The sequence below is a fragment of the Ceratotherium simum genome, chromosome 1, assembly GCF_057802395.1.
Source record: "Ceratotherium simum simum isolate JZ-2026a chromosome 1, ASM5780239v1, whole genome shotgun sequence".
NCBI classification, from domain to species: Eukaryota; Metazoa; Chordata; class Mammalia; order Perissodactyla; family Rhinocerotidae; genus Ceratotherium; species Ceratotherium simum.
In genome coordinates, this window is record NC_141900.1 from 59,517,516 (window position 1) to 59,661,694 (window position 144,179).

The following is a 144,179-nucleotide window of genomic DNA, read 5'->3' on the forward strand; positions in this document are numbered from 1 at the left end:
TGTGGCCCCCTGCCTTTTCTGATGCCTCTGCTAGGCTGAGCAAGAGCTGAGGTGCCACTGGAGGGCACCTGGTACTCAAGCACAGAGGAGGGGTGCTGTTGGGTGCCTGACTCTCCCCCAATTCAGGCCTTCACCAGGGATCTGCACTGGATCTCTCACCTTCTTCTGAATACTCCATTCCAAGGCCCTACCACACTCTTTCTCTCTCTCTCACCAACACTTCCTCCTCTTCTTGGGACTCAGCTCCTGCTTTTCTGGGCCTGGCAATCCTGGATGGCAGCAGGCCTGGGAGGGGTCAGGCCCACTTGACAGACTGAAACTCACTGCCAAAGATCTACAGTCGTTTATATGTGGATCACTTAGGGCACCAATTTTTTTGCCTCTTCTTTCTGGTCTGAACCCCTACCTTCCTCTGTCCCTAAATGTCACACCTGTTTCTAGAAAGCTACACAGAAGACTATCTCAACCGCGGGTGACTACACTGCACACAGGTGCAAGAGCCAACTGGGGGGCTCAGGGTGGAAAGGGCCACCAAGCCCCTCCTGGGGTTGGAGGCCAGGCTTCCATTTGGGAACTATTTCCTTCCAAGTGGGAGGTGTCTTGGAGGTGCATCTGTCCTCCATGGTAAGCCTGGGAAATGGGTTTTCTGGGAAGGCCCAGGAGATCTCCCAGTATTTGTTCTCAGGAAACTATCAGCAGATCATGGCCAATCTATCACATTTCCAGGTGCTGGCCGGAAGCGGTGCTGAGGCTTCGATGAAATATCAGGAGACACCCCCCCCCCCTTATCACTAGCAAGTGGAGGCAGGGGTTAATTTATCCCCCAGGCGAGGCACCTGCCCTGCCCACAAGCTCCTCTACCCTTCCCTAAAACACTAGAACAGGTAATGCCTTGAACTTGACCTTATGGTTGGTTATTATCTGACTCACAGGTTCAATCCTCCAAGGCCCCTAAACATCTGAAGGAGTCCACATCCTTCCCCTGGGTACTGAGGGACAGGGCATAGGGTTCAGCTGAGGGTCTTAGATACCCAAACAATCTGGTTATTTAGTTTAGTAGATTCCAAACTGATGGGAGAAGGAGGGTTACTTCCTTTGAGAACTACTTTGTTATCGTTGTGGACTCATTAGATAAGAATTTTTTTCCCTACTGAGGGGGAACAAATGGGGTGAGGGGAACTTTGAAGGGCAAAGCCCTGGTTCTCAGCGTCTGCCTTCCATTCTCCCTGCAACTTCGGCCCAAACGGGTTTCCCCAGCCGAGTGTGTCTGCAATAAAGAGGACCAAAGAGGGCGGCCCAACCAGACGGCCAGCTCTGGCCCTCAGGGTCTTGGTCCCCACAGCTGTGGCTCAGAGGACGCCCCCATGCCCCAAGCTCCAGCTGCCTCCTAGCACAATTCCCCAGGCTCCTCTGTTTCTACGTATCGGTGATCCATGGCTCCCATTCCAGACTTGAGAAGAGCGAGCCCCTGCCCAGTCCCCAACCCTGCCCTAGGAGTCTCCCCCACATGCCCTGCCAGGCAGTTCTGTGATGGTACCCATCCAAGGACAATCCCTCTGGCTAGTGTCCCCTCAAAGCCTGCTCCACCCGTGCAGCCCTAGGGATAAAGCCTAGCTTTTCTGTCTTCCGTGAAAAAAAGAGGAAATCATTTGCAGGGCCTCTATGATTCACCTGGAGCAATAACCTCAGCGGCAGACCCGGCTTAAACTATTTGTTGACCGCTGGGCCTGATGTGGTGACCTGCTGCAGGCAGCCTATGGGCAGACAGAAGGGGCTCCTATCCCTCCAGAGTGCACTGAGGGGGCTCTTGGAGCCCTGGAGTCAGGGATTTTTACCTTTGGCAGAGTGCACCTCACTTCTTGGGCCAGATTTTAAGCAGGAGAAGAAGAGCATCACAGGTCTCACCAAAGGCCTGCCATGCACTGAGGGAGCAGATCTGTACTCAGGGACCTCGAGAAGCCCCCAGCAGGGTCCTTGCTCCCCTATCCTATTCCTGGCCCAGCTGGCCGGCCTGGCCCTGCCTGGTCCCTTGTTTCTACCGCAGCCCAGAACTCCAATCCAGCCACGACCTTTTCCTGAGCTTGCAGGCGCTGCCTCTCTCCCAGGCTAGGCCTCCACGGCTAGGAAGTCTCCTGGACCTTGCTCTTCCAGGACTCCATGGAGACATCATCTTGGCCACCCCTGGCTGTGGGAACTCCTTTTCAATAGGGCTGGGGGCGATGAAGTTGGAAACCAAGAAAGAACCCCTGCCTCGAGTCCGCAAGCCCAGGCTATCAGAACCCGCTCGCCGCCGGCCGGTTGGGCGTCCTGCACCTTCCTGCAGCCGCCACCGCGATCGGCCCTGACCATGGAGGCGGCCATGGCGCAGAGGACTTGACCTTTGCGGAGCGAGGGGAGAGCGCTCTCTGAGCTGCCTGGAGGGGGATTCTGCTTTCCGCAGCCTCTCCCACCCAATAGCAGCCCCGACAACCCACGCATGCTGCGCCGCTCACCCCTGTTCCCCCCTCCATTTCGTGCAGTGTCCGCAGACCCAAAGCCTTGAAAAAGCCCCCAGCAGTGCTCTCACCACTTCCTTTGCGAGCTCGTCCCCAGCTCCCCTAGGCCAAAAGGCTCAGAGCTACAGCTAAGCGGTCTAAGGCCCTTCCCAGCGCCTTCTTCTCTCGCTTGACCCCAGCCACACTCAGCCAGCGCCGGGTTACCACTCTGGGTGCCAGCCGGGCCCCTGCCGGTGCCAACTTCCCGTGCGCCGGGTCCTGGCCTCTGGCTGCGGGCGGCGCCAGGCCTACAGCCGAGCCGAGCGTCGCAGAGGCGCGGGGCGCAGCGAGGCCCTAGGCTGCCCGCTGGCCCAGGCGGAGACCCGGGGCTGCCCCGGGCGCCCGGCTTTGGCGGCTCGGGTCTCCAACGTGGCCCTGCGTGCCCACCTCACTCTCCACTCCCTCGGATCTCACCCCACCCCTCAGCCCCGGACTCAGAAAGCGGAAGTATTTGGTAGAGAAAAACACGGTTTCTTTTCAGCCCGTCTCAGAACCCCTTTTAGAGAAAAATGCTCCTGTCAAGTTTTATTTCCCGTTGCAAGCCACCTTCCACGCTGCCAAGAATTAAGACCTGGAGAGATTAAATACCCGATTATTCTCTTGGGGAGGGAGAGGCGGGGCGGAGAAGGGGGCACCCGCACAAAACATTCGTTTGAATCGGCTTGTCCTCATCAAATAACGCCTAGGGAGGCCCGCGAAGGCCCGCTTGGGCGACCATGACGTCAGCCTGCAGCTGCGGGGCGACCGGCCGGCGCGGATGCTCGGCCCTGCAGAGTCAGCCCGGCGCGGGCCTGGGGGTCCGGTGCCTTGACCTCGGCCTAAGGTCCTGCCGCATGCCCCTTCTGGCCCACCAGCCGAGCGAGCGAGGCCGGCTCTGTAAGAGCTTGAGCCTCCATTTTGAGTAGAGGGTTCTTTTAGCAGCGTGGAGGATGTTGAGCTTCGCCTCTGGCCTTGCGGGGCGCGACATCAGGCGGCTCTGCGTCAGGGCAGCGCTCCTCCGGGGCGTCCACACCCGGCTCCCGGGGGAAGCCCCGCGCCGCCGCGCACCCGCCCGCAGAGGCTTGAACGTCTCAGAGACGCCGTGGTAATGATCTCTGCCGGGTGGATCCAGCTCTTGAGCGGCGCGACGGACCCGGGCAGAAATGAAATCAACTGTGGCAAGGCCTTGGCTGCTTTCACGGAGGCATTTTTCTGTGCCAGCGTTTTTTTTCTTCCGTTTAAAATCAAATTAAAAATAGCCAACACCCTTCAGGCATTCGTCGGCGCTAAGCAGATGCGCAGGGATTGAAGCAGCCGATCAGAAACCGGGTATTTTCATAAAAAAGGAAGCCGGCTGTTATTTACCCGGCGGCCTAGCAGATAAAAACTTAATTATTGTGTGCCTGTCCTAAAACTTAGGCATAAATCTCCCCGGGCCTCTTGGATAACACTACATCTTTGCTTATGAAAAATGGGATGTGAGCAACTCGCTGCACATTTCTCTGATTCTCCAGGTCTTGGGCTGCTGACACGCATTCGATCAACTTTAAAGGAATGCGCATAAATCAGCAAGCCCCTAGCATCTCCTCGGTAGAGGTCCTCAAATCCGGAAGGGCGCCTCTGAACCCACCGGGTCTGGGGCTTAGCAGTCCCGGGCAGCCTCTGTCTGGGCTCCGCAACTCGGGAATTCGCAGAGAGGAATCTGAGGCGCGCATCTTCACCAAACTCTCCAAACACACTCAGCAGGGGGTCATAAGCATATATATTATACGGTGAAATCCGTGTCGTTAACTAACAGCACACAGATGTATCACCCTCAGACGAATTTTGCTGCCTCGTGAATTTTTAAGAAAACATCTCAATTAGGTTGAATTTTAAAAAATAATTTTCTTATCTCTCTTTAAAAATTTTTTTCCCCTGTTTTCAAAAAAACCCACACAATTTTAAATGGATGGCTTCAGCTCTGCATCAGGCATAAATAGTAGTCAAATGCAAAGTGACATTTTACAATCATCCACTTAAAATATCTTAGTAAATTTGACAGTATTAAGAGCAGATGGAAAAAGTAGGGGTTTTTTTTTAAGTCCCATATTTACAATTTTTTAAATGGCAACATGACAGGCCATTACAGGATTCAAAATCTTTGATAATTTAATAGATGAAAAAGGTGTCTAGTTGTTTCCACATTTACAATTTCTTATTCAGAAAGTTTTCCTTTTTGGAAAAAAAAATGTACTTGAATCAGCTATTCAACAACACTATCCCAGTGTCTGGTGTTATTTTTTCTATATGGTGGCTGGCATCCTCCTGGGTGTCTTTTTTCTAAAGGTTTAGACTAATAGCTATTTGGGCATGAGGGAGCCATCATAATCCATGCTTACTTCACGTTATCTGGTAGATCCATGGGAATTTTAAACAAGACTGGAGTTAGGTAAGATCGACATTATCAACAACCATTTTAGAACAGGCGGGAAAAAAAGCCCTCTAAAATACCTTGTCATTAATTTCAAAAACTGAAGAGAGAAAAAAAGAAAACTACTACTTTACCCAGAGTTCCTGCAGTGGCGATGGCTTGTGAAAGGGGCGGTATTTCGGCTGCAGAGCTGCTGTTGGCCTCCTTCCTAGGCCCGAGGCTCCGAATATTTCTTACATCTAAGGAAAAATATCCCCCGTCAACAGAAGAGTCCCCTTTGGAGCTGTTCGTAAACACACAGTTTGATCCAGCTTTGAGGGGATTTTCCACCACTTTAAACATTTTGGGAGAAAGTTGTTACTTTGGCTTGATGGCAACTCATTTAAAAATGGAGCGTTGTGGAACAAGATGTGGGGAGGCTGATCTGAAGCATCATTTCCATTTGTTTCCACAAGTGGAGTGAAAATCCTCAGGGCAGCAAAATTTGATTGCACTTCACAAGACCATTCCATATGTATGCTTCCAGACCATGCTGTTTTTGAGACAGCTTGAGAGATTCTTTCTAAAATTCTCCATCTATAATGAAGCTCTAAGTCCTCAGGTTGGAGAGGTTCCATCAGCCAGGTTTGTAACCAACCAATGTTATTTTCCGTAAAATGCTGAATATGGTTCTCCGGTTCAAAATTACTTTTCTCTAACATAAAGATAAAATTACCCTCATCTCAAAATTCTGCATCCTAAGACTCCTGGTTCTACCAACATTTCAGTACATACGTGTATACCATAGATTTGACAAAAACACATTACCCTACCCTATGCGTATATTAAATATGTGAACATACATATGTATGTATTATTTATGACTCGAAACACAGCACCTGATGTATTGTTAGGGGTCAATAAGTAGTAGATATAATAGTTATTATCACAGTTTTGATAATAAGTATCAAAACTATGGTTGTTAATATTAAATGTATATATTTCTTCCAGAAATCAATGGCAGCTTCCCAAGCATCAGTGTAAGATTGCACACCACCCAGGAGCTGCACTCAGCTCTGAGCTATCCAGGATAATTCTCCTTCTGCATCTATATTATGGTTATTTTGTGGATATGAGATCTTTTATGTTCTCCATACTGACCTCTTAAGAAGTGGGTTTCTTTGAATTTCTGAAATGTAACTCTAGAACTCTAGAGTTAGCAAGGCATCTGAAACTTTTAATTTGCCGTATAGACTCCCCTATAGCTCTAATTAGGATGGAAGACCACCTGGGAGGGTGAGGGCCAGGAAAGAATGGTTATTTAAGAACACCTCTTGGACTGTAACAAAAATGTATAGCTTTAGAGCAGAGCTGCAGAAATCTGATGCAGAGCAAGCCACTATGAAGACAAATCAAATTTGTCCATTAAAGAAAAGGAGCAAAACTTCATCATGTAAAGTACATTTTGTACCTTAACTCCAGAAATCACCTCCAATTACAACATCTCGGGTCATCAGTAATTAATGATACTATATCTGTACAGATTCTGCAAATATATATACAAGCACACACAAGCACTGATATGCAAATGTATACATGTATACACATATATGATATATATTCACATATATACAAGCACATATATAACTTACATATATTCAAATTTACTCCATCTGGAGCCAAAGAAATGAGTACTAAATCTCCAAAGCAAGGAGTCAAGGAGGTAAGACCTTTTGATTCCCTTGAAGCTGAAGAATTACAAGGAAGCTTGTCAACGCGAGGTGGCGCCCTTGATCTACTAATCCAGCCGAGGCCAATTCATGAGCTGTCAAAAGTCAAGGTCACAAATTGTCTTTTTTCGTCAAGGTCAAGGTTTAAGGCCTTTCCTAGTCTTGTCATTTCAACAAATATCAAAACCTGCCCTCTCAGACACACGCAGACCCAACAACAGATTTTAAAATACGACAGCCTGGGCATCGCTGATACTAAACAACTGGTTTTCATTTTCCAAAGGGAGCCTGGGAATTTATACTATCGCTTCCTCCTTTCTTTTTTGTCCCTTTTAGGATATCTGACACTTTAACCTTCTTGAACACTTACCTAAATTTTTAGGATTTTAGTTATGAGGAATTTCTCCCTTTGCTTCAAAAAACTGTAGGAAAAAAAGCTGAATAATAATAGAAAAGAATGGTCCTTGGTTCGTATAGGACAAACCTGCTCCTTTTCTTTCTGTGCAGTGCACATTTAGCATAGGAAAATAATGAGTATTTCCTTCAGATTTTAATGGCAGTGACTATTTTATTAACATAATTAATACCACCGTATCACTATCTACAGGTCTAAAGTTTTTTTAATTATTATTTTTAGTAGAAATATTTTAAAAGCAGGTGCACAAATACATTTTCACAGTGTGCTGAATGTCTTTATTTACAAGATAGCATTTTATAATGAATATGAACAAAATGAATGTGCTGGTTGAAATAACTGCTCGATTAAAAATGTGCTGTGAAGATGAATCCCTAAACTTTCTAATGTGGTCTCATAACACAATAAACAAGGAAAAATACTAATCTCTTAATAGATCAAAATATAGAATGTAAACATCTAAATGTTTGGGGGGAATGGATTTCTGTTCTGAGTTTTCTAAAAAATTAAAAAGGAAAATTATTTCTCCAGCAAAATATTTAGTAAATATTGGGAAATACCAATTTAAATGAAAAATTAATTGTGTTCAAACCAAAGTCCACCATGTTGGGGTGGGACCTCTCGGGAGATCTGACATAAAGTGAATTCTGTGAATCATCTGATGTGTTAAATATTTTTCAAGAAGATATCAAATCCTTTGGAAAGTAATTGATATCGAAGCAGAAAATATTGTCCAAATGCCACAAAATATGCTTGTTAGAAGCAATTAGAAATTATTATCAGAAGGACATTCCCAACCTGGCGTTCCCTTGTAGCTCAAAAGCTCAGCTGGCTGTATTAACTACCAGGACAAATGATCCTCAGAAGAGCTTTCTCTTCTTCTCTCCCTTCATAGTAAATAGTCCAAGATCATTATTTCAGTACCTTTTTCTCTTTTCCCCTCTAAATCTATACTTGACATGTTTTGCAGAATATACAACAATGGTAGGAACTTCACTAGGATTTACCTGAGCAGTCACTTAACATGCAGAGGAGATGGCCATGGGGACCCAAGGACAAGCAGATGTTTACAACAGCCTCTTGCTTTTGTAACCAACTTTCGGATTATTACCATATAACATAGTGTCCTAGAATATAATGGTCACATAAATACTTACAAGATTTCAGTAAATGCGTAACTTATCTGAAATTGCGTATTTGGGGGCTGACGTTTGACTCTAGAGTTTGTCATTTAATGGTCTGGTGGGGTTGGCGGGAGAACTGGCAGTCTTTACCATTTCTTAAAGTTTTAAAAGAATTGTAGATTCCACCAAGAAGAGTGCGATTCCCCCCTTAGGAAAGTAAAATGCCAGTGTCTCTCTCTTTCTCTTTCCCATTCTTCAATTATTATTAAGTATTATAACCATTATCTGGCCAAGCAACGAGTTCTGAAGCATTTCTTCAAGTGACCCTCTTGCTCCACTTTTAATCCATTAACTAGTGGTCTTCAGTTTGTTGATGACTTTTTTCTCTTTGACCCTCCTGTTCTGGAACCAGATTGTAACCTGCCGCTCGGAAAGATTCGTCGTTGCTGATATCCGCCTCCGTTTGTCTTTGGTAATGAATTTGTTTGTAGCGTATTCCCGTTCGAGTTCTTTTAATTGCACCTTGGTGTAAGGGACGCGCTTCTTTCTTCCTCTCCTGTAGGAGCTGGCGTCTGAGGGATGAGAGACCACGTCTGGAAGATAGGGGAGAACGCAAGTTACACAGAGATCAGACCCAGGCCAGGACATAGGCGACATCTCGATCTGAGCCACCCGCCTTGGAGTGCCCGGCTGCCCTTTGCAATGCGCTGTACAATCCAGCCTTGTGCCCAAACCTGGAGGGTCAGTGGGGTAAGTGGTTAGTTCTGCACTGAAATGAAATCGCCTAGAGCTCCAATGACCACCCCAGCCGGGCCATCCTGCCGGCACAGCGCGCGGGGTTCATTTGATCGCCTGGCCCAGTGGCCCACCTTAGCGCCTGGCTCAAGGGACAACACTTCAATGTCTGGCTCTTTTCTGTACCCCAAGCCGCAACACTTGATGCTTCTACACTGAAGCCATTTTTGAGAGAAAGAATACGGGCAATTTGCTAAACCGTTTCCAGGTCAATTTCCCATCCTTAAGTCGATGTCAAGGGCTAGGGAGGGCGGGGCGCAGAAGGAGAAGGAAGCCAGCCAGGGGCCCCACAAGCTTCTTCCCAGTCATCCCTCACCCAAGGACAGCCAGAGGCCAGCCAGACTCAAGAACAGTGCAGGCAGTCCAGCCAGCCGGGGGTCGGGCTCCCAGGGGTGCAATGCCGCTAGGGCAGGCCAGGAAGAGAGCAGAGGGGCACCAGGGTGATCCAGGAGCGAGGGGAGGAGAAGCTGGAGCAGAGCCGGAGGATTGGGGCTGAGAAAGGGGCGACATTTACCGGGCAGAGTGGACTTCCAGAGGTGGGGAGGCTGCGCCTGCTCTTTGGGGCAGTACATTTGGCCGTTCCAGCCGTTGGGCAGCGCCCAGGGCTGATAGCTTTCCATGGGAAGACCCAGGGGCTCGTGGCGCGACTCGCCGGGGCCCCCGAGGCCGGGCACCACTGGCATATCCAGGTAGCCAGGCACGGGCTGATGGTGGTGGTAAGGCCCGGGCGCGTAGCCCTGGTGGTAGAAAGCGAACTCCTTAGCGCGGGAGCTGAACTCCTCGGCCGCGGGGCCGGCGGTATCCATGTACTTGTCCGCGAAGGCTGCGGCGGCGGCGGCCGAGGCAGGCTGCGCGCACGACTTGATAGCGTTGGGGTGCGGGCCCATGCGGGCGCACGGGTAGTAGCCGCTGCCGAAATAGCCGTAGGGCAGCGCCGCGGGCCCCGACGAACTCTGCGCCCCCGCCGAGCAGGGACTGCACTGCTTGGCGGCCTCGGCGCCCGCCGGGCCCGCCGGGCCGGGCCCTCCCGAGGACGACGCAGCCGCCGCCGCGGCCGCGGCAGCGGCGGCGGCAGCGGCAGCGGCGGCGGCCGACGGGGGCGCCTCCCCGGGCGCGCTGCTGTAGGCAGCCGCGGCGCCGGGCGCCAGAGGCGCCGGGTGCGCCATCAGGTTTCGGCACTGGTTGGCCGCGGCTGCCGCGGCCGCCGCGGCCGCCGCCGCCACGGAGAAGTTGCCCCCGCGGCTGCGGCCGCAGGGTGGGGGAAGCCCCCGCCCCCGGCCCCGGCCGCAGCCGCCGCCGCCGCCGCCGCCGCCGCCGCCGCCGCCCCTTCCATGTTCTTGTTGAGCTCGTCGGCCACCAGGCCGCCGCCGTTGTCGTAGAGAAACATGACGGTGGGCTCGATCCAGCGGGGGTGGAGGAGCACGGAGGCTGTCATAGCCCGAGCCGCATGGAGAGGACCCCAGTGGCGCTGTTTTAAAAAGCCCCCAAGAAGTGAAGAGCGCGCGGAGCGGGGCCGGGGCCCGAGCGAGGGGGGCGGATCGCGCCCCGCGGGGTCGCGCCAGGCGGCCGCCCATTGGCCCGGCCCCCCCCCCGCTCCGCCCACGGCGTATGCAAAGCGGGCGGCTCCAACCCCGGCTCGGGGCTGTGCACCCGCCGTCCCCGCCGCCGCCCGCGCCGTCCCCAGCGCCAGCGCCCGCCGCGCCGCCGCGCACCATTCACCCAGGGGAGAGGCGGGGGACGCGGGCGGGTGGGGGCGGACGGACGGGCGGGTGGGGTAGGGAGGGAAGGGAGGCCTCCTCGCAGCTCCCCTTCCCTTCCCCTATGCCAGTGAGGCCCAGAGCCTCGTAAGGCGGGGAGGGGACTGGGTCGCGCTGGCGGGTTGCGACCTGAGGCGGTGGGCACAGGTCAGTTAAATCTGCGGGCGGCTGGGGATGGGATAGTAGCTAGGCGTAGTCCAGGCTGGGTATTTCTTGGGGCCTCCGGCAATGTTTTCTTTCCAGGTATTCGCGTGTCTTTCTGCAGCGAGACCCCAGCACGGACGCTAGCGCTTTCGTGTTCGACAGCGTCGCGATTTGGCTCTCTTTCTAGGGAAACAGTGGCGGCGCATTTGCTGATGCCCGTGGCTCGTGGGTCCCAGGACATTCCACTGGAAAGCTTGGACTGCAATTAGGAACTCCCTCCCCTTCCCTGTCCACAGTGTATCATACGTTCGAACTTAGGCCCACAGGTTCAGAACGACCCGTCACACCCACACTGACACACGCACACACACACTCAAGTGTACCCTGATCACACAGTCACGCTTATTTATACAGACTGTTCCTCACTCTGCCCCAGTAACAACCCTTCCTCCTCTAGACTTTGAGATGGAGAGAGGGATCTGTGTGCATGAATCTCCACGCTCCCACATCTCTAGCTGGGCTGGTCTGTCCTGGAAGGGGTTTAAGAGGAACAGGCCACAGCTGGGTGCTGGCTGGGACTCTGAGCCCCCCTTCTGGGGCCTAATGAGACTTCATAGAGCCTGGGCAGGAGCTGACTCTCCAGGCACCTGGGTACTCCCTATTTCATTCCATTTTGGGACAGGAGAAAGGGGCTCTTTGGGGCCACGTCACACCTTCTCCTCAAGTAGGACTGGGGAGAGCACTCCCCAGCCTGCAGAGGGTGCCTGGTCCTTGTCTGTCCAAGAGCCAGCCTGAGAAGCCTTTCCTCTGCGCCTGGGAAATGCGACCCTCTCCTGAGAGCACAGTGGGGAGTTGGTGCTGGAAGAGTCAAGCAGCCACCATGTTTTAGTGAGGGATTCTGGGGGTCCTGTCACTGTGGGGCCACATGCTTCCATTTCCAATTGTGGAGACTGTGAGCTGATCAGATGCCTAGAAAGGGAATAGGCATTCAAAGTGAAAGTGGGTGCATTCCACTGGAACATCAGGGTTGGGGAGAGCACTGGACCCCCTTCCACCCCAGGTGGACTAGTGAGCAGCCAGGCTTGGACCTGCCCTCCGGTCCCAGCTTGCAGACTCAGCCCTAAGCTCAGCGCACTGCAAATATCCCCAGCCCCTACCCTCTGCCCGGGTCTGCTTTCTAAGGCTCCTGGTCTTCCTGCAGGGTCAGGACCAACGAGGTTGGGCTCCGGCTTTTATCCTCCCTGATCCCTGGGTTTGCCCGGACCAGTGTTAAGTGTTGCCCAATAAAACCTTCTATGACCCCCACTACCACCATACGCATACCCAGTGTGCCCTCTCCCTCCTGCCTTTTTAGTAGCTCCGGGTAAATATTGATTTGCCCCCAGTTTACCTCCTCCCTGACTGGCCACTTGCAGACTAAGGAACTGGCCTCTGTAGAGACCTGATTTTTTGTGTTACTTTCCGGCCCGTTCACCCCCCTTCCTTCTTCCAAGTGGCATTGTAAAACTCACGGTGACAAAGAGACAGGATAGGGTTCGAGGCCCCAGTTCCTGAGGACTCCAAGGCTGTTTTACATACAGGTCAGACGCTGCTGGAGGCCAAGGTCAAGTTGAAAGTTGCAGTCTAGCCAGCTGAGAACTGCCAAGCAAGCCTGGAGACCCAGGCAGCCAGGCCCACCGCCCACCTCCCCTGGTTCTTGACTCCTTTTTCCTTTGGAATTCCTGTTTCTGGCTCCGTTTGGTTACCCAGCGTTTTTTGCTGCCTTTGTGGAGTTTTTGGGGCGGTGTTTACAGACTCTTCTTCTCTGCCTCCGCCCTGCTTTTGGCCCGGGCTTCGAGCCTCTTCTGTTTTCCAGCCAGACCCGGAAAAACGAAAACACAGCTCGGGGAGCCCCCACCAGCCGGCGCCTGTGCCAGCTCACCTCTGGCCATGGCGCAGCTGCTGGTGCACACAGCGGCCAAGGCCAGCTCCACATTCTTCCCTCCCGCTCCCCACTTCACCGGAGACCGAGCCCTGCACGCAGAGGAAGGGCCCCAGCTCCACAGACTGCTAAAGTCGACTGGGTGCCTCCTCACCAAAAATGGTGAGACAAGATTTCATCCTGTCCGCTGAGGAGCCACAAGCAGGTTTGTCTGGGAGGGATGGCGCTGGGGGAAGCCTTTGGGTTGCATCTCAAATTAGGCTTTGCTCCCTAAACTTGGCGGCCCGGCCAAGGAAGGGCTTCAGGCCTGAATTATTTATTGAGCTCTGTGGTATATCTTTAGTGAACAAGTTATCCACATGTTTTCTTAGTTCCCCATATCTCCCTATCAACTGTTAAAAACTCTCGAGACATGGTTACCTAGAGGGAGGCAGCTTGCTGGTTTCCTTCTTGTCTTGGATCTTGATAAATATTAAATGATTTTTCTACCAGGCAAGTCTATGGCATCCTGGCATGCCTTTACTGTTTTGAAAAGTCTGCAGGTCCTGTTAGACAGTGAGTTGTAGCCACCCACCAGTGGGGATGGTTTACAGAATTTGAATGAGCTCTGTGAATAATTTTGGGTCTCAGTTTCTAAAATTTCTACTCACTTTGAAGCAAGAAAATCTTTCTCTTCTCCCTTCTTGTCCTTTGCGGAGGGACATAAGAGATTCATTAATGGTTCCCAGTATCCTTTCTTAGCCTCTTAGCCCTCCAGGCAGCCATCAAACCCGCTTGCTGTGGAAAAATAAAGGTCGGAGAGCAGTGAAGAACTGGAGTGTGCTCTGGAAGCAAGCACTGACTCTCCCAGCGCTCTTCCTCTTTTCCCAGCAGCAAGGTCAAGACTCACTTGTCTGCCCAGCTAGTTGGGTCTGACCGTCTGAGCCGTCCTTCTGCTTTTTTGTCTCCCAGGCTCAGGAATTCCTATGGGATTGCCAGGAGGCGCTATCAACTTGAATCCTGGCAATGATAGTTTTATTCTCAGACCCTGTGTGGACTTGGCTGGGGAAGTCAGGGCACCCATTGGAATCTGTGAGCGGCAGTGGCCCCTTGAGCAGGAGGGCGGCAAGGGTGGCGATGGGCTGTGACTGGTGCTCCCTGATTTCCCCCGAGGAGCCTTGAGCAGGCAGCATGGACAAGATTGGAGGGCGGCAGCCCAGAGGCTTGGCCTTTGTTCCAGGAGCTGCCAGACCCTTGGCAAGCATGGCTTCTTACCTTCTAGGGTACGCTGGGGTACCCTGCGTGGTTTTGGCTGCCCTGGAGCCTCCTGCTAAAGAAAGAGACCTTGGTTGGGTTTTTTGGGGGACAGAGGACTCATTGCCACCCTGAGCCAATGGAGCCCTGGGCTCCCAGGGTTGGAAGAGAAAAGGACAAAGGGAAACCAGGTTTTAATCGAGTTTGATTTTCACTAGCAAATGAAATTTACCTGCTCTCACTTTAACTCCCAGGAGACTGTCAGCACTGCTCCCTGGCACTATTTCTCCACATCCAACCAGCATTAGGATAAACATTCCTTGGTTGGTTTTAAAAACACTTTATATTTCAGGATATTCATGTGTTTCTAATGTATCCAAGCAGCTTTACGAGCCGCATTTGCAGAACATCTTAACCCTCTCTTTCCCACCGCAGGAGGGGTGGGGGCGCAGAGATAATGGCAAAGGAAGAAAGATTCAGAGGGGAAAAAATGGCTGAGAAGCTGAGGCTAGCTAAGAGGGAAAGAGAGAGAAACAGAAACACCCAAACGGGATAGCACCTTTGAATCTGCAGTCAACCAGATGGTTTGGGAAAGAGACAAGTGGGGATCTGCTCTGTTCTTGGTGGGCTTTGCTAGTTTCCCCACCTCTGTCCCCACTAGGGCAGATGCTGTACTTGTTTTCTGAAGGAGAAAGGGTAGGTTCTGAAGAAACGTCGGTCGAAGCTGGCTGGTAGGCAGGGAAATGGTGCATCCTGAGTCACTTGCTGAAGCTTTTGTTCTAGATTTTTGTGTGTTTGAAGCATTAATGAGGCAGCAAAAAGCCCAAGGCTGTAGGGACAGTTTGGGACTGTGGAAAGTCACTTGGCACTGTAGTGACTAAATGCTAACATGGTGAAAGTGGGTGGAAATGCAAGGTCCAGGAAGACACATGAAAATCCCACCTGCCTTGAAAATTCCCTCAGCTGGTGGATTTTAAGAATAAACTTTTGAAGGAGCAGCTCTCCCGCTGCCTGGTGGGTTCCTTCCCGTATCAGGCCTTCAAGGCCACCAGTGCACAGCGTCTCAGAAAGGACAGGGGAAGTCCAGGGAGGACTCTAGTTCCAGCACTGCCCTGCAGTGCTTCCCCCAGAAAGTCCCTAAGCAAGGAGCACCCCCCCTCTCGTTTTGAACAACCGGCCCCGGATCCCGGATCCCGGGATCCCTCGAGGAGCAAACCCCCCCACCACCCCCCGCACAGTGCCAGCCAGCGGCGCCCAGACTTCCTAGGGTTGGCGCAAACTTGGAGTGAGGGGCGCGCTCCCGCCTGAGATCCGCTGCCTCGGGCTCGGGGAGGCCTGGATGATGCCGCCAGGGGTGGTGGCGATGGTGAAGGGAGCGCCGCCTGCCCCGACGGCGCCGCCGCTGCTCTGCGCTTGACTGGCTTGACTGGACCTGGAAAGTCAGCCTTCGCTTAAATGACGAGAGCATGCGTTAGAAGCAGAGGGAACTCGGAGCAGCGCTCAGCCGGAAGGAGGAAACGCCTCCTCGCAGTCTTCAGCGGCCCCGCGGGGGTACTGACCGTCTGGACTGCGGGGCCCATGCCGCCCAGGGAGTGAGCTCCCCGTCACTGGGCCAGGGCGCTGGGAGAGCGCAGGACGGCCCGAGAAATTCCGGGGGCTGCAGACGTGAAAAAGGCGAGAGGGCTCTGTCCCGGTTGCTGTCTGTCTCTGCCGCTGCCCAAAAGGAGTCCCTCCCGCCCCCGCCGGCCTCCACCCCCCATCCTAGCTTGATGCTCACGCTCACAACAAAACAGGAAACCAGTGCTGAACTGTGGATTCATTATGTCAACAAATACACCGAGGACATTTCGAGCGTTTGAAGGAAATAGGGGGTTTGGACGTCAGCCTGGTCCCATGGAGCCCCTGCATTCTCCGGAGAAAGCGATGCAGGCAACCAGGCGGCCAGCGGCCTGGGCCCGCGTCGGTCCCTCTCTCCTCAGAACCCTGAAGACTCCTCCGTTCCTGACCCGGGTTGAGAATTCTTAATGCGCAGAGCAACTGAGGGAAGGAAACTCACCAGCGCAGCCACGAGGAAGGGGGACCCAGAACAGAGAACGCCAAGGTGTGATCAGACTTTGACAGGCATGTTATGTGCTGTAATCATAACGATGTGTGTGTCTGGATGTGCACACACAGATTCACACATCAAATGCACCCACACAGTGAACACAGGCATCTAACGTCATGTGGGTGAAATACAGGCATCATACCAAGTCCTGAGGTAAAATATTTCACCCTGTCGGACCAGCCCGGTGACATACTTCGGGGTGGCTGGCGTCTCCCTACCCATTCTGATTTTTCCGACCACTTACCATTCCCTCCCTCGCGGCTTTGTAACTACAGCTGTCCCCAGGGGAAGGCAAGCCCCGGACTAGAATTTACCTGGTTGGGGTGTTCTCCCCAGAAACTCTGGCTGGCTCTGGGGACCCGCGATGAGCCGATAAGCAGGACCTATGCTGCTCATGGCGCAGCCGCCTCTTCTTTGTCCCGCTGCTCCAGCCCCGCTTGGCCCAATGCTCAAGGAAACGAAGCAGCTCAATAAAAACTTTTGATATTAGTTTTTACGGGTATTTACACTCTGGTCAGGGGAGCTGAGTACGGAAGCTCCATTAATCAGCCCCTAACCTTGGGTTTGGATGCTCAGTTTATGGGTTGGGAAAGGGAGCTTGCCGGATAGAAAGCATGGGGATGGCCGGCTGATTCCGGAGAAATGAAAAGGGAGCAAGGTTGTTTTCCGTTCTTGGAAAACGAAGATTAAATAGTAAACTCCAGGTGCTACCCAATGGAATACGTTTTTATTTGAGCCCCCTGGCGGGGATAATTTTTCCACCTTTGCCTAACACATAATTTAAAAAAATCTTTTTATTATGGAATTTTCCAAACACACACAAAAGTATAACGAGCCCCTATATAGTCAGCTCCTAGTTTCAACCGCTATTATCATTTTGTCTTTCATGTTTCATCACCCACTTCCACTCTTTTTTTTTCTGGAATATTTTAAAGTAAATCCCAAACCGCATCATTCCATTCCCAACATAGGATTTTGAGGACAAATTTCAAGGTTGAGCAAAATGGCTCAATAAAAAAGAGTCCTTCCTGTGTCTGAGGGTAAAGGATCAGTGTGTTTGAACTTGAATTGTTCTGATTACAATCCAGAAAGAACTCGAGGGTCCACCAAAGAGAAATCTGGACAAAATAGGGGTTTGGATGTGGGTGCATCTTGCTTGAAATTTTATATGTCTGTTCTTTATCAAAAACACATATATATGAGGGAACTTATGTTACCCTTTTCCACGAGCGTGTCATCCTTTAGTGGAAGATTTCTACCACTGCATCAAGATTTGAGGGGGAGATGAAAACCATGGTTCGGTCCTTTCTATGTCTCAAATTGATGTATATTCCCTTATTGTTGGACAAATGACTATTTCCCATTTCAACACACCTCCTGCCCTGGTAGAAACCAAAGAGAGATTTCTAATGATTAAGCTAGGAAGGAAACGTTTGTACTGGTTTGATATCTCCTCGCACCAACCACAGTTTTCAAGAAGAAATGCAATTCTGTATATTCTTAAAAATCTTCTCAGCAGTGAAAGATTTTTAGAAAAGAATAAAGGAGTTGTGGTTTGTTTTATTTTAATTCACTGGTCTCATTGACAATGAGCATAATTCTTTCCAGCAAACTCTGAAGGGTGATTTACATAAAAGCCTTGGCAACTTTAGAAAGCAAAAAGGCAAAAATAAAAAATAGGAAACCGTTGAATTTGACCAGCCAGCTACTTAAATTCTAATCCTACTTGTCTGAGTGGATATTGGTCGTCCTGTCTGTGTTGGGTTATTTTGCATTTGGATTGTTTATGGTTCCTTAATTACCTTTTTTTTGAGGAGTTGTTAAATATCTGGGATGCTTTTATTCTGAGATGCTTTTACACTAATAATATTTGCTAATATAACTGCTCAATGAGTTAGGAAAGAGTTATTTGACGAAACTCATAAGGGATGTGTAAATTAAACAAGAGGAGAAATTATGTGCACAGATTTTATGTAACTCTCTAACAACTCCAGCTGTATCCAGCGGAAGCCCCTGGAGACGCTGGTCATGAGTTCCTCTCCTGCAGCCTGTGGGCCATCAGCAAGATCGATCCCTACCTAGGGAGGCTGTGGGCACAGCAGCACTTTCGAGGGTCCCTGGTCTCCTAACTCTAGAACGGACTTCACCACGAGGTTAGGGTTCTGGTCAGGGTCAGGGTGGGGACTGCAAAAGTGAGAAGATTTGGAGTAAGAGGGAGAGGGGAAGAGACAAGTACAGAAAAGCTGGGAGACAAAGAGGAAGGGAGAGACGGGAAGGCAAAAAATAAGAAGCAAGGAAAACATAATTTCCAACAAAAAGTCTAGCCACAGCAGTGCAAGGCAGGCCTGTGTTTTTAAAGCTCTGCAGAAACCCGTTCTCTGCGGAAGCCTATTCTCTGAAGAAGCCTGGCTGGGGGCCCCCGCTGGCGAGGAGGGGACACTTGGGCTGCAGGCGTTCCTAGGAGTTCTTTAACTGCACAAAAATAATCTGGGCTTTGAGAAACTGATTGGAGTCCAGAATTAAATGTGGGTGTGAACTTCTGCCCATAGAGAGCCCAAGCAAGGAATTCCGGCTGGTGTCAGCTGCCCTGGCATAGGTCATGAGCCAGACTTGGGACAACCCCTAGAGCCTGCTAGCAATTATGTGCTCTCAGCCACTTTTATAAAGGCCATATTTCTTTACATTTCCAGGACCTAATGTGGGGTTATGTCAGGTCATGGGACCCTTGGCTGGTGCAAAGTAATTTGATGTCACTGAGAGCAAGCAGACTCGTTTGTCACCCCGAGGAATAGATGTCCCCACAGGCCTGAGCTGGGAGCAGAGCAGAGAGGGGCTGGCTGGAGCTTCAGGATCCAGACACCGGTGCAGTACTGGCTTAACCAGGTGGGTTGGGAGGGCGCTTTCTGGGTCGTGTGTCAGTGCAGGGGAGCGAGAGGTCAGCTCTGCTCCAAGCACGCACATCAGTCCTTTGAGCTTGTGTGGGATCCAGACTACTCCAGGCCCTTGGATCCCACGTTCCTTTGCTACAGTATCCAAGACTCAGTTTTTCCTTCCATGAAGTTAAAGCTGGTTAACCCAGCTGCAGTCCTTCCTCCTACTCCCCACCCACTGCTGCTCCAATGGTCTGTATTGGATTCAATAAAACCTAAAGGAGTCTCCCTACCTGAGGGACAAGATTCATCCAGCTCAGAGGTGATGAAGAGGGGAAAGCAGAAGGAGCCATAACTCTTATACTCCTTTGGGGATGCACTTCAGTGTGTGACATGGTTGGCTAACATCTTGGTGAAGGGTTTCAAGGCATTTGCCTAGAATGGTCTCATCTACTGTTTCCAGTTACTTTCAGGTTTTTTTTTGAATGGGTTGGGGGGAGGCTAACACAAAACCAAAGAACAGGGTTCCTTGAGCCCTCCTTTGAGAATCAGGGAGGGTCCAAGCCCTGGAGAATGAGTGGATGTGGAGAAAACAACTTGATGGACAAAAGGAGGAGGGAGAAGGCCACTTCTGACAGCCCTGGACTGAGCATAAGGCGAGGTCCTCCTGTAGAGGGCAACTCTCAGCAGTCATCACTGTTCTCTGCAGTCCCCACCCCAGAGGGCCTGGGAAGGCTATCATTGGAACCATATGCCCACCACTGGGGGACCCAGTTGTGCCTCCACGAAGTTCTGGGGTTCACACATTGAAATGTGGTAAAGATATATTTCTTGGTCTTCTGTATCATCAGAAGGCATGCTGGTGCTTCTCTTCCTCCCTGACAAATCTAAGATGATATGATGCCACAATAAATGGAACAAGAGGGGAGAACTTAGACCCAAAGTGGTCAGCCAGGGGGCCCGAGGAAGGGAGACTCTGCTTTAAACAAGTGAAGGCGGCCAGTAGAGAAGCTGCAATTGGTATCTCTGAGGCAGACGGGGAGGCTGGCACAGAATCCGCCTTCCTGCCTGCCTTGGGTTAGGAAGAGGTGCTCGTGCGGCGGGGAGAGCTAAGGTAAGAGACAGCATTCCACACGTGGCATTCCATCCCCGTAGGGTCGTGAGAGACGCCCAGTCCTCCACAGAAGGACTATAGTCAGAGCAGGAAGCAGCAGACAGGGCAAGGTTCGACGGCCCCACGACGGAGATGCGGGGAAAGCACTGCTTGCTCCTCCTGGGAAGCTAGGCTCTTACACCTCTGGAAAGCGCCTGGCCGACGACAGCTGCGTAGTATGGCCTTGGGGCCTCCTGTCTCGCCTGGATACTGAGACGAACTGTGGGTCCCCACAGTGGGTCCCCAGAGTCACTCAAGACCCTCGATGAGAACCCACATATGGTCGCTCCAGGATTTCGCCCGCTCTGGGTTCAGGAGCCCGAGTAAGAGTTGGACGGGAACCCGGGGACCCTGGGGCCCGCGTGCCCTCAGTTGGCTGACTAGCACCCCAACCAAGAGGGAGGATAGCCAATGAGAGCCGGACCTTTCCTCTCCGAGGTGGAAACAGCGCCTCGGCCCTGCGTAGGATCCCGGCCCCGGCCCTGGGATCTTCCAGACAGTCGCGTGCTTCGATGGGGCGGCCAGGGACAGAAGGTCCTCTTTTTTATGCCCTCCCACCCCAGTCCAATCCAGCGGCAGTCACGGTCGCGGTAGGCAGAGGCACAGGATGCTCGCACGGCGCCGCTGCAGTTGCGACCTTTTCCCACTAGATGTCTTCCCAGTTAATCGGAATTGAAGGGCGCTGTCTGCTCCTGGTGCCGAGACTCGGTTTACCCCGCGCTTTTTGAAGTCCAGCGTTCTGCTGGGACAACAGACCTTTTTCTTTCTTTCTTATGGCCCCCTCCCCGCCCCGTGCTCCAAATCCTGGCTCTGGAAATCCACCAGAATCAAACGCTGGCTCCCTGCTGCCCGCGTCGGGACCCGCTCAAGGCATTGGAATCTTTTTATGACCTTTGATGTGTTTAAATAACATGGCAAGGCTGAGTACACACCTCGGATTAAACTTTAATCGGTGGCAGTCAAGGTCGCCCAGGTGGTAAACGCGTTTCCTCCGACATCTCCTGGCAGACACTGCGGGGTCCAAGGTCTGGGACTGAGGCCCCCACTGTGCCCTCCCATCTCTGCCCAGGCCTGGGTGGGGGCCAGGATGAGGGCCATCACATAGAGCTCTAAAGAGGACTGAGGAAATAGGATCGGAGGCAGACACCCAGGGTGGGCTAATGACCCGACCACAGTTTTTATAGCTACTAGACAGAATAGTTAAAAATTCCAAGAGGCACTTCCAATTTCCCTTGACTTCAGAGAATGGTTGTAGGTCCAAAGGCATCATCAGTGCCCTTGATTACTTCCCCCAGCATGGTTCTGCTCACCCAAGGTGGGGTGTGGGATTCCTAGTAATGAGGGTGCAGCCAAGTTAGCTGATTGTTTTGAAGGTTGCCAAGCCTGTTAGAGGTAGGTCCGGGTCTAGAACCCGGGTTATGGCAGCCCTTCTCCCGTGCCAGGCCACACAAAGTTAGCTTGAATTTCAGCTGGGCTGAGTCACCAGGGCTGAACATAACTTTCTGAACCAATACACTCATCATGGAGAATTGTCTTGGACAGTTATTTAGGAAAAAAGTCCAAGCCCAGGGCAGCGTGTATAGTGAAGGCTACCAGTGTGCTTTAAAAAAGGGGATGTGTACATAAGGGCTGGAAGGCTAGACAAGTCATCAGTAACAGTGGCTTCCTCTGGGGAGAACTGGGGGTCAGGGGTTGGTGGAGAATTTACTTTTTGCTGTAAATACTTTTGTATTGTTTGTAACGTGCATCAGTTTCATGTATTAGCCACTGAGGTATCACTCTTCAGAAAATAGGGTGCCCCGTTTATCTCATGGCCAAACATCCCTCTGGGGAATTCCTTCCACACACCAAACCAGACATGGATTCAGGGGACACATTGAAATAAGGCACCCCAAAGCTTAGACCTCAGCCTTACAGGCATTCACTCAGATTCCCATCCTCTGGGAGAGGTTCTCAGACCTTTGTCCCCTGCGCTTGCCCTAACCTGGAAATGAACATGCCAGCCCAGGATATAAAGACCCAGCCATTCACAGTAACATAACTCCATTGTTTCAAACGAATTAAAGTCTGATCTTCAATTTCCCCCCAACCCCTGAGTGCTTGAGGGTTTGTAGACAAGGCCCCTACATGCTCCTTCAGATTAGAGATTCCCACAGCCCCTAGCCATGGTGTGAAGAGTAAATATCCTTTATGTGTATATTTGGTTTGTCAATTCTTGTCTCCAAGCATTAAGAAGTTCCACATACTTGACTGGGGTGTTGACTTCTTGAGTTAGAGACAATAATATCACTGTCTAAAGTTAGTTTTAAAAGTGCTTCTTCATGGAGCCTTTTGGGGGCTGGTAATGCTTGATATCTTGATCTGGGTTAGTAGTTACACAAGTGGATACACATAAAAATTCAGTGAGCTGGGCGCTTAAGATTTTTATGCTTTGCTATATGTAAGTTATATGGCAATAAAAATTTTTTTTTAAGTACTTCCTCATAACGACCTGTGAAGTAGGTCCTGAGGTTATTATAATCATCTCCATTTTACAGACAAGGCAACTAAGACTCACGGAAGCTAGAGCGTCCCAGGCCTCCGTGAGAGAAAACAACCACTTCCAGCTTCCTCCTCCGGGTCTTGCTGCTTCAATAGGGAGCTCGCTCTTTTCCAGCAGACTTCTCAGGTAGCAGAAACCAGCTCAGTCTAGAGATGTTCTTCTCGGAGTGGTTGTGAGGCGGGAACATGACGATCTGCTCGGTGCCTTCTTCAAATTCTTTAGCCTTTGAGCAGGGAAAGGATGGGGAAAGCGCTGTGAGGTCTACAGGGCCCCCACTTGTGTCCCTCTAACGAGGAGGGCGGTCTCCGGGGCTCAGAACGTATTTTCTTCTCCTTATTCCTGTCACCCCTCCCCAGGCGCACCCTGCAGCAAAACCCGAGGCCCGGGAGACCCTTCCAGGCGGCCGCAACCCCCTCTTCTCAAAAGCTCAGGTGGGGTGGAGTGGGGGTGTTAGATGGCCGAGGACATAGAAAGCCGTTGTTATTTATTCCAGGCACAGTCGTCGCAAAAGGCTTCCAAAAATATCGAGCCGAGATATTTTATTGTCCAGCCTGTCTGCAGTCTGTAATTATGCTTTCAAGATGTTTAATGTGTTCGAATGCATTAGCCGCTTTCGCTGGTGAAAACTCTAGCTGGGAGCTGGGGAGAGGCAAGTCTGGAGATAATTATGTCGTACAGTCGAAAACATTATTCTGCTCTTACTGTAAACGGCCCGGCCACCTTTAGGAGAAGCCAGAAAAACTTGGAGAGTGCTTCGTAGCGTTTACGCGGACAAACTGGTTTCTTTTTTTTCCTCTCCCGTATTGTTCGAAGTGTCTATCGGGCGGCTTCCGTGCCAGGATCAGGGGCGCGCCGGAGAGAAAGCGCCGGCGGAGGAGCGCAGCGGGGCGGCGGGCGCGGGTCGGCGGAGCCCGCAGCCCTCGGAGGCCGGCCCGCGCCTGGCACCGGGAGGGAGCTGGGGCTAATGGACTGGAGCCATGGCGGCCTCGGGCAGCCCCCGCCTTGGGCAGAGTCGAGTACTCCCGCTCTTCCGGGCTGTTTAGGTCTTTTCGGCACCTTTCGCGCTCCCCCATCACCCTCTCACCCCATCAGGCAGCGGTCGGCGCACCCGCGCACCCCACTGCGCACCCCACTCCGAGGCTGCTCGGGGTGGAAATGCGACCGCTAGGCCGAGGCCCAGGGCCCGTGAGCAGTTTTCGAAAGGCGCCGGCCGAGCCCTTGCTGGGGTGGGGTGCGGGGTCGGCTCTCACAGGGCTGACCCAGGGTGAACCTGCTATTTTGGGTCCCGGGTGCTGAGGGGCCAAGAGAACAGCTGTGATGGGGGACCCCCGCCTCCACCCCCGGGCCAGCACGTCGCGCGCAGGGTCAGGTCCAGCGCCCCCACCTCTAGTCGGCCAAGGCGTGCGCCTGGGGATCTCTGGGAACCTTGTATGGTCGTATGCCGGTACCTCCCACCCCGCGACACAGACACCTCGAACCCCATATTCGGGCAGCAGCTCCGCCTGCCGTGAGAGTGGCCAGCGCAAGGACAGCAGTCCGGGACGGTGGCCGGCCCCCTGAGGGACAAAGGTGTACGTTCGCAAGTCAACAGCAGCCCTCATCTCCCCAAATTTCCATTTCAGCTCAGGCTTTTCGGACAAAAACAAGGCCGAGGAGTGGCGCGGGGGCGGCGCTCAGCTCTAGTGCCAGGCTGGGTGCGCCTCTGGCCGGCGATCCCCAGGCGCTAAACACCTCGAGGGCGGCCCTTGCGAGGCGGGTCGGGGGCTGCTGCGGGTGCCCGCCGAGCCGGGGCTTCTGTGCTGGAGGCCAGCAGACTCCCCACGGGAATCACTGGGTCCTGGCTCCCGTTGGCGCAACATTCCGCCACGGGCCTGTGTCCTCTGATTTCTCTTTAGGAAACAACCAGATTCTGAAACTCAGGCCACTGATTTAAAACAAAACAAAAATATTTGGGGCTCATTTCGTGTTGTGGAGCATGTAAGAAAATCTGTGTGGGATCCAGGGCGCATTTTCTGAGTCTTGGCAGCACTGTTGCCGGCCCCAGGGCATGGAGAATAGGCGGGTGTAGAAGGATCTGGGAGGATGACATAATCCCAGGGAGGGAAATACACAGAGAAGAAAAACAAAACCCACCAGACTGATTTGTTCCTGCTCCAAATGCATCATCCAAGGAGAATCCCTGTGGGCTACAGTTATGCGGGCTCAGGGGTTGGAGGTCCTCGGATCCACCAATGGTGGAGGAGGTTCCCTGAGATGTGAGCTCCGAACCTTTCCCTTGAGGGTGCAGGCTCTGGCTACAGGAGATGGCAGGAAGAGGGAGAGCTTAGTGCCGGTCCTGGGTGCTGCAGCCCCAAAGTAAACTCCATGCCTGAGATGCCTCTGCATAATGAACTTGCCAAGGCTTCCAGACCTGGAGGAGGGAGTTGGTTAATTATGCAGCAGCTGGAAATCTGGGGGCAGCAATACCCTGGCAGGAGGTGCAGACTAAAGCTTTCAGACTCCCTCTCGTTGCTCGTCTTCCCTCCCCTTGTGTCTCCTTTTCTCTCTGCCATCTTTTCCCCACTCAAGGGAGTCAGGCCTCCAGGTACAAGTGGCTTTGCTCCCAGACATGACTTGGATGAGATGGAGAGACTGGGAAGTTTGAGGAAGGGTCTCACTAGTGGTTCAGATTTCAGAGAACCCAGAAGTGACCACAGTCCAAAGCCTGAAAGAAGAGACTTGAACCACATTCAGTGTCCCAGTGAATTTTTAGGCCTGGAGGACCTAAGAAATGCCATCTTCTAACCCACAGGTTCCTGCTTGCCTGAGAGGCTATGCAGAATTTTGCAAGCAGAAGGGGATAGGAAAAAAAAAAAAAAAAGCCACTGTTTTCTATAGATTTCCTGGCTTAGTTCAAAATCAGTGCTCAGAGAAGGAGGGCATGTGTCCTGTTACTGCTCTCTTGAATGTACTTTTTCTGTCTTTCTCTGGTTTCTAAATGCCCTCACAGCAATCCAGTATTTGATCCTCCCAATGGGAAGTGAATCTGATCAGGGCCTTCCTTGCTCTACTCCTCCTCTGTTCTCCAGGCCCCACAGAAGAACCCACAGAAACACAGAAGGGCCCAGGGGGAGTCTCTGGCCACTGGAAATGACTCTGCCTGGGACCCAGAATCCAGAAATGGTGAGTAGTTTCTCTTCAAAGGCTGCCTGGGTCCTGGGGCTGGGGGAAGGCTAGGCTGGGATGCCACGGGGCCTCCTTTGCAGCTGCACCCAGCCGGGGAAGGGGGTGGGCTCTCAGGAAAATGGGTGAACAGGGCCACCTGGAAAACCTAGATTTCTCCGCTCTCTAGATTCCCTGGAGGAGGAATTCTCTGGCTGGGAGTGATTGTTGCCAATTCCAGTTTCCAGATTTAGTTTTCCGGCCCAGGAAAATTGGGGTCTTGTTTCAATCTTTTCCTAGAAGTTATATGCTCATTCTTCTGCTTTCTGTTTTCTATTAGCCAAACAGAGACTGCACGTAAGATAATCTGGGTTTGTCCCCCCGACCTCTGAAACACGTAATTTGGGGGAGATACTGTATTTAAAATGCCAATCCCCATAATGAGCCCAGCTTAGCAGTGTGAGCTTCCACCCTCCCCTTAATGAACAGAGCTGTAGAGAAATAATTTCACTTTGATCTAGTTTGTGACCTGAGTTTTTGGCTTAAAGAAGACTGGGCGGCTAATTGGATTCTTCAGTTGCCTTTAATCTCCACCTCAACACTTGGAACCTGACCAAGCTGAATTAAAACAAGTCTGATAAACAAGATGTAGCTGGCTCCCAGGTTAACAACAATGAGAAAATCTCCCCCACCACGGTGGGGTTTAATGATCACAGCGTGGTTGGCACCTCACAAAAAACATGAGGCTGTAGGCCCCCAGAACCTGCAGCACGGAAGTCTTCAGAATCCTTTTCCCTTCCCTCCCAACACCCTGGATGTGGTTTAATTAGAAAGAGAAGGCCGGGGGTAGAGGGAGGCAGGGAAGAAAAACTTACAGTTGGTGAAAAAGGCAGGGTTGGGGGGCTCATCTCAAAGGGAGGCAGGACGTTGAAGAGACTTTGTCCCTGGGAGAGGAAGCAGGCCGAGCCTTTGAGGGCTGGACAGTAAAGATTGCAATTCGAATTTCCAACTGTGCTCCAAGAGTGAGGGGGTGCAGGAGGGAAATAGGATATGAGGGGCAGGGTTATGCAGCCTGAGGGGCTGGGAATCATGGGTTTTATTTAATCTTTTCAGATGCCAGGGTTTTGTGTTCTGGAGGCAAAGCAGAAGGAGGAAGGAGTCTGCTGGGACCTCCCCATTCTTAGTGTGGGGCCTGAGAAAGGGTTCTCTTGGGCTCCCCTCCTGATGCTCCAATTTGTTCTCTGCTTAAGAAGCTGGAGGAGTTCTGAGAGACTACTTCCTCCAAGGCAGTGGGAGTTTGAGTTAGGTCAAGATCTCTCAACCTAGACACTATTGACATTTTGGTCAGATAATTCTTTGCTATGGAGGGTGTCCTGTGCACTGTAGGATCTTTAGCAGCATCTCTGGTCTCTATTCACTAGATGCCAGTAGCCTCTACCCCAGTTGTGACAACCAAAAATGTCTCCAGACATTGCCAATGGTCCCTGGAGGGCCATAACCATCCCCCAGTTGAGAACCACCAGTTTAGGCCTCTGTGAGGCATTTCTGGGAAAAAAGTGGACTGCTTTGCTTGAAATGGTCTTTGTAGGGGTTCAGAGAACCAGGGGAGCAGGATGGGGGACTCCTTCTTTTGGCCTCTCTGGCCAGCTGGATCATGAATACCCTCTCAGGGCTGTCTTGAACCTCCATTGCAACACTTTCATGAAGGCTTTGAACAAGCATGTAGCTTCTAGGGCATATAATCTAAACCTTTAGACACATTGAATCTAGGAGAAGTGTGTGTGTGTGTTTAGGATAGATGCCTGGGGATGGGTAACCAGGCCTCACCTTTTCCTACAGCCTTGAGTGTACCTTGGCACACCTGGCCTTTAAGTGGGAAATGGCTGAGCTTTTGCAACCTGTGCTGTCGAGGGTATCAGAGAGTGGAGAGCCTGTTGCGAAGGCTGAGGTGCGAGTTGGTCTCTATGATGTTGTGAGGCAGATTCTGATCCCATAAGGGCTCTGCAGCCAGCTCTTCCCTCCAGCTCTGAGACCCAGCCAACCTGACTCGGAGCAACCTCTTCTCACCTAGGTTTTCTTGAAACTGTAAAGTCCAGGAAAGTATGAGTTTGGCATAATTTATTGAATATTTGGCATTATTACTATAATGCTAATGGAAAATAATTTAAAAATAAGAATTTTACCACAGTCCAGCCATCTCAACCAGATCTGCCCTCCCTCCCTCCTTTCTCTCTCTCAAAACTTTCTTCTGAGTTTTCTTTCCAGACTGTGTCCACATAGAACGTAAATAAAGGAAAGTAAAGATTGAGAGAAATTGGTTAATTCACAAGGATGGTTTTATCAGGCTTGAATATCAATAGTAAGAATAGAGTTAAGTTGGGTAATCCTTATATGTGTTTTTACCACAGGCACCCTTAGTCTATCCTCTCAAACAGGTTATAACCATTCAGGGCTAGCTAGACACCTTTAGGAGTCAGTGTCTCCAGACTTATTAAGCTTTAGGTATTTGATCAGAAAAAAAAAATCACTTATTGAGTGCTTAGGGTACTAATCACTCTACAAATATTAACTCATTTAATCTGCAAAACAACTCTAGGAGCTATTATTATCATCACCCCCATCTCACAGATGGGGAAACAGAGACAAAGCCAGGTTCAGTTACTTGCCCAAGGTCATCCAGCTACTAAGGGGCAATGCCAGGAGTGAACCCAGGTGTTGAGTCCAAGGCCATGTTTTGGGCTGCTAATCACTGCTACCTCTTGTTAATGTGCTCGGTAGAGACAGTGGCCCAGAGGACGGAAGTTGGGGAGGTGGGTATCTCTGTGCTAAGCAGGTAGCCACTGCTCTAGAAGCCTCACTCTGAGTTTCAGACCAAGATTCCCTGTCAACAGTGGGTCTATTAATAGAAGCTTTTCTGATCATTGAAAGTAAGTTATGGGAAATGTAATGTACATCCCTGGTATTTACTACCTCAGGAACACAGGAGACGTGATGAAGCAGGGAAGGTTGTAATTGTAGAAAAACATCAGTTCTAGTAACAGAAATCAGTGGCAGCCAGAGACGTTCTCCCGAGGTTTCCGGCCCTGCTGGTGGCCCTTCCACCAGGCTCCATGCAGGCAGGAACCCCCCAGAGGAGGAAAGGGGTCTGTTATAGGAGTCATCAACCTGTCACCACGGCTAGGGTGAATATGGCTTCTGAGTTGGGGGGAGGGGGTGGAGGCTTAGTCTTTAGCACCACCAGCTGCAGGGAAGGGGGGAGGGTGCTATGGGGTGGGGGTTGAGGGGTGAGGCTGGAGGTGGAGCAGGCCTTCTCTACCCACAGCCCTGGAACAGACATTTATTGAGTCAGCTAGCCTCCGTGCTAGGCACTGCTTGGCATTTAGCATGAGCAAGGTGGTACTGACCCTCAAGCAGCCTGAACATAAGTGTGTGCATGTTTGGGTTTGTGTGTGAGAGAAAAATAGGGTAACACAACTATATAAATGATGGCACTGAAGGCTAAGACAAGAACCCAGGGATGCAGCAGTATGAACAGTGAGCTAAGAGGTGTGGGGGTGTGGGGCTCTGGTTGGGGCAGGCAGCAAGGAGGCTAGAGTGCTTGTCCTGGGCGGAGAGGGTGTCTCTGACCTGGGCAGGCAGAGAGAGGGGGTTGTCTCAGGTGGAGATGCAAGGGGGTTGCTGGGAACAAGCACAAGCACATTTTGGCTAAAGGGAGGGGAGGGTAAAGGAAGTACTGCCCAGCATGCACTATGTTCTAGATGCTGTGCTTTGTAGGGATGATCTCATTAACCTTTACAACACCCCTGAGTTGGGCACTGTTGTCATTCCAATTTTACAGATGAGGAAACTGAGGCAGAGGGTAAGTAGCTTGTGCAAGGTCCCACAGCTTGGTGGCAGAGGCCAAGATCTGTGTGATTCAGGATCCCCTCTCTCAGCCACTCGGAACCAGGTCCATAGGTGGTCTTGGGCAGTTACGTCCAGGTAAAGGGGAGCCTAAGGGGGAGGCCTTGGTTTGTGATTCGCCTAAGAAAAAGCTGTCTTGTTCTTAGATTTCTGTATTTCCCTCCTGCCACCATCACATCCTGCGGAAGATATCCAATAGAGATGAGAAATTGAGTCTTTTTTCCGGGGCGGGGCAGACGGCACCGTCGCTCAGGGTAGGGACCAGAGCGTGGAGGCCGATTGGAGGCCGTGAAAGCGCCCGTGGACTAATGGACAGACGTGGCAAGCGACCGCCAGAAGCTAAAGCCCTGGAGATCCCGGGCCCGGAGCCGGAGGGGACCTCGCAGGCCGGGCTGGGGCGCGGCGAGGCCTCCTCCCCATCGGGCCGCGTCCTCGAGCTTGAGCTCGCTGGGGGCTGCGGGCTCCCAGAGCCGCCTCGGCCCGCCGGGCCTCCTCCGTCCGCCTCACCCAGGGCTGCGGAGGGCCGGCCCGCGCGGCGGCGACATCGAAATGGGGCAGGGATCCCCCCTTTTCCCGCTCTCGGAGAGGGACCCAGGCTGCCGGCTCTGCGACTTCATCAAGTGCGTGACCCGGGCCAAGTCCTGCAACTTCTAATGTGAGGAAACGTTAATAATGACAATAGTGACAATTCTACACGCGCTTGCTTACCCCTCCTGATAGGATCGAATGAGATCGTTTATTCAACGAACACATATGTGATGCCCACCTATTATATGACAGGCACTGCCCTAGGCTCTTTCACTCTAAAATATTCGCTTTTTATTTGTGTCTTTTTGGATAAATTTTATTGAAATATTATGTACAAAAAAGTACATAAATCATAAGATCAACAAAATATCACCAGGTGAACACACTTGTGTAATTAGCAACAGATCAAGAAACAGAAGGTAACCAGCACCTCACTACCCCCCAAGGGGAGCCACTAACCTAATATCTAACACCAACAAATATTTTTATTCAACAAATAAATGATGCTGTGCAAGGGCATTACACACAGCCTACAGTGCTCTCAATAAGAGGCCCCATTATCTAAGTTAGTTGCAGTTGAGCTGGGATGGGATTTATATGAGTGCTTGCTTTCCTGGAGACTTGGTTTCCCACCCCCATCCTCTCACAGAACAGCCAGGCACCTCCTGTCATCTTGGGCTTCCTGGGTGGAATGAGGGAGTTAGCTTTCACTAAGAGGACCATTCCTTCTGTGACTAATGAAGGTGGCTTTGGTGTATCTCCGAAATTATAGGACAGATTTGGAGCATGGCTTGTGGCAGTATTTATTATCACTAAAACAAATACTATTAATACATTCATAATAACAACACGTTTGAAGGTGAATGTCTCCAGCCTGAGGCTTATCATAAATGTGGGGGCTTGGGCTCATCATAAAACCTCAAAGGGGTTCTACTACTTTGGAGCTAGATATGCTCAGAACAGGGGCAGCCATTAGGTATAGAGAAAATGATGGAGTAACAATTCATTACATAGGAGGGGGATTTACAATTGGCAAAGCACTGCCCGTTTCTCTGTCTGTTTGGTGGGGTTAATATGAATACTTCCCTGGGTTTTGTTTTTGTGATGACGGAAGAGTATGGAACATAAAGACCGTTGGTTAATTCTGAAGTGCAAGGTGACTCTGGCTTTAGCTCTGGAGTCACACAGACTTAGATTTGAGTCCCCACTCTGCCACCTACTTGCTTTGTGACCTTGGAGAACTCTGTTTACATTTCTAAAGTTGTTTCCTCGACTTAAAAGTGGATATAATAATATCACCTATAGCCTATAGGTTGTAATATCACTTATAGCCTGTAATATCACTTAGAGCCTATAAGGTTGTAAAGTTTAAGTTCTATGATGCAAATAAAGCACTCAGCCCAGTGCCTAGAATAATGTACGTATAATAATAGTTAGCTTTAATTATATATTATCAATATTGTTATATAATGTAATTCTTACAGACATGGCAGAAATCATTCTGATTTTATAGGTGATAAAATAGAAAGTATTGAACTACTAACATATGCTACCTCCTGGATGAACCTAAAAAGTATGCTGAGAGAAGTCAGACACAAGAGACCACCTATTCCATCTATCCAAAATGTCCAGAAAAGGTAAATTTATAGAGACAGAAAGTAGACTAGCTGTTGCCTCAAGCTGGAGGTGGGAAGGGAGATTAACTGTAGCAGGGCATGAGGGATCTTAGTGGGAGAATGAAAATGTTCTAAAACTGATTTATTGTGATGGTTGCACCATTTGGTGAAGTTACTAAAAATCATTTAATTGTACATCTGAATTAGGTGAGTGTTATGATATATAAAATATATGTCAATAAAGTTGTTTAAAAAACTCAGAAAGTATCACAGAAGAAGAGGGAGAACAGAATCCAAGTTTCCAATTAGGTGTTCTGTTGACAGTGGTACAGTCATTTGCCTCCCATTGGGTAGGAGAGAGAAGGTAAACAGCAGGGGAGGAGCTACTGTTAGAATCTTCGTTAAATAAGGGATGGAACTAAGATAATTTGGAGAATGTGGAGATGGCAGTGTCTTAAGGAGGGGAGAATGGAGGAACAATAAGCTTTTTTGGGGGGTGTAAAAGAGTGAGTAATAATTGTGGCTAACTTGTATTAAACTCTTTGTATTCTAAAAAGCTTTATACTCTAAAGCTATATTCGTATTCTAAAAAAGCTTAGTGTTCTAAAATCTTCATATACATCATCTTGTTTAAACTGCACAACATATTGTAAAATGAGTAGTGTTATTATCTCCATCTTTGAGCTGATGAACTTGAAGCATAGAGAAATTAAATAACTTGACCAAAGTCATAAGCTCATATTTGGCAGAGTCAGGATTGGAACCCAGATAGTTTCTTCCAGAGTACTTGTATTTTACACTGATGCTGTTAATGCATATGAAAAGGAGGAGGGGGATGTCAGGGGTCTGAGCAAAAATCCTGAGTTATGTGTGTGACCCTGGAATATTCTGAGATTTTTCCCTAAGGAAATATGATGTTGTTTTATGTGTAGATAAGAACCACATCAGACCTCTTGGTGGGAGTGGATCCTCTCAGCTTATTGCTGCTGAGTGCCATTTTTCTATATGAATATTTTGACATGCCAGACAACCGCTTCATTTATGCATGTTTGAAATGTGGCCATGCTCATTTCCCCTACTATGAACTGAGCTCATGTTTCTGGGACAACATTCAGACTGATTTAAACGATCCCAGAGTCCAGCCCATGTTCCAAGTCACATTACCCTCTCCCAGCCACTTTCACAGTGTCCTCCCTTCAACCAAGGCAGTGCCCTTCCTGCTGCAATCCTGTCCCTGGAAATCCTGTTCAACTTTCCAACGCGATTTCCTCCATAAAGTATGAAGCCCTTCTGGATTAAATAGAAACAAAAAACATGTTTTAAAGATCTACTCTCATCGTTTGCTGCATTGAGAGAGAATTTGTGCTACTAGAGGACAAAACAGGCCACATCTACACAGAACTTGAGAAGTAATGGATTAAAAACTGCAGTGCTTTCAAGGGCCAAAAAATACTGCACTTAACCTTTTTATTTGAATTGTTTGAATAGATTAAGTGGAAGTAATAGTCTCACTTCTTTCATTCTTTTGGTTTAAGGGATTTTAAAAACTATTTGCACATATGAAACAGGCAATTTGCATGTTGAAGTGAGAGGAATGCAAGTTTCTCGGATACTGTACAGGGAAGAGAAGAGGTTGAAGGGAAAATTAACATAGTCATAAGAAGATCAGAGAGAAGTGGACAAGTGATAACAATCTGGTGGTCTTGGGATGGGGAAGGGGTATGATTTTTAAAAATCTGTATCTTTTTGTGTGTGTGTGAAATACAAAACGAATGCATGCTTACTTAAAAAGAAATCGAACTTTGAAGGAATATATAAGCGTGCCAAGTTAATTCTCCACATACCCCCCTCTCACTATCACCCCAAAGATAAACAATGTAATAGTTGGGTGTATATTCCTCCAGATGTATGTGCATATAAAAAATACATGTATTTCCTATATAATTATCCGTGAAATAAAAAGTCATTAATCATATCCAAGTGAGTTGCAGACATTTACTTACAATTTCTTTCTGCACTTTAAGAAATGTGGAATCATACCATATATACTGTTTTTCACAACTTACTCTTTCATTTAATGTAAGCTTAGACCTGTTTGCCTGTGAACACACAGATCTCCTTGTATATAGAATATTTCTTGATATGTATACTCATTATTTAACCATTTTATTTATATAGTAATGGATGGTTGGGTTATTTCTACTTTGTCATTACCACTAAAATGATGTAGCAGATATTTTTTTGAGTGCATTGTGTACGAAAAATTTCAAGTGAGATTGTGGGGACAAATGGAATAATAACTGTAAATGCATTTAAATGTCAAAATTGCCTCCAAAGAAGTTTTATGTCTTTTTTTTTTTTTTACGTTTCACCAGTAGTGTGAGGGTGACAGTGTCCTTGTATGCTGTCGTCCGTTTTCAAAGTTCTTCTGCACAGACTGAATTCTATAGAAAATAGTCTTATTTGAACTTGACAGAGCTTCTCCTCCATAGAGGGCAGGCTGGAATAGGTGAGGGGGCCTTGAAAGGAAGACCACTTCGGGGAGCCCTGGCGTGTGTCCGAGGGGAGGGGCAGGTCGGAGCGACGGCCCCCGGGGGTCGGGGTGTCTGCAGGACTCGCCACAACTCAAGAGGGGCCGGACACCGCCGCCTGGAGCCCAAGGCTTTCTCAGCGGATGGAGAATCCCTTTGTAAGCCCAGGCAGGAATGGGCTCCACCAGCCCAATGTTCCCGGAGGGTCAAATTTCTTCCCGCAAATCCGTATCGTTCGTTTCAGGGCATTCCCAGCTGCAGCGCAGGCTCCGGGCCCTGCAGCCGTCCGCCCGCCGCCCGGACGCCGCGCGCCCCGGGGTTTCTCGCCCGCGCGGCTATGCGCGCCGCTGGGGCCGCCAGAGCTCGCACCTGCGGCGGCCGTGTTTGCAACGTGCAGCCCCGCGCGTCTCGGGTTAGGAGGCCGAGGACCCATGGCCAACGTGTGAGTGCCCTGAGGGTTTGGGTCTTGCCGGTTACACATGTGCTGCTTTTCCTGCCTGCGACTGGCGGGCCCACGTGTGGGTAGAGGAAAATAGGCCCAGGCGGACCTAGACAACCTCAGGTGCGCTGGGGAAACTGAAGCTGAGGTACGAGCAGCAGGGCCGTGGAGCTCAGACTTGCCAGCCCAGCCGTGGCCAGTATAGCGGTGTCCTAAACGTGCAGGAGCTGCACCCCTTTCCCCCTGCCCCCCACCACCCGCAGGTCCCCAGCTATGCCTCTTCTTGGGTCAGTGGACTGCAGAAGGCTCCAACTGGCCTAGTAGGCCACTTCTGGCCTGGAGTCATTGGCCAATACAGAATTTTGTAACAAATTCAAGTTAGTTGCCAACATGTAAAAACACTTGAAAAGGAAATATCTGGCAACGCTATCAGCTGGAGCTGAGAATCTGCCGTCCCTGTCTTCTCAATTTCCTAACGTGACCAAGGCCATATCTCTCATTGCTGCTACCAGGCTGCTCCTGGAGGCACTGGTGTGTGTCCCCTGCTGGAGTCACAGAGTATCATGGTGGGAGCACCCTGAGAAACAAATCCCTTTAGCTTCCTCTGATGCTTGATGCTGTGAATTGGCCAAGGTTACCCAGTGTGTGGCAGAGTTGAGATTGGTAGTAATGAGGGCCCAGAGCTGTAAGGTGACTTAATTGAAGGTCATCCAGCCAGGCGATGGCAGGGTCAGGACTAGAGCCCACTGTCCTGACCATCGGCCCATTCTCTTGGCTGCCCAGGGGACTCAATAAAACACAGCTGTTGGCCAAAGATGTTGTACATGATCCTGACCTGGACTCGTGGGCTTTTGACCTAGTCATTGGTCAGACCACCCAAACTTCTCCTGCCTCCATCTACACCTATAGAATGGAGAGAATCCTTAACGGCTGGCATGTGTCTTTCTTTCAGCTTTCAGGTGCTGGGTTCTTGTTTAAGAAACTTCATAGAACTGTGGGCAGCTGTTCCTCATCCTCACACACAGTCTGAAAATGGACCTGGCCAGTACTATAGCAATTATACTTGAACATGCTAATCTGATCCCATTGGAAATCGGTGCATCTAACCATCAGGGGAGTTTTCCCAAACCTTCCAACTTGCCACCTACAGGGTGGATGGAAATAAGAAAAGTAATAGCCATGTCACATGGCCAGCCCTGTCATAAATCTGAGTTCTGTCCCACATTTTTCACTGGGAAGCCAGAAAGAATTGGCTAGACTAGCAGAGGGCCCACAGTGGTGGAGACTCCCTATTGTAAAACCAGCACAGGGAAGCACAGTGGATGGAAAATGAGTTGTTAGAGATAATAACTGGTGTGGGAAAGGACAAATATTTATGAAATGGCTTATTTTACTTAGGAGCATTTCCCACCCAAGACTAAAGCATGTAAAACAGGCCAGAGACCCTGATGTTTCTCCACCAAGGAAGTAAAAGTTTGAGGCATTGATGTTAAGTTAGCATATGTAATATCTATCTGTAACTGTATTAGCTCTTCAGAGATATCCTGTTACCTCTCCAGCAGTAGGTGAACAGCTTACAAAAGCCTCATTTTTTTGTGAGAGAGGCTCAATTTGGATCTGAAATCAAGAAAGCTTAACCATACCCACTCTATATGAAATTACCACCCCATTTTAATAAGGTCGAAGTTGTTTAATAGCTCATTTAAAGTCTCACAGCAAGTTGAGCACAGAAATAGAAATAGAATAGTTGGCTGTTTTTCTCAATTGGTCTCCTGAGAAAGGCTTGTTCGTTTTCATTCTGTCTCCAGAGAACTTCTCATTTGCCCTCGTCACAATCTGACTACAATATCTCACTTAGGTGATATCACTGTGCAGGTAAAATGATTTTTTTAAAAAGTGGCAGATTGTACAATTAAAAATAATTAGGTTGCTGGTTGTGCTCTAGCAACTTTTTCTTTGGTTCAGCTGCCTGCCTGGAAAAAGTGTAGCCTGAAGTTCTATGAAGATGTTGTATAATTGTCAGTGGAAAATATCACACACATACACACACACACTTATCACCACCCAGAAAAACTTGGAAAATTTACATTTTCTTATAGATTTCTCTTTCTGTCTCTCGCTTTTTAATTTGGAAAATGTGACTCCTTTATTCCCATTCTCTTGTAGGCCTTTGGTCTGTCTGGTGTGGTGCTCTATGATGTCAGAGACCCAGGCTTGTTGCTCTGCCATATATGGGTCCAAGATGTCTGTACACAAGCTCCAGGCAGCAGGACAGAGGAACAAAAAAGAAGACCATGCAACTGGCTTATACATTTCTGTCTTTTAAGGAAGGTGCCTGGAAGCTGCCATATGACTTTTCTGCTGACATTCCCTTGGGCCAGAACTTAGTCCCAAGACTACCCATAGTTGCAAGGGAGGCAGAGGAATGTGGTCTTTAGACTTGAAAGCCATGTGCACAGCTGAAGATTGGAAGTACTTTCATCACAAAAGAAGAGACAGCTGTCTCTGTCACAGTAACTCTGTAACAAAGTAACTAGCACAGTAGAGGGTACACAGTAGGATATCAGTAATATTATTTAGATTGAGTTAAACTAAAGTGTCTTTTGAGGATTTCTGAGACCTTCACCAGGAAGATTAATAACACTGGAATCTTCTACTGGGCCTAGGGACAAGAAACTGGGAGGAGAAGCTGGTGAGAGGGAATCAAGTAGTTTTGCTTTCCAAATTTGCTGTACCTTTAAGTCAGCTCTCTGGAGAAGGGAGATGTTTTTGTAATGTATTCCCTCCATCTCACAACATTCCATTGAAAACAGTGCCCAACGTGGTGTCTTCCTTTCATTTCTTATACTATCCACTTCCCACAGATACCAAAGAAATTCTCACACCACCAAAACTTTATCTCTTCCTTCAAAAGAGAAAAGAGATTGGCAGGAATAGTCCAGATTTGGGAATTTACAATATTTGTGGCATTACATCAGTGACATTACTGTAAGGCACTAGGCAGGATGCTCCTCAGTTAACAACGTGAAGGAAGTAAGAGGACTTGGAACCCTTCTCATCTGCTCTCTTCATTTCCTCAATCCTGTCTCCATACCTGCACCCCAGTCCTCCTCTCACCCATTCCCATAACACTGGTAAAGTGTTGATGGGTCACTAAGGACTGAGCAGGTAATGGCTTAAAATGAGGCTCCTCCCAGAGGGCATACTCCTTAATAAGCAGAAGAAAACTTTTATGAGTCCAAAGATTAGAGGTGACAATGACAGGCAGTAGGGCTCTATTTGGGCCAATAACTAGGTGAAGAAGGCAAGGCAGCTGTTATTCACCCCTGTTCAACAGGGGAGTAAAGAGAAGCTCCTGAAGGTTAAGCAACCTGTCCAAGCCCACTAGTGGTAGAGCCAGTATTGAAACCCAGGGCTCTTTGGCTCTGAATATAAGTTGCTGCCCACTGGTATATTTGCTCCAGGCATGGGGTTCTTGCTTCACTCATCTTCCTTTCATTCCACAAACTTATAGAACTCCCTTAGGCTCACATCAGGGAAGTAACACACCACGATAGTGATAGCTAACATTTATTGGGGCTTACTATATGCTAGATAGTCTTCTAAGTGCTTTATATATACTAACTCATTTATCTTCATATGGCCGCATTTTACAGATGAGGAAACTGAGGCTTAAAGAAGCTAAGTAACTTGCCCAGCATCACAAAGCTAGTATAGTGAGTGGCAGAGCTGGAATTAGAACTGAAGCAGTCTAACTTGAGTCTGTGCACTTAACTATTACACTAGATTGCGACTACAGTTAAGAGGGCAACAGTGGTATCCTATTATTATTTATAGACCATCTGCCTATGCCTTTAATCTACCATAAAGGGAAAATTCCATTATCATACTAGGCATGTCTTGATTTTCTTCTCACTCTCCCAGATCCCAGTGAATGGAGTTACAGAAAGGACTCAGGATCCTGGATGCCGTCTATGATGGCATTGCAAAGATGCCAGCCAGATAATTCTTTATTTCGGTTATGCATTTACCATCTCCATATTTGTTGAACTCTGACAAATGCATGAATGCACCGTAGTTTTATTATGTAGTTATTTATTTCTGAGAAATGTTAGCCACTATGTAGGGAGAGGGGCACAAACATATTATTGGCTCTTTGGGCACCTTGCCCTTTCACTTCACATTCACTGCTGGTTCTCACTCACCAGGAGTATAAAGTTGAGAAAGGAGAAGCATAGACGCAGGAGGGTGAAGTTGGGGCAGAGCTAAGGTGGGAGGAGAGGGAATTTGCATTTATTGAGTACCCACTCCAGGCCAGACACTGTGCTAGGCCCTTTCCATCTGGCATCTCATTAAATCTCCAGAACAGCTCTGAGAGGCAGACCTCATATTATCCCCCTGACAGCTGCATCTTAGATCTGACATCCTGCAGCTTTGGTCTGTCACTGACTAGTAAGAAGCAGAGCTGGGGTTCAAGCTCAGGTCTGTCTGGCTTCCAAGTGCGTGTTCTTACCTTGTCACTGTCTGCCTTTGAAGTGCCAGAAATCTTGGCTGGGCAAGTTTGAGAGCATTTCTCCACCATCGATTCTTTTCTCATAGCAGCTACAGATCCTCTTCTATCTCTCCAAAGGTCCCTGGGATCTGTCTCTCTCCCACCCGGACTCAAAATTCAGGCCTCACTGCACTTCAGACCAGCTCTTTGCTGCTCCTCTCCTTCTGGTTCAGAAGCTCTCAGAATCTACATCCACAGGGAAAGTGGATTCACGGCTATTGGAAGTAAGTGGTATTTACAAGCCTGGGTTTCCCCCTGGCTCTCCCATTTACTATCTGTGTGACCTCAGGCCACTTGCTTAACCTCTCTATGCGGGTTTCCTCATCTGTAAAATGGGGAGACCCATACTTCTCTCTCTGTTTGCTATGAGGCTTAGCTGAGCTTAGAGCCTGAGCACATGGGCTTTTTCTTTTTCCATTGCCAGTATTGGGAAAAGATGAGAGTTGTGACGGAAGGAAGGTTCTAATAAAAGGAAAATTGGTCAATTTTTGGAGGTAATCTGGCTCTTCAGTTGCTGATGGGCCATATTTAGGATTAAAATCATGGCCTGACTGTTGCTCTTGTGAAAGCACAAACTCCCTCCTCAGGGCCTAAGACCAGGGCAGAGCTACATCTGGATCCGGGTTCCTTTGGCCCTTTCCATGCCTATTTTTAAAATAGTGACCTTTCTTTTTTCTTCTAATTCTTTCCAAGAACAGTAAGGCTGACTCTAGAATAATTAGGAAAACATTCCAACGTTGACATATTGCCAATAATGGAAGTTATGAAACAACTTTAAGTCCATTATAATAAAAACTTGCATTAACAGCACATTATGTTATGTATACTTGTAAATTGTCGGTCATATTTCACAACTGTCTGCCTTTCCTTTGTGCGCCTGTCAGTATTGCCAGGATTTAAGGATGGGGCGGGGACTAAGAATAATTCATTCATTTTGTAGAATTCTCTACAAAATTCATACTCTCGCCTGTGAAGAGTCTGAGACTTTGCTCCTTATTGTGGCTCTGTGACCTTGGTTAAGTCCTCTGAACTCTCTGAATCTTGGCTTCCTCAACTGGAACCTGGAAAGAACAACTCTGGCCTCTTCTGTCTCAATAGGCACCTGGGGAGGAGCAAACAAAATGCTGGACAGAGAAGGCCTTTGGACCACCCTAAACTAATAGAGAAATATCAAGATTAATCTGGTGATCCATGAAGGTATGTCTGGAGTGAGAATGAAAGAAAAAAACAAGAAACAAAGACAAAGAAGTCAAAAGGAGTAACAGTGTTCCTTGCTTTGACATTCATTAGCTGAGTGATTTTGGGGGAGGCACTTCACCTCTCTGGGCCTCAGTTTCCTCATCCGTAAAATAGGGATTATATTAATAACTGCTCTTCCTAGTACACATAATTATTGTATCAAATGGGACAGTGGGTGTGAAAGTGTCACCCGAATGAGAAAAGACCAGCCAACTGCTAATTAGTATTAATACTGGTAGCAGTAATGCCTGGTGAAGCTGCAGTATTCTTCCAGGGCTTCAACAAGTTTAGCTACCTTTGGAAATGAAATCAGTCTTTTGAGATCACAGGGCATGACCTGTTAGCTTCCACAGGCAGGGGCTGAATCCACTGAGTAGGAGCCTGGCCTCTGGCATCACACTGCTAGGATTCAAGTCTCACCTCTGCCACTAACAGGCTGTGTGATCTTGAGTAAGCATTTAACCCCTCTTTGATTGGTTTCTCCACCTTATCCCATGGAGTTGTGAGGATTAAGTGATATAAGACATGCAAAGCATTTAGAATGGTACCCTGTACACAAAAAAATATTTATAGCCATCTTTATTCTTGGTTATTCTTTGTGGAAGCTTGGCCTCATGCTGCATCATTTATAACATTAGCTGTAAATTTACCTTATTAAATAGCATCCCAGAGTATGTCTGATACTGGAAAAATCTGACGAATGAAAAAACATCTATATCTATAGCTACGTGGATCAGGCCTTTTTGGCTCTTACTAAAGCTGCTTGCTTTTAACCAGCCACAGCAGACGCCTAAATCACCATCTTGAGATTTCAGAAAAGAAAAAATACTGGTATATCTCAAGACTAAGAGGCTGCAGGAGGGAGGTGCTGGCAGAACTGCCTTGGGTCCCTGCCCATAGTCTTTGGGGGGCCCATTGAAAATCTATTTCTAAGCCTCACCTTTCCTTGTTCCCAGTTACTCCCAAGGCCCTTCTTTCCATTCTGTTTGTTCTCTAGCAGGATGGGGTACCCAGATGATATGGAAGATCTGCTCTTCTCTACTCTGGAGCCAGCAAGCCAAATCGCATCTCCAGGCCTCTGATTCCCTTTTGAGAGAGAAATCTCTGCGTAGGGCAAGTTTTCCACTCTGCTCCAGCTGCTGCAGTTCCAGAGTAGTTTCTCATCTGCCACCAGTGAGGCATGTCCTTAGGCAGTGGATGAAGGAGGAGATGAGTGAGGAGCTAAATTAGATGACATGGTTAGGTAAAAAGTTAGTGCCCAAATAGATATATGGAAGCAATCAAGTGGAAAGAATAGGGGTGAATAAACATGGGTAACAGAGGTATAAAGCTCTGCACCAGAGGTTTTTTTTAAAAAAAGGTACTTAAAAAAAAGCCATTCCAGGCATTGTGGAGAATCGTGGGAACTTAGAAACCAGGGTGATGGAATCCATACGGTGGCAGTTCTTACACTGGAGTGTGCACCAAAATCACTTGGAGAGCTTGTTAAAACACAGATTGCTGGGCCCCCCTCCAGAGTTTCTAATTCAATAAGTCTGGAGTGGGGCCTGAGAATTTACATTTCTAACAAGTTCCCAGGTGATGCAGGGACCACACTTCCAGAAACTCTGTCAAGGGCACGGCCCGGTGGCGCAAGCGGTTAAGTGAGCGCGCTCCGCTGCCGTGGCCTGGGGTTCGCAGGTTCGGATCCTGCGCGCACCTATGCACCGCTTGGCAAGCCATGCTGTGGCGGGGTCCAGTATAAAGTGGAGGAAGATGGGCATGGATGTTAGCCCAGGGTCAGTCTTCCTCAGCAAAAAGAGGAGGATTGGCAGCCGTTAGCTCAGAGCCAATCTTTCTGACACACACACAAAAAAGAAACTCTGTCAAAGGGAATCTGAGAAGAGTTGCTGCAGGCAATGTGGTTCATAAGTGGCGCTCAGAACTGTGATTCAGGAAAGAATCTCTCTAAGACTGCAGAGGCAGGCGTGTCCAAGGGGCTCCGCAATCCCTGGGCTTCGTGTACCACAGCAAATAGGGTCCATACGTGTGTTGGGGGGTATGATAGATCATACTGGTTGACCAGCGGAATCTATAAGGCACTCCCACCTATGTGACCCTCATTATGCAAGCATCAACAGGTGGGGGCAGGGGGGTTCTGCAGCCCTCAAGGGGGGGAGGGAGAGTAGCGTCTCAGGAGAGCTATTCGCTCGCCAAAGCCCCTCACCTGCGCACGATTAATTACCCGTCCCTAGAAGACGAGGCTGAGGGGCCCCAACCCGAATCCATCCCTCCTGGGGTCCAGCTCAGAGGGCGGGCGCTTAGGGTGCGGTGAGGCTCCTTGTGGAGCGAAGGTCGGCTGCCCTGGGGGGATGGGGAATTTGCTCTGCCGCCCGCCGGCAGAGTTGTGGGATCCGAGCCACCAAACATGCTGGGACGCGCCGCGACTTCCGCCTCTGGCGGTCGGCAGTGGGGGGCGCACCAAGACAGCAGTTCGGGAGCCGCGCTTTGTCACCTCGGCGGCAAGGGGCGGGAGGGGAGGAGGGGAAAAGGGCCGCGGGGACCGGACGGGGCGGTCGACCGGCTCCTAGCCCGGAAAGGGATGCTCAGAGGAAGGGCCGCACCTGGCACGCCCGTTAGGGGAGCGGAAGGGACTGAGATTCCAGGTCCGGGCCCACCCTGTGCGCGCACTCCAGTCCTGGGCCGGTGCACCCTGTCCTCTGGGCCGACATCCCTTCTGCTCTCCCTCCACTACTGCGAGCCCATGATAGCCGGTACCCCCACCCTCCGAAACTCACTGAGGCGGGCGCGTGCGCATCTTTACTCACTCCCGGCCAGCCGCGAACGCACAGTCCCTCCGCGTCGCGGCGCCCTCCGGCTCTTCCTGCTCTTAGCCACCCTCCCCGCGTGCCCGTCTCCTCTGAGACTTACGGTAACAGCGGGAGCGGGCTCCTGCGGGTCGCTCACACGCTGCCAAGGCCGCAGCTGCCTCCGCCCAACCCACCTGAGAAGGGTGGCCTCTGTCCCAATTTTTCAATCATACCCAAGGCACCGCAGTTGTCTGTCTGCGGTTTTAGGGAACACAGACCTCTGCTGTGGGGAAGCAGCGCTAATGTCAGAGAGAGAATCTGGCTTTTGGAGCGAGACGGACGACATGGGTTAAAATCTCAGCTCGGCCACTTCCCAGCTGTGTGACTCTGGGCAAGTTCATTAGCCTCTCTGAGAGTCGGTTTTCCCGCTGCACAACCGGAGAAACTGTACCCCATCGGGGCTCTGTGAAGCTCAAGAGGAGGAAGGGGACTAGTCTGGGGCAGGACTATAAAAATCAGTCCCCAGAACTCCTCACACAAAGGGAGGGAGAGGCTTAGTTCGCACAACCGGTTGGACTTCCTCACGGGGGCCAGGTCCCTACCCTCACCCAGGAGACACTCCTCGGTTCGCAGTCCGGCGCCACCGCGTCTCCTGGCCCGGCGAGGCCGAGGCGGGAGCGAGGAAAGGGCTGCGGCCTCCTCCTTGGCCCAAGGACCAGGAGAGAGACAGACGGTCAGTGAGCACACAGAGAGAGAGACAGACCCGCACCCGGGAGGGAGCATTTAGGTCAAGTGGAAGAGAGATCCCACCGGGTAACGGCTCCACTCAGAGACGGGTCCTGATCCCCCCGTTGGACTACCCTAACGGGCCACAGTAGACGGGTTCCCTCTTCCAGCACCAGGGTGAGAGTTGAGGCTGCTCCATTGGGGAGGGGGCAGGGCTGTCAGGCTCTTCTGGCCTTTGGGCAGTCCAGCCCTTGGAAAGAGTTTGTGCCCTTTAACAGACAAAATCTATTAAAAACAAAACCGAAAACCTACTCACCCCCCTGCCGGTCCCCATGCAGGAAAGGAACCCATGGTGTCTGGGACTCCATGATAATAACCAGTTCCCTGCACTCCAGATCCCCCTTATCCCAAGAGAAGTTCAGCCCAAACCAAGTCCCCCCCTTTACAGGAGAAGCCCCAGCCTGGACATCCTCTCCCCTCCAGATGCACCTCCAGGGCCTAGGTTTTGAATGGAGTCATGTGCAAAGCCTGGAGGATATGCTCAGGCCTGGATGTAGTGTGGGGAGGCCTGGCCAGACCCTCAGGTTTTGGCCCAATCAATCCTGGAAGATAGTCTGTGGGAGGAAGCTGCAGCATGAGGGAAAACACCCTGGTAAAACCACACCAGCTATCAAAGGGATCAGGCAATTGTGCCTAGGGTTTGGTGGCTCTGGGAGGGATGGAGGGATGGAGGGGGGAGGGGAATCTCAGAAACTGAAGGCTAACTTCAATGGCTCTGTGTGTGTTTCTGGGGAGAGGTTTGCCACATATGTGAAGAGGCCATGACTCCCAAGAGGTGAAAACTGGCTGGGTAACTCTGGTGAATTTTGCCTCTTTCCAGACAGGTGCTCAGGGCCTCAGTGGATTGTGATGGTCCAAGAGGGTCTGGACTTTGTCTTTTAGTGTCTTCACGATCTGCTGCTGCAGAGACATTCCTGATACTTTGGAACTCAGGCCCTGAAGACTCTTCCCACATGCTTGGGCAGAGCAGTTAGTCTCTCCAACCCCTGTCCCTAAGGGTGGCCCCTGCAGGCCCCTGTACAATCCCTACCCAGGCTCTGCTCCCTATCTTCTCCAGGACAGGTTTCCAAATGGTTTGGGGCCATTTTTTTCCTTACTCTCTTTCATGCCCAAAGTGAGTGGCCAGAGGTTAGTTGCCTGCACCCCACTCCCCTTCCCCCAACCCCTGTGAATTCATCTGGAGTGAAGAGGTAGAGAAAAGGCCTTGGCAAAAACCACAAGTGGAGTTTTTAGGAGGAAAGGCTCAGAATGCAATGCCTGGCACTTTCTAAGAGTTCCAGTTGTTATGAGTGTGAACTTGAACCTAGAGGGATGGGGGTTGATTCCTGACTCTGTCATTTATATATGAGCCTCCTCTCTGTCCTTCAGATAAATCAGCTACAAAAGAGGGGTGATTTGTAGTATCTTCCTCAGGCCTGTTGTGAGGATGGAAAGAGCTAATACAGGTGAAATGCTTAGAACAGTGACTTCTCTTATCATGTGGGATTCCCAGACTTTCAGATGGGATTTTTTTGCTCTCCTGGGAAATCATGGGTGGAGTAGGGTTAGGACAGTCCAGTTGGGTGGGCCCTGGGCCTTCTGCTTCTGAGGGCAGACAGGAACCCTCTTCTGAGAGGCCCCTGGACCCACCCAGATCCCAGAAAGGGCTGGGGGTTTGTAGAGGATTGCCTTGTGGAGAGTTAAGGCACTGTTGGGTGTTGAGGCATTCCTTCAGGCAGGGAGGGACAGGGCCTTAGAAAGAGCACTGCTCCAGGATCAGACACTGGGTCAAGCCATTTGAGTCAAGACCACTCACTGGTCACCCTATCACTGTAGGAGAAAAGACACTGTGGCTTGTTGAGGCCTTTTAAAGGAGCATTACGTAGATTTTCATTACTTTGTAATGAAAGCAAATTTCAAGACAATAATGGTAAAGGAAAAACCCACACCATCTCTGCTATGGTGGGGGAGGGGGATGTCTGGGCCTTTGGGTCCTTGAGTGTTGGGGAATTGCTAGTTGACTGGAACATGGGCCCTTCCAGTTGGTGGCTTGAGGCAGGGGCAAGCCTCTAGTGTGGGGAGATCCTCAGGGCTCCAGTCCTGTCCTAGGTCCTCCAGCTCTGGGACGGGCAGGTGGTGGGTGTAGGGATGTGGGCTGCCCAGGTGACAGTCCATGGCTCAGGGTGGGGGAAGCCGCCAGGCTCAAGGCTCGGGGCCTCCAGGAGCACGGCCGCTGGACAGGTGTAGTGGCAAGAGCAGGCACAGGGCTGGCTCCCTCTGAGGACCCGAGGAGCAGAAGGGGTCGGGTCCAGAAAGCAGTCAGTTTCCTGTCCCAGGCGCCTGGCCCTTGGCTCCAGGAGGCTCGGAGAGAAGGCGCTTGTCCAAACCAGTGTTCCAGAAGCGGCAGGTTCTGCCTGCCTGAAGGAGAACCTGTTTCCGCGGTGCCAGCAGCAGGCGTGCGCCACCACCGACTGCCTCTGCAGCGCGGGCGAGAGGGTCGGGGAAGCGGTCCAGGTGTGATCTCCCGGCCGGGGAAGACCGACCTCTGGGCTCTGAGATCCAGTGCACCCTGCCCTGGGTTCCCAGATGGGCGTCGGCAGCTACCACGGATGAGAGGAGGACCGACCGTCAGAAGTCCCCTCACCACCCCCCGACCACGATCCCGCCGCGGAGACCCAGCCTCGCGGGAACTTCGACGGCCCGGCCCTCGCCACGGTTTGGGAGATGACCGAGCGCCCAAGATCAATATCCACGACAGCGGGGCGACGCTTATTGTTTAAAAAGAAGCTCCCTTTGTTCTTAACGTTTTACCAAAATGAGAAGCAAAAACAATTTTTTCCTGATCAAAATTTTCCTGGCACAAGCAGCCAAACCATCTCCCGAATCCCCAGGCCCCCGTCCCAGGTCTCCTCGCCCCTGCCTTTCGGCCGGGTTGCGTGCTTGCCGCTGCGAGGCCCCGCATCTGGCTGGAGAAGGTACTCAGGGCCCCAGACTGTCGCACCACAGCGGGGTCTGCCGGCCTCTGAGGCATTCCCCACCCCCTGCTGCCGTCTCTGGAGCGGGGTTTTCTTGGGAAGCGAAGCGGCTCCAGTGGATCAGGGCCTCTGGTGGCCCAGGCCCGGTTTCCGATTGCATTTAACACAACCCGCGCATCTTATCTCAGCGTAGCCTCCCCGGGGTTCCCACCCACCCCCCGGACCAGCCCAGCCCAGCCTGGCGGAAGCAGAGCCGCGAGCTTTTGAAGTCCGGAGAATTTCAGTCCGAGAGGAGCCGGTTGGACCTCAACGCATCACCCCAGCGGGGGAGGGGACAGCAGGACAGCGGGGGGGGGGGGGGCCCTCCCCTCTGAGGGAGGTGAGAAGCAGTAGGGGCCCGGGCTGGACCCCACTTAGGCGCTATCAATCCCCTCTCCGCTTTTATGGGGTTGTCCAGGCCTTGGTAGCAGCGAGCTTCACTCCCTCTGCGAATAACACTTTCCTTCTCGAGCGGTGTCGGGAATAACCTTCATGATACAGTAATAACCACGCTATTAACATACCCCACCCCATAAACCAAAACAAAAACAAAAACAAAAAAAACGCCAAAAAACAGTATTCTTATCCAGTCCTCTCCTGTTTTCTTCTTCCTCTTGTTAAAAATCCGACCTCTCTTCATCTGATGTTGACGAAAGGATGCTTTTGGAAGAAGTGACATTTGGTTAAATTTTTTTTTCCTGCCCCTAAAGACTTGGGAAATTGAGGCTGTTTCGAAAGGGCGGAGGAGTCAGGAGAGGGATGGGGTGGGAGTGGGGCTGAGCGGGGGCGTCCCTGAAGCTTCAGATCTGTAGCCCAGAGGAGGCAGCCCCTCTCCCGGAGAGGCTGATCCCCGGCTTGAGCCTCCTTCCTCCCCGGGATGCAAGGGGAAGCCCCATTCGGTTGGGCCGAACCCAGGAAGGAGACCCAAGTGGCACCTCTTGATCTCTCAATCCTACTCCTCTTTCATCTCGCAGGGAAAACCCAAAGGAAAAGAGGATCAAACGCAGAGCCCTCTCCTTGAATGCAAAGCTGGGGGCGGGGCGGGGGAGCCCGGAGACCCTCTGAGGACCCGGCCCCACTGAGGTGAGCACAGAGGGGGCGGCTGTGAGAACGTGGCGGGTTCACATGGGAGGGGAGGGTGGGCAAGACCCAGGCCCAGTGCAGGAAGGGCCCAACTGAGGGTGGGCGACCGTGGCAGCTCTAACACAGACGCTGAGGGCTGGACTTTGACAGGAAGGAGAGACAAGCCAGGTGCTCCCTCAAGTTCTGGCTGCTGGCTGGGGAGGGCAGGGCACGACAGAATCCTAGGACAGCTCTGCACTGCAGCAAAAGACTCTGGGATATGATCCCCTCCACTCTTAATCGCTCCTCTCACCTTTAAAATATTCCCCAGGATTTTTGGGCTAGCAGTGCTCAGCAGATGATGGCTTTGAGTGTCTCAGGAAGTGGAGATGATTAGATGGACATTACCTCGGGATCCCCCTGCCCTCCCCTCTCCCTGAGGCTAGGTTGATGAGCATCTTCTTATGAAATAGGGGGAGAAGTCGAAACGAGGAGTGAGAAGGGAACTTGCCCCTCTCCCCGAATCCCTCGCTTTTCCCACCGCCTCCATAAGCCCAGAGATATGAAGACTGAGGCAGGGAGAGGAGGGAGATGAGTAGAGAAAAAGAAAAAGGAAAGAAAAGTAGGAGATAGAAAGAAGACAGAAAATACAATGATGGACTTTTCTCTAGAAAAGTGGAAATTGGGGCTTCTTGGGACACGGAGAAGGAGGAGGGTGCAGGGACAGCCCTTTGGGGCTGGCTACTTAGAGCTATAAGCTCTGAGGCGGGGGTGATGAAAGGAGAGTTGTAGGGGTCAGAGAGCAGAGAAATCCCTCCCCTCCTGCTCTCAGCAAACTGGGGAGAGACCCAGCCAACCTGCCTAGCCCCGACATACTTGCTCAGAGCTGGCAAGGGGTCAGTTTCCTACTAGGTTCTATTCCACCTTCCCTGGAAGAAGACCTGAGAGGGATCCTGAGGCTGCTCCCAAAGACATTGAGCACTACACCCCCCACCTCCCCAGCCGTCAGCCCTGCCATAGAGCTTCCCCTCTGTCCTCAAAGATTTATGAAATCCCCAGTCATTTGCTCTTTCAGGGCATTTTCAGTGACTTCTCTCTCTTCTACCCCCGCTGCCACCCACTTTTGGAGCAGGGGACTGAAGCCCCTGGGCAGGCCCTGTGGGAGAATGCTCAGAGTCAAACCTCTGCTAACCCCAGTGCCTCGTGCTCAGGCACTCTCAACCCCTGCCCCAGATCTCCGGGTGAGAAGAGCGCCTTCTCCCCGCTCAGTGCCTCCGGCGCTGCTGCTGTTGGGGCCGCTTTTGTTTGCACCTCTTCACTCACATAACCTGTTTCTGGGGGAATTCGTTGACTCTCAACGAATACCTTAAAATACGGGCAACAAAAGAAAAAAGGGCACACTTAGAACCTCTCCCCACCCTACATACCTGAAGTGCAAGCGAGGCCGGAGCAAATGGGAAAGCGATTTCTTCCACGAATAGCCACCTGGACGTCACACTGGGCTGCGCAAAGCTTAAGGCCACCTAGATGGGGAGGGGCAAATAAAAAAAATCAGTGAACATTTTGAGTCAGCAGCCAAGGCGGGTCTTCAAAGAAAAAATATTAAGGCGTTTATCTTTTGGCCCTTAGGGAAGAAAAATAGCAAGGTTTTCTTTTGGTTCCCAGGAGGAAGGAGACAGCTGGGGGTAGGGAGTGGGAGGAGGAAGAGAGAGGAAAGGATACCCCAGGCTCAAGCTCTGCAGACAACTTGGGGGGGAGGGAGCATGTTTTTCGGTAGCTTGTAAAAAGACTTCGGAATCGGTGCGAGGTTAGCTCGCCAGGGACAGGCAGTTGTAATAACGGCAAGAGAAGCGAGGCTTGCGAGTCGGCCTTCACACTTCTAAAATGCAGTTATGGATTCTCTCATCAGTGTTAGATCAAGGCACCAAGTTAAGAAAACAAAAGCCAAAACAACAATCAAAAAAAAAAAAAATCAAAAGCGTACTCAATTACCAAGCCCCGCAGCCCCTGCGGAACTCGCCTTGCGCGTTAAGCTCTCTTTTCTTTCTGCGAAATTCCATTTGCATCCCCTCTGCCTGGGTGTCTCCCTCTCTCAGTGTGTGTGTCTCTCTGTTTTCACACTCTCCTCCCCATTCGAGCGAGGCCCACACCTGGCGCATCACTGCCGAGCCATTAGCTGCGGGTCTCCTTTCATCTTCGCTGTGGCAGACGTTTCTATTTATCCACTTGCGCTCGCCGAGTGGCGTCACCAGCGGTACTGTAATGACGATTGCAGCAGGAGGATGACAGCTTAGAAAGAAGAGGGCAATGGGGCTTCCTCCCAGAGGCGGTGCGGCACAGAGGAGCGCTCGCATCACAAGGTGACCCCGGCTCCCCACCGCCACCACCGCCGTCACCGTCGACATCGCGCTCCGGCCGCTTCGCGCCCGCCCAGTCGCCTGGCCTCTCTTTCTCCCTCCCGCAGCCAAGATCTGTCGGACTGCTGGGGACCCAAGAAGCCGGTGGCTAGGAGCTCATTTGGGGCTTCCCCCTCACCCCCGGAGAGCCCCGGGATGGAGAGCCGAAAGGACATGGTTATGTTTCTGGATGGGGGTCAGCTTGGTACTCTGGTTGGCAAGAGGGTCTCCAATTTGTCCGAAGCCGAGCCGCTCGAGAAGATGGTCCCCCGTGGTTGCTTGAGCCCGCGGGCAGGTCCTCTGGCCGCCCGGGAGCGCGGCGGGGGAGGCCCGGAGGAGGAGCCGGTCGACGGACTAGCAGGCAGCGCTGCGGGGCCGGGTGCCGAGCCGCGGGCAGCTGGGGCCGCCGTGCTCGGCCCCGGACCTCCGGCCCCCTCCTCCGACAGCCTTTCGGGCCAGGGGCAACCCAGCAGCTCGGACACTGAATCGGATTTCTATGAAGAAATCGAGGTGAGCTGCACCCCGGACTGCGCCACGGGGAACGCCGAGTACCAGCACAGCAAAGGTAGCCACCGCACCCCTTCTCTCCCCAGGCCTCCCACCGTGCCCACCTTTCACTTCAGCTCTGGAGGGGAGGAAGACACTGCTTTCCACCAGGGCAGGGTGGCTGGGGGGACCCACATGAGCAACTGTCCCCTGCTATCTGTGCCCTGGCGGGGGTCTCCTTCTGTGCTCTGGCATTGGCGGGACTGAGGGTGACAGCTGTGCTTTGGGGGGAGGAGGGAGACGCAAGCTCTGGGCTTGAGGTGGATTCAGAGTGCACCCCAACCCTCCAGAGTTTTGTGGTACTGATTTAACTACTCCAGGAAGACACCTTCCCCCGGCGTGGGCGAGATCAAACGCAGTTTGTGGTGGCGGGGTGCAAGGCGCTTCCAGGCGCGGAAGCCGGGAGTCCATAAAGGACCGTAAAATCTCGGCAGACTCGGGCCGCTGGGGTGCTGCGGCCCTCCGACCAGTTTGCACGTCGGTCAGAGGTCCAAATTACCTTGTCACTTCCTGGGCTCGGTGGCGCCAGGTCGGAAATGGTCCCAATGATCTAATTGCCTTTGGTCTCCGGTTGCATTTGAAAAGGCAGAGCCCTGCCCTCCCCCCTTCCCCTTTCCTTCCCAGTCCTGCTTCTCCACCCAAAGGAAAAGGAGCTGCAGGGGGCCGAGCCCCACCCTTCCCTGGGTTAGGCTCCAAGGTGGGGGTGGTGGTGTCACACTGCTTTAACTGGAGAACCCCTCCCTGACCAGGGGCTAGTATGGAGGGGGGGTAGTGAATGGCTAGGAAGGGAGTCTCCCTGAAAGGGGTGGAAGTCTAGAAGGGAGACCCCACCAGCAGACACTCCTTCACACAGCTGTGGGAGTGGGTTCCATGAGCCTGGTATGGAAGAAAAGCCACCTCCTGGCCTTGACAGCCAACACTGTGTTGAGCACCCACATCCACCCATTACCATCTTATCCACTCAACCCAGACTCCCTAACAGTAGCATGCCCTCAGAATAATCCATACTCCACTCAAATATAATAAGGTAATAGGATTCTCATACATACACTCCTGTGCCATTCCTGCAACACATGCAACCTAGTATACATTCCCACACCTGCCCTGGCAGCCTGGCACACACAAAAGCATGGAAACTCAGTTCACGCCCAGAATCCTACAATGCACTAAGACCCAGAGTTCACAACACTCCAGCACGGAGGAGCATCCCAACTCACTTGCCTGTCAGATATGCACATCCTTGTCTGCTCCTGCCCACGGTGGACAAAAAGCTCAGAGGGCTGCATCTCGCCTGTGATCCAGGGCAGGTGGCTAGAGTGGCGGAGGCTTCTGTCCCCAGCAGGCCTTAGACAGAGTCCTGCCAAGCAGCAGCCTGGACAGGCCTCATGGCTGCTATGTGCTTACCGGATTGGTGAGCCCCCATCCTTCCTTCCTGGGTTCTGGAAGTCCGGGTGCCCCAGCAAAGGCAAAGACTGAGGTTACTGAGAGGGGGGTGTCCCGTTCTACCCCTCCTGCACACACACCCTGGGTCTACAGCCCCACATCAGCAGCGTTTGTGTCTGTTGTGTGTTCTGTGTGTGCGTGTGCTCTGGGTTCCCTGCTCAGGGCCCAGCTCCGAGGCACTGGCCAGCAGTCCCAACGGTGGCAGCGAGGCCCCCAAGAGCAACAGTGGCGGCAGCTCGCAGGGCACCTTGGCCTGCAGCGCCAGTGACCAGATGCGACGTTACCGTACCGCCTTCACCCGGGAGCAGATTGCACGGCTGGAGAAGGAATTCTACAGGGAGAACTACGTATCCAGGCCTCGGAGATGCGAGCTGGCGGCTGCCCTAAACCTGCCAGAAACCACCATCAAGGTATGAGCTCTGGCTGGGAGAGGGGGTGCACCCACTCAGCAGGAAGTAAATACCAAGTGCCCATTCCCTGAATTGTGAGCCAGGAATGGGGCCTGGGGTCTCCCTGCCCACTGGCAGCTAGGCTGAGGATGTCCAGGCACCAGGTGCTTGCAGATTTACCCTCCCCACTGTCCCTAGGTGGGCACTGCTGCCATGCGGTTGACTCTGTTCCTTTCCTAGCCAAACAAACAGCAGCGATGGGGTGCTTGTGCAGGTGACAAGGAAGTGATCCCCCCAGAGCAGCTGGAAGGGGATGTGTTTCTGGGGAAAACTGCCTGCTGCCTCAGACGGGTGGAGTCCCTAGTCCCTCCACTACTTGCACACTCACACCGGGTTCTGGCACACCAGGGGGTCCTGGCCACCTGGGCAGAGGGGAGGAAGGACAGAGACTGGTGTCACTCCCTGAACCTCTCATGGGGGGATATTAGCTCCAGGAGGTGGTGGTGGGAACTGCCCCCACCCAGAGGGTCTCTGCCTTGGCTCTTCCCTGCGCTGGGGGCATCGGGCATCATCTTCTGCAGTGGGGCAGGACTCTGGGCTCTGCTCACTGGGCCGAGTGCAGCCTCCAAACCCGCTGCTCTTCTCCCCGCCAGGTGTGGTTCCAGAACCGGCGCATGAAGGACAAGCGGCAGCGGCTGGCCATGACGTGGCCGCACCCGGCAGACCCCGCCTTCTACACGTACATGATGAGCCACGCGGCGGCCGCGGGCGGCCTGCCCTACCCCTTCCCGTCGCACCTGCCCCTGCCCTACTACTCGCCCGTGAGCCTGGGCGCCGCGTCCGCCGCGTCGGCCGCCGCCTCGCCCTTCAGCGGCCCGCTGCGCCCGCTCGACACCTTCCGCGTGCTCTCGCAGCCCTACCCGCGGCCCGAACTGCTGTGCGCCTTCCGCCACCCGCCGCTCTACCCGGGCCCGGCGCACGGACTGGGCGCCTCGGCCGGCGGCCCCTGCTCCTGCCTCGCCTGCCACGGCGGCCCGGCCAACGGGCTGGCGCCCCGCGCCGCCGCCGCCTCGGACTTCACCTGTGCCTCCACCTCCCGCTCGGACTCCTTCCTCAACTTCGCGCCCTCCGTGCTCAGCAAGGCCTCCTCTGTCGCGCTGGACCAGAGGGAGGAGGTGCCCCTCACCAGATAAGGGGCCGCCCGCGGGCTGCCGGCTCCAGGACGCCCGTGGGGGCCCCCCCGGGGACTCAGCCAGCGCCCCTCCCCGCCCCCAGGGCACCGAGGGGAAAGAAGAGGGTCGCAAAGAACCAACGGGACTCGGCCTCGAGGATCGGGACGCCCGGGAAGCGGCGTGGCTGGCGCGTTTGGGGAGCAGGAGTGGAGATGGGGAGGCAGAAGCTGAGAGACCTTTCTCTGGGGCGGGCCCTCTTTGCCGTTCTTCACCGGACCCGCAGCCCCTGAACAGGGTTGCCGCCGTGGCTCCAAAGCTGAACAAACTTAGCAGCAACAGCAACCAATACTCAGCCCCTCAGCACCTGCCCCCCGCCCCCCCACCTCCCGCCCCTTCCTCACCCGGGACCCCTCCCCTCTGTCCAAGCCCAAGCGTGGAAGGGGAAACTGCTATGTCTTTGAACAAAGTGCTGTGTATGCAGAGCAGGTAGAGATTAATCTTTGCCAGCTTTTCCAAGGCATGGCGAGGGGCTTGCGGATGGCAACGCACCAGCCATCTACGGGAGAGAGTTAGATGATTTACTACCAAGGAGAATCCTGCCCCTAACGTGGGGGCTCTCTTGCCTTCCTGGAGCCTCAGTTACACAATATCTTCTGGCTCTGGCATCTACCAGCACCTGATCTCTTCCCTCTCTCCTAGCTTCTTGATATCTCTCAAGTAGCAACTCCACCACCCCCACCCCCACCCCCACTTTTTGTTTAACGTTGGCAGGGAGATTACAGATGCCCCAGGGCCCCTGGGCAGCTCCTACCAAGCCTCTTCTCTCTGGGCCCAACACACACCCTGATTAGCAAGTGGTGCGTGTGAGGAGGGTTTTTGAATGTTGAATGTATAATAATGATCACCATGCGGCTGGCCACTGAGCCCAGAGCTGAGCTGTTAACAAGGCGCCCAGGGAAGAGCTTAGGGAGGAGGGACCTAATCTCCCTCCCTCAGTATCTGGCAGCAAATTAGAGGCTATTTCCAGCCTTTGCTTGTTCGCCTTCCCTTCACCAGGAGCCTTCTGGCTCTTCCTTTTGCATTTGGCATTTTACATCCTTCTTCCTCTTTTTTCCCCCCAAGCTGCCACTGGGGTGTGACTCTCAGCTACTAGCAGGAGCCTTCCACCTCTTCTGGGGGACTTGTCTCTCCCCTTCACCAGCCACTCCCAAACTCTCACTCCTGCACTTGTTCTTCCAGCCAGTTTTTGGGGGATAAGAGAACTTGTACCCCCCAAGGCCAGCCTCACCCTGACTGGGAGGGAGAGGTTCTTCCTGTAGGGAATGCATTTGGTTTGGTTTTCCTTTGAAGCCCAAAGAATTTGCTGTTACAATTTGTTAACCGAATTGCAATAAAGCTGGACATGATTCTCACTTTAGCATTTAAAATTTTTTTGGCAGCAGGCAGTATGTTGACTCTTTTTGAATTGCTAGTTCAGTCACTATAGATTTGGACAGGAAAAGAACCCGAAGATGCACCCACAGACAGCCTCCCAAGCCTCTGGTGGGCATTGGCAGGCTCCAAATGGATATTGCACAGAAGTGGAGAAGGCAGGCTCTGAGCTGCCCTGGGGTGCGTGTTTCCTTAATTCTGTGCATGCTGGGAGCCTTCCATGGCTAAATTGGCCCAGCAGAGCACTGACCCCACCTGAGGGCTCACCCCTTCGATAGTTCCTTCTCCAATTGCTCCAACCCTTTGAGGAAAGGGGACCCCGGACTATAGTCTCTGTGGATCTTACCTCCACCCCAACTCAAGGTGGAGAGAATGGGGCACTGGGGAGGGAGCTTGAGCACTGCAGAGCTGAGTTTGCTGGTCAAGCTGGGTCTACGTCTTAGGGTGTGGGGAGAGGAGGGAGAAGGACTCCTGGGGTGGGATGAGAGGGTCCGAATCATCCTCAAACTGGAAGTCATCTCCAAGGATGGAATTCTGGGCTGGTCAGGGCAAGGGGACAGATAGTGCTCAGAGCCACCTCACCTCCATCTTCTGTCCCCATAGGAGAGCCACTGTGGCTGCCTCTGAAGTCCTGCTCAAGCGGGGGAGAGATGGGTGCCCTCAGCAGGCTGGGAACTCAGGATTGCATGGACTCCAAGGGTCTTCTGCTGGTGTATCCTGGGCAGGTGGGGGCTCCTCAATTGGCCTCCATCCCTCCTTGGGTTCCAGAGCAAACCTTCCTGCACACCGTGGCCCCTGCCCTCCCAAGCAAAGCCTTGTGCTGAGGTTTCCAGCATCCTCCCTGCTACTCTCCCTACCCCCAGGCCGGCACAGCTCCCAATGCAGCCTTCATTGCAGCCGAAGCTCCCAGTGCCAAACCCCGGCAAATTTCGCCATTGCTTCGCATCGGGCCAAGATTGCTTGCGACAGGTAAATGGGCTGCGGGCTGCTGTAATGCCAGCGTATTTTCAGTTAATAGGGAGGGAAAATGAGGTGTCTGCAGCGATATTGGAAAGTACAAGATCGATGATCCGGCCTCGTGTCCAATCAGCAGCCTTTAATTGACTGTATTTTCTGGGTAATTGAGCCTCTCTTCCTCCAAATTGAAGTGGAAGATATAACAATACATCTTGCCAGGAGGAATTACTCATTACTTCATAATGAAATTTCCCTTTTGCCAAGGTTTGCGGTTTGGTGCTAGGCACCATTTCTCACACTCCCTCCTCCACTCCCGCACCTAAAAACAGGATTTGCCCACCTGGCAATGCATCTGATCTGATACTTCCATTTTGGGGGTGGGGAGGGTGGGAGATGATCATGAAGTGGGCGCTGCCCCTCCACAGCGTCAATCTCTTCATCTGTAAAATAAGAAGCCTAGACCAAGCAACAGGGCTGACATGGTACTACTGTTTTCGTTTTTCAACTTTCTCAGCACCCCTCCTTAGCTTTGCCCCATCTCGCTCCCATTTTGCAGGTGGGAAAATGGAGGCTCTGGGTCTCATACAGCTGTTAGCGGCCCTTGCAGCTATGAGCTCCAGGCTCAGGCTTCCTCTCCCTTGCCCTGGGCCTCTTTGGGGCTTAGAGTGTATGGTCCTCTCTCGCGAAGTCTGACACCTCACTCCTGCCGCGAACTTCCCCTGGGCTCCTCAACCTAGTCGAGGAGCCTTGAGCACAAGCCAGCGCTCAGCGGCGGTCCGCCCTGCCTGGCCAGGCCAGCCGTCCCGCAGCCTGAGTGTGTGCTCAGCGCGGGCCGTCGCCTGCTTGTTAGCGAGTGATTGATTGCCTTATTAAAGCGTGTTCTTGTAAGTGTGACCAAACTGATTGCATTGCATATGTTTGGGATAATGCTCATTTTAAACAACAGGAGAAAGAGGATGAGCTCGGCAGAGCCTCCGAAGATGAAATGATTCCGGCCAGCAGCTCCCTAACTCCGGCATTAAATCGCCCAGTTACATAGCAAATCATTTGGTTCCTCCACCCTTGTCCCTATTTTTTTTTTTCTGGCAACAGTTTAATTGCATCCCCCAATGTGTCCTGCCCCACGAATGGTTTCTCTAGTTGACTATATCTGTTTTGCCTTTCCAGCCGGGAACCCTGCGCCAGCTCACCCCAGCGATTGAGTCCAGCTGCCCCCATCCCAGGCAGAGGGAGAAGTGATTCAGAATACACCCTCTCACTCTAGGCCTCCCAGGGGGACATGGACCTAGCCGGCCACTGCCAACAGGAGCTTAGGTCTCCCGCAGCAAGTCGTGTGTCTCCCCGCCCCACCCTCAGCCCTTACGTAAAAGTTTAAAAGGTTCTTTTGTTCCCCAGTCTTCTCTCGCTCAGTTGCTTCCATTATCCCCCAATCGAAGAAACAAACACCCGCCGCCATATGTCGGCCGAAGGGCGTGGGTGTCACGGCGGACAGTTGTTGAGGATGGCCAGACTGGATGGCATTCTCAAAGTGGAAAGAGCTTATTTTCCTTCTTAGCAACCACTCCATGCACCGTCACACCGGAGTCAGTGAGTGGGAGGTGGGAAAGGAGGTTGGGGTAAAAAATTGGGATTTCTTCTAATTACTCCACCCGCCACCAATCGTTGTGGCCAGGTTCCCTTTCTGTGCCTCTTCTCTAACAAAGAAATCCTCAGCCGGCCTCCACCCACTCCAGGCCACTTGCGCGGGAGCCAAACTGCTGGCAGATTGAACTTCCTAAGGGACACCTTTAGGATACGCCGGAATTCTGATTTGTTCAAGATGATTACGGTCATCAGGACAAGTCAGAAACGATGCCACTCTTCGGGTTGTCATTTGTAAGTGCAATCGCACAGATTCGTTTGCAAGACCCAGCTAAAGCACGTCTGGATAAGTGACTTGATCCAAAAGGCAAACATCTTCCATCATGCAGCTCTTCCCGGGCTCTGCAGGGGCAGGCACATCAGACTGTATTAGGGCGAAACTAAAGCCCAACTCACCATTTGTGCTAGCTTGCAGGACTCTGAAATGTTGACCCTGATGGGGGGAGGGCCGGGGTGGAGGGGAACACGCCAACCACAAAACGCATGCTACCTCCTGCAAACAGAAACAAAGTCATTTCCAAAATCGCCTTCTCAGCAAATAAGTATGTGATATTCTGAGCAGGAGCAGGAGAGAGAGAAAGATTGCCACTTAAAAATAACACGAAAGCATTAAGTAATTATTTAAAACAAGGCTGTTTAGAAAAATATTTGTATTTATTGCAGCTGCTCAATTGGCCTCGTTAAAGTCGGCAAGCATTTAAATTGTGTTACAATCTCATTTAAATCTCGCTCGGTTCCAGCAGGCTGAAGAGCTTGAATAGACCAATCACTTCATAATGATGATGAATGAGAAATTAATTCAGATACAAGCAAGACAATTTGGGCCTTCATCTGTTTAAATAGCCTTCCAATATTATTCGCGATCGCGGGTCACAGATTGAATCAATTGTCCAATCTTGTGAAAGTCATATCCTTGCATCTTCATCGAGATTATTTATAGCGCAATGAGGGCTGCTGAAAGGTATACGCTGTTAACAGGGACAATTACTTAAAGGGAAGCGTTTATAAAATGGAAAACAAATGCCGGGGTTAGTAACAAATGGGATCAAAAGCTGCCATTCCAATCTGGCTCCTCGAGGGAAGGGAGTGGGCTCGGCCCCCGCAGGATGAGGGGCGCTCCGGGCTGGGCCTCTGGCCTCCCCACCGCCCAGGTGAGGCCAGGTCTTCCGGGCGCGCCGGCCTGCGCCCTGGCTGAGGTGGCGACGCGGGGCCACCTTCGCCCTCGGCCGCTTTCAGGTGGGCGGGAAACCGCAGCAAGGTCCTCCGAGCCCCCAGCCAGGGGTGAGGTTCCCGCCTCCGCGGCCCAGACGGCGGCCCGGTGTGGCCCGGGACCGGTATCCCGAGGAGCCCCGCGGACGCGGACCCCAGGGCGTTCTACTTTGTGCTGGGGGCTCGGCCTCGTCGGGATCAGACCGGGTCCGACGCGCACCCCTCTTGGTGGCAGAGGTCGGGAGGCCTTGCCGCGCGCACAGGGCAGGGGCGGGGGTAACTGGCGGCTTCTGGACTCCGGAGGCTTAGCCTTCTCTTAAACTGGGCCTCCTTCTAAGCCGACGGCGGGGAAAGGCTCCCATTGCTGCAGGGCCCCTCACCCTTGCAGTTCCGGGACGGGAAGCGCGCCCGGGGTCGCTTAACGTCCTTCCGAGCCTGGGCCCGTTCTCCGGCGGGCTTTCTGGATGCCCTCTGGTCTGTGAGCAGCGTCCAGTTCTCCAAAGAAGAGCCCTCTCCTTCCTCCATCGAAGTGCCCCTCCCCGTATCCTGAAATACCCCCTCCCGGGGAGGCCAGTTCCCCTTCGTCGTTCCCCTCCGGCGTCCGGGCACCTCGCTAGGGCCAATGCAGCCCAGGCGGCCATCACGAATTTGAGGTGACATGTGGCTCCCTGAGGTGTCTACTTGCCCTCCCTCAGCCGGGTTAGGCAAAGAACCCGAACAATGTGCGCGGGGAGGTGGGTTTGTTTTCCCCGAATCGGTACAGGCGCGCTTAGGCACAACTGTGCCGCGTCTACACCTGCTCTGTTTGTGCGCGGGGGAGAGGGAGGCTTTCTAGGCGGCGCTCTTTGGGGATGTAAGTGAAGTGGGCTCGGAACGGAGAAGCGGGGAAGATCGTTTGATGTGCCGAGCCTGGAGCAAGACGGGAGAGCGAGAGGCTCCCAGGGAACACAGAGTGGAGTCCACGCGGTACAGCACACGAGCCACTCCCGTTCGCGTCGAGGTGTATTTTTTTTCCTTCCTCTGTATTTCTGTGTTTTTGAAACAAAAGCCCAACTAATGGATTCCTGGCACTCTGAGGACCCACTCCCGGGAGCGACTTTGATGTATTGCTGTCCAATTAGTGCCTTTAATTGGTGTCCTCCGGGACAGGCCGGCCGGGAGCTGGGACACAGCCTCCTCTCGCCTCTCCTGCACACTGGAAAGGTAAAATTTATAACGCACTGTGGCAATCCCTTGGGAGAGAGAGCGAGGGACGGAGGCAGGGAAGGAAGGGAGAGATACAGCTCCGTTTTGCCGAGCCCGGACCCTCCAACTGCGGGGGTCGTGGACAAGGGTCCAGATCACCCAGTTTCTACTCAGTTTCCTGACTCCCTCTCCGGCCTGGCAGGAGGGCGCGGGCGGCGGAGTCGCTGAAGATTATGAATTTGCTCGCGGAAAGGCCAAGGGAGCGCGTATTGTCTGTAGAAGGCCACCGCATGTGGTCTCTCATTTCGTTAATAATGGCTGTTTGTTAACAAGGATGCGGAGGTTAAATAATCCGGGTGGAAGATTAAACACGCCTCATCAAGGCGCTGGGAGCCGAGTCTCTCAGAGACCTGCGCCGAAGCCGCCTGGCTCCCTGGAGCCTGGAGGAAGGTGGGAATAAACAGCCTGCCAGGAGCCCTGGGGTAGAGGAGGAGGGAAGGTCTAGGCCGCCTTTACAGAGTGTTCTTGGAACAAGTCAGCACAAGCTCAACCCCTTGACTTGTGTTGAACCGAAAATCCATATAGGAGCCAGCCTATGAATGTGAGTGTCAAACCCTGCCAGTAGTCTGCTGGAGATCAGAAACGGAGGCCTGAGTCTGAATCCAGGGTCCACCTTTGAGGAGGGGTGGCTACCTGCTGCCTCCCAGGCCTTACAATGTCATACCTCTGGGCAGTAAGGGGCATTTGTACCCACACGTGAATAACACTGGATTGGAAGACAAGATGAGGCTTCTAGCTTGGAGTCTGCCTCTAAATAGCTGTGTAATCTATATTGCATTATTTTCTTAGCTTCATTTTCCTGCTGTGTAAGGTAGACAGGAGATAGAGCTTGATATAGATGATGTGTAATATTTCTTTTTCCTTTCTCCAGCTCTCACCGGAGTTGGGGAACTGAGCACCTCGTTAGATATTCTGTCTCCATCCAGCCTTGGAGGGTTCAGTCAAGGAGGAGTTTATTCAGCAAATATTTGAGGGCCTGCTATGTGCCAGTTACTGTGCAGTGTGTATTTTTTAACAGTGAGAGCAGAATATCAATTTGCATAACGCTGTGTGTGTCATTTCCAAATATAGTATTTTGTAAAGGAAGGCAAGGGAGAAAGAACTTGAGGGAGAGAGTAGAATAGAATGTGTGCGAATGTGTAGGATAAACTGTAGAGTGAAGGGAAAAGGAATCAGTACAAGAAGTATAGAAGTTGTTGACGTGGCAAGGAAATCAGTGAGGAGAAATACTGCAGAAGTAGTTCCTTGACAGAGAGTTCATTCAAGGGAGCAGAGAGCAGGTCCTCTCCTGGGGTCCTGGTGATTTCACAGTGAACAAAATGTGAAGATCCCTGAATTTGACTGGGAGGCCCATGACTTATGCATCTAACATTGCCAATTTTCTGTTTGTCTGTTGTTTCAGTAGTTAGAGTTCCGCTCTTTAGCTAATTCCCAAATCACTTCACTCTCGGAATCCACCACACAGGGGACTCAGTTGCTAGGCTGGGACTCTTCTGACTGATGGGCATCCGGGTTCAAGGAAAACAGTGGGCGAGTAATCTGTTGAGGTTTTTCTTCAGAGCAGCAGTAATCATGGCTCATACATTTCTCTGCCTTCACTTGGAAAGTCCAGAGACCAGACTTGTGGTGCTGGGTAGTAAGGTTGAATAGCTAACATTTGTTGAGTACTTGTCACATGCCATTCACTGTGCTTTCCATGTCTTGTTTCATTTAATTCCCACAACAACCCCTTGAGGTGGGTACTATTATAATTATAATTTTACAGATGAGGAAATTGAAGTACAGAGAGTTAATGACTTGCCTGTGTCACACGGCTAGATGGTCAGCCTGATTCCAGAACTCACACTTAGAATCACTTCACTAACATGGCCTCTGTGGTGTAGTTTGGTGGATAAGGGCAGACTGAGAGTGTATTTCTCCAGGAGGTGCTAATATCAGAAGTGGGTTTTAGAGAAGAGCAGCTAGAGTAGGAGTAAGAATGTACTTGTGTCTGTTTTTAAAGACCACAACTCCACTCTGCCTTCCAAAAATACAATCTCCAGTTTCACTGGTTGACATTCAATGATCAGGCTAGTCCAATGGATGAATCAATAAACATTTATTGAGCACCTACTATATGACCAATGAAACACTTAGGTTTACACAATACTTTCTTTCTCCTCCAACTTGGTGCTGATGTGGCTTTATTTTTGTAACCTATTGCAATTAATTTGTGGTTCGCTTTAGAAGAACTCACTAGTGACGAGAACTGTGGTTAGGGTGATTTTATGGTAGGAAGTACACTTGCTTTGGCAGGGAACCTGCAAAAAGAGAGCTCATCTATTATCTGACTTAGAGCTTGTACATCTTTAGTATCAGAAGCTTTACATTGTACGAAATATAAAATGTAAACATTTGACATCTATTTACTAAGATGTAAATAATTCAAGCACCTTAAAAGCACAGATTCTGGAACCAGAGTTCCTGTGTTTGAATCCCCACTCTGACACTTACAAGCTGTGTATCACCGAAAGTTTCTTAATCCCTCTGAGACATAGTTTCTCCATCTGTAAAATGGAGATGATAACAATAGGACTGTAGTAGTTATCTATTGCTGTTACCCCAGAACTTAGCAGCGTAAATCAATAAACATCATCTCAATTTCTGTGGGTTGGGAGTCTTTTCACAGCTTCTCTGAGTGTCTCTGGGTCAGGGTCAGTTCACTGGTGCTGTGGTGTCATCTATAGTCTCAACTGGGGGAGGATCTGCTTTCAAGTTCACTCATGTAGTTGTTGGCAGGATTCAGTTCCTTGCTGGTGGGTTGTTTGTCTTCACTGGCTGTTGGCTGGGGGCTTATTTCAGTTCCTTGCCATGTGGACCTCTCCATAGGGTAGCTCACAACATGGCAGCTGGCTTTCCTCAGAGTGAATAAACAGACAGCGTATGTGTGCACATGAGAGAGAGAGAGAGCCCAGGACAGAAGCCACAGTCTTTTTGTTACCTAATCTTGGAAGTGACATTCCATCACTTTTGCCATATTATATTCATTAGAAGTGAGTCACTAGATCCAGATCCAGCATACACTCAAAGGGAGGGGATTACACAAGGCATCAAAACCAGGAGGCTGGGATCATTGGGGGCTATCTTAGAGCCTGCCTTCCACAGACCCTCTCTTATAGGGTTGTTGTGAGGATTATAGGACTTTATATATATAAAAAGCTTAGGATGGCACCTGTTTGCTCTGATCACATAGTCATCCTTCTGATCCAACTGAGCACTCATTTCTTCATCTACACTCTCCTATTTCAGTTTCTTTTTTCTTGCAAAACTGTGTAAAAGACTGTAGGAAGGGCAGGACAAAGTCACTGCTACAAGGAAAAGGGGAAGAGGAAGTAGAATGGGAGGAGAATAGAATGGAAGATTTGGAAAAACTCCAGGGGAGGGTGCCTAGAGATAAGAGGTAAAGTAGGAGATTCTTGTTAACCAGCTTGTTCCATATTTTTCAAAGCTATTCCTCCCTGCATCAAGCAAATTCTACTTGCACTCTTCTATTAGTAATCATACTCACTGGTATTTGTATAGAGGGCTTACACTTTTCAATTAAGCATTTCCATATACATTATCATACTTAATTCTTACCATAGAATTAAGTGAGACAAAAATTATTATCACCATTTTCGAGATGAGGGAAAAAGTCCAGTGAAACGGTTAATTTTATGTGTCAGCTTGACTGGGCCACAGAGTGCCCAGATATTTGGTTAAACATAAATCTGGTGTATCTGTGAGGATGTTTCTGGATGAGATTAACTTTTGAATTGATAAACTGAGCAATGCAAATTGCCCTCCCCTGTGTGGGTAAGCCTCATCCAATCCGTTGAAGGCCTGAATAGAATAAAAGGCTGAAAAGAAAGAATTCTCTCCCTCTGCCTGTCTTCCAGTTGGGACATCGGTTTTCTTGTGCCTTCAGACTCAGACTTGTACTGGAATTTATACCATTGGCTCTCCTGGGTCTGAACTTCTCAGCCCCCATAATTATGTAAGCCAGTTCTTTATAATAAATCTCTTTATATATCTCTAGCTCTATCTCTGTCTCTATCTCTATCTCTATATCTCTTCTACTGGTTCCGTTTCTCTGGAGAATACTGACTGATATACCCAGAAAGGTCACACTGCTAGTAAATGGGGGGAATCTAGGACTCAAATCCAGGTTGTCTCACTCCAGCCCTTGGTTCTTTCTGCTATGCTCTGCTGCGTCAGCTGCCCAACTTCTATTTATCATGAAATTGTAGCTTCAGCTGGAGCCATGGAAGATGATATGGCATGAATGTAGTGCTGGGGGTGGGGAGGCAATACGCCAGATACTAGGTTAGAGCTCCCAGCCCAGCCTGACCTAGCTAGCAAAATCGGCTTGGCTAAAAGCATACTCAAAAATGGCAACCAGGAGGTCAAATCGCAGCACCCGAAGGGGCTCAGTCCTGATTCCATGAGCTTTTGGTACTGGGTTACTCAGTTAGGAAGGTGGCGCCCACTAGCAAAAGGACAGAAGCTGAAGATGCATTATTACCCAGCAGTCTGGAGGTAAAAAATAAAAGCTGTGGGACTGATAAGAAATTGGTGTAAGAAGGACAGGACAAATAAGGCTCCCAGCCTTGTTTGGCTGATGCTGTTTAGGTTAGGGTCACAGTCCTGGAGGGGAAGACTGGAGTACCAGGAAGGAAAACCTGGCCGAGATTTAATTGTCACTGTCCTGTCGTACCCTTCTTCTTTAGTAAAAGAGCTGTTTTCAGCTGACCAAATGGCCACCTATAATAAATGCTACATTTCCCAGCCAGCTAGATGTTGCCATATGACTAAGTTCTGGCCAATAGGATATAAGCCCATCTGGTGCGTGTGACTTAACAGGAAGTATACCTAAAAGGAGGACAGTATGCCCTTCTGGCTGAAATTTGACGTAATGGATGGAACTCAAGAAGCTATCTTGGACCATGAGAAGGAAGCCATGTGTTGAGCAAGGCAGAACAAGACAGAAGGATCCTGGGTCTCTGATACTGTGGAATCTCTCTGTACTACCTACTTCTGAACTTCTTTTACATAAGAAAGAAATAAACTTCTATCTTCATGGAGCCACTCTTATTTTGGATTTTCTGTCCCATGGAGTAGAACCTAATCCTAACTAATACAGTATTTAGGATGAAGTAGGGCAAAAGTAAGTGGAAGCCACTCTTGCACACTGACACACAAAGACAGGACTTGGAAGGGGGCATGACCCCTGGCACCCAGATTTACATCTGGTTGGTAATGGAGATGAGGAGGTGAAGCATATGGTATGGAGCCTTGAAGTCAGACTTGCAGGGTGGGGAGTGTAGCATGGAGAGAACATGGTTTAAATTCTTGTTTTATTGGTCACTGGCTGAGTGATCTAGCAAGTTGTTTAATCTCTTTGAGCTATAGTTTCCTCATCCTGGGGTGGTGGTTATAATTAAATGAGGTAATAAGCATAAAGCACTTTAGTTTGCTTCCCTCGTCTTTGTTCTTTTTCTTTTACCCCTAATCCTAACTTCTATTTACCCCCTGGACTGGGAGTATGATTTAATTCCAAATCCTACCTTCTTTGGGGCGACAGGAAATAGGGGCCATTTATGTAAGTTTGGCCTGTTGGGATTTGCCACAGAATTGGGGCAGACTGGTGGTGATGGTGGTGGTGATGATGGTGATGGTGGTGGTGATGATGGTGCTGGTAGTGGTGATGGTGGTGGTGGTGGTGGTGGTGGTGATGATCGTGGTGATGGTGGTGGCTTTAGCTATGGGAGGTTTCCATGCTGGCTGCACATTACAATCACCTGGGGAGCTTTTACAATAGACCCTGCGCTAAACCCATTGAATCTGAATCTTGGAAGCCATGGTCTGGACCTGTGTAGTTTTCAAAACTCCCATCAGTGATCCTGATGCACAGTGAAAGCTGACCACTGGGGAAGAGAAAGCATAAGCATGCCCTAGCACCTAGTAGGTGCTCAGTTAATGTTATTAATTCTAATTGAACTGAGATTGGGATTAATAGGAAAGGATCTGGGTCTCTTTATTATCTTTAAATATACATGATCCACTCAGATTATCTACTGACTACCCCCAGTTTTAGTAGTTTGGATAAACTACATAACTGGAGGCATCCTGATATTTCTGAGCCAGGAATGAGCCTCAAGATCATTTGGTCAAACTACTTCACTTTATTGGCCTTTCAGTTTTCTCTAGGTGAAATGGACCTTATATGGCTACTGTGGATATAGAGCAGACACAGGATGTTACATAGGAAATATGCCACCTCTGTTCTCATTTTATTTTGATGCCAAGGCTGGGGTGACTGCACGTTTGTTTCGTATTTCGCTTGGGCAGTGCTACCACATCCAGACCCAAAGGCCAAAGATGCATTTCTTAATGGCACTCCAGGAACTTCACTGGAAGTGAAGTGGAGGTGACATTGCAGTTGTGCATCCCTGGGGTCAGCAATTGAAGTTAGTAAAATTCAAGGTGCTGAGAAAAATAGGGTAATGGGGCATGCTCTCACCTGTATGTTATTCCACTAAACTACCAGGAAGGAAGTGCAAAGGAGGAGTTACAAGCTCCCTTGCAGCGTCCAGAAGGTTAGCTTGCATGTTAACTTCAGTGTGCCTACAGGTGGGGGGGGTGGGGGTAAGTTGTGGGGGTGTGGGGGTGGGGTAGGGTGGGGGTAGGGATGGGACACCTTTGGAGAGCTCCACCAATTTCTGTTATCTAGATGACCAGAACTGGCCAGGTCACTTTGGGAATCATGATTGTTTAAGATCAGAAATAGGGTTTGGATGGGCCTGGAGCATATTATGTTAAGTGAAATAAGCCAGAAAGAGAAAGACAAACACTGCATGATCTCACTCATATGTGGAATATAAACCAACACATGGACAGAGAAAACTGGACTGTGGTTACCCGGGCAGTGGGGGTGGGGGGTGGGCACAAGGGGTGAAGGGAGTCATATATGGGGTGATGGACAAACAAAAATGTACAACCCAAAATTTCACAATGTTAGAAACCATTAAAACATCAATAAAAAAAAAATTATGATGTGAAATAACCAGTTTTGTCTTGGCTTTATCTGCAAAATAAAATTTCTTAAAGCGTAAAAAAAAAAAAAAAAAAAAAAGAAATAGGGTTTGGGGGTGGTGGTGAGTGGAAGAAATATGTGTAGAACAGTCCTGTACCTCCAAAGAGAATTTCTAGAATTCCAGGAAAGTGCTCTTAGCACTGCCTGAACAGAGTCTGCTTCTGAACTATCATGATAACCCTGTAAAAGAGAAAATAATCCTATTTTCTGCAGGGAAAAAGATTATTATTTTTTTTTAAGAAATAAATTTAGTTCAATTTACATACATAGTAATTCTTGAAGTACCAGAGACATCTCGGTAAGGATGTCTTCTCTCTGCTGCCATAGCCAGAGGCTTGCATTTGCTGGGATATCTGGATCAGATCAAAGGAGATAGAAAAGAAAGAAAGGGAGAGTTGAGTATAACTGGAAATCTCAGCAAACCACTCAAGTTCTAAGGCCAGCTGGTGGAAACAGGAAACACCACTTGGGTCTGGAGACCCACACTTGGATTTGAGCTCATGGAATAAAGTGTGCAAGCTCTTGGTCACTTGGAGGTACCTAGAGGAAAGTCACTGATCACACCCCTAGAATATACTGATGACTCTACCCCAGATCTGATATTCTTAATAGATTAGAATTATCATTTTGGCCTGATGAAAATCTCACTCTAATTTTATCCACAGCAGAGTTTTAGTAAGATGTGACAGAATCCTCAACTGATTTCATTGTTATTTCCCCACCTGTGGAGGAATCAGATTTGTGGATAACACAGTGGGAACATCACAGAAGCTTAGATGACTTCATATGGCTGTCAATTTGGAGGTGGACATTTAATGGAATATTCTGTTTGTATGTTACAAGATTGCCTGTCTCTGGTTTGAGAGGTTTAGACAGGTTCTGAGAAGCAGCAGAGGGGAGTTCTGGGGTTTTGCTTGTGGCATATGCTGGTTTCCTGGACCATTTGTGGGAAAGTAAACGTCAGACTTTTAATTTCTTAAACTTTGCATTCCTTAAAACTTTCCTACAGTGAACTGAGGTTCAGACCCACTTCCCACAAGTCGTTTACTTCATGGTACTACCCAGGAACGCTCTTTGAAGTGGAGTCTCTACCTTGTTAGGGTGGGTTTCACAAAACTCTTTAAAGGTTATTAGAGCCTTTCAGGAGGCAGTTTGTGCTGAAGGATAGTTGCGAATTTAACTGAATGCTATTTTAAGTATGTGTATTTCCGGATGTGTGGTGTAGGTTTGTCTAGTGGTGGAATGGTGCTGTACATGAGTGATGATTTTGAGATGGATTCCTATCCTCAGTGATCAGCTGCAGCCCTCTTAATGTTTCTCCTCATCTGTGAAGTTAAGTCCCAGTGACATAAAAAGTTAAAGCTTGGACCTTTTTTAGACATTGTGCCTAAGAATTTGCCTTGACTGAGATAGTGAGTGTTTGAATGCTTTCTTGATGGACAATCTCATTGGTTAAAGGAAGTTGCCTTGGTTATTGGCTAATATACCTGGTTTAGAACAAGTTCTGTGCCTTATTCCTTCCTCCTTTCAAAGTCAATTATTCCAATTTCAGGACAAAGCAACACATTCTCGGGAGAAGGGGAATGTGAAATAGCCTCGTTTTTGGTATGCTGTAGGCGCTCTGCCTTTATCCCACTCTTCAGGCCACGTCTTATTTCCCATCACATTGAATCATGAAACACACAGGGAGTGGCACAGAGACCTAACAGTGCTCTATGGCTGGGGTGAGGGTAATTGATTTCCAAAATTTGGTTTATCAGTCGCTTGGTATAGTACAGTAGGTCAGTGTGTATGTTGATTTTGTGAAAGGTGAAAAATTAAGCTTTTTCAGTCTGGTTTACCTGGGAGGAAAATGTTTTATCTCAGCGGCTAAAAAGGAGCCAAATTAAAATGAATATTCCTGTAAGAGTGTTAAATGGCTTTCAAAGAGTTAAATCTTAAAAGAGCACTTTCTCATTTCAAGGATTTTATAAGCACTGGTTGTAAATATATGAAGGGTTGATATAAATTGACTTAATTTTATGTACTTGGTGGGGGCATGAAAAAGCTTTATTAAAAGAAATTGAATATTTTGAATCACACTTTGCTAATGATTTCTGCTATAATTTTGGAAATATGTTCTTACTTAGACAATTTTGATCTAACGCATATTGGAAATCCAGCTTTATACTTCCAATATTCATGTCAAGCAGTATTCTCTATGCTCGGTCTCTGTGCATTTAATTCTCCTACTGTCTCTTTAAAGAAGCTGGTCATATGAACAATCAACCTACATGATTTTCAATTCCCATTGAAAACAACACTCACCAACGATCCCTGTTCGTTGTGAATTCTGTGTTGTGCTATTGCTTCAGAAAGTAATTTGAACTCTTCAGCTGGGAGAGCAGAATGAACATTTTCTAAAACAGCTCAAATGGAAGTAAATCTAGATTCATAGGAAATGTAGTTGCTTAGTCAGCAACAAAAGAGGCAACCTGATGTAGTGGCAAATGTGTCAGCTTTGGAACCAGGAAAGCCAGAGTTCAAACCCCCTTTCACCACTTATTAGCTGCGTGTGAAAATTAACTTCCTAAACCTCAAGATCTTTGAGGAAGAATACCTACTAGCTCCTGAGTAATAAGGAATGTAAAACTGATAGCAACGTCAGAAACTTCCTTCCTCCCCCCAAAGACTGAGTAATTAGTAACACACATCCTTCTAACAACTCCGGTACCTGAAGATAAGGTAGGAAGCTTTGAAGTGCAGACTGTGTCAGCAGCGGTAATCGTCCCTGGAGGTGAGGTATACCTAGAATCTTCTTGGAGTGAGAATTGCAAATTGTATCACTAAATGAGTTTAAAATCCTGTTTGGAGCATTTTGAATTTTGGAAATATGAAGGCGGCACAGCGACTGGCGCAAAGACTTTAGAGTTGGTTGGTTCTGCATGGTGAATTGTTGGGTGAAAAATACGCAGAAAAGCCAAGCTATTGGCAAAGACCAGAGCCTAGGGAGCTCAGTGAACAGGCCAAGGCTGCTTTCTGGATATGAGAGGCCCTCTTTGTTTCCCTTTTCTCAAGGATCCCAAGATAATTTTCAGAGAGCTAGGTTGGGGGTTTGGGCCATGGGAACAATTCCAATCTCACTCTGTTCCCCACTCTCTCCCAGGCCTATTTCTGGCCTGGAAACACACCTCTCCTTATCCCCCTCCCTCCACACACAACTAGATTAGTGATTTTCAGACTCTTAAATGTTTCTCACAGTAAAGAAAGACATCTTAGATCACAGTACACACATCCCCCAAAATAAAAGTTTGCTAAAACAATATTAATATTTATTCACACACTCTGATGGCTTCTTTTCCATTCCATTTAATTCCACTCCATTCCTAAACATGCTGGTGGTAACTTACTAAATTTCTTGACTCACTAGAGGGTCTTGACCCACAGTTTGAAAAGCACTAGCCTTAGATGACTTCTCCTCAATGACACTGGCACACTAGAGAAGATTTGAATACTAGAGAGCAACCCTCTCACCCTCCCTACCCACACTACCCCAAATCTTGTCCAGGCTCTAACTGGACCACAAAGTCTGGTCTGAACTTGATTAGGCATTTGAGGGCCATTCATATATTTTCTACAGTTTTGGGAGCCCCAGAAGTTTCCAGACTGGACTTCCAGCTACATTCTCAAGGTACAGCTGATTTGGATCATAAAGCTATGGACCTGATTCCTGGAGGGGACTTTCTTGAGGCCCAAATTTGTATAGAGGAGGAATCTGAGGCCAGGAAGTTTAAGTTAATGACCGTAAGTCAGAAAAAGGAAAGAAAGTATTGACTAGGTTCAATTAAAGGTAAATGCTGGTTCTCATATCCCAGTCTTAATCTTTTATAGCAAGTCCTAAAATTTACCTGGGTGGGCTATCTCAGCTCATTTAGGCTGTTGAATAATTGGCCTGGCTAGGTCAAAAAGTCTAGGCCTGAAGGGAGTGTATTCTCCATTTAAAATCCAAATGCTTGTGTGTAGTATGTTATAGGGGATTCCCACTTGTTCCCCTTTACATGGTGAAGGATGGGAGAGGGCAGAGATGATGAAGAATTTAGTAGTTTGCTGAGGTACTTGGAAATACATTCCAGAGCAGGGCTTCTCAAGTTTGAATGTGCATTCAGACTAGTTGGGGAGTTTGTTAAAATGCATATTCTCAGGTTAACCTCCCAAGATTCTCATCCAGATCAAGCATGGGGGCTAGAAATCTGTTTTTATTTTTTAATTTTAATTGTGGTTTTAAAAAAACCTCATATAAAATTTATCCTCTTAACCATTTTTAAGTATACAGTTCATTAGTGTTAACTATATTCACATTGTTGTGTAACAGATCTCTAGGATGTTTTCATCTTGCAAAACTGAAACTCTATACCCATGGAACAACAACTTCCCACTTCCCCCTACCCTAGCCCCTGGCAACCACCTACTTTGTTTCTGTGGTTTTGACTACTCTAGGTATCTCATTTAAGTGGAATCACACAGTATTTGCCTTTTTTGTGACTGTCTTCTTTCATTCAGCATAATATCCTCCAGGTTCATCCATGTTGCAGCATGTGACAGGACTTCCTTCTTTTTTAAGGCTGAATAATATTTCATTGTGCGTATATATCATATTTTCTTTATCTATGGACAATTTGGGGTGCTCCACTTCTTGGCTATGAGCACCGTTCCCCTGTGTCCAGTGATTCTCTTTATCTTTTGAGAAAAACTGGACTAGATATAGTAGATGCTGTGTCCTGACATCAAAGTCATGATGTTTCGTTTATAGACACAGTGTCATTTAGGCAGGTAAATCCTCAATTTGTATTTCTTAACTCCACGTATATTTATTCCGTAAACTCAGAGTTATTTTTGGACTGACTTCCCTCTTCCACTCAAGACTTCACGGCCCTCCTCATTCCATCCCAACTCAAAATTTCTTTGGCAAGCCTGTGATTACAGAGTTAGCAAATACTGAATATCTACTACTGCAAAGATACCTTTTGGGTAAGATGCTCAGGTGAGTCAAGAGCGAATTAGATGTAGATTTTCAAGGAGATGATGGCTGCTGGGGGGCAAGTCTCCATCGAATTTCTGTACATCTGTATCAGCATTTGTCCTGGACTATCTTTTCAAGGCTGTTTGGCAAACAGCCAGGGAGGATAGAGATAGTATCTTACTCCTTGTCAGAGGGCAGGATAATAAAGATAATACCTCCCTTTGGAGCAAAAGCTAGGCAGGTTTGCTAGCAGTCTCCTTATAAGATTGGGGGTTTCCTAAGCTCACAGTACCTCAGCTGTGACACTGCGTGTGCAACATCCACCTGAGCCATTCTGCATCACCTCCATTGGACTTGGAAGACAAGGGGGCCTGCTATGCCATGAGTAATAAAGTCCTTGGTTTCTGGCCCAGGAATCTCGTGTCTTCTGCCAGCATCTATGAAATGGTAACAGGCTAATTTGTTAGCTTGAGAGCAGGAGAAAAATCTCAGCCCCTTGCTGGTTCCTGACTGTAGCCCAGTAGGGGTGGTAAGGCAGCGTAGAGAACCGTGACATTAGGGAGAAACTGGTAAGCACAGTAAAAGAGATCCAGACAGAATAATTTGGCTATTTGCAAGAAAGCAGGAATTTAACTTCAGCTAATGAGGGCAGGGGAATGGGGTAGCAAAGGCATCAAGAACAAGGTAATTTTAAATTGGAGGTTGAAGGATGTAGAATTTGAAATACCAGAATGGAGGGAAAAATACCTTCCAGGAAAAGGGAACCTCATGAACCTAGTACTGATGTGGGAATAGGGCAGGGGTTGGGAGCAGGAGGTGGTTAGGAAAAGAAATTTCAATGACTAGTAATTAGGATTTATAAAAGACAAGGTTTAGGATCAAGTCCAGGCCTTTGGGTCTTCTTTTTAGATAATTTCTCCACTCGTCTTTTTTTTTTTTAAATAAGTGCCTTAAAATAAAATTAAAAAAAACTTAATATGTTAATCTGATCAGTAAAATTGATTTTTTTTGGCATATAGTTTTATGAATTTTAACACATGTATAGATTCATGTAATCACCACCACAATCAGGAAAAACTTATCACCCCCTGAAACTCCCTTACCTATCCCTTTGTAGTCACATCATGCCGCAATTCCTAACCCCTGGCAACCACTGCTCTGTTCTCCTTCAGTATAGTTTTGTCTTTTTGAGAATGTCATTTAAAAGGAATCTTACAGATCATATGGTATGTAACTTTCTGAGACTGGTTTCTTTCACTCAGCATAATGAATTTGAGATTTATCGAAGTTATGTGTATCAATAGTTCATTCCTTTTTTTATGACGGAGTAGTATTCCATTGTATGAATGTACCACAGTTTGGTAATCCATTAAACTGTTGAAGCACATTTGGATTGTTTCCAGTTTTTGGTAACTATAAATAGAGCTGCTGATAACAACTGTCTACAAATCTTTGTGTGAACCTAAATATTCATCTCTAGGGTAAATCCCTAGGAGTTGGATTGCTGGGCCTATGGTAACTGCTAAACTGCTTTCCAGAATAGCTGTACAAGTTTGAATTCCCACTAGCAACGTATGAAAGTTCTAGTTGATCCACATCTTAATCAGTACTTGATATTGTCAGTTTATTAAAAAAAATATTTTTATCATTCTAGTACGTGTGTAGTGGTACCTTATTATGCTTTTAATTTACATTTCATTAATGGCTAATGATGCTAAACATCTTTTCATGTGTTTATTTGCCATCAGTATACCTTGTTTGGTGAAGTGTCTGTTCAAGTCTTTTGCCTATTTTTTAATTATGTTTTTTTTCTTACTGTTGAATTTTGAGAGTCTTTATATATCCTGAAAAACTTTATTATATTATTTTCTTTATTCCACTTGCATTGGGTTTATTTTACTGTTCTTTTTCTAGTGTCTTTAGGTAGAATAATTGATTGCAGAGTTTCTTCTTTTTCTAATATAAGCATTTAATGGTATAATTTTTTTTAAACACTACTTTAGCTACATCCCACAAATTTTGATTTGTTATATTTTCATTTTTGTTCTTTTAAAGGTATTTTCTAATTTCCTTTGAGACTTCTTTGACTCATGAACTATTTAGGAGTGTTCTTTTTTTTTTAACTTCCAAGTGTTTGATGATTTTTCAGTTATCTTTATATTATTGATTTCTAGCTTAATTGCATTTTGGTCAGAGAACATGCTTTGTATAATTTTAGTTCTTTTAAATTTGTTAAGATTTTTTTAAGACCCAAGATATGGGTCATAAGACTGTTCCATGTGTATTTAAAAAGGATGTGTTATCTGCTGTTGTTGGGTGGAGTGTTCAATAAATGTAAAATATGTTCAATTGATTGATGATGTTGTTCATGTCTTCTCTATCCTTACTGATTTTCTGTCTACTTATTAGATCAATTATTGAGAAAGGAGTGTGGAAGCCTCCAATGATAATTGTGCATTTGCCTGTTTCTCCTGTCAGTTCTGTCAGTTTTTGCTTCACGTATTTTGAAGCTCTGTAAGTGTATGCACGTTTAAGATTGTTATGTTTTCTAGGTGAACTGACCCTTTAATCATTATATAATGTCCCTCTTCACCCCTGGAGATTTTCTTTGCTCTGAAGTCTACTTTATCTGATGTTAATATTGCCACTCTCGCTTCCTTTTGATTAGTGTTTGCATGATTTTTTTTCTTTTTACTTTCAATTTATCTAGATCATTACATTTAAAGTGAGTTTATTATATATTTTGCATAGTATGGTAATGTTTTTCAAAAATCTATTTTGACAATCTTTGTCTTTTAATTGGTGTGTTTAGACCATTTACATTTATTATAATTATTGATACACTTGTATTTATGTCTACCGTTTTTTATTTTCTGTTTTTTCCCTCTTGTTTTCATTCCTTTATTTCCCCTTTCCTACCTTCTTTTGGGTTATTTGAACATATTTTAGTATTGCATTTCAACTTATCTAGTTTGTTTTTGACTATATCACTATATGTTTGTGTATAGTTATTTTGGTGGTTGCTCCAGGGATTACAACATACATGATTCTTCATAGTAAGCTTTTATATTTTATCACTTTAACATTTTATCACTTGAAATAGAATGTAGAAATTTTACCACCAGATAGGTTCCCCCTTTTATGTTTTATTTGTTTGTTTTATATATTGCACTTATGTAAAATGAAAAACCTATAATAAATATTTATAATATTTATAATTTATGTTTAAATACAAATTATATTTATAATTTATAATTTTTGCTTTCAGTCATCTAACATATTTTAAAGAACTTAAGAGAAGAATCATCTACTACCCAAATAATTATAATTTCTATTGCTCTTTCTTCATTCCTGATGTTATAAGTTCTCTTTTAATACCATTTCTTTTTTTTTTATTTTATGGAAGGTTGGCCCTGTGCTAACATCTATTGCCAATCTTCCTCTTTTTCTCTGTTTTCTCCCCAAAGCCCCAGTACATAGTTGTGTATCATAGTTATAGAGTTGTAGCTCTGCTATGTGGGATGCCGCCTCAGTGTGGCTTGATGAGCGGTGAGTAGGTCCACACCCAGGATCCAAACTAGCAAACCCTGGGCCGCTGAAGTGGAACACATGAACTTAACTGCTACGCCACCAGGCTGGCCTCCTCATTTCTTTTTTATATGAATAACTTACTTTAGCAATTCTAGCTGGTCTGCTGGCAACAAATTCTTTTAATTTTCCTTCATCTTAGAATGCATTTCATTTTCATTCCTGAAGGATATTTTTGCTGGATATAGAATTCTTAGTTGACAGTTCTCTTCTTCTTTCAGCACTTAAAAAATTGTTATTCCACTTCTATTTTGCCTCCCTGGTTTCTGATGAGAAATCTGAAATCATTTGAATTGTTATTCTCCTGTAAGTAGTGTGCCATTTTTCTCTGGCTGCTTTCAAGATATTTTCTTTGTCTTTAATTTTCTGCAATTTGATCATGTTGGATAAGGGTGTGGATTTCTTTGATTTTATCCTATTTGGTGTTTACTATGCTTCTTGAATCTGTAGATTTATGTCTTTCACCAAATTTGGGATATTTTCAGCCATTATTTCTTCAAACATTTTTTCTTCACTGTACTCTTTTTTCTTCTCCTTCTGGTGACATAAATGTTAGACCCTTTAGTATTGTTCCACAAGTTCCTACAGTTCGGTTCATTTTTTTCCCAATGTTTTTTCTTTCTGTTGTTTAGATTGGATAATTTTTAAAATCTATTTTGAAGTTCACTGACTTTTTTCTGCTATCTGCATTCTGCTATCAAGCCCTTGTAGTGACTTTTTAATTTTGATTATTGTACTTTTAAGTTCTAAAATTTCCATTTGGTTCGTCTCTATATTGTCTATGTCCTTGCTGAGATTTTCTATCTTTCCATTTGGTTCAAAGTGTTTGCCCCTATTTCTTTGAACATCTGTATCAGAGTTACTTTAAAGGCTTTTTAAGATAATTCCAATGTCTACTTAATCTTTGGATTGGTATTGTCTTTTCTTATGTGAGTTGAGATTTTCCTGGTTCTTCATATTTCAAGTAATTTTGGATAGTATCCTGGATATTTTGAATAGGATAAGACTCTGGATTGTGTTGAAATCGTTTGGAGACTATAGATATTTTTATTTTATCCATCAAGTCAATCAATCCAGTTGTGCTTAGGCCCCGAGTTCTGACTAGTCTTATGTGGGTTGTGGTTTCAATGTCAGTTCCATTTTCAAAGCTTTTGTAGTGCTATTTGGATTTGTCTCACATGTGTGCCACCCAGTGGCCAGTCTGGCACCTGGGCAGTGATCTATCCACTTAGTTCAGTTCTCAAAGTTTTTCATAAGCTGTTTAGGATCAAATCCACACATACACAGGTTGGAGATGAGCCTAGGCGTTCTAAAAAGCTTTGTGGTATCACTTTCCCAAGCTCCATTCTCTTTGCAATCTCCCTGGAGCTTTCTGTTTCCCTGATGGTCACCTTTTCAGTCCTCTGACCAGAAGGCTGGGGCTTTATTTATCCTGCTTTGCCATATACTTGTTATGACCGTAGCAGTGCCTGGGGCCACACAACAGGAGGACAGAGAGAGAAATAAAGTATTGGGAATTCATGTTACTCTCTTTAGACTATAGTTCCTTAGGTCAGAGAGGAAAAGTTCTTTAGGTACATTTAGGTTCTGCTATTACCATAGTAGCTGACACAACTGCCATCATTATGGATTTTCTTGGGGTGGCTGGGGCATGAGAAAATGGAGAAAAGAAAAGCAAAAAAAGAAAAAGGGGGGAGTTTCCCCATTTTCTCTGAGAGTTATGAGTCCCCTTTTATGCTCCTCAAGCCATAACTATAGTACTTCTCCTGGAGCTCTCTTTGTGAATGCCCTGACATCCACTCTGGTTTTTGGCTGCCTTGCATCCAGACTGAGGAATACCAGAGGAAAAACGGGAATCTTACCACCAGTTCAGTGATACTTTGAACTCTGTTCTTTTTCTCCTCTTTGCCTACTACTATTTATTTTTCAGAATCTTCCATGAATTCTGTCCAGATTTTATATCTGCATTCAACGGGAGAAACAGAGGGGAATGTGCTAGCTCCAACTACTCTGAGTTACTACTCTTGAAACATGTGAGGAATTTTACTTCACCTATTCATAATAAAAGGAAGGAAATAGTCTAAGTGGATTTGAAGTTCCCATTCAGCTCTAGCATGCTGTGATGTGACCAATCTCACTTCTGTGCATTAATGCCCATTATAGCATGGATTTCCTTTCATCTCTAGGAAGGTGCTCATGAGGAAGACCTGTAAACAGGGAATTGCTGCCTGAGGCCAAATGTTAGGCATGTCCTAGCTAGCTCAATAGATATTTCTACAATTGGTAAGTGAGGGAAAGTCTTGGGCACAGATCTGCCATTCCCTTAAAAGTAGAACATCCTTACAATCTTGGGTTCTTTCCTGTTCTTATTGTACCAGATTCAATTTCTCTCCTTCCATTTTAGCCTTGGCTAATGTCACGTGCCTCTGAGGACCATGCTCTCCTTTAGTGTTTCTGGAATTTGTGAAAATAGGGGCCCTGAGTGGAAACAGATACTCATATTGTGTTTGTGTCATTTAGAGGCTGACTTCGAATGTTGGAATCAAAATGAATGTGTTATACTCTAAAGTCTAACAGAGTATGTTTGCTAGACTGGCTGCTCTAACCCAGTATTTTTCTGGCTGGGAAAATATCAAGCACAGACCCCTTTTCCTGACACAACTCGTAGATGCCATTTAAAAATATCTTTGCAGCAAGATCTATTCACTGAGGCAGATTTTCCTGGTCCTAAGCAACAGATTTGTTCCACATGCTTGCTCTCCTTCCCTGGGAAATATGATGGAATGTTCCAACACTATTTTAGAGAGACCTGGTCCATGGAACAGTTTGTAAAAATCATCCCCATTTAGAACAAATAATGGTGACCTGGACCTTCTCCATGTCATCTGTAGATTACGTTGTTGGTGGGGTCTATTCTTTTGACAGACATTTTTCTTTGTTTGTTTGTTTGTTTATGAACATATCATTCAGTTTTTATTAAGACCTTCTCAAAACTAAGATGGCTTATTTGGCCAAAGTTAGGGGCTTAAACCAATACTCATTTAATATCGCCTGGGTCTGTTGGTTGGAATTCTAGGTTGGCTCAACTGGTTTCTCTGCTTTGGGTTCACAAGGTTGAAAGAAGATGTCCACTAGCTAGGCTTTCATTGGGAGGCTTGAGGAAGACCCCCCTTCCAAGTTCATTCAGGTTGTTAGCAGAACCCAGTTCCCTGTGGTTGTAGGGCTGAGGCCCCAGTTTCCTTGTGGCTGTCAGCTGGGGCTGCCCTGAGCTTCTAGAGGCCTCTCTCTGGTCCATGCACACAGTCTGTTCCTCTCAGGCACAGGAAAGACATGACAAATCCTTCTCATTCTTGGAATCTCTCTGACTCTCCATCTGCTGCATCTCTCCTCTGCTTCCAGCCTGAGAAAGTTCTCTGCTTTTTTTTTTTTTTTTTTTGATGTTTTAATAGTTTATAACATTGTGAAATTTTTGGTTGTACATTTTTGTTTGTCCATCACCATATACATGTCTCCCTTCACCCCTTGTGCCCCCTCCACCCCCAGCCCCTGGTAACCACAATACAATTTTCTCTGTCCATGTGTTGGTTTATATTCCACATATGAGTGAGAGCATATGGTGTTTGTCTTTCTCTTTCTGGCTTATTGCACTTAACATAATACCTTCCAGGTCCATCCATGTTGTTGCAAATGGGATGATTTTGTCTTCTTTTATGGCTGAGTAGTATTCCATTGTATATACATACCACATCTTCTTGATCCAATCATCAGTCGAGGGACACTTGGGTTGCTTCCACTTCTTGGCTATAGTGAATAATGCTGCAATGAACATAGGGGTGCATAAGCCTCTTCGGATTGTTGATTTTAGGTTCACTGGATAGATTCCCAGTAGTGGGATAGCTGGATCATTGGGTATTTCTATTTTTAATTTTTTGAGCAATCTCCATACTGTTTTCCATAGAGGCTGCACCAGTTTGCATCCCACCAGCTGTATATGAGGGTTCCTGTTTCTCCACATCCTCTCCAACATTTGTTGTTTTTTGTCATGGTGATTATAGCCATTCTAACGAGTGTGAGGTGATATCTTAGTGTTGTTTTGATTTGCATTTCCCTGATGATTAGTGATGTTGAACATCTTTTCATGTGCCTATTGGCCATCTGTATATCTTCTTTGGAGAAATGTCTGTTCATTTCCTCTGCCCATTTTTTGACTGGGTTGTTTGACAGACATTTTCTTTAATGTAAACCATGAATGAGGAGGCACAGGGATATGTGAGGGGATACTGAGGAGGACAAGAATAAGAACAAGAAGGAGGAGGAGGAGGGGGAAAGAAGAAAGAAAAAAAGAAAAGAGAGACCATTTTCCAAATTTTTCCAGATCCTTCAAGAGCACACAGTCTAGTATTAAAAATATGTGATAAATACCAAGGTATGAGTAAGGGCTAGGGGTGTGGAGGAGAGGGATTTTAACAAATATATACTAAATACTTTACATGTGCCAGACACTATGCTAGGTGCTGGGAATACAATGATCTGGCCTAGGGTGGAGGGTCTGGGAAGGCTTCCCAGAGGCAGTGATGTTTAAGCTGAGTTCTGAGGGATGAGTAAGCTTTAACCAGCAAAGGGGAGGGAGATGCATATTCAAACACCTTTTAGTGTGAACAAGATTGATGTGTTTGAGGAACTGGAAGAAGACCAGTGTGGTTGGATCAAAGAGAATTAGTGGGGAAGAGACATATGATGTGTTTATGGAGGTGAGTTGTATAGGACTAGGTAGGGATTTGGGGCTTAGTGATGGGAAGCCACTTAAGCAGGGGAGAGAAACTGGTACAGAATAAATTTGTATTTGAAAAGAACACCCTGGCTACAACATGGAGAACAGATTGGAATAGTGTAGAAGTGGATGTCGGAGACCAGTTAGGAGACAATTTTGGTGAGAGAGGAAATGTTTGAGAGTTGAGAAAGCTTATCAAGGAGTTGGCATTTCAGCTGGGTTTGAAGGATGAGTAAGCATTTTCCAGTAACATTGAGAGGTTGGGGATTCTAGGCACTGGAAGAAATATTGAAAGGGTCTGTGAGGTTGGGTTCAAATGTGTGTGGGGTGTGTGTGTGTGTGTGTGTGTGTGTGTGTGTATGTGTAGGAAAAGTCAAGAAGTGGGAAAAGTACGTTGGGTCTGGATTGCGAGGAGAATTTGGCCTTTTGCAGAAGATCTCTTGAGATTTTCTAGGTTTTTAATCTGGTAGTGGGATCATTAGATTTGTATTTTAGAACAATCTACTATCAGCAATGTAGACAATAAACAGAAATCAGGTGGGGAATTATTGTAGTTGTCCATAGAGAAGGGAGGAAGGCAATAGCAAAGGGGCTGAGAGAAGAAAATAGGTTCAAGATGTATTTAGGAGATAGAATGTTCAGAATTTATTAACAATGTGGGTGTGGTGGGTAAGAAGAGGGAGGAGTTGAAGATGACTTTGAAGCTCTAACTTGGATAGATGGTGGGGCCCTTAATCATAATTGAGACAACACAGAAAGGTGAACAGTTTCCCTTGGAGGTTAGGGATGGAGAAGGGGGAAGGAAGAGAGTGATAAATTTGGTTTGGGAAATGTTCAATTTAAGGTACTTAAAAGATGTACAGGTAGAAATGTCCACTTGACCAAGGATAACCATGACTATCATTTAATGAAAGTCTATTATGGGTCAGGCGCTGGGCTGAGGAATTTCCATAGATTTCCTCATTTAACTCCAATAACGACCCTATGAGGTAACTGTTATTGGCTCCTTTTACATCTAAGGAAATTGAGGTGCTGAGAGTTTGGAAACTCTCATATAATTGGCTGACTACTCCATTATTTAGTTTTCTAAAAGCCTCTGATAAATCTCTCATCGACCATCCCATTTTCAGACTGTAAACTTTCTACCAAGAAGTCCTTTACCTTTCCCCATTCCTCTGCCTTCTCCTCACTTGCCACACGTAATCATAGAAAGAATGCTTCCAATTTGGAATGAGATGTGCATTAAATCTAAGCTTTTCCACTAAATAGCTGTATGGCTCTCATTTGTAAAAAGGAGAAAATATAATACCTGATTCTTTACTTCTCAAATAAGCAGAAATGTTTGAACATTCACTTTGTTAGAAAACTTAGGAATGATAATTTTGAATGAACAAACAGGTAAACTATTGGCTAGAATGTCAAATTTTCATGATTTTAAGAGCAAACTGTAAGAACACAAGAACTGCAAAGAAATGTCATAGCTTTTTTTTTTTTAAAGATTTTATTTATTTATTTATTTTCCCCCCAAAGCCCCAGTAGATAGTTGTATGTCATAGCTGCACATCCTTCTAGTTGCTGTATGTGGGACGCGGCCTCAGCGTGGCCGGAGAAGCGGTGGGTCAGTGCGCGCCCGGATCCGAACCCGGGCCGCCAGCAGCGGAGCGCGCGCACTTAACCACTAAGCCACGGGGCCAGCCCCAGAAATGTCATAGCTTTGGTGGACTGTTTTGAATGATGGCCTCAGATCTTCATGATCACAGTTCAGCCTCCACGAACCTCCACCAAAGCTCAGTGGGGACACTTCACAGAGAAGGTTGAGAATTGCCATGCATTCTATGAATATCTAGAAGGACAGTAGAGAGCAAAAAATGGTTAATGAGATACTTTAAGTATAATTAAGAAAAGTGCTTTATTATAAAAGTCTGGACAAACAGGACCTACCTTCATGTCAGTTTTTGTTTTCCTCACACTTTCTATGCCTGTCTTTTACCCCAGTGGCTGATTTACAGACTAACCTTTTACCTGGACCAGTCCTTGCCCACACTGGCACTGTCATGGGGTGGCGAATACCATAGGTAAATGTGTGTTCTGATTTGCTTTGTTCTCATAGGCTGACCCGACCTTGTCTTTCTGACTGGTTATGACTCACAGCCTAGCTGAACCCTGAGCCCTTGGGATCCCAGGCAGGGTGGAGTGCTGTGTTCTTTCTCTGCCCATACAGACTTTCCTAGTGTTGACTGGTTCAGAACTGGGGTTGGGAATGGGAACACCAGGCTCCATTGCTATGGTTACTGACTCCATGGATACTGATTACCAGGGACCCTCCTTCCTCACAGACCCAGATCCCACCTCTTCCAGAAGTCATCCCCTACTGAGTATAAATGATTGTTGAACTCACTTTCTAGAACCTTCTCTTGAATTTCGCCCTGCCTGTGTCAACAAACTCACCTACATATTTCCAAATATCAAGTAGGAATTTTTACCTTTGAATCTAGTGCAAATTTAGATTACAAACTGAGTCTGTTCTGTGTTGTACAGTATGAACATTCAAAGACTTAAATTTAAAAAAATCAAAAAGTAATATAAGCTCATCAAAGGAAACAATGAAAAGTGGGAAGAAGGAAGTAAATCTCCACTATTAATATTTTGGTGTGCTCCTTTTCAGATTTAAAAAATTTTCATATCTATAGATTTTTTAAAAATTTGTCTTTTGGCACATGCATAATTATATTTTAAGCTGAAGTTAATTGTAGGCGGGCTTCAACGAACACCTAAACTCCCTGAAATTATATGTGAAATTGTTTGTACATATAGGCATATGCATTTTTTTCTGTGGAGAGGTCATGCTTTCTATCAGATACTCAAAAGAATCCATGACTCCAAGCATCTTAAAAATTGCAGTAAATTTGCACTATATTTTTTCCACTACTCTAGAAAACCACTTTCCCTGCAGATGTGTGTGATGTCAGTATATTACTGGGACCATGCTGGGGCTCCGCATTTTAATTTTTGTCTGTAGTGGATTTGGCTGTTGTTGTAAAGGATTAGGTCAGAGTGTTTCCTATAACATGTAGGCAGTTGAAGGCTTTTGGACAACCATGCAGCGTTTTAATTTCCATGATTCTGTCAGATGTATGTAGTGGGAGGCGCCAGAGGGGTCATTGCTCAAGGTTACAAAATGTGGGGCATGTCTGCTGTCGGCAATTCCAGATCCCACAAGGGAAGAAGGTCTGATCTGTGTTGGGATTAGAGTTAGTTCTCAATATCACTCATTAAAGCTGGTTTAATGTAGTTATTAAAAAGACCAAACATTTACTGAGTGCTTATCATGTGCCAGATACTGTCTTACATGATTACAAGCATTATTTCACTTAGTCCTCCCCATAGCTAATGAAATATGATAAGTTATTATCTCCATTTTACAGATGAGGATACTGAAGCTTGGAGAGTTTAAGTTAGAGGTGAAGCCAGAATTGGAATGTAGGCAGTTTGGTGCTAGTGCTAGAAACCCTAATCACTAAATTCTCTTGCCTCTGTTCGCCGTAATGGCGCAAGCACCTAATGTTTGTATACTATCTTACCTGCTGCATGCTTGCAATATATTATTTCATCTATTTCTCCACATAATCTTGCTGTTGTGGAATCAACAAATAGTTATTGAATGTTTTTGATGTGAGATTGGCATAATTATCATTTCTTTTTGACACACTAGGAAAACAATTCTCAGAAAAATCCTGTGGTTTTCTAAAACACCCAGTGGCAGAAAATGAGAAACCTGGGATTTGCACCTAGGTCATATGACTCCAGTCCAGCAAGCTTGCCCCTGAATCATAGCTTATTATAGACCACCTTGGTCCATATTTGGGGGAGCAGTTTCCAAATATTTGGAAAGGGTTTTGAATGGTCTGTTGATTTCAGTAGGGACGTGGTGGTGTCCAATAACAGGAAATAAAACTAGATGCCATATTTGGTTTGATCATTATCTCCTCACTCATGAAAACAAGAAGCAAGTGCATAATTGAAAAGAAAGAAAGAAGTTTATTTACTTGCTCTGTATTTGTGACATCATATAACGACCCCTAGAAACTAACTAGATGAAGGAACCTAATTTTCTAAAGATTTATCTCTATTGTGAGCACCGTGCTTATTATGCCATTATAGGACTCTCCCATTTCTGTGCTTAAGACATTTTCCTCTAGTATTAATGACTTTTATCTCTCGTCACTGAAGATAAGTGTCCGTTGGAGAGAGACGTGAGCAAGATTTGTGGAATCTAACAGACTTGCGAAAGAGAAACACGACAAATATTTCATAATAGAAAGATACTAAGAAATAAAATTTTTGAATATGCAGGTAAGGTTTCTATATTAACATACATTCACCTTTTTAAATAAAAATGTGCTTATGACAGACCCAGTGAGATTTTGTAATTATCCTTGTTATTAAAAGACTGATTTACATTGATACAATTGATGATGAAATTGCTCAGCAATAGATTTTCAAGATGCTGTACTTTACCCGAAGCACATTGAACTGATTTTCTCATTTCTAGATATTGTGGTTTAAATGTTTCTCAAATGCTGTGCAGAATATTGAAGATTTCAGAAGACAGGAATTTTATCCGGTATGGTATATGTGTCTTGCAATTGAGCTTCCCAATGGGGTCAGACATTTATGAGAGAAACAATTAGTGTTGAGTAATTAGTTACCAAAGGTGCAAAAAGGTATCCCAAAATGCCAAGGAAAAAATGCTTGACAATTAAGCGCAAATTATTTAACAAAGATGCCATGTGGTAATACGGTATTTTTGTAAGCAGCATTTTGATGTTTCATACCATTTGATATTTTTAATGTACTAGACACAGCTTCATCTGTGTGTGTATGAGTCTACATACACATATATACACATATATTTATTACACTTCTAAAAAGTTAACTGATATTTTAAATTATGAAAGTAATGTATTTTCATGGAAAAAAATTAAAACTATACAAAAGACAAAAGTATAGAAGGGGAAAAACAAAAGTCTGCTTCTCTACTTCTTAGTCTTCAGTTTCACTACCCAGAGGTGAACAAGGTTAAAATTTCCTGCCAGCAAGGTTCACTGTCATATGTACAAATGTCCTTAAAAAACCTCTACAAATGTGATTATAATACTGTTGAGCAATTTTCTTTCTTTAGTAAACAATGTCTTAAACTTATCTTCCTACATCTGTACAGAAAGATCACTCTAATTCTTTCTGATGGCTGCATTCCATACCACTGTGAGAATGTACCCATATTTCTTTATTTTTTTTTTTGTTTATTGCGGTAACACTGGTTTATAACATGTTATAAATTTCAGGTGTATATCATTATACTTCTATTTCTGCACCGATGACATCATATTCTCATGTTCACCACCCAAATACTAATTACAATCCATCACCACACACATGTGCCTAATTATCCTTTTTGCCCTCCTCCCCTTTTCTCTTCCCCACTGGTAACCATCAATCCAATCTCTGTCTCTATGTGTTTGTTTGTTGTTGTTATTATCTACTACTTAATGAGTGAGATCATACAGTATTTGACCTTCTCCCTCTGACTTATTTCACTTTGCGTAATATCCTCAGTGTCCATCCATGTTGTCACAAATGCCTGGATTTCATCGTTTCTTATGGCTGAGTAGTATTCCATTGTGTATATATACCACATCTTCTTTATCCATTCGTCCCTTGATGGGCACTTAGGTTGCTTCCAAGTCTTGGCTATTGTGAATAACGCTGCAATGAACACAGGGGTGCATGTATCTTTATGCATTGGTGTTTTCATGTTCTTTGGATAAATACCCAGCAGTGGAATAGCTGGGTAGTATGGTAGTTCTATCCTTAATTTTTTGAGGAATCTCCATACTGTTTTCCATAGTGGCTGCACCAGTTTGCACTCCCACTAGCAGTGTATGAGAGTTCTCTTCTCTCCACATCCTCTCCAACACCTGTTGTTTCCTCTCTTGTTAATTATAGCCATTCTGATGGGCATGAGGTGATATCTCACTGTAGTTTTGATTTGCATTTCCCTGATAGGTAATGATGTTGAACATCTTTTCATGTGCCTGTTGGCCATCTGTATATCTTCTTTGGAGAAATGTCTGTTCAGGTCTTTTGCCCATTTTTTAATTGGGTTGTTAGTTTTTTTGTTGTTGAGATGCATACGTTCTTTATATATTTTGGAGATTAACCTCTTATCAAATGTGTGGTTTGCAAATATCTTCTCCCAATTGTTAGGTTGTCTTTTCGTTTTGTTGATGGTTTCCTTTGCTGTGCAGAAGCTTTTTAGTTTGATGTAGTCCCATTTGTTTATTTTTTCTGTTGTTTCTCTTGCCCGGTCAGACATGGTGCTTGAAAATACGTTGCTAAGACCGATGTTGAAGAGATACTGCCTATGTTTTCTTCTAGAAGTTTCATGGTTCAGGTCTTACATTCAAGTCTTTAATCCGTTTTGAGTTAATTTTTTTTTTTTTTTTTAAAGATTTTATTTATTTTATTTTTTTCCCCCCAAAGCCCCAGTGGATAGTTGTGTGTCGCAGGTGCACATCCTTCTAGTTGCTGTATGTGGGACTCGGCCTCAGGATGAACGGAGAAGTGGTGCCTCGATGCGCACCCGGGATCCGAACCCGGGCTGCCAGCATCGCAGCGCGCGCACTTAACCACCAAGCCACAGGGCCGGCCCTTGAGTTAATTTTTGTGTGTGGTGTAAGGTAAGGGTCTGCTCTGATTTTTTTGCATGTGGCTATCCAGTTTTCCCAACACCATTTGTTGATGTACCCATATTTATTAACCAATTCCCTATTGATGGATATTTTGGTAGTTTCTAGATTTTTTTTCTTTTCTATTGCAAACTGATGCATAAAAATGCTCACTACACCATTATCTATCCACACATGAGCAGCTATAGTGTTGGATGCTTGAGTAACTTCCTAGAAATGGAATCTCTGGGTAGAAGGGCATGTACATTTTTAATGAACACTAGTTTTATACATTTAAGAAAATATGTGTTTAAGGTAAAAAATCACTCTATACATAAAGTGAAAAGCAAAAGTTCCCTTCTCAAGCTCTGACCTCTACCTCATAAACATGGTTAAGAGTTTGTTGGTATCCTCTCATAACTTTAAAATAATATATATTTTATATATGTGCATTTAAGAAATTCAAGTGGGATGATTCAATATGGGGTATGTTCACTTTACATTGGTTAGGTACTGTGAAATTGCTCTTCAAAAAGATTTCATGTACTATGTTGCCATCACAAGTGTGTGAGCGTATATACCCACCTCCACTATCCTTGATAGCAACCCTGGATATTATCACACTTTTCACGTTTGCCAAGCTGATAGGTGAAAATGGCGTTTAAAAAAGTCATTTAAATTTGCATTTATTCATTTATGAGTGAGATGGAACCACATTTGATTGACTTCTTTACTGGTTTCTGTTCTTTCTTGGCACGCATAATCACACGCAAGTACCTCTACTATTACTTGAAGTCAGATGTCTTCTCTGTCCCTGGATAAGATGCCATATTTCCTCCAATTTCTTCCAGTTCCAAAGATGAGACCTTTAGAGTACCTGCACGTCCTCCTTTCTTTGTTTCCTTCCTCTCCCAGATGAGATCTTTGAGATCTTTTATTACCCTCTCCACCTCTCTTCTGCACTCATCTCCTAGGTTAGGCTGAGATATTTAGTAATTTTAGTTCTAGACTAACATTTCCTCAGCTGGGATACATGGGTGATAAATTCTTTGGATCCTTCCATATGTATAAATATCTTCCTTTCACCTCTGCAGGTGAATGATATCTTGAAAGGCTATAGCATCCTTAGGATGCAGCTTCCTTTTTCTCAAACACCTGTGATGTTAGTTCAGCTTCTCATCTTGAGGATAAGAAGTACAGTGTCAGCCTGTCTCCTTTGTGAGTTACTCATTCTGCCTAGAAGCTGTTTAGCTTTTCTTTTTATACTTGGAGTTGGGGAATTTTACAATGATATTCCTAAGGGTGTGTCTTCTATCACTGAACTTGCTAGTAACTTGGCATACCCTTTTAAGCTGCAGACTAAGGAACATTTCTTCCAATTGTTTAACGATTACCTTTCCCTCATTTCTTCTTTTTTCTCTCTTTGGAAATCCTACTATTCACATGATAGATGTCCTCTAAGACTGTTAGCCTTTTTCTTCATAATTTCTACCTCTTTGTATTTTTGTTCTGTTTCTTGAGATATTTTTCCCTTTTGGCCTCTAATTGACACCTCTACAGTGACCAACCATCCTCTTCCTCAATTCATCTACTAATTTTTTAAATGAAAATAATCAGTTTTATTTCCAGAAAATCATTTTGTGCTGTAATTGAATCTCCTTAAGTGCTCTTATTAATTTTTAGGTAGAATTAAGTAAGAGACCATCTAGATAGACCCTTATTTTTACTGAGAGCCGGAGTAGGTGCCTAGGTCTTCTCACAGCTGCAGTGTAGCTAAAATCTTGGCCACTTAACCTCTGATCCACTTTCCTCCCCTCTCTACTGGGCTATTCACAAGAAATAATTTTGATGATGTCAAATCCTATTCTGAAGAAGATTAGAGGGTAAGACATTTATGTGCTCACTCTGGCAGCACATATACAGAGGGTAAGGCATTTATTTCTGTTGGTATTCCTAAAAACATGTAGGATAATATATATATATATATATATTTGTGAGGAAGATTAGCCCTGAGCTAACATCTGTTGCCAATCCTCCTATTTTTGCTGAGGAAGATTGGCCCTGGGCCAGCATCCGTGCCCATCTTCCTCCACTTTACATGGGACACTGCCACAGCATGGCTCGACAAGCGGTGCATCGGTCTGCGCCTGGGATCCGAACCTGCGAACCCTGGGCTGCCAAAGCAGAGCGTGTGAACCTAACTGCTACGCCATTAGGCCGGCCCCTGTAGGATAATATTTTTAAGTTCATGGACATTTACTGGAAATAATAACATGGATTTGTGCTATGAGAATAATTCTGGAAGGATAGCCACCAGGAAGTTTTTGATTTCCGTTAGATACTATTTCTTAAATGTCACCAAGTTTCATTCTGGTATGATTCACAGGCTATGACTCAGAATTGTCTCTGCTCCTTCTAGTAATGACTTGAACCATATATCACATGGCAGTTAAATGAAAAAGATAACAGTTTATGGGGCAATTACTTTCAAAGTCTCCTCACTCAAAACTAGTTTTGTGTGGTTTTTCTGCCAGCCTACTACTAATAATTGTGTATGAAAATTTTCTAAGGCAGAGTAGATTTAGGGTGTGGTAAAAATTATTGAATGTTGTGGAGCAACTGGTTACTCCAATGGAGAAGAGTGAACATGCTTGTTTTCGGTCATTTTTCAAATACACATCTGTCTCCTGGATTATTATTAAACTATTTTGTTTTGAAGCATCTGGGTGCTTAAATTATTTTATTTCTGTTATTTGATATTTGAGGTATCCTACAAAGTAGGGAGCAAGATATAAGATATTTCTCTTGCTGTTTCATAACTGGAAAACTCAAGCATAAAAAAGGCACCATATAGTGTCTTTTGGAGCCAAGAAGGAAAGCAAACTACTTGCTTTCAGGGCCATTGTGTCCTCTCTCTGATTCTAAAGCTCTCTAGGCAAGAGGTAGACCATGTGCTCCTTATAGAACCTCTAAATCCAAGTCACCACGGTCCCCTTCCTACTCAAATCCACTGACATTTTCAACTCTTCCTTCACTTTGCTATTTTTATGGCATCTGATGCTGATGAATCCTTCCCTCCCCCTCCTGAAGCTCTTTTGGCCTATGTGATACATTCTCCTTTGATTTTCCTCTTAACTCTCTGATCACTCTTTTTCTCTCTTTCACTGGTTCTTCTTCCTCCTTTTGTTGTCTAAGCTCATTCTTGATGACGTCTTCATTCTCTCCTCCACTCATTCAGCAAATATTTATCGAGCACTTATTATGTGCCAGGCCCTGTACAAAGAAGTGGTCATGAAAGGGTGAACAAGATGGTAGTATCCATCTTCACAGAGCTCACATTCTAGAGGGGCAGACAGACAGTGAGAAAACAAGCTAAATAATGACCAATTGCGATAAGTGAAAGGAAGGAGTGTGATAAGTATAACTAAGGAAATAAACCAGGTTTGGTGAAAGATAACAGTGGGTTTTGAGTCCGTGAGACCTGCTTTAAGTAGTGTAGTGTGGGAAGACTTCTCTGAGGAGGAGAAACCTGCATGAGAAGGAGCTGCTGGGTGAGATGTGGGAGGGGAAATCATCCCGGAACCAGCAACGGGTGTAGAGTCCCTGCAGAAGAACTAATAGAAGGTCATTGTGGCCATGACATAGTGAGTTAGGAGGAGGGGGACCATGAGTAGTTAGAGGGGTAGGCAGGACCCAGATAGCACAGGGCATTGTAGCCAAGGTAACAAGTTCAAACTTAATCTAAGTAAATAGGAAATCTTTGAATAGTGTTAAGTAGGGGAATAATAAAATTGGAGTTAAATTTTTAAAGGATGCTTTGGCTGATGTGTAGAGAATGGACTATAGGGAAACAAGTCTGGAATCAAGGAACTAGTTAGTAAACCATGGCAGATACTGTTGATTGGCTTCATGAAATTTATTTCTAGTCTCTTTGCTCCTCCCATCATGCCATTTGGAAGCCTAGTTTTTACTTTCCCAATCTCCCTTGCAGCTAGAGGTGGTCATGTGACCCAGACCTGACCTCTATGTCATAAAAGCAAGTCTGCTGGAAAGCTTCTGGAAAAGATACTGTGTTTCTTTCTTTCTTTCTTTTTTTGAGGAAGATTGGCCCTGTGCTAACATCTGTTGTTAATCTTTCTCTTTTTCTTTTTTCTCCCCAAAGCCCCGGTACATAGTTGTGTATCTTAGTTGTAGAATTGTAGCTTTCCTATGTGGGATGCCGCCTCAGCATGGCTTGATGAGCAGTGAGTAGGTCTGCGCCCGGGATCCAAACTGGAGAACCCCGGGCTTCCGTAGCGGAACGCTCGAACATAACCGCTACCAGGCTGGCCCCACTGTGTATCTTGATAAAAGGAACAGATATGAGGACTGTCTGGTGCTGCCTTTCCCCCTTACTATGTGCCCTTGCTTTCTGTTTTTGAGTTAATGATGCTTGCAGTTGCAGCAACCATTTTATGACCACGAGGGAAAGGCCAAGAAAGTTACAGAGACACAGGCATGGAACCACTGAAAAAACCCTGGAGCCACCTTGTCCAGACTTTTTGATCTAGAAACAAATAAATGCCTTTATTATTCGAGTCACTAATCGTCAAATTGCTACCTGCAGCTGAAAGCATTTCTAACTAACCTAGAGGCTTTTGTGGTATCTAGGTGGGAGCTGGTGGCTTGGAGTAGGGTGATAGTGCTGAGTACCAACTTTATGCAGATTTCTTCATGTTCAACTCTGATCTCTTTTTCTCTCTCTTTTGATTAGTAGCTCCATTTGCTTGCAGTTTATCTCCCCATGTCTAAACACTCCAAGAGCCTTTTAGTTTCCAACCTCCAATTGTTCCTTTCTCCATCCAGTCTTCCCTAATTATTGAGACGATATCAAGATTGCCTTCCCACACCCCCATTTAAGAGCTGACCAGATCCTGATAGTAACTTTGAACAAAGCTGAAGTGGTTCATTCTTGTATTCAAGGCATCCTACCAGATGAACCAACTCTGCTTGTACAACCTCATGGACTTGATACTCTTTATTTAAACACACTTTCTGCTTCAACTTCTGGTTTCGACTTTGTTCTCATTCACTTAAAGAGCATCTACATGCCTTCTGTGTCAAACACTTTGTTAAAAACCATACTTTTACATATGCTGACTAATTTAGTCTTTACAACCAACCCATGAGATGGATTTTATTATTATCCTCATTTCACTGATATGAAAACTAAAGGTTATGAGGGTTGCCTTGTTCGAGGTCAAATACTGGTAAGAGGCAGAACCAGGATTTCAACCCAAGTTTTCTGATTCCAAGCCCAGTGTCCTTTCTTGGGCTTTTATGTTGCAGTCTCAAGCATCTCAATCTATAATACTCTCTCTTTGGCTTTCTGTCAGTACACATCTACCTCTACCCTCCACCCCTTTCAAGAATTTTCTTGAAATTTGCCTCATCCAGAAGTCTTTGTCATGTTTCCTCAGCGCTTTGTATATAGTTGGAATTAGATCATTACAGATTATTTTTTTATGATGGTGATATTAATTGCAATTGGTTAATTGATCTCTGGTAATTCTAGTTCTCTACGGCCTGTCTCTCCAACCAGATTTCAGACTTCCCGAGAGCATGAATAAGCAACATTCTTCTTAATTTTTTGGTATTAGCTTTTAATACTTAGGAAAATGCAGCAGGTGATTAATTGATGCTTGTCTAATAAATGGACAAATAAAACAATGAAACTCTTGCATTAAATCTATGTATCTGGCTCCAGATAATTCTCTGTATCCTTTGATTTTATTCTTACTTACATTCACAAAATCTAAGCACTAATAAACACCATTTTTTTGTTTTTTTACCACAAAAATTCCAACATGTTCCCTATTATGGTATCGTATTTGATAATCTTTCTAATTAGCATTGCATTTTAAGTGCCTTTAAAATGCCCCATTACATATTTGTCCAATAGTTCATGACAGTTCAGATATGTAATTGATATTATGGATTACCTAGTGACCATCATTAAATAATTAGAGAGACTTAAACATGTGTAATGCTAATTAGGAAAGGTATCAATTACGGGCAGTTAAGATAATAGGGAACGTGATGATTTTGTTTTGGAACTGCGGTAAAAACATAGCTACCAGGGTATGGATAAATCTTTTGTGAGTTTAGTGTCCTAGGAAGCAAGGAGCCATTTTATAACGGAGAATTTGGCGCAGCAGAAAGTGACTTTGTGAATTGTGCCCCTTTTTTGTCAATCCATTAATGACTATGACTGCCAAAACATTTCTCCTGGACTGTACCAGGGGAGCACAAGGGGTCAAGCCCTGAGCAAAATATAGCCAGAGAGATCCCCATATCTGCCCCTTTGAAACACTCCCCCAAATCAATATCACTCTACTTCTGCCCTTCCTTTCATAGCCCAACAATCTATTATGTCTCTACTCAACATGTTCTATTAAGTGCTGTGGTGTTTTTTTCCCTCTTCCTGAAGAAATGATGACTGCCTTATTAAGAAATCATCCAAGATTGCCCCAACTTCTCACAAAAGGCTACTTGACCCTGACCATTGTTTCAGGCCGTTCCTGGAATACTGGAGAATTGTTACAGCATAAAAACAAGGTAGCTTCTCTGAAGGAACATGACATGGTTTGGGAATATTTCATTTTTTAAAGGAATAATATTTCACTCTTCCTAAGTGGTAAGAAGGAGATTTGGTGAGAGTGGTGAGGGAGTAAACTAGTTGTTTAAATGTCATTTCAGAAACATATACGAAACAATATGCAAAATTGCGTGCGTATGTGCATTTTTCTTAGGAGAAGGACTAGAGCTTTCATCAGATCCTGCCCTCAAGCCTTTTGGTGAACTGTCAGATAGATGCACCTTACATGCCAGGCACCAAGGAACAGTACCATGTGAGAGACTTGGAATGCTCTCTTGTTAACATTAGTAAAAAACATAAGAGCTAAAACCCAATGGTGAAGCAAACATTCCCATATCACAGAGCTCTCTTTCATAATTATATGGCAAAATCATGGAGACTTCAGACTCAGCTCAAGGTCATCACTGTCCTTCGGGGGGCTGTTGGCTGTCTGGAGACCTCTCTGGGGTCTTGGGAGAAAAAAGAAGAGGGTGGAATTTTTACTCCTCAACCACAGAATGTTCCAGAATCGCTTTGCCACCTTGTGACTCAGGCAGTCATGAGTCATTCTACAGAGCCAACTTTCAGGTAAGTTTGAGGCACATCTTGCTGGAACAGGGGTAGCTGTCCTCTGAAATGATTGTGGGGCCAAGGTCATATCAGTGGTTCATATGGACCCATAATTGCCCTTTTCACTCCCTACCCAGTCATAATTGGGAACCCACATTTTGTGTTCTGAAACTTGAGTTTGTCATTTGATTTTATTTAATCTTGCCTATGATCATTGCAGTGATATCAGGGCCTGGAAAATTTCACTTCTTCATACATGAAATTCAGAATGAGATAAGCAAAGTGAGGATAATAAATTTGGCAGATATTTTTTCTTTCAGATGAAATAAGAGTATCTTCATATATTCAGTCCTTTCCCCAAATTGGGTGTCTGTTTAGGTGTGACCGCGCAGGTTTGCCCTCCTGTATTCAAGTTGGAAGCTATTTTCTGGTTCATTCTTTCATTCTCTTAATTTGGCAAACATTTGTGTCATGCTGCTGTGAGCATGGTGCTGGACTGTGTGCTGTGAAAGATGCAAGGAAGGCCAGTGCCTTACCTGTACCCTGGGGCCATTGGAGAAGGAAAGCTAGTTATGAAGGTTTAATAATATAAGCATTGAATAGCAATTCAAGGCAGTGTTAAGGGAGGACTCACAAGCTCCTATGATCACGATATTCCCCTGCAGGAGGTGAGACTTGAACCACGTCTTTTCTTTTTTTTTTTTTTTTAATTTTTTGTTTATTGCAGTAACATTGGTTTATAACATTGTAAAAATTTCAGGTGTACATCATTATACTTCTATTTCTGCATAGATTACATCATGTTCACTACCAAAATACTAATTACAACCCATCACCACACACAGTACTGAATTATCCCTTTCACCCTCCTCCCTCCCCCCTTCCCCTCTGGTAACCACCAATCCAATCTCTGTCCCTATGTGTTTGTTTATTGTTGTTATTATCTACTACTTAATGAAGGAAATCATACGGTATTTGACCTTCTCCCTCTGACTTATTTCACTTTGCATTATATTCTCAATGTCCATCCATGTTGTCACAAATGCCTGGATTTCATCGTTTCTTATGGCTGAGTAGTATTCCATTGTGTATATATACCACATCTTCTTTATCCATTCATCCCTTGATGGGCATTTAGGTTGCTTCCAAGTCTTGGCTATTGTGAATAACGCTGCAATGAACACAGGGGTGCATGTACCTTTACAAATTGGTGTTTTCAAGTTCTTTGGATAAATACCCAGCAGTGGAATAGCTGGATCATATGGTAGTTCTCTCCTTGATTTTTTGAGGAATCTCCATACTGTTTTCCATAGTGGCTGCACCAGTTTGCACTCCCATCAGCAGTGTATGAGAGTTCCCTTCTCTCCACATCCTCTCCAACACGTGTTGTTTCCTGTCTTGTTAATTATAGCCATTCTGACGGGCGTGAGGTGATATCTCATTGTAGTTTTGATTTGCATTTCCCTGATAGTTAGTGATTTTGAACATCTTTTCATGTGTCTGTTGGCCATCTGTATATCTTCTTTAGAGAAATGTCTGTTCAGGTCTTTTGCCCATTTTTTAATTGGGTTGGTAGTTTTTTTGTTGTTGAGATGCATGAATTCTTTATATATTTTGGAGATTAAGCCCTTATCAGATGTATGGTTTGCAAATATCTTCTCCCGAATCACGTCTTGATGGATGGAAGAGAGGAGGCAAGGAGGACATTTCAAGTGGGGGAATTGGTGTAAGCAAAGGGTTTGGGTTAAAGAACGCAATGTGTGCGTGTGCATGTGCGTGTATGTGTGCATGAGTGCATGTGTCTAAAGCGCAGGAAGGAGATAAAACTAGAAAGGTAGACTAGGAATAGATCATGGGAGACCTGGGATTTTAAGGATACTTAAAACTTGATACAGTAGATAATGGAAATTATTAGAGAGGTTATTGAGGGGTTGAAGGAAAAAATCTGACATTTGTAAAATCTGACCTATGAAGTTCCAGACTCTGTTGGTCCTTTGTTTACATAAACAATTTAATCTCAAAATGACCTCTCCAGGAAGCATTCCTATTTTTCAGTTGGGAAAACCAATTTTAAATATTTTTATAATGAGCATTATGTGCCTCCAGATAAAAGTACAAAAATCACCTATAAAATAGTCTTGCCAAAAATAGAATTTCTATGTGAGCAAGTCTCTAGATACTACTAATAGTTGATAGGACATACAAAGAACAGGGGAGCATGTTCAATGATACGTGAGGATGCAAACAACAGAATCCAGAACGTGAGAAATTGCAGGATTAAGAAAAAAAGTTTAGGGCCGGCCCGGTGGCTTAGCGGTTAAGTGCTCGTGCTGCGCTACTGGTGGCCCGGGTTTGGATCCTGGGCGCGCACCGACGCACACTTCTCTGGCCATGCTGAGGCCGTGTCCCACATACAGCAACTAGAAAGATGTGCAGCTATGACATACAACTATCTACTGGGGCTTTGGGGGAAAAATAAATAAATAAAATTATTAAAAAAAAAGTTTGTGTTGAGAAAATTTCAAAAGAAGAAAAAATAGTGTAATGAACCCCCTATGTATTTATCACTCAGCTTCTGCAATTATCAGTTATGGCCAATCTTGTTTCATTGTTACCCTTCACTTTCCACTAATTATCCTGAAGGAAATCCTGGTTGCCATATCACTTCATAAATATTTCAGTGTGTGTCTTTAAAAGATAAGGACTCTTAACAAAACATAACCACGATACTATCATCATACCTAAATTAATAATAATTCCTTAGTATCATCAAATAGTCATCATTCACATTTTCTTGATTGTCTCATAAATGAAAAGCAAATAATTTCTTTTGTTTCAATCAGAAACCAAATAAGGTCAATATATTGAAATTGGTTGTGATGTCTAGTAAGTCTCTTTTAATTGAAAAGCTCCCCCTCCCTCTCCTTTTCTCCTTGAAATTTATTTGTTGAAGGAACCAGGTTTTGTCCTTAGAGTTTTTCACATTCTGAACTTCTCTGATATGTCCCCTTGTTCCATGTAACATGTTCATCTGTCCGTTGATTTCCTCTGGTAGTGACAGCTGGCTCAGAGTCCATTTTATGCAAAGATACTTACAGGTTGTGGTGTGTAGTGTAGTGTGTATTTTCTAATTTAAGTAATTCAACAGCCAGGAAGTGGAGGAACCCTAGAGTTTTCATCAAGGTATCTCTGGTTTATTTTTTTTTTTAATATATTATTTTATTTGTTTAAATTTTATTTATTTATTTTTCCCCCAAAGCCCCAGTAGATAGTTGTATGTCATAGCTGCACATCCTTCTAGTTGTTCTATGTGGGACGCCGCCTCAGCATGGCTGGACAAGCGGTGCGTCGGTGCGCGCCCGGGATCCGAACCCCAGGCCGCTGGTATCGGAGCGCACGCACTTAACCGCTAAGCCACGGGGCCGGCCTGGTTTCTCTGGTTTTAAACCTGCGCTCTGGCCATCTCTTCCCATCGCCCTCTAAGATTAATCTGGCAGAGAAGAATGGGAAGAATCGACAGAGGTTGGGAACAGTGAGACTAATTCATCTCAACATTTATGAGCTAGACACTCCACTGGGCAGGAAGACAGCAGGCAGCTGTTGTAATGATCCAGCAATGCAGTGATGAAGAGTGGGACCGCAGAGACTTCGGTCTCCGAGGAGGAAGGTGCAAGCACGGGATCTTGTAATAGCTTCGTTCCTGCAGTTATGTTCTAAGGCGTCCCAGGTGCCTGGTTATACAGAAACTTTTAGGTTTCTGTGATTTTTGAATGCTCTGATAAGCTCTTGGGTTTAATGGAAGGATCAGAATTACCCAGTTTGTTAATAGATAATTTTGATCACTTAAAAAATATTTTTATTTCTTGGTTCTGCTCCTTTTTCCAAAAAGAATTTAAGATGGAAATTTTTTTCATTTTAAATTATATACTTACTCTTTTTTCTGATAACATCATTACATGTTCATTAAAATACACACACATATATGCACACACATGCACACAAAACCTCCATCTCAGAAGGGTTTACCATAGAAATCTCACATGACAGGGCTCTGCTGGTGGTGGAGGGAGGGGATCAGTGGAGCTGACATTTAGTGCTAACTCATTCTGTATTTGAATTTGTTTGGCATGTATTCTATTTGTAATCAGAAAAAAAAAAACCCCAAAATAATACAGATGTGATTAAAAATAATTATAATAAAATGGCATCATATTAGACATTCTTTCACAACTTCTTTTTTTATTTAACAATATATCTTGAGAAGTGGAATAGTTATTATATAGGCATAGTTATATAGTTATAATAGTTATTATATAATTATTATACCAACTATTATTAGTAATAATATAATATGTAATATAAAGTTATATATAGTAATATAATAATATAATTATTAACTCATTATATAAAATATTATTTATTATACAATTATGATTACAATTTCTAAGCAATGCCTATTTATATTTACCTATAGGCATATTTATATTTATATATAGGCGTTACTTAGAAATTATAATCATGGAGGTAAAAAATCAAAATCATACTTCTTCTTAATTGATCCGTGGTAGGCTTATATCATTCATTAGGACAAACAATTGGTATGCTGTTTCGTTCTGGGAAGGCAGAAGAGCTGTCTTAATCCTGCTGTTAGTTTGTCCTGCTTCTACCCGCTGCCTAGAGTTGGCCCAACAGACAGCAGTCCAGGAAGACCTGTGACATGCGGACCTTTTCAGGACACTTATTTCTATCACGGGCAGAGTAACGGGCAGTGGTTCTCTTGCTTTTTTTCATCTTTTGCTTCCATAGACTAGGAGATAGGATCTTCCTTCCAAATAACTAAAAAAAGCTTCTCCCCTAGAGTATGTCAAGGAGAGATGTTGTGACAAACATACTTGTTTATTAATCAAATACCTGAGTGCTGAGGACTTGAAGTGAGCACTGAGGTTCAAGCAAAAGTGAGAAGCAGAGTCCCTGCCCCAAAGTTCCAAAATATATATTTTCCTTAATAACCCAGTGCTGAAATGAAACTCTCCTAACACTGACGATATTTCTGGTGACTGTGAGTCCATGTCCCCTCTGTGAATCGCCAGGTTGTGGGATGGTTTGGAGGCAATGCTGCAGCAGGAGATGGATCTCTGGGTTTCTGCATTCATCTGCAGTTTCCTCAAATGTGGAGCACAGGCCACAACGCAATCAAAGGCCCACACCGCCAAGTTCAGTTTCTGAATCCACTACATCTCCCTGGGCCTGACCTGCGTGTTAAAGACATCCAGGAAACATGCAACTTCCATGTATAATCTGCTTATCTGTCGTATGCACTGATCCCAAGTATATCTAATTTTTAAATAATTATTTTACAGTCCAGACATCATAGTTACGGAACTTAGAATATAATTACCAAAAAATGTACTAATAATTAGCAAAACAAAAGCCACCTCGGAAACTGAGTTCGTGCAAGCATATTTCTGCCTGCTTGGATGTTGCATTAACGCATTATTTGCAATAGTCTTCTCAAATGGAGTCCATTTACAGATATCTGCCAAGCCTCATCAAAACAAACAAGCCCCTATAATAAGAGTTAGCATATAAAGTGAGGTGGACAGAGCAACCATCTTTTCCCCAGGGCTCTCTTTTATCAAACAACCCTTCCCAAAGAATAGAGGCCAGTGTTTTATGTTTCAAGTGTACCATATGGCATGATATGAGTGCACTTTAATGACTTATTAGCATATTCTTCCAACTAGGCTTTCCTAGTTAAACCAGCTTGACAAAATCTGAATTTTAAAATATTTGCATGAAACCTCCTGGAATAAACAAGGCTGGGTGATTTGTTTGCTTTGCTAGTAGATGAAAGAGAAGCCCACTGATTTTTCATGGCAGTGCTCATGAAAAACATCAGGTTGGCCACCTCCTCTCTAGCCCTTATGAGTGGAAGATTTTTGGACTGTCTGCAGCATTATTCAGATATTTTGTCTCCCCATGACGTGAAGATTGCCTGCTCTGCCTAGATTCTGTGCTTTAAATAATGCTCACTCTGTCTTCTGTGACCTTGATCCTTCCTTTGTGGGGAATGAGATGCTCTGGCTGAGACCTAGTGGCCTGCCTGCCTCATTAAAAAGACTTTTAGAATTTCAGGGAGGACCAGGCACTAGATTAGGACTTGGGGCTTAGGGCCTCTTATTGTGGCTTGGTTTGTGAATAATGTGAACCTAAGGGTGAGTCATGTCTCTGTTGCGACTGCTTGAATAGCCTCTGTAAATGGGATATGTGAGGAGGAAGGTGAACAGAGCAGAGGAAGCTGCCTCTCTGTATACTACTGCACATGCTGTAGCATTTATTTATTTATTTGTAGATTTGTCTAAGTGTAAATGTCTCCTTTCCTCTCTTTCCCAAGTTAGTTCTTGGTACTTTTTGTGGATCAAGATACTCTAGGCAGAGGTCTCCAGTGACCACATGTGATGAAGGTGACAATCCTTGGTGACCCCAAAATAAGCCTGCCTTGTCATCTCTAGTGCAACCACAGTAACGTAGGTATGTAAATATTGATTTCACTCTAGGAAACCTTTCTGCTTTATGGCAAACACTGCCACAACCCCCTTTGCCTTAGTTATTTTCCTGTTAGAGTTAGACATGTGACATTATTATGGCCAATGAGACATAAATGGAAGTCTGTTAGACATAGTTTCTGGGAAAGCTTTTGCTTTCCCTGTAAAAAGAGACAAAACTAGCTGACCTGTGCCTTGCCTTTACTTTCACCTTCTTCTTGTGTAGAATATAGATGAAATGGCGGGAGGTGCTGCAGCTATTTTGCAATCAAGAGATGACAAGCAATAGGAAAGAAGCCAACACACTAAATATATGTAACAAATAAACTGATTAGGAAACTGAAGCCAGAGTGCCTGAGTGACTTGGTCAATATCAAACAAACAAGTCCTCTGACTTCAAATACTGTGTTCTTTCTTTATATTTTGTTAACAAGTCAAAAGGCAATACTTCTTACTGTTGTTTTACTCTTACTAAATGCCAGACCCTAAGCGAATCTTTTAAAGTGTATTACTTTATTTAACCTTTACAAAAACCCAGTGAAGTTGTGCTGTGGACTGAATTGTGTCCCCCAACATTCATATGTTGGAGACCCAACCCCAATGTGACTGTATAAGGAAATAAGGCCTTTAGCAGGTAATTAAGGTTAAATGAGTTCATAACAGTGGGGCTCTAATCCAATAGGATTAGTGTCTTTATAAGAAGAGGTACCAGAGAGTTTGCTCTCTCCCTTTCTTTCATTCTCTGTCATGTGAGAACACAGAGAGAAGGCAGCCATCTACAAGCCAGGAAAAGAGTTCTCACCAGAAACCCAATTGCCTGGCACTTTGATCTCAGACTTCCCAGCCTCCAAAACTGTGAGAAATAAATTTCTGTTGTTTAAACCACTGAGTCTGTGATATTTTGTTATAGCAGCCCCAGCCGACTAAGGCAAGTAGGTACTATTATTATACCCCTTCTGCAGATGAGGAAACCAAAGCTCAGAAAGATTAAGTATCTTCAAGGCCACATAGCTAGTAAATGACACTTTTCCTTTCTTCAGAAGATGGCGTCCCATGGCCAGTATGTGGTCAGTCCTGTTAATGAGTTTATATATGATTCCAAATGTTAAACGTAAAACAATAACACTTGAGAACAAGGGTTGGCAAACTTGTTTCTGTAAAGAGCTAGATAGAAAATAGTTTAGGGTTTGTGGGCCGTATGGTCTCTGTTGGAACTACTCAACTCTGCCTCTGTAGTGTGAGAGCAGCCACGGGCAATACATGAATGAATGGGCATGGCTGTTCAGATAAAGCTGTATTTACAAAATCAGGTGGTGAACTAGATTTGGCCCATGGCCCAGGCCTCAGTTTGCCAGCAATTGCTTTAGAACAATGTTAAAAGGACAACGCATTCTGAATTAGATGCGCTGGGTTTGAATTCTGCCATGTGACTTTAGGTAAATCCTATCACCTGGGCCCCATTTTTCAAGTTAAAATGGTAATATCTGCCCCGCCAGCCTACCAGGGTCGTTGTCAGAATCATGAAAGATACTAGATGTGGAAAGGCTCAGAAGAAGAGCAAGTGCTTATGCAGATACAATTTGATACCAGTATAATTTGATACCCATATAGTTCAGTGTGCTCCCAGAAACTCCTTCCCAGGCAAAACATCTTTGGTGTAAAGAGTGGAGTCAGCCAAGGCTCATCTGGGTGCCCTCCAGGTCAGGTCCCTCCTCCTCTCACCAGAGGTCTTTGGGTGCCCGTCAGGCCACAACCTTCAGGCGGATCTAAGGTGCAGGCGGCCCTGGGGCAGGTTCCAGGCTCCCTGGCATGGAGACATTCTTTGGCTTTGACTCTGCGTCTGCAGTGACTGAGTTGTTTATTTGAACTAGGAATGGGTAGGGAGGGGTGCCACAAGGGGTGTTATACTCCTGGGAAGGCAGACGTGGGCTAGCCTGCATCTCTGCAGGGCACAAGTCTAAAAATGAAAATGGACTCTGCCTTCTTGCCCATGCCTTAAGAGATCAGCTGAGGGCCCTAATGAGAAATCAGACAAAATCTGTCCCTTTCTTCCATTCTCGTTGCTTTCGCTTTCTGAAATATTATTTATTTCTTAAAGTGAGGTTGTATATGCAATTTCTGACCTCTGAGAAATTCTTTTGTCTCTGAGAATTTAGGAAGCTAACTTCTTAAAAAAATGGAGAAGAAAAGAGCCAAAGAAAACCCTTAAAAACATCTTAGGGATCCAGATCCTTCTTTTAAATATTGTGGAGGCTTTGTAGAATGCCGTTCAAAGGCCTCTGGATCTGGGCCTCAACTACTCTTTTAAGCTTCCTCTCCAACCACATTCCTAGCCCGCCCAATGAACAGTCGCCCTGATTTCTCGTCCTGACTGTATCATCTGGTTTAATGTGTATGCTTTTGCTCACGGTTCTGCTTCCTGGAATGCGTCTCCGTTTTCACCTTCCCTCTTTGTACATGTTCTCTTCCCTCCTGCCACCTCTCTGTTTGGACAACTCTTACTTCGCCTTTGAGGAAGCTTCAAAATTGAAGCCTTCTTAGGGACCCCTCCCACAACGCCCCATGCAGCAGAACCATCCCCTCCCTCTACCCTATCCCTTCAGCACTTCATGTACATCTTGAATTTAACCTTGAGGTTGTATCATTTTATTCATCTTTATAGTCCTCAGAGTTTCTTATAGATAGTAGGTACTGAATAAACACCAACTCAATACAGAATGAATGCAGCCAGGAGCAGTGTAAAGCAATGGCCTGGGAATAAAGAGACTGTGGTTCTCATCTCTCCTTGGAGAGTTAAACAGGGTGCTTTATGTGTGAGACGGTACTTTGTAAACTGGAATGTGCCGCGCAATTTCAAAGTCATTCGTTTTTGGAATCGGTGTGTTTATCGCCTTCACGCTGCTTGCCTTTAATTCCTACCTGTATGTTTCCTACAGCAAGATCTCAATCAATGAAACAGTGTTTGGAGAACAAATCGGTGCCAGTTATCTCTTTTATCTCCAAAGAGAAGTGAATCTTCTCTGAGATTCAGGGGATTTTATTTCTGGCCATGTCCTCCTGTATCTCTATTTTCATGTTCCAACCTAAGACCAAGGCTCGGTTAGCATGGCAGAGGGAAGATAGCCTGCTCTCTGAAATCTGATCCTGACCAGCCACATCTATAGGTACATCTCTAGACTGTGTTTTCTGGAACCTTCCTCCCCGTGGTTATCCTATTATAACTTCTGCTGCATGTCATCATCTCCTTAGCTTTATTTTCTACGGTCACAAAGTCAAGGGACAGCAATGCGGCAAATCTCTGAAGCTTAATGTGCCCAATTAACTCACATATGCCACAGACAGGAGCCTGCACTATTTATGGCACTGAGAAGTGAGAAAATGTCCCCTACCATGGGTATCAGGTAACTAACACAGTTCTGCCAAAGTTTGGTTGTGAAACACGAAGCCTCTGAAACCCCTTGGTGTTAAGCGCACACCAAATATTCAATCCAGACATGTCGTGCTTGAACTATTCTGGGGCTCATAAACCTTTCATCAGAATCAGAGGTGAAATATTTGGCCTTATTTGTAAGTCCCATATTTCTAAAGACCTTGGGGGCTCATTTAGTATTCCCAGCAGAAAGGTCACAAGGTTGCTTTTCAGGGGTCCTGGTTTAGTGGAACTGATGACTTCAAGCAGGAGATACTTTCGTAATTTTCCAGGAGTGGGTACCTCGCTTCTCCTGCACGTTGCTCACTGTGTTCTTCTCCCTCTTCCCACCACCCCTCCCCCCCAAAACCCCTAAACACAAGCACTGCTGTACGGGGCTATTCAGAGCCCTGACATTTTCTGACCAAAACACTGAAACCTTTATTTAATAGTAATGTTAGGGAAGGAGCCTACTCTTTTTTAGGCAAACTGTCTTACAAAAGGCTTTGCAAGTTGTGATTTTATTGGCAGAGGGGAGGTTATTAATTTCATAGAAACCTGAAATCTAAGTATTAGAGGGGTCTTTTAAGATCATCTAGTTCACCTTTAGTTTTACAGGTGAGAGCTGGAAAGGGGAGGTGACCAGCCCAAGAGCTCACAGCTGGGTTGTGGCAGATCTGCGCTCTATTGTGTACGAGCTCTCGGGCCTCAGGCAAGTTACCTAACCACTCATGGCCTCAGTTTCCCCATAGAGGTTCTGAGGATTGAGTGAAATAATTCACTCAAAATAATTAGCACAGTGCCTGGCACAGAGCAAATACTAACAGCTGATGGTACTGTTACTGCTATTATTTCCCAGATGACTTATTCCTAAGTTTCACCTTTCTTGGCACCTAGCCCTGCCCTTACGTGACCAGCAGTCCACCTAAATCCGGGCCTCAGAAGCTGCCTTATAATGGGATGCCGTGATGTAATTTTAGAGAATGTAATTATCTTACTTTCTGAAACATTCAAAGCCTCCAGAGGTTCAGAAACCTCACAAGCAAAATATCACGGCAGGCCATTCTTAGAACCCTATTATCAGGTAAGCTAAGAACTGAATATTTAAAACAGAGGTGAAAATGTTTCCCTCATAAACAAACTGCATGCTTAAAGTCACTGAAAAACGTTTTCCTGGGAGTGGTTTATTTCTCACTTGATGATTTGCTAGAGATGTTTGGACAACGTGGGCCCATTATCTGCAAGTATTATCTTCTCACCTGCTGACTTCGCTGTCTGGAATGTCCTTTCCTCAAACCGCCTTCTGTGAAGGTGGTGCCACTAAATCAGGTCTCTGGAGGAACCTGAGCTTTTTTTCCGGGAAGGTCACCTCCCACCATACCTGCAGCCTGAGGACCTTTCTTAGAAACTGTGCTGTAGCTCCAGGGAGGAGGTGGGCAGGAAGGAGCCCATGGCTTGGCCCACGGCTGACTAACAATAGCTAATGTTTCCTGAGCACGCACTATGTGCTAGGCTTTGCTTTAAACATTTTACATTTATTTTCTCCTTGAATCTACATCCTATGAATTAGGTACTATTACTAGTTCTAGTGTGCACATGGAGAAATTGAGCCACCCAGAGGTTAAATAACTTTCCTAAAGTGACACAGTACCCTCCCAAGTGTCGGAGCAGGGAATGAACCCCACAGCTTGTGCCCTGCAGGGCACTGTCTCCTCCATAGTCTCATCTGCTGCGGGTGTTCATTCAAAACAGGGTTCCAGTGTATTCACCTTCCTTCCTGCCCAACCTCGTAGATCCTAGTGGAGATTGGATTACAGACAAATTTAGAGACACAGTTAACCCCCACCCCCACCTCCCTACAATCTGTTCCCTCCCTGCCCCCCTCACCTAGGTAGCTACTGTCATGGGAGGACTTAGATGTATTTTTCTCGAGTGATACTGCGCTTTAACCACAAATGTGTGTACCTATATATAATATATAGAATTATTCTGAGTGTTTATGTGTTTTATGGGTTCAATGGGTTGTTTTACAACTTAAAAAAAATTGAACAGTATGTTTCTGAGTTGTATTCACATTGTCGTGTGTAAATCTAGTTCATTCATTTAACTGCTATATAGTATTCCAACATGAAATTACACTATAGTTTATTTCTTCATTTCTCCTATTGATAAACAATACTGCTATGAACATTTGTTCTTCTATGTATCCTTGGATACATAGGAGAGAATTTCTTTAGCTGTATGTCTAAGAGTAGAATTGCTAGTTTGTATGGTAGGTGCTTATTAACCCTACATGATATTGCCTAACTGCTCTTCAAAATGAGTGTGCCAGTTTACACTCTCAGAAGAACAGCGCATGAATTTGCATTCCCCCCAATCCTTGCCAACATCTGGTATTCTCAGGCTTAAAAATTTTGTGTTTCAGCTATTATACATTGAACTTTTCTCTCCATGCAGTTTACAGCCATCTTTTAGGTTTATAATTTTTAAAATTATTATTATTATTATTTTTTTTGAGGAAGACTAACCCTGAGCTAATATCCGTTGCCAATCCTCCTCTTTTTGCTGAGGAAGATTGGCCCTGGGCTAACACCTGTGCCCATCCTCCTCTACTTTATATGGGACGCTGCCACAGCATGGCTTGACAAGCGGTGTGTCAGTCTGCGCCCGGGATCCAAACCTGCAAGATCCCGGGTTGCCAAAGCGGAGCGCGCGAACTTAACCGCTACGCCACTGGGCCGGCCCCTAAAATTATTTTTTATGAAAGTAATATAGTACATGATTTAAAAAAAATTCCGAGCAGAAAAGCATATACAATGAAAAGTGAGTCCAGTCTGCAATTTCTGACTCCATCTCTCAGTTTTCCTTCCCAGAGGGGAAGGAAACTATTTCTTATGTATCCTTCCAGAGACAGTCCATGTATTTACAAACATATATGCATGGTGTGTGTGTATGTGTGTATATATACATACATATATACATATATATTGTAAGCACGCTTGTAATTATCCTATCTGTGCTGTCTGTACCTTGATTTTTCCATTTAACAAAAGATCTTGGAGATTGTTTCAATTCAGTGTTATTAATATTTACATCATTTTCAATGGTCAATTAAAACATCTATTTTCCATTTGTTTATGTCTTTGTATGAAAACAGAACATTTCCGTTATCCAGCGTTGTGCCTGATCTAGACACTCACTTTTAATACTCCTTCCTCGAGACACCCCACGGTGAGATGCCTCCTGACCTCCCTTTTCAGCCAGGCCTTTCTAGCCAAAGCCACACAGTTATCCAGATAATTCAGACAGGAAGGCCTTTCCCAGGTAATTGTTGTAAAGGCAAATATTGGTGATGATAATGATATGGGAAATAACTGAGAAGTTTATTGTCCTGTTAAAGTACAAAGAATACAAAAGAATTTTTTGATGTTAATAACATTTGCCATTATTGACTTCTTACTATTACCAGACCTTGCATTTTACATAAATTATATTTTGAATCCTCAGCATTTCTATGAGGTTGATATTATCATCACTCTTATTTTGTAGCTATAGAAATTGGGACTCAGGGTACTTAAATAACTGGCCTATGGTCTCAAAGGTAGTAAAAATTAGTGAGCCAGGATTCAAACCCAGTTTGAGGTGACACCAAAGCCTGTTTACTAATGACTGCCATAATGCCTCTACACACGTATACTTTAGTTTATTTAGTGATTATGAGAGGATATATTTTTAAGCGTCTGAAATATATTGATTTATATGTTAATTTTTATAACCATCCCCATTATTAAATATTTTAATATCACTCTGGCTTCCAATTTTATTACTCACTGCTCCCCCAAACCTGACTGATATTCTAGTTAGATTGAACCAGTCACTCACCTAAATATACCTTGTGTTTTCCTGCCTACTGGTATATACTTTGGCTCTAAAAATGCTGAGAAAAGTCCTCGTGTCAGCCAGTTCTATTTTGCAACAGTTCAGTTCAACAAACATTTATACAGCAATTACTAGGTAGCAACTAAAGAGAAAACAGTAACAAGGAGACTGGAAATGATGGGAAATTCCAGGATGTGGCTGAGCATCTAGAGTCTCCGTTCACTGGCTGAGTCAACAGACTTGAAGGTCTCCCTTCTTTGTTGTATCCTCTGCAGGACACCCCAGTGCCTCTTCCTCTGAAAAGAGAAGAAAACCACCTCCTTTTCCATTATATTTATTTGCTTCCATCTTCCCCATTTCTCTTCGACCTCCTTGACCTAACGTATTATTTCCATTTTACAAAGTAATATTCTCGTTATGAATTTTTCTCCATCTTTAACTAAGAAGAGAAGAAAGCCCTAAGAAGTTGTAGTTTCTGCAGTCTCTGTGAGGCCATGTTTTGTAATGAGGCTGGTGATGGGGGAGTGGAGGAATGAAGGAAAGAGCTAACAGTGCTCTGCATGATAATATGAGGTGTGAACATTGTGGTAGAGAGGTAACCTTGTGAATATGAGATTGTTAGGGGAAAAAAGTCCTCTTCATTCTCAAGGATTTAGAGGGCACTGTTAGTGAGAGTTAATGTTCGCTATGGGGAGCTGTGTGAGGGTGTGGTTCAACTGTAGCTTGCTGAACACTCTTAAGATAGAAGCAAGACAGCTTACTTCTCTTACAGCCACATTGGCCTCTTTGTTACTTGAACGTCCCTGGCATTCTTCCTTCTCAGGGCTGTTCCTCTTAACAGTGGCAGGTAGTGACATTTGGGGTTGGATAATTCTTTACCGTGGGGCCCCGTCCTGTTCATTGCAGGATGTTTAGCAGCATCCCTGGGCCCTACTCACTGGATGCCAATAGCATACCCCTACCCAAGTCAGAATAATCAAACATGTCTCCAGACATTGCCAAATGTCCCCTGGGGGCAAAATCTTTTGGTTGAGAATCACTGCCATAGCTGTTCCCTCTGCCCGGCACACTCTTCCCCTCAAGATCTGTATTTCTACCCCTCACCTCATTCAAATCTTAGTGCAGATTTTACCCCATTGAGGCTACTCTGACCACGTTATTTAATAATGCAAACTGTCTTGTCCCCTGACTCCCTTGCATCCCTTGCCCTTCTCTTCTTTTTAATTTTCGTAACCATCTAATGTTCCATACAATGTACTTATTTTCACGTGTTTATGTTTGTTTTCTCTCACTAGAATGTAATCTTCTTGAGGGAAGAATTTTGTTCCCTGTTACTTCCTAAGCACCTGGACCAGTTCCTCACATATGGTTAGAAAAAATAAAAATACATATGCAAAGATATATAGTGAAAAGGAGCTCTCACTGCTGTCCTATGGGAAGTTCTCCACCTCCAAACCAAGTAACCATTGTTTTCTAGTTACTGGCATATCCTTCTAGAGTTTCTTTATGGAAAACCAAGTAAGTAGGAATATCTATTTCTCTTCCATGCTTTTATTTTATTTTATTTTTCCCCAAAGATGGCATATGTATGCATCCGTTCAGCATTTTCCTTTTTTCATTTAACCTTATATACATTTTGATAATAGTTTTTCGTCCAGGAAGATTTTTGCTTTCCTGTCTAAACTTTTTCTCTCTGTGGTTGAAACTTGGAGATCCACAGCCTCGTAAATACTGACCTGATTGCCCTGTCCTTGAACAAGAAAAAACTTGATTTGCCCTTTAAATTTGAATTCAGATTTCAGCCAGACCCCTGCAGGATCTCAGCCAGTCAGAGGTCAGAGGTCGGCTTGCCTTGTTTCCTGCATGAGAGCTATTCATTGACGCAAGTCCATATGTCATGTGATTATTTTGGATTGCGTGACAAGCTTTTTTTTTCTCTCGATATAATTTGAATTGGTTCCCTCTAGCACAGGGCCAAGCATTGGTACTTCTTGGAAATCAGCCAGCCTGTGAGTGGGGATGCAGACAGTGTTGATCTGGACCTTTGGGCAAGAATCCCCTGGGGCATTCCTAGGTAGCATTTCCAGCAATGGCTGCAGGGGGGAGGGAATGTGGGCAGAAGCACCTTGCACAGCTTCTACTGCGCTGGCAACTACCGAGACATTCATTCAGAACTGGCTCCTCTGGATTTCAGTGCACAGGCAGAACGGCTCCTTCTGCCCCGTTTATACATATGATGGACCTCCAACAATGCTGAAAGGCAGAAACTTGAGAGGCCCAGAGAGGTAACTAGTTGCTTTAGGAATCTGATTGTTCAAAAGGCCCAGGAAGAAAAATCTGGCCTGGTGCCAGGGGTGTAACTCTGTGATGGGCACTTCATCCTGTGGAAGCGAATGAATCGTGTGTGTTTTGAAATTAAGCACTTAGTGATTATTACTTTGAGGTCTTAAAACATTTAGCTCTCAATTTATCAGACCGCAATGTATGACATTTCATGTTAGCCAAAACAGCTGTATTTTTTAAAGACCTAAGAGATAAAATACATACCAACCTTTGAAATTGTAAACAAAGAATTAGAATGACAGATCACTACTGGTTAAAAGAAGCTATTATCTTGGGTGTACATACAAAAGATCCTCTTCTCATTTGGGAGGGACATGCTCAGGTCACGATAATTAAACATTGTTTTTCTCTCCTTAGTTCCGGAAAGGTTAGCAAGAAGTTGCAGCAGGCAAAAAGAACAGCTGGATCATGCATCTTTCAAATGGGAAAAACCTGTGCCCTTAATCATCCGTGAACCCGTGAGGAAATACTTTAGAAAAGACTGAACTCATCCATCCTTTCATAGAATATGCAATCTAATCAGCACTCCATGAAAAGTAGAAGGAAAGGATTAGAAATAATAGTCTGTGTTTATTTTTGTCTGGGACCTATGGAAATGTAGGTTTATGACTTGACTTGAGCTCTCACAGTTAAAATTGATGGTATATGTAATAACACACGCTGCCAGGCCTGGGCGGGGCCTCACCAGATAGCACATGGTAAGCAGTGGGCCATGGGCCTTCTAGAGCCACAGACAGTTGCCTTTCTTGTCTCAAGATTAGAAACCCTTGCACCAAGTCCCCAGAGTAGTACTTGACTGCACAGTGGCCAGCTATGGCCATTGCCCCTGCCATCCCCTGCCTTCACCTTCACTGTCACTGGCTCCCACAGCAAAGTCACGGTCATGTCACTAATAACTGTATTCAGTTATGGTTTGCTGGGAAGAGAGATATCCATTGGTTTAGGTCTTCTTTCACTTTCTTATTTTTAACATGCATACTAATATAGTTTATTTCAAGCTTGAAAACAATATTCTATTTCTTTTTTGCAATTGGATCTCAGATCTTTGATTCGTAATGTGTTTTTTAGGGAGGAGTTTAGGTACTCTTTTTCTTTTAAACAGCTTTATTGAGATATAACTCATATACCATATAGTTCACCCATTTAACATGTACAATTCAGTGGTTTTTAGTATATTCACAAAGTCGTGCAACCATCACCAAAATGTAATTTTAGAACATGTTCACCACTCCAAAAAGAAATGCCACGCCTATTAGCAGTTACCTCCTATTTCCCCCACTCCCCCAGTGCTTGGCAACAGCTAATCTACTTTCTGTCCCTGTAGATTTACCTATTCTGGCCATTTCATATAAATGAAAATCATTCAATATGTGGCCTTTTGTGACTGGTTTCTTTCACTTGGCATGATGTTTTCAAGGTCCATCCATGTTGTAGCATGTATCAGTACTTCATTCCTTTTTATTACAGAGTAATATTCCATTGTGTAGATAGACTACATTTTATTCATCCATTCAGCAGTTGATGGGCATTTAGGTTGTTTCCTCTTTTTGACTATTGTAAATAATGCTGCAATGATCATTCACGTACAGGTTTTTGCGTGGATGTGTGTTTTCGTTTCTCTTGTGTATATACCTGGGAATGGAATTACTGGTCCATATGGTAACTTTGTGTTTAACATTTTGAGGAACTGCCAGAATGTTCTCTGCTCTCTTACAGAGTGATAACTCTGTACCCAGGATCCTGTCAGGATTTGGGTAAAGAACGTATATTTGAAATAGAAGGGGTCACAGTTGTATTTGCATATTATAAATAAAGCCCTCTCAGGCAACTGGGAAATGTCCTTTTGCAATCTAAGAGTTTCTTCCTTTGGCCCACTTTCCCTTTCTTCCTCCCCACCTCCATCCCCAATTGTTTTATTTTCTCATCAGTGTCTGTTGAGCCAAGTTACCCGTATTGAAGGGTTACACCAAGAGGAAAACCAGATAAAAAGTTATGAGAGCTCCATGGGACACAGAAACACACACTGGGCCATATTGGCCTATGCCTCACCCTGTATTCTCTTGGTGGTAAAACTTGAATTTTAAACACAAATTCTTAACTTTGTTTTGCTAAGTCTAAAGATTAGCAATATTTTTATCCACCTTCTGAACAATACAAGTAACTAGGCATGCTTAAACTTCCTTCTGCATTAACTTCCTCAATTTTCTACATCTTAATCAAGTATTTTATTTCTCCTTTGTTATTGTATTTTAAGTCAATATTTATTTAGATTTACTAACATATACAACTGATATCTTTGCTCATTATTGCTACTGGCTTCCCATTCCTTTCGTCTGGATTCATTTCCTTTTTCCTAAAATATGTTCATTAGTAATTCTTTCAGAAAGGATCTGGTCATATTTTACCTCTATTCTTGAATGATTGTTTATCTGGTACATTAGGCAAAATAAACCACACTCTAGCTCTGTCTCAAGATTCAGATTAGTCTGTACAGAGGTCAACTGTGCCCAGCATCCATACCTTTTCTTCTCCATCACCTTCACTGTTAAATCGCTGTGGCTTAACACTATTAAAATGAAATTCTCTTTCATGCCTCAGTCTAATATGGGTCAGGTGGCTCTCCTGAGTGGTTTCCTCCAGCCAGTACTCTGGGTTCCTTGCTTCTTCTGTTTTATGTTTCTGCCATCCTTAAGTTATTTCCAGGGAGAGCACGGCTTTTTGTTTTTGTTTTTAATTTCTCCAGACAAACATAGGAGTGGTGTGCATCACTGCCACTACATCGTGTCGGCCAGAAATCCAATTGCACGGCCCCAAGGGAAGTGGGAAATGTAGCCATCCTGTGTGCCCAGGAGGAAATGAAGAAGGTTTAACGACTCCACAGCACCGAATCTACCACGTCAGGACACTGAACTCTTGGGTGGCAGTTGTTTCTCCTCAGTATTTTAAAGCTTTTATTCCATTTTCTTTTGGCATCTGTTGTTGTTAATGAGAAATCCATGGTCGGTCTGATTGTTGTTTTTCAGTTGATAATCTGTCTTTTCTCTCTGGCATCATTTATGATTTTTCCTTTTGTCCTTGATGACCTGCAGTTTTACTTGCATGGGTCTCTTTGCAGATTTGTTTTTATATATCCTGATCAGAAATCAATGTGCTTTTTTTTGGTGAGGAAGATTGTCCCTGAGCTAACATCTGTGCCAATCTTCCTCTATTTTGGATAGGAGATGCCGCCATAGCATGGCTTTTTGAGTGGTGTATGTCCACATCTGGGATCCAAACCTGCGAACTCGGGCCGCCAAAGCAGGGCACCAGAACTTAACCACTATGCCACCAGCCCCTTGATGTGCTTTGATTTGGTGAGGAAGATTGGCCCTGAGCTAACACCTGTTGCCAATCTTCCTCTTTTTGCTTGAGGAAGAGTGGCCCTGAGCTCACATCTGTGCCCACCTTCCTCCATTTTGTATGTGAGATGCCTCCACAGCATGGCTTGATGAGTGGTGTATATCCACACTCAGGATCCAAACCCACAAACTCTGGGCCACCAAAGTGGTGTACACCGAACATAACCACTATGCCACTGGGCTGGCCCCCCTTGATGTGCTTTATAATCTGAGGAAAATTTTTTTAATAATCTGGAAAATTCTAGTCAGGATGTCTTTGAATATTGACTTTCCGCCATTCTCTGGTCTTTCCTTGTGGAAATTTTCAATCTATTTTCCATGTCTCTTAACTTCTCTTTCATACATTCCATATTTTTAGCTCTTTGTCATATGTTCTAAGTGATTTACTAGATATATCTTTTAGTTCTCTAATTCTCTTTTTATCTGTGATTAATTTGTCTATTGAGTTTTTTATTTCAGTGATAATATTTGTTTATTTCTGTGATATCTACTTGTTTGTCTGCTTGTTTTTTTTCCCAAATCATCCTGTTCTTGTGTTCTTGTTTTATGAACTATATTCCTTCATCTCTTCAAACATTTTTAACATTTATTTTGAAGGTCCTTCAGGTTGATTTTCAGATTAAAATTGCTCTACTATCTGTAATTTGTTGGGTATGAATTCTCCTATTTCTAGGTCTGTGGGCTAGCTTTCTTGAATCTCTTTTTCCGTGGGAGTCACATGTATGCTTTAGAGTTGTGTCATAGCTTTCTCTGCTCAGATCCTATAGAGTTCTCTAGTTCTGAACCAGTTTCTATATTACTTTTTGGCTTGGAGTTCTTTATGGCAAAGATAGTATACAATTTGGCTCCGACTCTCAGAAAAGCTTGGAGTTCTGGTTTCTCGAGAATGACCTATCTTCACTTTCTAATTAGGGAGAATTTAGTTAGCTAGAGGAAGCAGAACATGGCAGTTAAGAATGTGTTCTAGAGTCAGACTGTCTGAATTCAAGTTCTGACTTTATCAATTTTAGCAACTATGTGACTTCATTAAATTTATTTAACTTCGCTGAGTGTATGTTTCCTAATTGTAAAGTGGGGATGAATAATCCCTACTTCTGGACTCATAGATGTTAGGCATGGTTAGCTATGATTTCTAGCTGCAGATCAAGGATAAAGGAGGATTTCTTTGTACCTAATATTTAGGGCAAGGAGGCCCTAAAGTCCTGCAGAGAGACCTATTGAATGAGTTGGTCAAGAGAAATATCTGTAAAATTAAAGAAATGCCTTCTAGTTGTCAGCATCAAGCAAATGTCAAGGGTGAAAAGTAGAAACACTTAAGACATGGCTGTCTCCCCAGCTGTGCTCCTGCTGCCTCTTACGTCTTCCCCTCACCCCTCAGTCAACAGGGTTCCCTCAGGAACCAGATTTGTCAACGGCAGCAGCATCTAAGGTATCCATCTTCATAATGACCTGTGTGATCTGCCTAAGGGCAGAGAAAAGTCTTATTTCCAGACTTTAAAAAAAGTGGTAAATGAATACTATAATCAATTAAATATAACTTTTGATGATTATTGAATTGAAAAATATGAGGCAAAAATGAAGTTAATCAAACACTCTCATTATTTGAGCCTTAAAGTTTTTATTTAATTGGGCTTTATCTCCTTGTTAATGGAAACCTTAAAGTGACTTCATTATTTGGGAATCTAAAATTAGCTTCACTGTTTTTCCTTTTTATTTGACTTTTGTCTCGTCTTCCCACCTCCATTTCAATGCAACTTTCCCTAAGCATCTTTGTGCCATATTTGTCAATATAGAGGAAGGTCTAGCCAATTTGCAAAAAAAAAAAAGAAAAGAAAAAAGAAAACAGTCCTCCTCCAACAGTGGTTTTACATGAGCATTAACATGTGTTTCACATACTGATAGGTACACTATTGCACTAACTTACTTGAGTCTTGTCTTAGTCATCTGCCATCTGGTCTGTACCCTGAGTTATCCTTGAATTCCAGTTTACCATTGCGGACTCATCTAATCTCCCCATAAGGCTAAAATCCAGATATGAGAAGCCTCGCTCCTACTCAATTTGTCAAAGAAGGCTTAGTTCAACCAGGGTCCCATCTTTCTGGGATGGAATCTGGGAAATATCCAAGCACTTTCGTGTAATACTATGAGCAAAAGACTCCTGAGCCATTGACCAGCTTTGCTCTAACATTCCTCACCACCCCGTGGCATAAAGAAAGCAAAAGTCTGACAAATTAAACCCCAACATTCAAGACTTGGAAAAGGCCTGTGGAAGTAATTTTCTTTCCTATTTTAATGCTTCATCACCCTGATAATAATCATAAATAATGCTTACTTCATGTCTAATGTGGCTAACATCGTGTATGATGGCACTTTATCCAAGAGGCATAAAAATAGAGCAAGGAATCATTACCAAGAATGCAAGGCAAATCTGAAAAATCAGCAAAGTTTAAAATGAAATGTTCCTAGTTGATTTCATGTGCTGCTTGCCTAATGATACTATAACACATGATTACAACTAAATCTAGCGCTGCCAGAGGAGCAGCTTGGAGAGTCACTTTTTCAACACCTTGTATAGTACTGCAAGGCTCAAGGTGACTCCTCTGCATATTTCTGGGCATGTCTGCAGCTCAGGAAACTCCTGCTTCCCAGCATGTAATGGGTACCTACCGTTTTTGTCTGCCCAGCATCTATTACCCTCTTTTGTAGTACCCATATTCTCTTTTGGGGATTCCCCTCTCCTGTATTGTGTGCCATTTTGGTGGGACTCCCCTACCATCCCCTAGTTAGGTGACAGTCACATGACCCAAGCCTGGCCAATCAGATGTTCTCTTCTGGGACTCTGAATCTTGAATGGAGCCTGTAAGACAAAGGGGGTGGTTATTGATTCTTCCTGACAGAGGCCCCCTGAGGAGACTATCCTTAGATCCAGGAGCTACTCTGCTCTTGGCCTTTCAGCCTTTCTAGATTTTTCCATTAAATTCTCTTACCTTCTTGTTAACTTTGTCAATTCACTTCTGTTGCTTGCAACAAAAACCCAAATTGATACACAGCTACCCTGAGGCTCCTGGTGTGGGAGCACACGCACTCACCCACGAAGCCCTCCTTCAGAAGGAAAAGTCATGTTTATCCGTCCTTAGAACAGAAGGGAAAACCCTGTCTTAGAACAACCAGTCATAGAAAAGACAGTTACTTCTCTGACAACTTGACATTGCTTTTAAATAGATTGCAGAAAAGCATCTCTCACTGAGCACCTACTGTGTTTCAGAGTTCAGTTATGGTACATTTTCTTCCTCAGAAGGTGGCACAGTGTACTGGAAAAACAGTCCATGTTCTGGAGTCAAAATGCCTGTGTTCAAATCCTGGCTTTGTGCCTTAACTAAACCTCAGTTTCCTTATCTGTTAAAAGAGAATAGTAGCTTCTACTTTATGGAGTAGTTGAGAAAATTAAATAAGATAATTCACATAAAGTGCTTAACACAGTGCCTGGTACATAATAAATCCTCAACAACATTGACAATGGGGACAATAAGCTTAAATCCACCTCCTTAGATTTCCTTTTATTTGGTCTGTATGGTATCTCTCTTAGGATAGTAGGATCAAGCAAATGTGATATCCCTAAGATACAAAGATACAGCGTGATCCACCATCAGTTGAACATGTGTTTAGAGTTATTTAGCAAGTAGTGACTGTAAGAGCCTTAAGTCAGGGAGTTTGTTGAAATGAGTTTTGAGACAGAGCTCTCTACATTTATTATTATCTATTACATTCTCTCTCTCTCTTTTTACGTTATCTCTGGGTTCCTCTTTCTTCCTCACCTCTTTATGGTCAAATCTTGTAGATGAAGAGCAACTCTAATTGAAGTAATAGTTCTTGAGAGCCAAGCCCTAAACATAAAGATGAATTAGAATGCTTTCTGTCCTCAACGCCTCTTGCCCTCCCTCATCCACAGTTCCATTGCTTTCACTGACATTCCGGCTCTTGGGAACTCTTACCCGAATGGTTGATAGGACTTCCTAACCAATCTTTCGCCTCTCATCCATACTCTTCCGCCCATCCCTCAAATCTCTCTGCTAGATTAATCTTCCTAAAATTCAGCTCTGACTATGTATAATCACCAAAACCCCCTATTGCTCCTCATTACCTACCAAACAAAGTCAAAGTCTTCCTTCTGTTGTGTGTGGCTCTCCAATATGATGTCATGTTTTCTTTTCTGTCTTCTCCGTTCTGTTCCCCCATTGCTCTGACCATCACCTCCTCCTCCCCAGCAGGTTCCACGCTTCCCTGTCCAGCCTTTGATCCATTTGCAATCCCCTCCCAATGTGGGTCAAAACTCTCCCCATTCTTTAAGGCCTGGAGTAAATGCCATTGTCTAAGAAGTTTTTCCTGGTTTCCCAAAGCACTTAAAGGCACTCCCTCTCCTGAGCCTCTATAGCACATTGTAACACTGTTTCAGCTTTATAGGACTCTGCCTTGTTTCATAGATATTGAGGTAAGACAGGAAGGACTTCCAGGCTAGAGAAAGGAGACTCTGAAATGTACTTCCAAGGAGGAGGGGGGAATTTAGCTTTCTCTGGTAATTTTGAAGAAATGGATACATCTTTCAGGGAAGTTTTTATATGAGGTCCTGTCCTCCCTGGAAGTCAGTCAGTGGACTGATGACTGCCAAAGAGTCTGAGTAATTAACATTCTAGTAAATTTCTTGAGCTAGTTTAAATTCCTTGAGACAGCACATGCATGTAGATAAGAAGGGAGAACACTAGCACAGACTCTCACGGAGATTAAGGACTAACATGGAGCTATTTTCATTTTGCCAAAGGAAAGAGTAGCCAGGAGAAGCTCCTAGAGGATGGGTTGTTTTGAGATTCTCTGTACCTTCTTGGGACTAGGTAAGTTATTTTTCTTTCTTCCACAATGATTTGAATCCTGAGATCCTTGCCCAGCTCATTTCCTGGTTCTTTGCAGAAACTTTGAGTACACAAGTCACTGTCAGGAAACAGTGTGAAAAAGCACTGTTCACATGTGTTTGCTAGCACTTATCACATGTATGTTTAACTTCCATATCAAACCATAAGGCAGATATTACTTTCTCCGTTTTTATAGGTGTCAGAATATTAGAGAGGTTTATGGACTTGTCCAGGATTACTCAATAAGTGTTGAAATAGGCATTCAAACTGAGGTCACACTCTTTCTGGTTCCATTCAAATCTTCCCACCACCCATTCCTTGTTATCTGTTTTCCGTTTTGACTTTGTCTCTCTTACAGCCCTAGAGCTATCCTGTTTGTTAGTCAAACTGCCCACTAACCTTTCCCATTGCCACATCATTCTAAGGCCTGTTCTTCACCTTCCCCCAGAATTAAAGGGGACTTTTCCTGTATCTCATTCCTTCTGGGCTAGGTTACAAGCCATATCAGAGATGATTTTGAGCTCAACTATCAGTGATATATCATGACCCAAAGATTAAAAAATTGCTCATCTAAGAAAAAAAAAAAAAAAGGGAGCTGGCCCAGTGGCATAGTGGTTAAGTTCGTGTGCTCTGCTTAGGTGGCCAGGGGTTTGCAGGTTCGGATCCCAGGCGTGGACCTGTGCACCGCTTATCAACCCATGCTGTGGTAGGCATCCCACATATAAAGTAGAGGAAGATGGGCACCAATGTTAGCCCAGGGCCAATCTTCCTCAGCAAAAAGAGGAGGATTGGCAACAGATGTTAGCTCAGGGCTAATCTTCCTCACCAAAAAAAAAAAAAAAATTACTCCTCTATGATTGTGGATTTATTTATTTCTCCTTTTAGTTCTATCAATTTTTCTTTGTGTATTTTGAAATTTGTTAGTAGGCACATATGAATTTAGGATTGTTATATCTTTCTGATGTATTGACTTTTATCGTTAGGAAATCTATCATTGTATAGTCTCTTTATACAATCTATATGTTGTATAGACTCTTGTATCGTTAGGAAAGACTATCATTTTATAGTCTCTTTATCTCTGGTAATATTCTCTGTCTTGAAGTCTATTTTGATAATATAGCTGCACCACTTCCTTATGGTTAGCATTTGCATGATAATATGTTTATCCATTCCTTTTACTTTCAACTTCTTTGGGTCCTTATATTTAAAATATGTCTCCTGTAAACAGCAAATAGTTGAGTCATTGAGTCATTTTTTAAAAAATCATGTTTGATAGTCTCTGTGTTTTAATTGGAGTGTTTAGTTCATTAACATTTAGTCTGGATTTGTGTCTCCTATCTTGCTATTTCTTTCCTGTTTGTTTGGTTGTTTCTGTAAAGAACTGCATTTGAATGGGAACTCATGGATACAAAACCTCTAACCTTCTTTGGTAGTATTTTAGACTATCTTAGGAAATGAAGTAGGGATTTTTCTGATCTCTCTCAAGGGTTGCCAGGTAATCATCTGAATTTTTTGCCTATCAGTAAGGAAATGCCCTAATTATTTAACACTTAGGCCATTTTCAGTTTTTACTTCCATAAATGGTACCTCAGAGACCATCTTCACCCACAGCCTTTTACCCTGTTTTGGGCTGATATACTAGAATACACTTCCAGAAAGAGGATCATTGAGTCAAAGAGTATTGAATATTTGTATAGTTAATGATACACATTACCGTGATGGGTGGCACCAATACACCATGCAGCCAGCAGCACACGAGAGTACCAATTTTGCTACACCTTTACCAGCATTGGATATTATTATTTAATTTAAAAATTATTTTATTTACAAATTTAATTTTACCATAACTTCTGGGATTATATTTAGCGTATCTTAAATTTTTGACATTCTGTAAGAACCTCCAGAGCTGTAGGGAAAAATACAAAGCATCTTATTTATTACACTGAGAGTTCTAAAGAATGTTTTTACGTAGGCAGAGTGAAAAACCGTGGAGACGATCCAGACAAACTAAAGAATTCCCTGGTTGATTCCTGAGGAACACAATTGCCACTTAATAGATCTCTCTATCCTCTCCTCTTCAAAATCTCATGCCAAATCCGTATTGTTTCATTCTAAGGCATTGTCTCAAAAGGAATTTGCCAGATGCAAATTTTGATGCACCTAAGGGACAGCTATGTGCTTAGAATAGCAATTAGCTGCCCTCCCCCTCAATCAGGGGAAAATGAAAATCTTTGCTAATTAGGTACCTTTGTAATAAGGAGACATAATGATTTCTATTATGCAATCAAGTATTTCATTAAAAACTGCAATTCTTCTTTGTTATGTGAAAGCAAGAACTAATTTTATTTTCAGATCAATAGTTGGTGTGCTGAGTTAATAGGTGTGAAATGTTAATATAGTATAAAATAGCAAATTAGGTTGCTTGAGTTTGGGAACATCTTTCTAATCAGACTACATGGCTGTGCCTAGGTTGCATGAGTCACAGCAGCCTGCTGCTCTGGAGTTTTCTGGATTGTAGAGACCTTCCTTGTTGAGACAGGCCTCCTGAAAAATCACAATGGGACTTCGAATAAATGCTTTCATCTCTTATGGCCTGTCTCATAAAATTGGTGTGGTTCTGAAACGTGTTTTCTCAAGGGGTGTAATGCGTATTTGCTTTTTGCTGGGCGGGCTGAGCCAATAATGATTTCAATCAATAAGAAACTCTTTCATCAGTAGAGTTTTATGATAGTGGCTTTAAGGGTCTCCTGACATGAGATGAACTCAGTTAAGTTTTATTGGTAATTTACCAGATACACTTCATGAAATCTTCTCAGAGGAGTTCAGAATTCATTTTCATCTGCAACCATTGAAAGCCTCCAAAGATTATAGGAGACCCAAACCCAATTCTCAACCTGGCCAGCGCCTGAGGGTGCTGGCCCACACTGCCAGCTCCGAACTGTCTATATCTCAGCTCTCGCAGGGGCATTAACTGACACAGATTTTCAATCCCAGTTTTATTCCTTTCCTTTACTTGTCATTCCTCTAAAACCTACACACACACACAAACACACACCCACTCACTCACATACCCTAGTCAGCTGCCCCCTGTGAGCAGGAGATACTCCAGTTTTGACAGTGTCCTAAGCTCTAACCCTCTTCACAAAGTTTAAAAAAATCATAAAACATTCCTAAACTATTTTTGAGTTGTAGTGATGCTTTAGATCTATCACTTCACTTAAGCCTTACAATGATACTTTGAGACTATAACAATTCTTTTATAAAGGAGGAAATTGAGGCTCAGCAAAGTTAAGCAACTTGTCCAAGGTCTCACAACTATGACTTGGTGGATAAGGGATGTTGAACTCAGTTCTAAGTTGACTTCAAAGCCCATAATCTTGCCAGATACCACTTTGGCTTCCAGGGAGAACTAGGTAACTGAACACTTGCTTTAACCTTGTCTGGACCAGTGAGTATGTATATAATTCACACTCTACCTACTCAAATGAAAGCTTGCGTGTAGACATGCTTTATAAGTGCAAAAGCACTATGAAGTATAAGTAGATATCACTAATATGTGATGTGATTATTTGTTATTTGTTTGAAGGTCAACAAAGATTTCTAAGAAGCCCCAAGTATCTCCTGACATCCTTGCAGGGCTTCTAGAAATTTCCTTATACTTACTTCTTTGGATTGATGGGTCTGGCCCACTTTGCTTCTACCTCCACTTTCCTTAACCAGGACCAATTTATCTATTAGGCATAGTAGGCCTAGTGCCTAGGGCCCGTGGTACTTTTAGAGAATTATATTCTGATTTTAGATTCATCTTTATACCAACTCAGCCATAAAATATAATTTTTAATATATATATTTTTTTTAAATGGAAGAAACAGCCCACAAAGGCAAAAGTGCCTGGGGTCCACGCAAGTCACAACGTGGTTCTGAGCTCAGCTCCTCCTGGTCGGGGCCATCGATGTGTCCAGGCTGAAGCCTGCACTCCAGGCCACAGCCCCCACTCTCTAGTGGGGTTTGGAGCTTAGTCCGGTTTCTGTGAGCCAGGGTTGGGTGGCCAGTGATAACCAGTCTTAGGTGGTTTGTGGGCTCGTGTGTGAACCTGCTTACTGTGCATGTCCTGAGACTTCTCGCCCAAGCTGCTTCCTCCATCTGGAATGCATTCCCTCCCAGTCTTTCTCTGCCTAACTCCTGCTCAGCCTTTGAGCTAGCTTAAATATCACTTCCTTAGAAAGTCTTCCTTGACAACTCCTTCCCAATCTAACCTGCGTACCTTGGTGTACTCTAGAGCACCCTGATTCACCTCTGAAGCACTTGCTACGTTCTATTGCTGTGTTTATTTGTGTGATTACCACATTGGCTTAAGCTCTATCTTCCTCTTTTATGCCTAAGCATTTTCACTGTGTGCCTCTGTGTGTCTCTAGCACAATGCCTGATACTTGCTAGAAGCTTGATAAATACTTGTTGAATGAATGGATGATCGGATAAATGTCTTCATAGACAACCAAGTCCTGTATCCAGTGGTCGAAGGCAAGCTGTGTGTACCGCTGTATCCCTTACACTCCTCCCATGCCTTCCCAGCCCACATGATGAGGTTCCAACTCATTGAGCTCTGGCTTCCTTGGTTACCTTGTATAGCACCCCAAATCCCTGGGATTAGGGCTCACCCTGTCCCCTAGTCAGAGATTGGACTGACATTCCCACCTGGCCCAGGCAGCCATATTGAAAGCTTGCCCAGTTTACTTCTGTGGTATAGGGTCAGATTTTTGGCAAGCAAAACTAGCACCCTCCCTGGCCCCTGAGTGTTCAGTTCCTATCTGAATTCACCCCTTATGAGCTCTGCTCCAAGACTGGTCTGCCACGGTGTGGTTTCTGCTTGGCCTTAGATTCGTCTTTCTCCTCCATGGCTTGTGTGTCTCTGCAGGCCTCACGCTGTTGCCCATCCTAGGATAAACAGAAGTTACAGGAAGCTCCAGCTGAAATGGGAGAGGTTTATATATTAAGCCATTATCAGCCATTAATGCCAAGTGATTTTCTTTTCTGAATTCCTGCAATTCAGGTGAAATTGAAGAAATATAAGAGGCATGATCAATACATTTTTTATTTTTCATTGTGAAGCAATGTACATTTATTGTTGAAAATTTATAATATAAAAATAAGCAAAAGAAAATAAAAATCATTCAATAAATGTTTCTCTTTTTGCTCATCTATATTTTTAATTTTTCAACACCGAATATGTATTATCTTTATAATAAGAAAAAAGTTATTTTAACTTTTAAAAAGTTCGGGAAAATATGCTCCAAAATATTAATAGTTTTTAAACTATTTCTGGGTGGTAGGATTATGGGTAACTTAAATTTTCTTCTTTGGGCTTTTTTCCCCTTTCCTATTGTTGTACAGTGATAACTATGTTATTTTTGTAACTGAGACAAAACAACTTCTCAATAAATGTTGTTAAAATTGATTCCACCACTCAGAAAGAAATATTGCCGATATTTTGGTGTGTATTGTTTGTCTTCTTTCCTATGTGTAGACAGAGTTTTTAAAAAATGGTTACAGTCATACTGTCTTGTAACGTTATTTTTAAACCTACCCTCGTGTCTTAAGCATATTTCTACATCATTAAGATTTTTTCCACAAAAGCTCTGTACAAGTATAACACGGTTTATTTAAACAGTTCTCTGTCGTCGGACATTTATGTTGTTTCATATCATCACCATTATTAATGACACTAATGACTATTTCCTTTGAGCAAATTCCTAGAAGCAGAGTTGCTTGATCATTTTTTTTTTGCATGCTCATTTTTAAGGCTCCATATTCATATTGGAGACCCAAAATATGGGGTTCTGTTGGTAGAGTCACCACAGTGGGAACTTGAAAGAAGTGGGGACCTGAGAGGGAACAGGAGGAAAATAGTATGGTTATGGAGGACCACAAGTTTCGGTTGGGTAATGAGCATCATGGAAACTATACCAAGGTAGATACAGGTAAAGCCATGACAGCCTAGGATGAGGCAAAGGGTTATGTTCTTGTTGTGGATGCCTGTATCCATCATCCAAAATCCAACATTTATTCTTGGCTTTGACTGTTTTGCCAAGGCTCTTTGCTTTAGTTCCTAATCCTGTACTCAGTCTCATTGCTGTGTTTTAAGTTCCTGTTTCACTTTTGCTTAGGGCTGCCAATGTAATTTGTTCAGGTAATGTACTGTGCCTTCTAGGGGACACCATTCATTGTGGGTTGTGACTTGTGCAGTGCACAGCCTGCACAACTCTTTGCAGTGGCCTTGTTCCTGCCAATCTCTTTGTTGTAGTCCTGCCCTCTTGTTACTTAAAAGAGCCCTTGATTCTCAATCTTTTGTCCAGATCCTGGATTAGCTTTTTACATAAACCCCCAATACTATTCCCATTCACTTGGGAAGGTTGGTGCTGTTAAGAATGCAATAGAGGGGATTTATATTCTGGGTGGAAGTTTGAGCAAAACAATTCCTTCAAACTCAAACTATCTAGGTTTCCTACCTAGAGAGTTTTTTCATTTGGCCAGGGAACCAGCTAGAATTGGAAGCATTAAATATAACTGATCTTAAAATACATTAAAGACAGAAAAAAAAGATCCAACTACCTGGTGTGCAATACAACCATCCAAACACTAAAACTTCATGTTCATCCATAATGTTTTCCTCTTAGAATAAAAACATCTAAGTGTAGTAGTAAAGCAGCAGGGACTCACCAAAGTGTGAAGTTATCACCTGCCTGCAGGATAGGAGACACTTAAAAGCACTCTATTCCTCGCGGTCCTCTCTATTATAAAAGTTTCATGATAAATCCATCCCCAGCTAACACCTAGGGTGATTTCAATATATGGCAGCAGAGTCTCCAGTGGTCAATTGAAGGATAATGAGTTGTATAACAACCAAAGTGAACAGAAAATCCTCTTAGTTCAAGCTTTTTGTTCTTTCTTTTTGAAGCAATGGACACATTAATCACAAAGGAAAGGAACAGATGAAGAGGAAAGGGAGGCAGAGAGGCCAAGGGAAAAGAACCAGTCTGGGCTTTTGTGTTTATGTAATCCAAATAAATACCAAGTAGCATGCTAGAAATCCTCTACAACATGCAGCACATTCCATGTTGAATGTCCAAATGGAACATTTCTAACATCATCCAGTGTTGTTCATGAACAAAGACGTATATTTGGCATAAAGGAATCTTTGGATATATTTTGTGAAGTGGATAATAACAGAAGATTCACCTCTAAAATCTGCCTGTCCCACCACACACACATACACACACACACACACACACACACGTACATTCACTCACAACTGTTATGACTTTCCACCTCTCTGTACTTTTAAAAATATCAAAAGCCGTGAGGTTGGAAATCTTCCTTCCCTTCACTCTCAGACGTCCCTCTCCTCTCTGTGAGTACAGTCACCAGTTATAATCAGCCGCAGAGCTCCTTTCTCTTCAAAACATGTTTACAATGATGGAAAATTTATTTTTCCCATGTGAAATTTTATCTACAAGTAACTTTAAGCACTCATCTTTGTTATATATTTAGGAGTACTTGGCAATAGGCATTCTCGAGAAAAATAAAGCAGAAGTCTTGAGTATTGAGTATTTTATACTAGTTTCTAGACTGTAAGTTCCTTCAAGGCAAGGAGAGTGATTTATGAAAATTATTTCTTTGTATGTCCTTGGAATCCAAAGAACCAAGGGTCCAAAGTGAAAACATATGTAACTTCTCTTAGACCTTGTATTCTTAAAAGAAAGAAAGAGAGAGAGACAGAAAGGAAGGAAGGAAGGAAGGAAGGGAAGGAGGGAGGAAGAAGGAAGAAAAGAATAATCCCTTCAACATTGGAACATGGTATATTCTTAATAAAAGTCTTTTATATTTACCACATTCCCTGAATGACTTTAGGATTTTTCTCTTTATCACCGTTTTTAAGCAATTTGATTATGAACAGCTTTGGTGTGGTTTTCTTTGAGTTTCTTGTGCTTGGGTTTATTGAGCTTCTTGGATTTGTGGGTAGTAAAATTTGGAAAATTTGCATTCATCATTTCCTCACATATTTTTTCTGCCCCACTCCCTCCTTCAGGGACTCCAGTTACGTGTATATTAGGCCTCTTAAAGTTGTCACACAGTTCACTGGTTCTCTTTTCTTTGTCTTTTAGTTTTCTCTCTCAGCGTTTCATTCTAAATAGTTCCTGTTGCTCTATCTTCAAGTCCACTAATTCTTCCTTCTGCAATGTCTAATCTGCTATTAATCCCATTTAGTGTACTTTTCATCTCAGACATTGTAGTTTTCCTCTCTAGAACTTTGATTTAGATCTTTTTGTGGCACATGATGTTTTGTGCTGTCACATTTTGAAAACCTATTTTGAAATAATTTTAGATTTACAGAGGAGTTGCAAAGACGGTTAAGTCACTTGGAACAGTTTGACCCTTTCAGGTCTTGTTTTTAAACTTTTTAAAGCAAGACCAGAGCTTTAGCCTAGGGCTAATTTTGTCCACTGTTAAGGCAAAAAACACCTGAGTACTCTGCCAAATGCCCCATGAATTGTGAGATTCTCCGCTTGGGCTGGTGGGAAGAGGAACTATTTCTGGCCCTGAATGATTTCTGGAGCTTGTTTCCTCTAATCCTTTCAGGTGCTTCTTTTCCCAGCCTCAGGTGGTTTCCTCACCCACAGGCACTAATCAGTACTTAGCTCAAGTACTAGCTCCAGGGCAACTCCTCAGCAAATCTGTGAAGTTCCCCTGCAGGCCTCTCTCCTCTGGCATCTGCCCTGTGCACTCTTATCTGCCTTGGCCTCCCTGTGTTTCCAGCTCTCTCCAGTGCGGAGAGACCTTGGGGCTTTTCCTGGGTTTCCCCTCCCTATGCCGGAGCCTGGAAAGTCTCCAGGTCCTTGACTGAGGTAATTGTGAGGCTCATCTTGTATGTTTTCCATCTTTCAGGGATCACTGTTCTTCATTATCTTATGTCCAATGTCTTGAAAACTATATTTTGCTTTTTTGGTTTGTTTGTTTCAGGCAGAAACTGTATCTGTATCACGGCCAGAGCATAGGTCTCAATAAATTTCATAAATATTTGTTGAATGAATGAATGAATTCTGTGTCCTATCCCATGATGGGAGTTCATTAAAATATTTATACTGAAAATTTTTCTATTCTTTGAAAAGCTAGATCGGGAGAGAACAGTAGCTCCTGAGCGCAAAGAAGTTGGGCCTATTTGTCATTTTGTTGGGAAACCTTGCTGTAACAAACACCTCCACCATTTTACTATCCTGTCCTTGCACCCCTTTAATAAAGATGGAAAATCCCTAGAGCCTGATTGGTCCAGCTTGGACCACATGCTTTTCTCTTGGCCTAAGAACACAGTGGGCCTTGGTTGACCGTCTTACCAAAGCTGCTTACTGGGATGGGAAGGTAAGGCCCACCTCTCCCAAAGGAAACAGAGATGCTCTGTGCAGACAAAGGAGATGGGTTCTGTGCAGCCAAAACAATAAATGTCTCCTAGTAGTAGTCATTTATAAAGATGTTTATTGGATTTTTTTTTTTTTAGTACTGAAATCTTATTGGCTTATGATACCATGAACTTGCAGGTAAATGACTGTGAATTACTTTTCATTGTACTCTAAAGCATTTTTAATGATATGATTCTCAGATGATTGCTGATCCATCCTGGTATGAGGTGAATTTATGCCTTACTACACACCTTTGGCTTCTATTCTGAACTTCTAAAAATGCTCTTATACCTAACATATTTTAGCACCAGGACGGCTACAACATAGTGGAAGCCTATGGTCTAGGAACAAGACCAGGTTGGGTCAGACAGAAAGCATTATGTGAGGGTAAGAGGTTATGAGTGGGAAGGTTTAGAAAGGATAATTGGAAAGGTGTATGTGTGTGTGTGTGTGTGTGTGCGCGCGTGCTGGAATCTGGAGAGCATGATTAAGATCTAGGCCTGAGATGTCGCTGGTACCCACATAGGTAGACTGATGAAGCACATGTGGGCAGAAACAGAGACTAGGCATACAGGTACAATTCAAACTGAGCCTAAAGGAATAAGCAGAGAACTTATTCTCTAAGTTCTGTAAGGTGAGGGACCACAGCACGGTATCCAGTACGTGTGGGGAGACATACATGGCACAATAACTGCTTGTGACCTTTGAGGTTGGACCATTTGTTCCCCAGTGGCTAGAGATTAGAGCAGTGATGCTCTGTGGGTTCTTTACAATTTTAGCATCTATTTTTTCCAAGCAGCTTAGTTGGTCCTCAAACTTGTTCTTGTGGTGACACCTGGATGTCACAGAGATTTCTTTATGAAATCTCATGAACTATTGCTATGATAAAATATATAATATATAATATGATGAAATATATATTTTGTGCTAAATCAGATGTCACCTTATTTGGATTCTTGTATAGACATGCAGTAGTATGTGTCAAAGATTTAAGAAGAATTCGAGATAAAAACTAAAATAACAAAAACTTACACATTATCTTAGGTTTTTGGTCCATGAAAACGGCAAAAATCATAAGCTTTTCATTTTTCATTAGTGGAGTGCTGATTTAACTTGTGTAACACGGGTTCTGTGTGAGTAGACATCAAGAACACTTAGAGAGGATGGTACATTCCTTTTTCTTAAAAAAAAAAAAAACCTTTTAGGGCCTGCCCGTGGCTCAGCGGTTAAGTGCGCGCGCTCCGCTACTGGCGTCCCGGGTTCGGATCCCGGGCGCACACTGACGCACCGCTTCTCCGGCCACGCTGAGGCCGCGTCCCACATACAGCAACTAGAAGGATGTGCAACTATGACATACAACTATCTACTAGGGGCCTTGGGGAGAAAAAGGAGGAGGATTGGCAATAGATGTTAGCTCAGAGCCGGTCTTCCTCAGCAAAAAGAGAAGGATTAACATGGATGTTAGCTCAGGGCTGATATTCCTCACCAAAAAAAAACACAAAAAACCCTTTTAATTGAAATATAATATAATATATTTATATGTCATGTTATTAATAGTTAATATACATCCACAATCTTTCCCTTGCACTATGTGGATCCATGTGCTGCTCAAACCCCCTTTAAGAAAGGACTCATCACCCAGTTGCAAGGAGTATAGTTAGCTGATAGCCTCTCGCTGTTAATTCCTTCAGGTTTGCTTTTGAGCTGAGATCACACTCTTCTGGAGGTGGCCTTAGCCAATGACTGAGCAAGGCTTTGTTACAAAGGCCTAGCCATTTCTACCTACCGTGGAATTCCTCCAACAAGTAACTTTTGCTGTGGAGCTCCCAATGAGCTGGCAGAGTCTTTGTCAGCTCTGCCTTGTGGTCTGACATCTCTTCCTGCCCAGTCCTGCTTCTTTGCTTTTTCCTTTCACAAATGCGCCCTAATAAACCTTTTGCACTCCTCTCTCCATCTCAGCATCTGCTTCTGACTCAACTGACAGATAGGTGCACATATCACAAATGTGCAGCTCGATGAATTTTTACAAACTTAACACAGTCATGTAACCAGCACATTAAGAAGATTATAAACAGCACCTGGAAGTCTCCGTGTGCTCCTTTCCTTCCTGTCATCACCTCCTCCCAAGGGTAATCACTATCCTAACTTCTAACAACATGGATTAGCTTGTCTTATTGTTGTACTTCATATAAATGGAACTTTAGGGTATCTTTTGTGTTTGACTTCTTTTTTTTTTTTAATTGATGTTTTAATAGTTTTTAACATCGTGAAATTTTGGGTTGTACATTTTTGTTTGTCCATCACCATATATATGTCTCCCTTCACCCCTTGTGCCCACCCCCCACCCCCATTGCCCCTGGTAACCATGATACAGTTTTCTCTGTCCATGTGTTGGTTTATATTCTACATATGAGTGAGATCATACAGTGTTTGTCTTTCTCTTTCTGGCTTACTTCGCTTAACATAATACCCTCCAGGCCCATCCATGTTGTTGCAAACGGGACGATTTTGTCTTTTTTTTATGGCTGAGTAGTATTCCATTGTATATATATACCACATTTTCTTGATCCAATCGTCAGTCAAAGGACACTTAGGTTGCTTCCACTTCTTGGCTATAGTGAATAATGCTGCAAGGAACATAGGGGTGCATAAGCCTCTTTGGATTGTTGATTTCAGGTTCATTGGATAGATTCCCAGTAGTGGGATGGCTGGATCCTAGGGCATCTCTATTTTTAATTCTTTGAGGAATCTCCATACCGTTTTCCATAGAGGCTGCACCAGTTTGCATTCCCACCAGCTGTGAATGAGGGTTCCTGTTTCTCCACATCCTCTCCAACGTTTGTTGTTTTTGGTCTTGGTGATTATAGTCATTCTAACGGGTGTGAGGTGATATCTTAGTGTTGTTTTGATTTGCATTTCCCTGATGATTAATGATGTTGAACATCTTTTCATGTGCCTCTTGGCCATCTGTATATCTTCTTTGGAGAAGTGTCTGTTCATTTCCTCTGCCCATTTTTTGATTGGGTTGTTTGTTTTTTTGTTGTTCAGTTGTGTGAGTTCTTTATATATTATGGAGATCAACCCCTTGTCAGATGTATGTTTTGCAAATATTCTCTCCCAGCTGGTGGGTTGGTGTTTGACTTCTTTTTGCTCAAGATTGTGCGTAGTTTCACATTCTTTGAAGTTCATAATAGTTGAGATGTAAGTTTTCAAGTAAATGTTTATACTTGCTCATCTTTCCACTCTGGTCACTGTCTCTTTGTCTCTCTCTGTCTGTCTCTATCTCTGTCTCTCTCTCTTACACACACACACACTCACACACACACAGAGCAAACATAATGAATCTTTTTCAGTTCAATTGCCAATCTGGTGTAGGATATATATATGTAACAATAGTAAAAATAGCATAGGATGTTCAATATACTAAATTAGCAAAATTAAAACATGCTGGAATTGTCAATGTCTCTATTTGTCTCATGCTTACCAAGTTTCTCCAGTTTAGCTTCCACTAGATCTGAGTCATCAGGGATACATCACCTTTTAATATTATTACAGAGGACAGTGACTGGTTTCAAACAACTACCAATGGGCCATGGATAGCTGCACCTATGTTAAGCGGATCTTTCCTGAGTTGCAGTTTAATCAGTTCCCCAGCTCTGCCCTGGAGAAATGGGGGTCTTATTGCACTATCTTTTCTTCCTCAATTCCAAAGACGTTTCTTCACTCATTAACTGCCTCATGGTTCAATAGCTTCTAGAAAAACTCCTATTTCTCAAGCTGCTTGATATTTGAAGATTGCACCCACTAAGTATATATGTTTAAAGAATTTCCACCTTTTGATTCTTATTCTCTATCCAATTTAGGACCATACTTGAAAATAATAAAGGGAAATTTAAATGCATTTCTCGTACCTGAGTACATGCACTTATGTACATTAGAGAGTCCTCTGGTGAGAAGGCATCTTCCAAGGTCTTTTTATTTATAGCTCTATTGTTGGTGGGATTATTTGCTAACCATTTCAGAAAGAGAATTCTGCATTCCTCCCTGGTGCAGAGATCATCTTGCTACAGATTGCTATGCTTTTGCGTATGATTTTGTTTCAAACTCTTGAAACCAAAATATTGGTTTAGTATGGTTAGCCTTCTCTTTCTATCCTTGATAGCACTCACAAATATTCATATTGGAAAAATAAATGAAACTAGTTCTTGAACCATAGAAAACCATTTTTTTCTTAATGCAGGGACCTGTCAGTATCATTAACCAGATATAAACTCATTGGCTTCCTTGGGCAATCAAATATTGATCTATGATGCACAACAGCTAGGGAAAATGATCTTTATCTCAGATGAATTGAATTTCCTGAGATTTGTTGATAGTAAAATGGATAGCTCAAGTATTCTTGATTCAAAGTGTACTTCATTGGGAGTAATTTGACATATATGAGGATACTTGGATCTCAGATGTGTAACTATTCCATTTTTATTTTACCTCTTTGTTACTCTCTCCCTGAAATATGATTTACATTGTATTCTTTTACATTATTATGTCTCACAAGTAAGACTTAGTAGAACATTTTTCTCAGCATAACTGTAAATCCTGGTTGTGTTTTTGAGCCTGGCTCATTTTAGGTGCTATTTTGGGGACTCTATTATGAGTTACCACAAACTTCTTTGTGATGTTAACAGAGGCAGTGAAACAGTTTGGTCTGTCAGTATAAGAATTTTCTCCATTGTAAGATTTAGAATCATAATAGTTTTCCAAGACTAGATATATTATCCAAAGATATTAACTAATAGATTTCTAGCCATTTCATTATTCTGATCTCCAAATTTTTAATCACATGTTATTGTTAATATACTGAGATCATTTTATACTGGGTCTTTCAGGTGCTTTCGGATCTAGATAGAAGAGGATTCTCACTTGGGGAAATAAAGTGTATTTTTAAGGAAGCTGGAGGACCTCACAAATATAATAGTATCCTATATTGGTTAGACAATTTAAGACAAATTCAACTGGTTATAGTATAACTTTAAATGCCCTTGAATTGAAAAGTGTATCCAACCTGTTTACCCATACAAATTTTGCTAGGAGATGTTTGGCTGCAAGTAATGGTAAAACCCCAAGTCAACTGTCTTGAAAAATAAGGACATTTTATTTTCTTATATAACAAGAAGTCCTGACACACAGTGACTCCAGGATTGGTTAAGCCATCAATTTATTATCAGGAATCAACTTCCTATCATCTCTTTGCCATTCTCAGTATGTTGGCTTCTTCCTTAGACTAGTTCATCTCATGATCATGTGAAGGTCATTGATTAAAAGAAGGGGAGTGTTTCTTACTGTATTTCTCCTTTAAAATCAAGGAAACCTTCCTGAGAAGGCCCTTGGTAGACTTTCCTTTGAGTTTCATTGGCCAGAATTGTGTCACATGTCCTTTTCTACACTATTCACTGGAAGAAGATGGTATAACCTTGATTGGCCTAGTCTAATCAGGCTTGACCTGTGAATTGCATAGAGGAAAGGTGATCCCCAGACAAAATCAGGGCTCTTTCAGCAAGGAAAGGAGAGGGGGATAACTGTTGGGTGGACAACCAGTCAAGTCTGCTACCATCTCCCATACTGTTTTTCTTGAGATGACCAGAGTAGATGAGCAGCACTTCTTAAAGCACTTTCTTCTGTGATGTTTTATGGGTAAAGAAATATAACCCATAAAAGGATTAGCAGTGATGAACTATCATATGTGACTTAAAAATGGCTGCTGAGCATCATGTGGTATTCAAAATTCCTAACATGAAATTTAGTGTGTTAGAGAGAGGAGTGGATTTGAATATAGAAGACCTAAATCTGTTCCCTGAGTTCAACAATCACCAGTTTGACCTTAGGGAATGAATCAGCTTTTCTGAGTCTTAGTTTCATCATCTGTAAAATAGAGATATTATCTACCTCCCCGTACCTCAAAGTTCACTGTGAGGATTAAATAAAATTTGATGCAAGAGAGAGTGCTTTGTAAACTATTAGGTGGTCCATACAAGAGAGATATTTTAAAAGAATAATAATAATATGCCATTTATACAAGTGAAAATATCCATGCCAGCCTTGGCAGTTGACTTGAGGAGGCTCTAAGGGAAAACCTGGAAGGATTACAGCGAATGAATAGGTTTTCAATGAAACAAAGGTGATTTATTAACGATGCAAACAAAGTTAGTCTCTTTAAATTTTTTTTTTTAAGTTAAAAAGTTCAGCATGGGGTTTAGATGTACGAAAGAGTCACCTGTCCTTCCAACTTCTGGGCTTAAACAGGGGTATACTGGTCTGAGACTAATTAAGGAGCACATTGACTCGTATTTTAACATAGTTAAGGCCGGAAACCAAAGGTCTTTACCATCGAACCAGCGGGTTTGCTCCCTTCATTATGGCAAAGTTCACACAAGGTTCTGTTACCACATGAGGAAGCTTGGCCACCTATACGAGTTCTAACTAGCACAGACCTACACACGTTTCCAAATGGCCTACCAGAAAAATATTTTTTTCCTAACTAATAAGTTACTGTGATCTCAGTTTCTCTCCCTATAACCTCATCACTTCAGAGCCTGAATCATTCATCTCCAGCCTTACAGCTAGACTCCAGCTGTTCGTGTTGAAGGAGGTCCTGCTGACCTTGAGCTTGAGAATTTGTATGTGTTTTAATACAGAATGTCATTAAAATATAACATTTACCCGCTGAGAACAACATTGTACTATTTATGAAACCACACAATTTAAATAACTAAACTCAGCAAGATTTTATTGCTATCTCCACCTGTAATCACAGAAGTGCTGACTCATCATTCTAGAACCACTGCTTACCAATGTGCATCTTCACTAAAATCTGCAATGAGCCATGTTTTTTCATCTTTTCTGTGTAACCTTTTTTTTCCAGTTAAACAACCCCCTTCTAAAAGGTTATAATTAATTAAAGGCTCAAATTAACACCAGGAAAACTTTCATGTCACAAAATTCTCAGTGCCGCCATGCTTAAGAAGGGCTATATTTTTAATACCATGATGATAAATTAAAATTCATGAATGTCTTTAAAAATTTTATAGGTATTTTAACAGTCAATTTCACTTTCTCTGAAGATATACTAAAAGAAGTCTTCTTTGATGTACTGAAGTGATTTCTTCCTTATTTCCTCATCTCTTACTTTGGCTTATTTATTTTACTTTATGTTACACACACACACACACACACACACACTTTTCTTCTAAATATCAGTCCCTTTTTATTGGAATGTTTAAGTGATCTTGTATTTCTCATAAGGCCCTTTAGACATAGTCAAATGACCATTTATACTGTTTACATCTTGATCCCCCCAAAAAGGAAGGGGGAATAAAGACTTGCCACATAGAAATAGACAAATAGTTCACTCAATCTCATTTTCACTTTGAACCACATTTGACATCAGTATAGTTAAGGTGAGATGAAGGTGTAAGAACAGCAGAAAAAGTCAATTGTGCACCGGGTACCACTATATTTATATCTCACCAATGCATTGTTAGTATGTCAAGGGCATGTGAAATGTCTTCCTGACTTCAGCTGTGCATGAGTGTATGTACGGAATATGAGGATTGATAGAGTTACCAGTCACTAATGCCAGTCTAATCAGTAGAAATTTTACATCATTTAAAAATTTTTACTAAGCTCTTAGCCTCAATCGTGCCCTGAAGCAGTTATTTCCACAGGTTAATGATGTGTTATATAAAGAACGATTTCCTTTTTATTCTTGGTGAATTTTCCTTTTAATTTCATTTAGCAACCATTTTGTCTTACATGATATAATGGTGTAGATTTAAATGAACTCTCCAAAGATTGATAAAAACTGATGTCTGTTCGCCATGCTTTGAACTATGCTTCAACCTTATAAATAGAATTTGCTGTTTTCTTTGAAAAGGGAGGATCACAAAGAATATTTGATTATTTTAGTAAAGTCAGGCTTCCCTTAGTAAAAGAGATGGTATGTTATGGAATGACGTTTATAACCTAATGTTATTTAGATAAAGTGAAAAGAAAAAAGAACCAGCACTGCCTCAAAGGGGGAAGCAAATCTGGAAAATAAGGAAATCTGATAAAACATAAGGCAACCATTTTCATCTTGTTTTGTGGGACCTTGTCATTACCTGCTGGAGAGCCCTGGCAAGTCTGTTCAGACAGAGGCTGGCAAACGGATTTATTAATCATTTCAGGAAAAATGAAGAATGCCTTCAAAGACAGTACCCTCTCCTTGGCTTCACAGAATCTTTTTAGGTTTTACTGTTAATAAGATTAAATAAGAGATGGGCAGTAAAGATATTGGAACAGAGTTTATTATGAGAAAAAGTACACATTAAGAATCAGGTTCGCCCACCACTTAGTTCGGCACTCTGTACACATTCTTCCATTCAGATTCTTTTATTGCTGTTTGCTTAGGGAAAAAAGTCCCCGGTGAAAGAATGTGGGCAGGAGTACATTAGTTGCCTCTCCAGGGCACTTTCTGTTGTGCCGGGCCACATATCCCTCCCAATTTTGTAGCTCTCTGCTGGCCAGGGTTGTAGGCTGCTGCTGGCAGAAACCCAATCTTCCCCTTGCAAATAAAGGAGTCATCTGCCAGCATTGTATTTGTTGGGTCTCTTCTGAGCCAATCAGGACTGCCCTTGATGAAGGGGATGAAGAGAAGTTTATAATAGGATCAGTTTTGTTTGCAATTTGTTTCTAATAGATGCCAATAAGCCAGTTAACTAGGCTCCAGTTAATGGACATTTTATTGTTTCTCCCCCCGCCGTGCACATGACCTTTCTTTAGAAGCATTTCAATGCCTGAAAACATGTATCTGATGCTTGGTAGCTGGAGGGCTCTCTCTGCTCTAGAAAACTTGTTTGCCAGTCCTGGGCTGCAGACCAGGCCAAAATACTTTGATCATCCTGTCAGTGGGAAATTTACAGCAACATTCGGGCTTTTGTTCCATGTGTATTTCTCCAAATATAATATCTCCCTCAAGAAATCAATGATAAGCTGTTAAACTAAAGAGCATGGTAACATCCACAGAGCAGTAAATTAATGGTCTTTTGTGGATAGATGGTTACAGATTTCATCATAAAAAATGGATAAAAGATTACATATCACACAGAGCGAAACTTTTAATAACTCAACATGACTTTTCTTAATGGGTTTTATTCATTTTAATCATTATAGTGTCAATGATGATTATAGCCTTATTAGATTGTAGTGATTGAAGGGCCTGTTTATGAGATATTGAAAATCTCAGGCTGCTCAGAATAGCCTGGCGGCCTGTGTGGGTTTGATGTGTAACTTTATCAGGAGGAGTAGGGCTTGTCAAGGAGAGTTTCAATTAATACTTTTACTAAATTGCTCCTGTCGTTAGTGACCTAGGTCACAGATGACTTAAGGATTCCACAACATCAGCTTTTCAAAACAGTTGAGCTGCAGCCATGTAAATCAAAGGAGGTTGTGGTGAGTGTGTGTGTTTAAATAAGGTAGGGCCAGGAAGGGCCTTGGGCAACAGTGGCACAAGTCCCTCCACCTCATTTTGTAGCCGGTGAGTCCTCATTCTGCCTTCATGGTGCCTCCCCAGAGAGGAGTTATTTTAATAACAGGATATAAAGTTGGCCACAAGACTCTGCAAGGTTAAATTCTCAGTTTTTCCCTTGATGTCTGGACACATGATTAAAATAGAGTCCTGAAAGCCAGGACTCTGTTAGTGATTAATAAGATGTCATTCTAGAGAAATGCCCTAAGACACCAGTATCCTAAGAAAATTATTGTAACAAAGGTGTCAATGCTATCCCTAAAAAACAAACAAAGAAAAAGAACCCTACACTGAATACCTTCAGTGGAACCAGGATCATAACACCATCCAGCTAATATCCTCTTGATTTAGTATTGATTCTTCAGAATGTTTATGTCCATTACAAACAATTCTGTCACCTGAAAATTATTCCAAATGTTTCACTATAATGGAAGTCATACATAACAGGCCTAGGAGAAGCAGTGCGTTCATGGTGTCATAGCAGGAGACCCGGGTTTGCATTTCGGCTACCTCCTTCAGTAGTAATGTTTTTTGGGGGCAAGTCACTTAAACTGTCCCAGCCTCCATTTCTTCATCAGTACAAGTAGGAATAATAATAATAATACCAGTTTTGCCTATCTCCATCACAAGGTGATTAAGAGAATCAAGCCCACATTTGTGCTTAAGAAACTATGTTTTCAAGTTAATCTTTAGATCTCCACTAAGATCTAGGGCCAGGTGACCTGGCTTTTATATAGGGTTCAGTATTAGGTAGAAAATATCAAGGATTTGATGAAGATATGAAAAAGTCAAATTCAATCTGAGTGTAAGTGATTTAGCCCCAATCATTTGAAAAAAAGAACAATAAAAGTTAAGAGGAATTTAGAAGAGCTTCTCTTTCCCTTTTTGGAGAGAGAAGAGGTGGATATTTGAATTAAAAAGGATGGTACAAGCCAGTAGGATGGCTCAGGAAACACAAGTATATACGAGTAGTCTGTGTCCGTCTGTTAGATGGGCAGAGCTGAGAATTAGTCTCAGTCTAGACCTTAGCAAAGGAGAAAGAAACCAAGAGTTGGAGAGGTGAGCAGCTGACAAGCAGCAACTGGGTGAAGACTGAATGTTCCAATGAAAAGAGAACTTACAGCAAGGAGGGAGGTGGTCTAGTGGGGGGAAGAGCATGGGCCTTGGGATCAGACAGTCTTGGTCCAATCGTGTTCCACCACCATCACAATGGCCCTCCAGCCACCAACCTTACTCAATATCCACCCACCTACCGAGAGAATCCTGTGGAGTCAGTCATGTTTACATCTGCTTGGGGTAGATATAGTCTACTTAGTGGTTAGGGATACTCACATGGCCTCGAAATTTAATTCCCTTTGTTGATAGACGTCTATTCTTGATCTACACACTCTCCCTGGGAAATTCCATTCAAGCCTGTGGTCTTCCTATACACCAGTCACTCCCAGATTTCTGTCTCTAGCTCAAAGGTTCTCCTGGGGTGCAGACATAACTTTCTCACTGCCTTGCTGGTCATCGTTGCTTAGACATGTCTGTCCTAAATCTACCTCTTTCTCATCAAACCTGTTCTTCCTCCTGAATTCCATGGCTTGGTTGGTAACATTCCCACTGACCCAGGTGTTATGGACTGAATGTTCGTGTCCTCCCCCAAATTCATATGTTGAAATCCTAAACCCCAATGTGATGGCATTAGGAGGTGGGACATTTGGGAGGTGATTAGGTGATCAGAATGGAGCTCTCGTGAATGGGATTAGTGCCCTTATAAAGACACTCCAGAGAGCTCTCTCATCCCTTCTGCCACGTGAGGACACAGTGAGAACACGGCCATCTATGAACCAGGAAGCAAGGTCTCAGCAGACACTGAATCTGTTAGCATCTTTGTCTTGAGTTTCCTAGCTTCCAGAACTGTGAGAAATAAATACTTGTGTAAGCCACCCCGTCTATGGTGTTTTTGTTATGAAACCTGAACAGACTAAGATACCAGGTGACTAATTTTGGAGTCATCTTCCACTCCATATCCCTCACTCCCCACATCCCATCAGTCTCTAAGCCCTGTCAATTCTAATTCCTTACTGTGGTGATTTTAAAATATACCCACAAATTCTTTGATGTTCCTCCCATTGAGAGGTGGGTCTATGTCTCTTCCTCTTGAAACTAGACTTCTGTGACTGTTTTGACCAAGAGAGTGGTGAATGTGACACCATGCGACTTCCGAGGCTAACCCATAAAAGGCGATCCACCTTTCACCTTGCTCCTTGGAACTCATCAGCAAATGGCCTTGTGGTGGGGAAGCACAAACTATCACCTGTGGATGAACCACATGGAGGGGCCCTGAGACTACATGAAGAGACAGAGATGCTTGGCTAGCTCCCAGCTGCTCTGCTCCTCTGTTTTTGAGGCTCCAACCACCATCTGACTGCAACGATGATAGCCCTGCCTAAATAAACTGCCTAGCTGAGCCCTTCCAAATTCCAACCCACAGAAACCATGAGAGACGATAAAACTATTGTTGTTATTTTTAGCCACTAAGTTTTGGAGTAAACTGTAACATAGCAATAGAAACTGGAGTAAGTACCATTCATCCTTCTCTCCTTTCCTACTACTGACACCCTAGGTCAGGTCTTCATCACCTTGTGTGGCCCAGTGGCTGGCACAGGAGGATGCCCAAGCAGCATTTCTGGCAGAATGAACACCAACTCCATGAGAACAGGCTTTGTGGGTGACATTAGGATCTTAAATTTAGTTAGGGTAGAATTCTGTGACAATAGATTTCTCCCTACATTGTAAAACTGTTGATCTATGAGCCAGATGAATCCAAGACCTAGGATGAGATACACGCCTCCATCACAAATGAAACACTGAAAGGCAAGAGAAAAGGTTAAAAAATGAGCATTATCAAGTCCTGTAAGAATGATTTGTTTAGATTTGTTTAGAGACTTTTCCCCTCAAATTTACTCTTTTTGTCATCTTGTCAGTTGAAATCAGCCCAGTTACTTGAGTCTTTTTCTCCAAAAAGGCAAAACAAAGATTGTCTAATGTTTCTCTTTTCATGCCAGCTGGTGCTCCCCAGTTTCCAGTGGAGACAGGTTTTAACTTCTGTTCGTCCTTAGACAACACTAAAAGGATTCAGAGAGCTTCTGATTTACACATTCAGTGAGAAACAGCCTTCCAATTCTTATAGCCTTTTACATGTTCCATTTTTCAGTTTTATCTTTGGAATGTAAAATTTCAGCCCTTTCATAATTGCCTATTAATATTTAATTTCTTATATCATTGTATTGTTAGTGGATAACCACAATTGCTACACACAGAACAATAACAGAAGATGCACTAGCTGTCAATAGATGGGGACACAAATAGATAGTGAAGGTAATATACATGAAAAATAGTCTGTCCAGCAGCGTCAGCCTCAATGAGCGTGAATTTACAGTCGTGTACAGTAGCCACAATGGCCCTCATTGTTGATTCATCCTCTGATTACTCTGTTTGCACTGTAGACAAAATGGTCTAAATGAAGACCAAGATAATAAGTGAACTATCTATCATCTCTTTTATTTTTATTCCAAGCTAGGAGAATTGGCAGAAAGAGAACAGTAAATGGAGATTCCTGCTGGTTCTGTGTCATAGGACTCTTTTAAAACACTGAAGGCACTGTGAATTATTTAAGACAGAGAACAGCAAGTAGGACTTTGCAATTTTACTGAAGCTTTATGTCAAGATCCTTACCCACAGTCCAACCACCGTAATCCCAGGCTATGGGTCTGTTTTTTGTGTTGTTGTTGCTGTTCAAAAACTATCAGTACAAGAACATTCGCTTTCACTAAAAGGTAGAATGGTCAAGTCAGGAAATAATGAAAGGGTCAAGAATGGAAACAAATACTGCAGGTGCAGGTTGAGGACTCAGAGGAACATTTCAGTTAATCAGAGAATCTCTGATTTTAGACTCTCTTTAATTTTGCCTGCTTGACATCTCTGCTTGTAGGTCCCACAGGCATCTTAAACTCACCATATTTAAGATAAGACTTACTATTATATGTTTCCCTAACCACTCTACCACACAACAAAACTAACCCTGTTCCTTTTCTTCTTGATTTTCCTTCTTGCTTTAATGGCACCATAATTTTTCCCCTTACTGGTGCTCATAACCTTACTTCCTGTTTCTCTGTCCACTTACTATATTCAATCATTGCTGAAAGAGACACATTTACCAAGAGGCAGATGAAGCTTAAGTTCAAGGCCCGTCTTGTGCATAGGTCTCTTCCAGGGCTCTGGCAGGGGCCCCAGTAATGTGTTTTTGTAAAGACCACTTGTTTTTGTAAAATTTGGGAAAATAAGATGTTTTGGCTGATGTCTCTTTCCACTCTCACTTCTTAGCCACACTTTCCGTCTGGTTGAGTGCCAGTTGGAGATGGGTTAAAGAGATGTTGAATTGAGTTTGGGGATACATTTATTTGGGTTTAATGGGACATATTTATGTGTTTGGAGGCACTTCTGTTTATATTTGGTTATTGCTAGTTGTCCCAATGTAGGGGCAGCTTCCAGCATCTTCCTACTGCCCACTGCTGGATCATCTGGTCTCGTAACACAGAGAAGCAAGGCCAGAAAAGTATCATGCTGTGCAGATGTGGAGGCGAAACAAGATGTGAAGGTGCGGAGCCAGACGCTGATCTGTGGGAAGTTCCTCTCTTTCTCAGGCATGTAAAATTGTAAACAATTTCACTTCTCATTAAAACCTGGTCAACATAACAGTTCTCTCCTATCAAGAATATACTTTAAAATGCAGTGTATACAATTATGAATTCACCATACTTTTTTTTTCATTTGTATTGGGAATAATGAAAAATAAAATTTATCAGCCTGTGTTTGTATGCCACAAACCTGTATCAGGACTATAAATAGTAAGTGTATATAACAACTCACATATAAAAAACACTTAATAGAAATGTTTCTTAGTTTGAAAACAATCCTAAAAATTTACGTGACTTCACCAATAATGAGTTGTGGGCCAAAAGAAACTTTTCTAAACTATCAATAATAGAAAATAAATTTCAATCAACCATGTTAGAGGAAAGACTGCGTTATCGTTCTATTCTCTCTATAGAAAACAGTATTACAAAATATTGGTCGTATGAAGAAGCAATGAAGGAGTATATAGCCAAAAATGTACAAAAACAAGAATTATAGAGATTTTTCAGGCAGTTTACTTTTAAAAATATGTTTTGTTTTTTGTAACACTAGTGGTATTTGTCAGGTTTCTCGATTTTGTAATTTGTTATGATTTCCTTTCTCATTCTAAATAAGTATTCACTTTTATACTTAATATTTTATTCTTTTTCTTTAAAAAGACTCCCAATTATATAAGCTTCATACCTCACCAAACTTGGGTTCACCCTGTCCCAGCCCTGTGGATTCTTCTTCCATGGTGTTTTTTTTTTTTTTTTTGCTGAGGAAGAGTCTCCCTGAGCTAACAACCGTGCCAACCTTCCTCCACTTTGTATGTGGGTTGCTGATATAGCATGGCTGATGAGTGACATAGGTCCATGCTGTATCCGAACCAGAGGAAGCTGAGTGTGCCGAATTTAACCACTAGGGCACAGGGC

General features: G+C 44.8%; 2 protein-coding genes and 1 pseudogene across 4 annotated transcripts; 1 reads left to right on the plus strand and 2 right to left on the minus strand.

Moving 5' to 3' along the window:
- Window positions 1–8,522: 8,522 nt before the first annotated feature.
- Window positions 8,523–10,404, minus strand: HOXA13 (homeobox A13). The gene is given in 3 exon segments (XM_014784053.2): window positions 8,523–8,767; window positions 9,484–10,209; window positions 10,212–10,404. Coding segments are annotated over 3 exon segments (1,164 nt in total).
- Window positions 10,405–23,776: 13,372 nt separating this feature from the next.
- LOC147918221 (uncharacterized) lies at window positions 23,777–50,927 on the minus strand (annotated as a pseudogene). The gene is made up of 6 exons (XR_015552860.1): window positions 50,426–50,927; window positions 49,699–49,798; window positions 37,063–37,076; window positions 30,120–30,381; window positions 24,145–24,252; window positions 23,777–23,860 (listed from the first exon to the last, which is right to left on the minus strand). The product of XR_015552860.1 is annotated as an uncharacterized LOC147918221 (transcript).
- EVX1 (even-skipped homeobox 1) lies at window positions 48,415–55,633 on the plus strand. Of its 2 annotated transcripts, none has more exons than XM_004418887.3 (3): window positions 48,415–51,236; window positions 52,823–53,070; window positions 53,703–55,633. In XM_004418887.3, the coding sequence occupies exons 1-3, from the start codon at window positions 50,828–50,830 to the stop codon at window positions 54,240–54,242; spliced, it is 1,197 nt and encodes a 398-aa protein (XP_004418944.1). In that variant the 5' UTR covers window positions 48,415–50,827; the 3' UTR covers window positions 54,243–55,633. The 2 variants fall into 2 exon arrangements, with proteins under 2 accessions (XP_004418944.1, XP_014639988.1); XM_014784502.2 differs by having other exon boundaries at window positions 51,036–51,181.
- Window positions 55,634–144,179: the final 88,546 nt, after the last annotated feature.

What these genes read in the sequence shown, in the direction of transcription:
- EVX1 (XM_004418887.3), top strand. Translation starts at nt 50,828, where the DNA reads ATGGAGAGCCGAAAGGACATGGTTATGTTTCTGGATGGGGGTCAGCTT. An exon ending in CGAGTACCAGCACAGCAAAG is followed by an intron (nt 51,237 to 52,822) that starts GTAGCCACCGCA and finishes TTCCCTGCTCAG; the next exon opens with GGCCCAGCTCCGAGGCACTG. An exon ending in TGCCAGAAACCACCATCAAG is followed by an intron (nt 53,071 to 53,702) that starts GTATGAGCTCTG and finishes TCTCCCCGCCAG; the next exon opens with GTGTGGTTCCAGAACCGGCG.